This window comes from Leiobunum rupestre, chromosome 10, assembly GCF_980474605.1.
Source record: "Leiobunum rupestre chromosome 10, qqLeiRupe1.1.hap1, whole genome shotgun sequence".
Lineage (NCBI taxonomy): Eukaryota > Metazoa > Arthropoda > Arachnida > Opiliones > Sclerosomatidae > Leiobunum > Leiobunum rupestre.
In genome coordinates, this window is record NC_143393.1 from 27,775,607 (window position 1) to 27,901,034 (window position 125,428).

Below are 125,428 nucleotides of genomic sequence, written 5' to 3' on the forward strand. Positions count from 1 at the left end.
AAGATGGTGATGTTTATATTTAAAATTTGCCTCCTCCACGAGCACCCGAGAACCCTAAAAGTCCGGAAACACTGGCCCTTGATTTAGTTTTTGGCAAATTGCTTGACAATTGGGAACGGTTTGAAAATAAGTGTGTAAAATGGCGAAAGATTTGATATTCTTCTAGTCAATACCTTTTTTTTAAATTTAGCAAGATTTTATAACAATGGTGATGAATGGTTTAAAATTCACACTCGAATTGCAGAATTAAAGGGGCTCCAAAGTTCGGTGGCAAAAAAAAAAGAAAATTAAGCATGCTTTTCATCCCCTCAAACCCCTCACTCGGCCTTGGCAGAGGCGGGCAGAGTCAACCGTAAATTTTGCACTTTACTGACTTTACACACATTTTGCCACCGAACTTTGGAGCCCCTTTAACTGTTAATGATGTGAAAATTAATGACATTCATTTCAAAACAAGGGTTGCTACTCTTCACTGCTAGCCTACAATAATGGTCACTACATAGTTGCGTTAAAAAACTCAGGGTCTGCATCTGGATGGACAATGTGCAATGATAATAGAATAACCCAAAGGTCATATTTTTATAGTAAATTGGCTGAGAACGCATTTTTTATTACAAGTAGAGCAATGATTCAAAACTGTGTTACTTGTAAGAGTAATTATTCAAACAAAAATATATCTTTTCCGTGGGCCTATAAATAACTTTCCTTATTCAAAGTTTTGTAAATAGTTGCCGTATCCCACCCAGGATAGTTTACTTCCCACAAATCTCAACTAATTTGAAGCCTCCTTCATTTGTTTGACTTCAAGAATACATTTGGGTATCTAAGAATATGGCTAGATAGTTTAAGCTCCTCTTCATTATGTTGCAAAATTAGTCTTTCCAATTTTCATCACAATCGTTATACATTTCCATATAAAAAAGCAGACAAACTTTTGTTGTGATATAGCTAATGCAATTATCTCATACCCCTCATTCTTGTAGACGAATACTGCTTAAAAACTAACCAATTGTACTAAAACAGGTTATTTTGGTTTAAAAACGTACAAAAAACTCATATTTACCCAAAACTATAGGTTTAAAACACTTTATTTAACATTGAAAATATCGGTCTTCGTTGAGTACTATCTCTTATGTTGTTTAACAGGGGAATGTTGAATTTAAGCAGAGTGCGAGACATTTATCTTGGCTAAGCTTCTAAGAGAAAAAGCATATTATTAAATAGAAGGTAAAGTTTTTAAAAATAAGACAATTATCAGTATGATTGTTGCTGTTTAATTCAATGACTGTCGTCAATTCGTCATAAGTGTCATTCTTTAGTGTAATGTATTTTTTCTGGGATATAATTACTCTTTCATAAGGTTTTTGTTTATCTAAGTTTCTACAAACATAATAATAAAATTAATATTACTTACTTTAAATGTGAAATAACCTTTAAATACAAAGGATAATACTAAGGACCTTCAGTCACTGCTTCTCCCAAAACTGCCATTGACATTGCCCGCTATTTTAAAAGTTGGGCCTATGTCAGGCCTAGGCTTAAATATTTTCTAAGCGAACCTAAACGAAATCTTATTTATCGTCCTCACAATGGCATTTAAATATTCCTTATAATAAGTAAATATGAAAACAAAACTAAAAGTTCAAAATATCTTAACACTATTATTAAATAAAAATCCAAAAACGTTGAAGTGGTTCATGTGAAAAATTCCAGCCAAAACCTATGGGAATTCTGTGAGCTTGGATCGAATGGATCCTGTAAAAACCGTCTGAGCTTCTACTATTTTTAACCGCCATGTTATGGCGCTAGCGGCTTGCCATAGCACGGCCAACTTTGATTTCTCGCGCATCTCTCGCGCAACAGCGGCCATCTCATTCGTTGACGTTTCTGTGTTAACCTATGAGCAAAAGATGTGTATGACGTCAGCGCCCCTAGCGGATTATTATTTTTAGTATAGTTTTTACATTGAAGACAATATAACCACCGAGCGTGGCGCTGACCTCCTACACATTATAGTTCAGTTTATAGGGGGAAAATCCTTGCTCGCGGAATTTCGACGAATGTGTTGGCCGTAGTAGCGCGAACAGCGCGTGATCAAAGTTGGCCGTGGCCGTAGTCAATGAATGGCCACTGATTGGCTGAATTGCTACAAAATGTCTTGGCGTCAGGTTCTCCTGTAGACTGGAGCATTCTAGGGCTGCGTTCAACAACTATCAACGGAGAAAAACCGCTAAGTTATCGTTGAGTTCTTTTAATCAACGCTACGTCACAAAAATCTAAAAGTTGTTGTACGATTTATAGTTCGCTGACTTAACGAACAAAATATCGTCTGCTACCCCTCCTTAAACTTTGTCGAATGACGTCACGACACCGATGAGCAACGGACCAGCCTTGGAAATAACGGTGGTCAGGTGGTCAAAGACCAGTTAATTAATTGCTCAGACCAGTTTATTTATTCAAAATTTGGGGAGTCACTGGTCACCGTGTCCAGTTTATTAATTCGAAATAATAACAAAAAACAGAAGGTGACCAGTTTAATAATTCCAAATAATGGGAGATGACCTATTAATCCAAGGTTTATATCAATTTCTATGTACAGCGACTCCGCTTACTACCGCCGCGGCCACACGTCGAGGTTTTATGTAGAGTCCATTTGCTCGCATCCCTCGAACGAGTTGAACTGTCTAACCCCCCTCTGGCCTCAAACCCTCAATCATGGACTCTAAATTAAATGCCTCAATCCTCTAGTCTAACTTTCCCCCGAGTACGCTAGGCTACCTGGCTACGCGGTAACGGACCGGGGACTCTGGAGTTACGGGGCCTAGAGAAAGAGAGATAATAGAGTGTTGTCGTCTTATACGATTTTGAAAACTTTCAACGTCACAGCTGTAGTGTTAATAATGGCCGTCATGACAGTTACCGTTTTTTATCAATAGGCAAATTACAACGGTGACGTCGCAGGGTTTCAGACGACAACACTCTATACGGTAAATTACGAGGGTCTTAGTAGTCTTAGGTGAGATAGTACTATATTGTACTATTCATGTGGTACTCATAAAATAAAGTTAACTATTTTGAATACGTGTAAAGTTAATGATACCAACATAATCTAACTTCTAAACATTTAGTATAGGTTTTTTTGGACATTGGAACATTTTATATAAGACCAGTTTAATAATTCATAAGCTAGGGGTCACTGGTCATAAGGACCCGTTTAATAATTCATATGCTAGGGGGTCACTGGTCATAAGGACCAGTTTAAAAAAAATTCTTATTTCCAAGGCTGCAACGGACCGCTGACTTCGTTGAGCAACATGACGTAGAAACCGGCAGTTAAAAAAAGTGTACAGTAAGCTCAACGCTCAGCGCTGACGTCAGGGGGGGTGTAACAAAACACTGCCGCCGCCCCGGGAACCCAGCCTTCTTAAGCCGCCACTGCATGGGGAGTGCTTGTTGGAGTTTTTGCTGCCGTAAAGGTGAAATTTTTTCCATTATTTTAACAAGCACTATATTAAAAGTGATTTGCAGGTACTGGCTCTCGGAAATATTACTTCTTGGCGATTTCCAGGGAGGATGATTTATTGAAGCGTCTGTTGAAGGAAACAAATTGTAAACCGAGGGATCACCAATTTGAGGAAATAAATTAGGATCTGAGAGTCACTTATCTATGTTTAAATATATCTATCTTTGCCACCTGTATTATGAAAAGGCCCCAGTTATTAGAGATGGCCATGAATCTATCCGATTCTTCGAGAAAAAAACCGACTTTAGTGGAGAGCGTGGTGCCATCTATTTATGACAAAGGGAGCTAAAATTCAAAATAGTCTAATGATAATGTCGTCAGAGAGCCACCGTAGATAATTTTATTTAGATAACTTATACTCTATTTAGTGGGCTTTAACGAAAATTATATATCCCATGATAAAATTTTGTTTAAAATTGCTGTAATTTATGTTATTGGTCAATATACAAACGATCCAATCAACGCGAGGGGTATCTAAAAGTACCCGCCTTTTGGGTCAAATGTAGCTTAACTATCTTGTTTTGATTACGACGATAGTGACATCTGTGATGCCTTCGATTGGGTTAATTGAAAGACATCTTATTACTAGAACTATTAACCTTATTGAGAGCATTATACAAAGGTGGTTGCGCTCTACCCGTACATTATTATTTTATCACTAGATGGGGTTAGTGCGCCATAACATTCCTCCCTTTTTTGAGATCATTTGGTTACTTATACAAAATAATATTAGATTAAAACGAATGACTGGAATGACACTTAAGATTGTAATATGACGATTATCTTTGATAACTTTTCAAAAACATTTTAAACAGAACGCGTTACATTTCATCTATTAAAAACCGCGGAGGTCTTCTATTCGGTCGCAGGTTATGTCTGTGTGCTGGAGGGGCTAGGTTGTTGCGCCGTTGTTCCGGAGATGCTGCGACTTGCGGGTTTTCTTGGCGTCTTCGAACCAGGCTTGGAAATAAGGTTTATTTCTAAACTGGTCTATTTGGCCAGTGACTCCCAACTCTTGAATTATTTAAGTGGTCACGGTATATAATTTTGAATTAATAAACTGGACACTGGACCAGTAAACCCCTAGCTTTTGAATAAAAAAACTGGTCCGAGCAATTAATAAACTGGTCTTTGACCCAGTGACCACCGCTTATTTCCAAGCCTGCTTCGAACGTTGTAACGAGGAATATCGTCGTCCCCGTCAGCTGGAGGTTCTGGTTGGGATTTACCTTCAAAATGCTTTAAGTAGCTTTGGTTCCTCGTGATGATGCGGTTTGCATTTTCGGCGGTTATCAAAGAACCTTTGATTCTTTTGACGATTAGCACGTCGGTAGCGAATGTCGATACGATCAGTTTACCTAGCTTCTTTGCTTTGACAAGCACTCTGTCGCCCACGGAAAAAGAACGAAGGTTGTGGCGAAGATGTTTATCGGCGTGAAATTGCATCCTTTCTTTGGCGCATTTGTCATTTGCGCAAAACTTCACGTGAGTTGAAGTAACGTCTACTTCCGTGAGTAGCTGTGGCAGCTTGCAATTGATTTCACGGCCAAACATGATTGTTGCCGGAGGAAAACGTGTCGAGGAGTGAGGGGTCGAACGATAGTTCAGAAGAAATTGATGTATGACATCGCGCCAATCGACTCCATCAATCGCTGAGGTCTGCAGCGATTTCTTCAAGGTGCGGTTCAGTCTTTCCACCAGGCCATAAGCTTGGGGCCAAAGAGGAGTGATACGTCGATGGTGGAAACCCATTTCCGTAGAGAAATCAGCAAATTCAAAACCAGTAAATGGTGGTCCGTTGTCACTTTTTAACGTGGTCGGGACCATTGAGTTCGGAATATTAATCTAGAGGTCCAATCAAAACGTCGGATTTCAGTATTTCGCGAAACAAGTTTTTAAAAATAAGAATACTGTCGTCTGCTCCCATTGGCGTCCCAAATGACGAGAAAACGTTATCATTCTACCCGTGGCGCCGTCTATCCCTCAATGGTTCGTTCAAATAAGACGCGTTTTCAAGCAAAAAGATTTTTTTCTTCAAAATAATGGATGGCGCCACGGGTCATATGATAACGTTTTCTCGTCATTTTAGAGCAGACGGCACATTCGTATTTTTCAAAAACTTGTTTCGCGGGGAGCAGATTTGATTGGATCTCTAGATAAATATTCCCAACTCAATGGTCGGGACTCCAAAAGTGCAGAATAAACGTCTGAGCACGGGCACGACTTTGTCAGCGGCTGTTGAACCATGGATTAAAAAAACTAAGGATGTTCAGCAGAGCTAGAAACATTAAAAATACCTGTCCCAAACGCTATCTCGCGAGCGAAATCGTCAAAACGGATGCAATATTGTTTTTGCTGCGTCACACGTGACCTTGGCTACGTTCAGCAGCAGTCAACGGGAAAAAACCCGATGGATTTGATATTTTCCACCGATGAGCTTTTTCGTCATAATGACGTCGTAAGTTTCTGAACGCTTTTATTCAGTCATCGGTGTTTTTTAAAATGGCGTAGCTTTTATAGTAGTTTTACGTCAGTAAGGACGTCAGTCATCGGAAAAACCGACTCTTCCAGCCGATGACTTCGGTGAGTAACCGATGAGCATCGTGACGTTAAAACCGGAAACTCGAAAAAGCGTACAGTAGGAAACCGAGGTCACCGATTAGTAATCGGTGAGTCCGATGAGCTCTGCTGAACGTACCCCTAGGCTAGAGCCATGGATATGTATTAATACTGCGTATTAATACATATCCATGCTAGAGCGGAGCAGACGAATGTTGATCAACGGTTACCACGTAGATGATTAAAATTGATGATGTTTTCGAATTATAATTATGAAACATTATATTTGTCTTCATCAAACGATGCCAAAGAAATTTCCTATTTAGATTTATCATCGGGTAAGCCTTTAAATTACGAAATTGGCATTTAATTTAGAAATTACATTAAGCCTTGGCTGGGTTGGCTCGTCTGTAGTTATAAAATGAAAACCGTTATATTTCAAACACGCTACGAGAGCACGACGTGACTGCGTTAATTTGGTGCCGTGAATAAACGAAAGGTGGCGCCGTATTTAGAATTATTTTTCCGGTTGCCGCAGTAAAAAGGGGGAGGGGGTAGGAAGGGGATGACTTACACAAGCTCGGGACACCTAGCTACACTTCTTTTAGTAGAGATATCTAGCTCTGCTGAACATCCTTAGTTTTTTTAATCTGATAATCGCCATTAGGTAAAGGACCGGTGAAATCCACGGATGTGCACTGCCATGGTGAATGTGATAGGGGTGAAGGGACTAGAAGCATATGCTCGTGACCCTGTCCTGTGCTTTGACAAGCTAGACAGTTGGTAACTTTTTCATCGACCATCGCGTCCATGCGGGGAAACCACACCTTACCACGTAAGAGTTGTTTCGTTTTGGTAGTGCCTTGGTGACCTTCGTGTGCGAGGTCAACTGCCAGCTGGCGAAGTGAGGCCGGTAAGACAATGCGAGATCCCCGGGTGAGAATATTTTCCACGACGGAAAGTTCATCTTTTATTTTCTCGAAGGATACTAATTCGGCGATCGATATATCGCAATTATCCGACGGGTCCGGTATTTTCCACTTCTTAAATTGGAGTAAACGTATAGTGTGTTGGATAGTAGGGTCGTCAGCCACTGCTTTGGTGACTTGGGTTAGGGTCATGGACTTAGGAATCGTACGTTTGAGGAGATGAAACGCGTAGGCGTCGGCGTGTAGAGTGTCGGAAAATGGCTCGGTGGTCTTCGCAGGTGCTCGAGATAAAAAATCTGCGGGATTGGTAGCACCTTTCTCGTGGCGGGCGGTGTAGTCAAATCGTTGGAGACGAAGACGCCAATTCTCGATTCGGGCTGGAGAATGTGGGTTGGTGGTATTGAATACGAATTCCAATGGTTTGTGGTCCGTAATGATTGTGAACGGTTGCCCAAAAAGATATAGTTCAAACTTTTCACAGCCCCACACAACTCCTAGAGCTTCTTTTTCAATTTGGCTAAATTTTTCTTCAGAGGACGTCTGCACACGACTAGCGTAAGCGATGACGGATCGTTTGCCCAAGTGATCAACTTGAACTAAAATAGATCCTAAGCCGATAGGACTGGCGTCGGTGTATAGTTCAGACTTCAGATTAGGCGTTTTGTTTAGTTAGTCGGCGTAGAGGTTCAGATATCGTAGAAAAATGCGGAAGAAATCTCGAGCAGAAAGTGACCATTCCCAGAAAGCTTCGTATTTCCTTTGCCGACTTGGGTGGTGGCGCTTACTTGAGAGCGGAGAGCCTGTCCGGGTCAATTTTCAGACCGTGTTCGCTGACGATCATACAAAAAAATTTTAGTTCGGGTTTATTAAACTCGCATTTGTCCGCGTGTACGGTTAGGCCATTTTCGGAGAGGGCCTGTAAGACTTTGTTGGTCGGTTCCGCCAACTTTGATATCGTCGGTTAGATTGAGTGATTTTGGTATGCCACTGATAACCTCGCGAATTGCGTTCTGAAATACCTCTGCGGCGGATGAGATTCCAAAATTCAGACGCTTGTACTGGTAAATTCCGCGATGTGACGAGAAAGCGGTAAGATATCGAGATGTCGGATCAAGTTCCAATTGATGATAACCCGAACGTAGATCCAGTTTGGAAAAAAAATTTGCAACCGCTTACAAGGAGACTACCCGAGGTGTTACACACCGATTTTGTTCAAACTCGGGGCATTGGTAGAGACCTTCATGTAACTTGAAAAATCCTAAAGGGATTTTATTCAATGGGCAACGGTTTTGCCATGGCAACGAAAAATGTTTTGATGATTGAAAACGAGAAACGATGATAAATGATACGGAAAGGTAAATTATACTCCGTCGCCAATGTGATGCCTTCGATTGGGTTAATTTAAAGACATCTTATTACTAGAACCATATGTAACATAATTACTCATAAGTATACCTCTGTATAACATTTCCATTGAAAAAAATTCAACGAGACCTTGTTTCACGCGGAACATACATTAAGCGGACCCAAAATTCAAAAATGCTTAGAATCCTTGCGCTATTGAAAAGGTTACCATGGAAATGAAATCATGTGATCGCGAGGCACAAACTAAACTTGACATGGGCAAAGCCAGAAACGCGCGAGGAATTTTCACTAACTTCCGTTTCCCATCAGAAAAGTTGATGACGCGAATTTCGTCACGGAGTTGTAAAAGACGTAATTTACGTCATATCCCGTGAACAAGGTTTCATTAACGAAAATGCTTTTATGGCATACTTATGAGTGATTATGTTACATATGGTTTCAGTAAGCAAAATTTAATTGGAAATTTTAATTATAGAATACAAACCAAGGAGGGCTTTGGAACATTCGTGGAAGAGATGTCCAAAGCAACCAAAGAGGAACTAAAGACAGAGATCCGTCTATGCCAGAAAAAAATTTTGATGGAAAGTCAAAGAATGGCATTCAAAAACCTCAAGAAGAATAAGTTATTTTAACTTTCACAACAAGAGCCTTAGCTACTTAAATGCGCTAAATAAATTTATTTGACGCGCAAGGTTTAACTAGAACTAATTGGATATGGTGAATAGGTTTATACTTGAACAGCAGGTTGACCCAACTTTGAATTGAAACCTAACAGATTGTAAAAAAAAAATTGGTATAATAATGTCATCAAGATATTCGAGCAGAATATTTTATTTTCACTCATTTTCGCAGCCAATTTCATAAATTTTAAGTTTCTGAAACCCAGCTTTTCAACTGTATCAATATTTTTTCTCTCAAATGTTTGTATTTTTCTCTTAAACAAAATAAATTACCGGGGACATTAATATTATTTTTCATTTCTTTATAAACTACAGCGATGAATATATATATACTTTTTTCTGCTTCTACAAAAGAAACATGTCAAAAAAAAAAACACAAAGTTTAGAAAAATTCATAGACTGGCCAGTTTTTATATAACATTTTTCTTTCGTTTTATCTAAATATTAAAAACAGTTAATTAAAAATACCAACACTGGTATTTGAAATTTTCTATACACTAAAAAAGCTGCTTGTACTTTGCGTCCTTTTAATTTTTAAAGTTCTTTTAAATCATCCAAATTTAAGCATAAACTGTACATTGACTCAGGATGATATACTTCAGAATAGAATTTTTTGTATATAATTTATATAATATTTTATATATTTATATCAATGGGACGTTTTTATATCGTTATTTACAAAATGTTATATATTTTTTTCAAAGTTACACTTTTTGGTTTTGCAACATTTATACGCAATTTATTTTGTTATTGTTCAGTTTTATTTTAAATATTTCGTTTGCACTTTTTGCATAGAGCCAAAAATTATAAAGCGCAAACTATTTCTTCTAACACTGAGAACTACTTAACCAGGCAGGAATCATTTTAATGTGCCTTTCAACTACGTAAATTTGGAAAACATCTTTTCGTTGAAGCTTTGAAAGTAATAACACCCACATTACAAATAACCAAATTTTTATATTTTTTGAAAATAAATAGCATTGGGTTTGGCACTCTCAAACTAAAGCTAAAACCCTTTAATATTGATTTTACTTCTTTATAGGCCCTCTAAAAGATGCGAGAGATATTTCGAGAGAACAACGTTAGAACTTTTGTAATTCTCATGTCAAACAGTCGTTGGGGAATGAGAATTATGCCGCTCCCTATCTTGTGCCATTTCCAAGTGGAGGCGAGATATTTGTCTCTTAGCCAGAGACAAATCAGTTGTTAAACGAACCTCCTTCTCCTTAAGCTTCGTTATGTCTCTTTGACAAGCCTTTAAAATAAAAAAGTATACTTGTCAATAGGGAAAGAAAGAAATAATAATAATCAGCTAGGCCAAAATCATATAGTGACTTTTAACAATGCATAGGAGGGTGGTGGCAAGCCCTTCAAACTCAACGCGGAAGGAGTGGTTCTGAGTTTTAACCCAGTGCCACAAGCAGGGCGAAAGTGCTAACATGTGATTTCGGAAGTTTCTGATAATCCCGTTAACATTTTTAATCTATTATGCTTACACCAATTTAGTCAATTACCATCAAACATTTTGATTTAAAAAAATATTGCAAATGAAAAAGAGGTACGCTATTAGTAAAACTTACCACATTCTGTTTAAGCAGATCAATCTTGTCACTTTTGAGTTTGTTAATTTCCTGTTTTAAGTTGTCTAACTGCTTCTGCATAGCTGCAACCACAGAAAATTGGATTAAAGGAAGAATATTTTACCATTGTAGGGTTACTGTTGTTGGGTTTGACCAAATCATGGCCTATATAGGAACAACAAACATAACACAAACAAAGAAAGCTCCGTTAGCCTTGCAACACGCAAAAATGACAATGACAAAACCAATTTCATTGGCAATAAAAAATGTGTGTATATTCTCAGATATTTTATCTGATTGGGTGTTTGTTGCTCCTTGGAATGCAATAATATGCATATTTAAACACTTACAGTCTATATCTGCTCTCAGAGCTTGAGTGGACTCTTCGCAGTTGCCAAAAGGAAGAGGATCTTGAGACATTCCGGTTCCAACACTAATAAATGCTTCGTATGAAGACATGCTTTCAAGTCTGGTGTCAGAGTCTTCGGGCCCTCCCAAGTGTGAACTCATACCGGGGCAAGTAAAAACACTACGACCATCTTGATAAACACTACAATGGCGAATTACATCGTTTCCAACTAAGCCACTTATACTACTGGCTCTTCCGTCCAATTCTAAACTGTTCAAACTCGACGAGTCAGATTCAGAATGTCCAGAAATGGTTGCAAAAGTATGTCCTTGTAAAATTGGTCCCGGGGAATGAGGGGGAATGTAATTTCCAGTTGGGTGTAGTAAAGGAGGTGTTCCGGGACTTGAAACAGGTGTCCCAGGTGTACTGTTCGCTCTTCCTCTTGTCAAAGATCCTAAGGACATTGCTTCGGAACCTCGTTGACTATCCCTGTAAGATCCACTGTTGTTAAAGTGAAAAATTAACAGATACAGGCATTGTGTAATTATTTCAGATAGAGAGGCTGCAAACTCAAGTTGAGGCCTCTCTATTCCATCTCTTAATACTACTTCTATGTACCTGCTACCAGAGCTTTGGGACGGTGATCTTTGGTGTATGTTTCGATTTGTATTTGCCCTCACAGTCTACACGGAGAAAGAAGTATGAAAATTAATAAAATGATTAGGAAAAAAATATTTCAGGAGGGAAATTAATTACCGTAGGAGTAGCTTCTCCTCCACTGCCACTGCCATGAGTAATTCCTGCTGTTCCTGTTAAGCTGCTGTTACTGGATGACGACCTTTTAGGAGTCGCTCCAGCCAGGTTCGATTCCACAGATTGACTTCTGCTGCGTCCACTCAATGCTTTACGAACCGAATCCAAGAAGCGAGTGGTTCCACCGCTATTACTACTATGGTGGTGGCTATTGTCTTTCAAACTAACGGAATGACCATTCGTTTCAGGCAAACTGGAATGAGTTCCACACATTTTCCCATTTTCTTGATGAACCCATGATATTGGACCACAAAAATCCTGCGTTTTATCCTTTAAATTCTCATAAAGAGATTGTAAGAGAGAGGCTCTGGTTCGATTCTGCATAGTAAATTAAATTTGTAAAAAGTGCACTAAAGATAATAGATGCCAAAATGAGTGTACCTCTAGTTTAGCAAACTTTTCGGCTTTATAGCATGCCTTTTCTGCATTTATAAGTTTAGTCACTAAAAACTCCCTGAATTCAGGCCCATTGGCAAATATAGGATTGGACGGCAGGGCTGGTCCAAAATAAGGAACATCTTCCCTAGCAGTCACTGACACTTTGTACTTTGTCACGCCTTTACTCGTAGAATCATGTCCATTTCGTTCTTCCATCAATGTGTTTTTTCTACTTGGATCAGATTCGTTACAAAGATTGCCATTCTCTTCAACAATCGTCCCTTGGTCATGGTCATCTTCAGGTGGGATAACTTGCACTACGATGAAAGAGTGCAAGAAATGGGAAGCAATCATTGATGGCATGAATGGAGTGTTTCCTTCTTGAAATATTACAGCAACAATGTCATTGCCAATGTGACGCTTTCTTTGAAGCTGAAAGTGAAAAGGAATTGTTAAGGAAAGATTATTAAGTCCAGAAATTTTATAAGGCCATTACTTGTTGAGGGTCTCCTTCGGTGTAAGGAAGCAGCGTCGAGACATGAAACATGACTTCATAACCCTGAAACTGTGTGTAGACAGATTCCTCGCCAGTTTGACCAAACTGAGTGTCCAAACCTCCCCTAAATCTGTAATAAATGAATATGGAAATTAAAAATTTGGATGGAATTATTCAATGTCATTCTATTGAAAAATTACCCTCTAAAATCTTTTAATTTAACTCTGTGACCCAGCATATTTAGGAACTCATCCATATAGGGACTGTGCTGGTTATTGGCAAACATCTCTTCCTCCGTTGTTTGACCTTGCCTTTGGTATATTATGCCAAATTTAAAATTCGTGACTAGAACATGTTCATCATAGGCGACCATCAAATCTGAAGCCTTTGGAAATAAGACTGGATAAAAATGGTCTGTTGAGATTTCTTCGTATAGTAGCTAAAAAGAAATTTAATTATTCTTAACTACAATGACAAATGAAGTGTTCAAAGTCGTAATTCGAATGATACTTACTCTGGCGAGCCTGACTGGGTTTATGCATTCGCCAACGAAAGTAGAGGGAACTAAGTCATGTGTAATGCCAGATTTGGTCCTAAATTTAACGCACAATTTTAAATTTCACCCTATTTTCATTAATGTAATAATTTCTTAGTGTACCTGAGTAGAATTCTGTACTGTTCTTGATCAGCTATAGATTCTAGTTTGATAGATATCACAATTGGGCCCATCGCATCGTCATATGCGGTGAAATTAAAATGCTCCTATAAAAAGCAAATTAGAGGCGTTACATTTTACATATTCGCCCCAACAAAAATAATTTAGCCACATCCCCTCACCCCAAGAAAAAACATGACCCGCTAGGATATAAGAATAGCTACCATCCCCAATGCAACAACATAAAAACCCCTGTAAAACAAAGGACTTGGAAACCGAACCACGAGGAAGTAGCTCACCTGTCCTACAAGATAATTTATTCAATAGATGATACATAAATAAACAAAAGGTAATCCTGTTATACAAGCCAGCCTGGTTTAAAATCTACTATAAGGAGCTAGTAAAACTGATAAAAAACGAACCCCTCATCTGTTTACAACAAGCGCTTATCTTATTTCAAAGGAAATTTATGGACCCTATCACTCCCCAGTGTTCCCCAACAAAACAACCCAGAAGAAACGGGCTGGAATGAATGAGTGGGAGGAAAGAGAGATGGGGAGGGTGGGATAGAAAAATAAATAAGTAGCGGCAGCATCTGTCCCACAAGAGAACATTCTCACCTTCCCCAAGAAAAACCTCCTGTAGAGCTTCGCTGTCTCGTCCGCCTCGAACCTGCTCAACCAGCAAGAAGGCGACTGGCGATGTTGATAGTAGTGGCAGTGGGTGGTGTGGAATTGTTGTTGCGGCGTCGTGGGGTGGTGGTGCAAGTGGTTTTGCTGCGGCGGGTGGTGGTGCTGAAAAGATGGGTGCTGATTGTGCGCGAGGTGGTGTTGGTGGTGGTTCTGGTGAGGATGAGGGGGCGGCGTGGCGTTGGGAGGAACGAAACGCCCGTCCGCGTAGGGGTCCACCACGTTGGGGCCGTTCCGCGTCAGACCCGTCTCGCCCTGATCCACCCAGTAACCTTCGGGAGGCAACACGATCATTGGATAAGGACCGGGACCAGACAGAACCTGCAAATAAACAATGACCAAAATAACTCTCATTCTAGTGTTACCAAAGGTGTATAAATAGATCTTTTAGGAGATAAGTACCCATCTAGGACATTAAAGTGAAACATGTAGATTTTAGGTATTTTTCAATAGGCTTGAATTTCCCGCCAAATCGAGGATGGGTACACACCTCAAAATATATTACCATATAAATTGTAAAAATAACACTACATAGGGCTAATTACATAAAAAGCACATTATAGCCCTTGTAATAGTTTAAGAAATTTGCTATTATGATATCTTAACTAATTTGCTTTCAGAAACGTATTTTAGAAAATGAGCGGGAGCCCGTGAAGGTACATGACTGTGGCAAGCGAATAACATTAACTATTCCATGGTTTAATTTAAAAAAATTGTGACATTTTTGGAAGCGTGGTTTAGTTAAACACTATCTGAATAACATCCTTAAGTTTCAAATTACAGGGTGACCTTTAAAGGATTTATAGGAAATTTATCAGTGAAATATAGGAAGAAAATTTTGAGGGGGAAAGGAAATATAGGAAGAAAATTGAGGGGGAAAATTAAAATTTATGAAAATTAAGGGGAGAGACGCAAGGAAAATTTCGGAAGTAAATTTGGGGGGAGTGCAAAGAAAATTTAGGAAGTAAATTGTGGGACAAAGAAAATTCAGGAAGAAATTGAGGGGGAGGCAAAGAAAATTTAGGAAGAAAATTGAGGGGGGGGGGCGAAGAAAATTAAGGGGGAAAAAGGAAAATATAAAAAAATGAGGGAGGGAAGGAAAATATAGGAAGAGAATTGAGGGGGAAAACATGCAAATTTATGAAGAAAATTTAGTAAGAAAATTGGGGAAAAAGGAAACTACAGGAAGAAAATTCGGGGGAGGCAAGAAAAATTTAGGAAAATTGAGGGAAAAAAAGGAAAAATTTAATTATACAATAAGAGAAAACGGTTGTCAAAATTGTTTAAAGGGGGCATAACCTTCAAAATAAAGTTGGTAACCGAAAAAAATAATTAAAAGTAAGAACCATCTTTATTATTACATTAGACTTGAGTTAAAATATAGGGTATTATATTAAATTTAATTAAATAATAGGAGAAAAAGAAAGAAATTAAATTATAGGAAATATAGGAACTGTGATCACCCTGGAATTGAATTAATTTTCCCCGCGTTCTTTTAGAAAATTCCAAAATTATTAACATTCTTTTCTAGTAAGAGGTAAAGATTATATACTTATGGTGGTACTAAATCAGTTACTTATCTCAGGACAACTTTACTTAATTATATTCTAAATTCTACCAGTTATCAAATAAATATTTCACTAATTGTCATCACTCGCGTCAAGTGACTATCCAAACAGGAACTTTTTTTAACTTAAATTTTTTATATTTTTTAATTTCGCGTCGAAAACTTGTAAATATAAAATAAACTGCGTTTCTAACTGAAACGACCAACAAAATTTAAGGTGACGCAATAGGTTGTTTTTGCCAAACAAACATTCTTATCCATTCGTCAAAAGTATATGATTTACAAAAACCAGATTCCGCAAGAACGAGACGAGTAAAAAGCAGTGACTTACATCTTCGAGAGCTTCCTTATCTTTCCGCTTCATTTTCTGGTGCGAGCTGCTGGAACTCTACGGACCAATAAAAGCGAAATAAGAAACATTAATACCGTACGTTTTTTTCTTCGTTTTCGAACAAGGAAGTAACGAGTTTCGCTTCCGCAATAGCGGCCAACCTCCTTCGTACCAACGATGTACATTAATCGTATTATATACTACCGGTTTTTATTGTTTCGCGGAGTTACAAAACTGAAACAAAGGACGAAGTCACTATCTCTTTCGAGCACTCACGGTCTTCGAAAATTACGTTTAAACGATTTTTAATGAATATTTCGTTGTCCTCCACAAGGGAAATGTTTTTCACCTAACGTTTACGATTAGCCAACGCAGCTTCAGGGTGAATCCGCGTTGATAAACTTTATATTGAAACCAGCGTTGCCAGTTCCTGAAACTCTAATTATCGTACCAGAGCCGAAAAACGATCGATTTCAAAAATACATTATCGTACGCCTGAAAACTGGCGGTAAATTGAAATTTTCTGTGAAATACTAACACTTAAAGTTCGACGGATTGAAAACTTACGTTTGAAATTCTCATTTTTTCAGTCAATTTAAAAATTATTGTATATACATTATCGTACGCACAAGCTGAATTATCGAAAAATGCGTACTATATAGTACGCCATTGGAAATATCGTACGTCCCAAAAATTAGCTCGAAATTATCGACTTGTACGTCTGGCAACGCTGATTGAAACCGTTATAGTTTTAACCGGCTTGAATGGTTGCGTCGTGTCATCCAAGACGCGATTTCCCGCTATAAATTTACGGGCGCCGCTAGACTCGCGACTGTTTATTATTAAAAACATCAGTCTAGCCTAAGGTCTAGCGGCCACTTTCAAAAATCTCTTTAAAGGGGAGGCGATAGAATATTGATAATATTGAGCCTGGGACGGAAATTTGCCATACTCTTCCGCGCCAACAGTAATATCCGTTCAATAACTTACTCGCTTTGGTATCGACTCTTACATAGTTTTGATTTCAAAAAGTAATATATGAAAGTTACGAAACCACTGACGGTCGAAATAAAAAACAATGTTTGGGTAAACTAGAATCGTGCTATACTGGTAAAAGATTTAAATTAAATTTATGTCTTCTTGGTAATAAAAGATTTATCTTGAAAAAGTAGGGTCTTCCCAAACATTGCCTTAAAGGACAAGAAGTCGAGAGTTAAAGCTAGGAGCAACAAACACAGCACCCCACACAGGAGAATGCAATCCGTCAAAAGTCGTGCAATTTCTTGTGTACAGTTTTCATTGGTTAGACGCTTTAGCGCCTGCTGGCGTCCGAAGGGGAAAATTAGGAAATTGTCTCCCCCCCCCCCCGCCCGTAAAACGTTCAGCGTAAAGGTTCGTACAATGAAATTTGTACACAACACTGCGTTAGCGTGTTAAAAGGCTGCGTTCCCCTTGCGTTTGTTGCTCCTAGGTTAAAGTTAGGAGCAACAAACACAAGGAGAACGCAGTAACGCAGTGTTGTGCACAAATTTCATTGGACGAGCCTTTACGCTGAACGTTTTACGGAATTTCGTAGGCAGATATTCCTACGGTACAAGCGGACAACGGTGCTTTTTAAGACGGTTCCCAATTACAGTTAATTAGGCTTGTAAAGCGACGTCTAGTGAGCGTCCCACTAGAGGTAATTTGTTATCTCCCCCGAGGCCAGGGTGGCTCTCGAGACGTGGGGTACCCCGCCGAAACAATCCTTTAAATCATGTCTTAATAGGCCGACTTGATGGATAGCTGCACGGGGTGGGGGGGGGGGGGGGGGCACCCAGACATCGCGATTAAAAATCGCTCGAAAATGTTTCGTTTCAATGGGCGGTAACAATCACTCCGTGAAGGGCGTCTGCTCTTTAAGGGGATTCCACCCGCTACCTCTCGCGAAGAATCAAGGGGACCCCGATCGCTCTTCGCACGTAATGCGAGGTAACGTCGCCTCAAATTGGAAAGAGGCAAAAAGTTGAAACGATCCAGCTGCTTGGTATTGTATTTCCAATAGATATGTTGTTAGCGCTTACAATACACCCAAACGTACGAACTGATATTATCATTTTTATGTGTATGGGGAAACTTAACGCCTAAGTTAGTTAATGCTTTCGGTTTAGTTTCAATAGAAATTAAAGGAAAATCTAAGTCCATTGTAATTAAACTTAAGTTCAATTACAATGAACCCATAAATTGAATTAAGTTTAATTACAATGAACCCATAAATTGAATTAAGTTTAATTACAATGAACCCAGAAATGGAATTAATTCCATTTCTGGGTTAATTGTAATTAAATTTTGAGTGTTTTCCATATGCTTTCGGTTTAGTTTCAATAGAAATTAAAGGAAAATCTAAGTTTATTGTAATTAAACTTAATTCAATTTATGGGTTCATTGTAATTAAACATAATTCAATTTATGGGTAGTTATAATTAAATTTTGGGTGTTTTCCATAATTATGAATATTAAACTCACTCAATTAACCTAATAAATTTATGGGTAGTTGTAATTAAATTGAGTTTTTTCCATAATTATGATTATTAAACTAACCTAATCAATTTATTACGCCACATCAAAGAAATTCCAATTTAAATTAATTGAGAAAAAAGGTGAATAGAATGATTTAAAATTATCATAAACCGATTTTCCTAAATTTACGCAGTCAATTAACCTGGCGAATGTGTTCGCCAGGTTAGTAAAGGAACTAGATTACTCACGTACAAGACTTCACGGCAGATCTCGTGAGTAGATGTACAAACATCATCTATCATAATTGTTATTCGGCTAAACACCGCCGCGTACATTTGACGCGAGCTTAAGAGTCTGAAATTGTACCACGATAACAAGAAACCGTAAAAACTTTACTTTTGAATCGAATCGTCTTGAAAAATGGCAACGCAATGAAATTGTTTTCTTCCAAAAATTACGCTTCGTTAGCGCAACAAACGGCCAATAAATTAATTATCCTAGACTAGTGATATTCCAAATACTCTGCAACCCACAATTTATACAGTTCGAAGCGAAACTAAAGAATTTCCGCGTTCAACCGGAACCGCGAAGGAATAGCCAACTTTGCAAATATCTCGAAAGACTTTCGCCAAGTCGATGAAAAGCTAATGGAGAAACGAAATCATCCTTACCTAAACGATTGGGAGGTCCGGCGGGGCCGATTAGGCACGCTCGCGTCAATTAAAACGGCGAAAATCGCGGCGACGGCCGAAGAGAAAACCGCGACTTTAAGTCGAAATTGAAAAATTTCCAATGGCGGAAATAAGAGTGAAATACACCAACATTATCGAGGTCCCAATTTTAACGAAAAGGCAAACCCGTTTCGACGCGAAAACATTAAAGTTATAACTCGCAATCTTCTAACGCATTCGTAGTCTCGGGGTTAGCTCCGGTTTGAGAAGGGAAAAAAATACGTCTATATTCAACGAAGCAGATGCGACGCGTGGGTTCGCTTACGATTAATTTCTCGCCACCTGCTCCTCTTCACAATGGGACAATTTTTATACCTGACAACGACGAACTACCGTCTTTTCGTCGCTCGTAATTTTGAGGACAGGACGCGGCAGAGGTTTAGCGTGGACGCGGCAAACATTCCACGAGGGGGAACCGTGGTACACCGCGCCGCGCGGACTCGACGCGATGTTATGAACCAACACCAACGCGAAATGAGGGTACCCCCCCACCTTTCTATAAAACATCGGTTTTTTTTAGGGGGTTTATTTTTTTATACACTTTTCCGCCTTAGTGCAGTCTATTGGGCAGGTGTGGGTATTGAGGTGCTTCGTACTCCATCAAAAATGTCCGATTATATTGGCAGCGAACGCGAAGGTTTCCTACTTTCTCTCGAGAGTAGCGGGTAAGGAGAGACTTCTTTTCGAGTCGACGCCAAACGCGTTTATGGCTAGAAATTTTAAAATATTATCTCGGGAAACTAAATAAACGTTGATGATAGTTCATTTTACCTTCCCATCAGCTAATCCATCATTATTTTAGTAATTTAATACCTAATTTTCATATTGAGAACGGTCCGTGTTTAAGCCTCGGTTGAAGAGACGCGAAATGAGTTTCGCTCTCGATTGTTTTAATATCGTCTTCGTATGAAAAATAAACGATAATAATAGTTATTTTGACGTTATTACAACGTTGAGATCGAAATTTTTTTATAAATTAAAAAGGGGAATTTACTTAACGAAACATTTAAGGTTATACGTGTTAAGCCTCGGCAGTAGCGATTTAAGAGAGTCACCTAGAATTTCTCGACAAAGTATAGCCCATCTTCGAAACCTCCTGCCAATATAAATCCGGGTTGGAGTCCAGAATGAGAGCGTCACCTGACAGTGGGGTTATAGGCGGGGACGTCGGCTTTCCTCTCGAATCGAGACACCCAGATGAGGGTCGGAGGAGGGATGAAATAATATAAATCAACTCTCGAGGGATGCAGAAAGGGAGATTCTTAGAGGAGAAAACTGGTTCGGCCAAAAGAAAATATCAAGGTCAATCTAAATAACAGACCGCAAACTTTCCAACTTTTCTATAAAAAAAATACTTTTTTAAGTGGTTTTTTTATTTTAAATGAAAGTTTTTTTCTAACATAACTCTCACAACGTTGAATAATATTTTTTCTAGGTTATTCGAGAATTCCGAATTTCTCCTCTAAAATCGGGAGATCTTTATAAGCTTTGGGATGAAAAGTTTTGACTGATGATTTTGAGGTATTCATAAACGCGTATCTCCTTTTTCTGGGAATTTTTAAGATCTTTGACTTAATAAAAATGGAATTCCTTTACAAATTGCAATTTTAATTCATAACGAAAGTGGGTCTTTTTTATCGCGAGCTCGTGTCTTACAAATACTTCTGCTCCAATTCTTAAATATCGACAGAAATTTCGCTATTCTGGGTATTTTACCGAACCAATAAATGAAAATCGATTCTTAAAGCGCGTGTTTTGAAGTTTTGGGACCAATGTTGTAAATGAATAATCTTTAAAGATACATTTAGTTGACCCGAATTAATAGAAATTAGTATTTAGCGATACAAATGCGATCTAAATTTAGTTATATTACTATTTTAACGGTTTTTAATAAAGTTTTAAATTCTGGTTTTAGTATGTTTTTTTTATGAAAACGTCATAAGTAAACCACGCGATATTTTTAACTTTAATTTAAAAAATTAGATCGATTAACATTAGAGCCATCTCGTGAATAGAATTGTAAGGATGTTCTTTGCGTGGATTATCGCCCGTTTCCAGAGGCGTAGAAAATGTGACAAAATTTCTTAGCGTTGACACTAATATTGTTTATTTTTAAACGTACGAAAATCCATCACGAGATGGCGCTAGCGTCAAATGAGCGAGTACATCAAAAAAGGGTCCGATAATGCTTGTTTTTAACTTAATGTTGTACAGTCGGTGCATTCCAACAATATTAATCATAATAGTTCACAAATGGGTTAGTAAAACCAGTAACACCATGGCAGGGTAATCACGGAAAGGCTTTGAAAATTTTATAAGAATTTTAGAAGCGAATTCTAGAAAGATATAGGACACTAAATAGTAAAAATAGGAAAAATTATAAGGTAATTATTGCGCATCGGTATACTTTGACTCGAATCACCTAGAATATTGAGAATTTTTTGTACATTGTTATCTTGCATAGTCTTAGTCGATAGCTACGCCGCAAAATTTTCGATTAGAAAACGAAAACATTTGAGAGAGTCGGCCGTTTTCGGTCTATCGAAATCTGGCAGCCTTGCCTGCCTTCCGGCCTGTATCTCCATACCGAAAATGGCCGACGATTACGCCGCCGTAAATATTTTACTTGACTTATCGGCGACGGTTTTGACCGTTATTTTGAATTATCGACTAAGACTATTATGGAATCACTTAGCGGATTTACAAAGTCCTCACATTTCAAGTTTTTGTTCGAAAGTGGTGGTGTTTTCTATGACACGTGCAAAAACGTTATTTCATTTACAAAAGACCGTGAAATTATAGGAAAATGAAGGAATTTAAACGACGGCATTAAAAATATAGGAAGTCCGGTCACCCTGCCATGGCTAATAATATTAATACAACTGGAAAACCACACAAAGGTAGCTTGTAAACACGTCAACGGGCTAAATTTTTAAAATCAAAAACAATATCAATACGAAAGGGGGGCATATACACGCTCACTGATTTCGCCATCAACTCAAACCACAACATTATTAATCGGGATAAATAGGCAAAGGTACGATTCAAATCGGGTCAAATATGAAACGAAGAAACGTAACGATAAAATAAAAATAATAGAAACCAAAAAGTGTGTGGAAAACTCACGTGTGTAGGAGGGGGCAGAGCGCATCGTTGGTCGTCGAGTCGACTGTTCTGCAGCCTTTCGAGTAACTCGAACAAGTCTTCTTGGTTGCTCTGTCGTGCGAATTTTACCAATTTTACCGTTGTTATGGTAACGCAAAAGAAAACCCCACAAAAAACGAAAACCAAAAAGAAAACAAATAATGAAAAAATAATAAATCATAGAAATCGTCACAAAAAATAAAAGTAATAATTTCAATATTAGAGTCGTCGTCGTTCAAGGTGAAGGTATACAGTTTGCCTGAGGTGCGATATATTTATAAGACGTAAATACTTCTCATTTAAAGGGAAAAACGATAAGTATAAAATTAAATATGACCCAGGGGAAATGATTATATTCGTTCTAAATACAATTTAAAAATTTATCCAAAAAACCCCTTTCGATGATCTAATTTGGCAAAAAAACTAAGTTTTTTAATCTGATCAACGTGTATGGTTATATTTATTCTAAAATCTACAAATACCCTAGTTTGTACCCGTCAATAATGATCGAAGTAGATTTAACTCTAATCTACTAAAATATGACCACCATCGATCAAATAAATATAAATTACTTTCGTATTTACTTTATCTCTAACACAGGGTTGCTACAATATTTCCAGATTACTTTAAATTTTTCTTTTATATCAGAAGTTATCGAATTTCCTAATATTTTATTATGAAGGTTTATCATTGTTTTAAAAAATGTCCAAAAACATTTAAAGAACTAAATAATAATAGAATATATCAACCCGCATAAAATGTTTAGTTGAAATTATTTTACAAATTCTTAAAATTAAAATTTTCCTCGCACGTTCTAAGCCTAATTTAAAATGTGTCAAATTTGTAACAGCGTGAAAGTTAAACAAAAACCGAAAAAAGTTAGCAAGACGTTACGAAGTTGCAGTCATCAGGTAACGCTAGGATCTATAATACTAGTAACTAACGTGTCCGGAAATGGAGAAACAAGAGATTGGGCGACGGCGCGTGAAGCAGCGGCTGAATGAAATCTGGCGTGTAAAAACTAAACTAGCCCCCCCCCCCGCCTAGAAAAACCGTTTAGGTTTAACCTCAATAGAAAAAAACGAAGGGGGGGGGGGGGGGTATCGTAAAGTATTCGTATTCATATGCAAATCATGCCACGATTTTTCAATTAGAACGAACAGAACTTGGACATTTAATTTCATCTGGTGCCTATTAAACAGGGCAAACACGTTATCAGGAGGAATAAAATAATTGTTTTAAATTGCAAATCACGTTTCACCGTTTACATTACACGGCAGAGGGAGCTAGCGGCCCTAAAATCTACACTTTTTCTTCAACCGTTTTTGCCAAATAGTCGCCAGTAGTATCGAAGAAAAGGAGGAAATTTAAAAACTGGATTTCGGACATTTTTTAGTCAATGGAGTAAATGTAAACCGGGATAACTCGTTATAAAGCGACATCTATCAAATTAAATAATTTTATCTCCGATCATTGTTATGACCTGTTTGAGACGTTGTAGCTGCGAGGGTTAACGACGGAACTCACTCGACAGTGAAGCGGAAAGCGGGGCGATGGGTGAAGTTTATACGTCACTTTTGGTGTACGAGTGCTGTACTTTTTTTTAATCTCCAAAGGCGTCGTGTATTTCGCAATGTCAGAGTCAGTTTAATAATTATACAGTTACAAGGGCGAAAAAGATGTACTAATAATTGTCGTTTCTAAAATGAGAGGGGTAATTACGAGCTATTTTTGGACGCGTGGATGAACCGGTTTGTCAAGTGGCAAATATCTCGGCAGACCATTTTATTTTTATCCATAGCGGAAAACACGATACGGCTGTAAAATTATACAATAAATTAAATAGCCTAATATTATTTATTAATGAACTAGTTTCAATAACCGCACTGCCATCTGTCGGTGTTAAAAATAATAATTATTATGTACTTTTTACAACGAGGGAAAACCTAAGTCGACGTCATAGGTCACAGAGGTCACGCTGAGGTATGACGTCAACGTACCATTCTCGACCGCTTTTTTGCCTAGCGACGCATGCTTCGGATATAATTGTAACTGACTTATTTTATCATAAGTAACAAAATAAACATAAGTATGACACTGAAAGATTTCGATTAATAATAGTCTGTCGTGAGTGATTGCGTTGATAAAATTACTGATATGGTTAGTGCGATGGTATTAAATAAGAGTTAATTTACGTGTCAAATTTGAACATTATGAATTTAAAGAAGCAATTATGTGAGAATATTAATTTTCCCATTGAAATTTCACTTTAGAAATATAGAAATTGTTTTGTAGATATAACTATAAGTCTATAAGATTTTACTATAAGTATGACACTTCCTATTCTTCACGTGAAAACGTTCTACTGACAATGTGAGAGCTATTCACAAAAGACGCTATAGCCTTTGACAGCGCCTCGCTAGGGGGAGATTTTCTTCTTGCGATGACGTCGCTCCATGAATAGCTCTGTGAAATATTCTTCAAAGATACACACTTATGGAACATATTATAGACTTATGATATAACCTATAAAATTCGGAAATAGTAACCAATTTAGAAAATTTAAAATAGTAATTTTTTGTAACCAATTTCAAAAATAACTTTTAGTTGCACTGCCTTAATTTTACTGTCTAAAAATACAACTTTTTTAAATATTGCGCATACGGTCATTTCACTTGTAAACAATGGTAATTATTGTATATTATATTGTGAAATCACGAAAAATAATATTTCAGCTTTAAAAGATCTGAACCTTCATTTTCATTACTCTACAAGTCTGTTCCAAATCTAAAAGGTTTTATTTTCATAAATGTAGGTTTAAGATTAAAATACTGTGATTAGTAGCACTGCCAAGTCCCTATTAGGGACTTGGCAGTGCTACGTCACAGTTTTTTTTCAATATTTTTTATCGTGGGGAGAAAACTATGACCACAATGGCGGCCATGGCCAAAGCTACGGAGTGCCAAGTCTCTATTCATGGAAATATAGAAATTTCCACTTTTTCCATTTTTATACCATTAAGTTATATACCACCTTTTAAATACCACTTCGGAACCATGGTAGGGAGTGTCATACTTACGCCTATTATGTTACTTACAATTGTATTTTAAAATAATTATAATAACAGATGTAAAAGGGATTTCTGCTATACGCGGATAAATTATTAATGCCAATAATGAAAAGTACAGAAATTAATTTGATTAGGAAGTGAAATTGTCCGAGACGTTCGATATACGTGACTGGAGAGAAATTCGAAAGTCCCAGATGACACTTTCTGATAGTAATTGCTAAGCACCTTTTTTGTTTTGACGCGATTTAACAATTACAATAGAAGGTTGGAAAGACGTTCGTTCGTCATAAGGTCGCGTTGGACCGGAAACAAAAGGGCTTGATAAGCAGGCGACGCCACTAGAATGACTAATCACTAAGTATTGATAACGGAACGCGATCAAACCTATAGGTACGTTTACGCATTAAAAGAAAATCCAGACAAATCGGTATCTCAAGCAAAATTGAGATTGTACGCTTGATTTTGGTTTAGTTTCGAATAATTTCTATTTCTACGATTTACATTTTTTTGGGGCAATTAAATTAATTTTTGGAAACCATTAAAGGGTTGCTACAATATTTTTATATTCAAATTCGCCCTTTTAAGGTCAAAAATAAACCATTCTTAAATTTTTTATTTTCTAATTTAAATTAAATATCTTATTTCAACGTTTACATATTTTTTTACATGGTCTTAATAAAATTGACTATAAATTTGAATTCCCTGACAAATTAGGTTTATTTTTAAACTCCGTGACCTTTCTCTGACCTGTGGCAAACCTGCTTTGCTTTAACGTAACCATACGGATATTCAAACCATGTAAGCCTAGCAATAATTAACAAAACCATTTTATTTTAAATATTACATATTACTGAAAATTAAATTATTTCTAACACTAGTTTTGTAGTCATTTAAATAATAAAATTATAAAATTAACAACTCATTTAAATTTTACTCTACCTTAAACTATTTTATTTGTCCAGGTATGAATGACCTACATGCGAAATTAAAGCTTACGAAGGTCATCTAGCCTAGGCAATTTCAAGGTTTAATCTAGACGTTCTAGATTATGGGTCGAAGACCTTTTGCCGGGCTAAATAAAGAACAAAATTTCTAACTTAGCACAGAATGGTCTTTTTTAACGATGTCCGAATTTACTTAAGTTGAAAAATGACCCGAAATTTGGGCGTGAAACGTAAATTTAAAATGAATTTGAAAAACATACTGTAAAAATTGACCTTTCAAAGGCGTAGATCAGTAAAATTTCATTACACGCATGATTTTAAGCAGGGTTCGTACGAAATTTTCAGATTTAAAATCCCTGACTTATCCAGGTTATCAAGGATATCCAGTTTCCGTAATAACAATGTTAAGATAGAGTTAATTTCACATTAAAAAGGCAATTTCACGAAATAAGAGATTTGGTTATTGGGCTTAGACTCTCAATCGCCGGTGTTGTCTTAAATCGATAGAAAACAATCAATGGTGAAACTGACCTTTCTGAAGACATCTGGCTCGGACACGAGCGAGTCTGAGCGCTCTGACTCCGTCTCGCCGCCCTTTTCCATGGCCGTTCTCCTCCTACAAAGATAAAAGAGCTCGAGTTAGACACACCTTGCGAGGAAACGAATTACAACGCTACGTACATCCTATTAAACGTTAACGAACGAAATAAACGCATAGTTGTCTAATTGACCACTACGACCGAAAATATTTTTCCAACTGCGCGAAAGCGGAACGCGCGAGATAAGATAAAAAAGTTATTGAAGAAAGCTCGAGTTAAAACCCACTCACTGCTGCGGGTAGGACATCTTGCCAGGTATCTTGCGACGTAAGACTCTCCAAATAATAACTACGCGTTTCGATAACATTCCCATTGATAAAATTGCGTAATATTAAAAAAGCGACGCGCTTCGAAGAGTTTTAGAAATCACGATTTCTCTTCTACTTAATTATAGAGCCACCGATTCGTTCACTCGAATTACATTTAAAATTAAATTATACAAAATATGTATTTGATAATTTTAGAGTTAGTAATTTACAGTCACAGGGGCTATATACTTTATATTTGGACTAAAATTGGAGAATAAATATACCACGATAAGTTCGGGCCACTGACGCGACTTTCACTAAATCGACTGTAATATCCTCAAGTTTGCCAAGATTTTGGGAAGGGATGAAAATTTACCCAAAATTCGCCCATTGTCCATCTCGCAAAACCCCACTGCCCTCCCCCCCCCCCACTATGGCAGGTGCCCGAAAAGACGTCACTACTCAGTTCTTCACAAAAGGAAAAATCCCGAGTTTACATTTCAGGTTGCAATACTTGGTTGCCTGACATTTCCCTGATTTTTAAAGTAATTTTAAAAATTCAAATAGTATAGTAAAATTCATAGTATTAATAAGAATGTTTTTTCCTCCCTATATCTCTATTGCTGAGGGTGTTTTGAGATCTAGTTTTGAATCAAATAAATCATTAGGTTACGTATATTTTGCTTTCAAAGCAAATTGCTTTTACTTAGCTAAATGATTAGTTTAGTCTGTTATCTTGAATTTTTATAGCTAGGGGGTTTAATAAGAAGTAGGCGAAGTATGCGATTGTAAAAATTTGTCCTAAATTGAGGTAAGGTTCTTCAGGTTGCAATACTTGGTTGCCTGACATTTCCTTTATTTTTAAAGTAATTTTAAAAATTCAGACTTTTTAGAGTACATATATAAAAATTCCCCGACTTTTTAGAGTACATATATTAAAATTCCCCGACTTTTAAACCCATATGCAAATTCCCCGACTTTTAAACCCATATGCAAATTCCCGGACACTGTAGTAAGTACTAAAAAATTGGCGGTGAATTTTATAAAATAAACGATCGGTGTGTATTTCCCGGTTGATTTAAAAGGTTTTTCTTCGGAAACCGCAACAAAGACAAATTACCGCCATTGGGACCCTAACAATAAATAATTCCCGAAACTGAATGTAGATGGCACAGCACGCACGTATGGCCAAATTCGGCAAACTCGATTAGGGAAAAAGCGCAAATAAACAAAATGACTAGAAAATCGTAAATTGTAGAAAAAGTATCAAAACATACGATAAATTGTAACTAAACTCTATTCTATAACGTATTCAAATGGTTTTCAAAGCACCTTTAAAGCTCGCAGCTTTTACCCCGCTTTCAGTCTGGGTTGGAGCTATTAGGTAGCTTACCTCGAAACAGCGAAATTTCCAGACGGTAAGTTTTCAAGGGGGAAAAATGAAATCACCGAAGAGAGCAGCCCAAAAAGAGGCGCTTAAATTGCATTAGTGGGATTCTTAGACTGACAAATAGATGGGCATTACCAGATATCTGATCTTCCTTTTTATCGCAGCGTGTCTCACTAATTCCCGACAAGATTTATTTCTAAGTCCGTTCAATCTAACATCCACTAAATCTTAATATAATCTAGAAATGATTAATTCACGAATGTTTATATTACAGTTTCGATTATCTTTATTGACATTATATTCTCCCGTTGATGGGTTTATTACGTAACATTAAGAAATTAAAAATTGGTTTAGGCTGATGAAAGATTACATATTGAATAGGAGATAATACAATTTATCAAAATGCATGATTCGTATAACAATATAAAAATAAAATTAAAAATCCTTTTTTAGCCACTACAGGGTTGCCACAATAAATTCAGATTAAAAGTTTGACTTCTACCTAACCATTTAAAGTTTCAAAATTTTTATTTTTATTTTACTTTTATCAAAAGTTAATGAAGTCTTAGTTCAGTAACCACTACCTCCTGACTAGAGACTAAAGACTTTCGCCTCGCAGCAAGAGGAGCCGGGTTCGATCCCAGTTTGTGGCACTGGGTGAAAACTTGGTACAACTCCTTCCCGCGTTGAGTTTGCAAGTTCTCTCCCGCTGGTTTAAGGGCTTTTCCCCCGGGTTCTTCGGTTTCCCCTTCCATAAAAACTTGTTTAGGTTAACGGTAATAGCGAGTGTAGGAAGCTGTTGGCATGGCATGCAGGGCTTGCCACCACCCTCCTACGCATTGTCACCCGGCCACCTGAATTATTGGCTTTAAAAGTCGCTTGATGACTTAGGCCTAAGGTGGTGCCTTGGGTATTAGCCTAGCTGATTATTATTATTTATTTTTATTAAGAGCAGACGACAGACAAGCGGAACGTGAATGGCAAATAGTTAAAGACTGGGAAATTAAATCAGTTAATATTTCAACGAGTCAAAAAATGAATTTGTTTAATCATAAAATTCAATTCACGTTTTAGATCACCTTCATAAAATTTTCTACATAAACTTAAATTATATTTCTTAGGCCTGTTTTCAAATGCACCATGGCAACCTTGCAATGATATAACCCTACAGTAAGTTAACCAACGCTTGAAAAAAACCACCATAATGTATGTATGTATAGCATACCCAGGAATAACCCATAACTCAGACACGTAGTAAAAACACGGGGTTAGTAAGAAATCTAAAAAAAACAGACCACTTGCATGGCGGCATAAATTAAGTTTTTTCTTCATTTCAACCCCAAAGAAGACCACAACCGAGTCGTAACGCAAACCTAACCCTACCAGCGGCTTCCGCTTCGGTAGACAAGTGCAATGTATCCAGGGCTCAGGGTCATCAATCAGTCTGAACAGGGCGCCCTCCCCGCGTAACCCGATACTTCTGAGAGAGGGTACGTTTCTGGCTAGAGGGGAAAATATTCGGATTCTCTATCTGGCAAATACACAAAACCGACGCATTCAGCGGTATATTTAAGCATTCATTACCGCGAGCCAAGGCTTAGCGGACTTTCCCATACATAAGCCTAATTACTTCTCTTGTTTTTATAGTACAATCCGAGAATAAAAGGAACTATTTTCTTCCGCAATTGCCCCGGTTCACTGGCGACCGAGAAAAATGGAATCTAGATGGCGCAGTTTAGTTCACTTTGGAGTAATGGAGTTCCCTTAATGAACTCGTACTAGCATCTTTTGTTTCAGTTGGTGCGGGGTTACGGAGTTTCGCGGAACGGGTGTCGTCAAGAAACGGAGGTTTGGGATCCATCAGGGTGGTTTTACGAGTGTGGGTGGTCTACCGTATACCCAAGAGGTTCCATCGCACTCGACGGGTGACGAATAACGCGTCAGGAAACCAGATAATGGGACGACGCGGGTTTCAGCTAAAACGCCAATCACTCAGCACGACCACAAGCTTTCATGTTTTAAGCTTTAGAATGAAGTACGTTCTTTGAATTAGTTTACGCGGCTTAAAAACGTTTTTCGATCATTCGTAACACGAGTAATGATGGTTTTAAAGTTTTAGTGTAGTCTCAATTTTATAATTATCGTTATTGGTTCTACTGTATTTGAATTATGGATTACCTGGCGTTTTTCAATCATTCGTAACACGAGTAATGATGGTTTAAAACATTCGGGGTAATCTCAATTTTATTGCGCTCGTCATAGGTAATTCATAATGCAAATACAGTATTACCAAACCTTTTTCAAATATTCATAACACGAGTTGAAAAGATTTAGTGTCTCAATTTTATTAAGCTCGTCATTGGTTCTACTGTATTTGCATTATGTATTACCTGACGTTTTTCAATCATTCGTAACACGAGTAATGATGGTTTAAAAGATTTGGCATAATCTCAAGTTCTCAGCAAGCGCACAAGAAGAAACGCAATGCTGTAGAACTAGCGACGAGACCAATTTAGACTAAACTAAACTATAGCTCGATAGTTGAATAAGTAAATCAATAAAATAAAGGTTCATATGTTAATAAGGTGAAGGTGAACAGCCGGCAAATCGAAAGTTTACAACAAAAATGAAGAACTCATTAACGCGGGAACAAGTCTTTGGAATAAGTTTACTCAGCGACGCCGGAAAAAAATCCAGAGGGCGCTTAATACGGTCGTTCAAAATATCGCCGGGAGGAGTCAAAGTACATTTTATCGACGCGGGGGGACAACCTATAATTAAATGGGAGTTGGTGGGGACCCAGAAGCACCCAGTCTTCACCGCGCGCTTGGGAAATTAGCCAAGAGCCGTTGGCGCGTCTGGGCCTCGCTCGGGGTTCCGGGTAGACGAAATTCACCGTGAAATGGAAGGAAATACGTCCATCAGCAGGCCTGTTCTTGGCGTGAGAAAAAATATGGCTTCCACTCATCTTTGACCCCCCCCCCCTCTACCCCTCGTAAGTTCGCGTTAACAAGTTGGCCAAAATACAAAATATCATCCGGCGCTTATGTCATCTACATTTTCTATAATACATTTGGTACAGTAATAATCTTTTAATATTATTTACTTCAATATTAACTAAATTCTTCATTTTAATTCGATAGTAACTGAATTTTGATCATAATTCAGTGTACTAAGTCGGGTAATGACCGAGGCCTTTTTTCCGGAAAATTTTCGGTATTTTTCCGAAATTAATTACATGATTAGTCTAATATTGTTTGCAAATTTAAATAAACCGGCATTTTTTCGAATCTAAAAATAAAACTAAACCTCTAGACTAGCTTTAAACTGATTAACAATGTAACACTATTAATGTTTTGTAGTATGTTTACTGTTATTAGACATTTTATATCTATAAAAAGTAAATAAAATTAAAAACCCTTCAAAAGTAATTAATGTTTAATTTTTTTATTTTTCCGATTTGCGGAAAATTTTCCGCATTTTTTTCCCCCGGAAAATTAACAACACTACTTATTTCAATAGTAACTGAATTTTTAATCCTATTACAAATTTTTAATCTTAATATAAATTAAAATTAAGTTATCAATTAATATTGAATTAAGTTAATTCTAAGATTACGTTTTTAAGTTTAAGCCCCACTAGATGAAGAGATAGAGGACTCCATATTCCTAGAACAGACAACGACGTAGATAAATACCCTATACGAATAATTACCCTCTAAACGCTGCGGGAGCCATTTTGCTGATATCGAAGGTCTACTCTAACTTTGTCAATGGTGTCAAACGAAAAACGAATTTTTTTTATTTCTCGGAGTATAAATCTGGCGCCGTATGGGACGCGCCGGACTGAAGGGAGAAATTTATCCATATTTTACTATCCCATATACTTCCCAGCGATTAAAATAAAACCCCAGCTACGCTAATTTGACAATGCGCTATTTGCCCGGAGGAGGAGGGGGAGGAGATTTAGACAAGTATAGTTTAGAGAAAGGAAGAATATTTGGATTCCCCGGGGCATTCGCAGGATTTGTAAATATTAATTTAGCGGGAATATTATTACGATTATATCGCTTATACGTTCTTATCGTTCAAATAAAGGAAGTTTGTTCCTTAAAATATTGTTTCTAATCGAGGGGCAAGTCACTTCCTTGATTAACGACGCACCCCTCGAAAGATTAAATTAGATTTAATAGTTATTATTTTGATTAAATTCAATTTAATCACGATTATGTTGATTTAATCATGTTAAATCAATTAATAGATTGTTTAAATCTGATTTAAATGATTAAATCATGATTGAAACGATTAAATCGTGATTATGATTAAATAGCAATTAGAAATTAGAACGATAATCATAATGATTATAATTGTGCGTGATTAGAACAATCTGATTAGAATAATTTAATATGTGATTAGAATTATTATTTCGTCTTTACCGCGCTCGATAAAATCTCGATTCGACCGATTATTTTGATTAAATTGTGATTAAAATGATTAAATTGTGATTAAAATGATTAAATTGTGATTAAAATGATTAAATTGTGATTAAAATGTTTAAATTGTGATTAAAATGTTTAAATCTGATTAAAATGTTTAATCTGATTAAAATGTTTAATCTGATTAAGATGTTTAATCTGATTAAAATGTTTAATCTGATTAAAATGTTTAATCTGATTAAAATGTTTAAATCTGATTAAAATGTTTAAATCTGATTAAAATGTTTAAATCTGATTAAAATGTTTAAATCTGATTAAAATGTTTAAATCTGATTAAAATGTTTAAATCTGATTAAAATAATTAAATCGTTTAAATCGTGATTAGATTTTTTAATCTTGATTACCCTGATTTAATCATCCCAAAATGGATGTGAACTGCCCCTCGTTTCTAATGCCATTATTCAGGGTCCGGAATTGAATTCCCTGACATTTCCAGGTTTTCCCTGACCAAATTGCCAAATTTTCCCTGACTATTTTTGTAGAATAAATGAATGGCTTGAGGTAAAAATCTTAAAAATATTTTCTTTAAAAATTGTTTTGCCTGATTTTTTTTGGGTCCCTGACATTTTGGAAACATTTCCGAATTCCCTGACTTTTCCAGGTCGTGTACGAACCCTGTTATTATATTTCACTAAATGAAGATTTTGGATTCCAAGTAAATTCATAGTAAGAAAAATGATTTTGTAAATAATGAAAATAGTTATAATAATAATAATGATATAATATTTATTATGCCGCAAACTGGGGTCGAGCTCTGCTCCTCTCGCTGCGAGGTGAAAGTGCTAACCACTCCCCTTCAGTTAAATATAAATATTATATTCCCTACTGCCATCGTTTTTAGCAGATTTTACCAAAAGGTGTGTGGTGTGTAAACTGCGGTAAAGTTCTGCCAACAAAATTTTCAGATTCAGATTCAAATTCCCTGACCATTTTAAGAGATTTTCCCTGACTTTTTTAGGACCAAAAATGTTATATTTTTACTTTTATTAGAAGTTAATAAATTTCAAGGGACTTGTAATTCAGTAAAAAGGTTATCGCAATGTTGAAAAAATTAGCCAAACTTTCAAGGAAATAAATGATAATTATAGAATTTGTTATAGATCTAGAGTAAAATTACCTTCAAAAAGTGTCAAAAGAAAATTGAATTCCCTGACGTTTACAAATTCTTAAAATTCCCCGACTTTTTAGGCCTATTTTAAAATTCCCTCAGCCAAATAGTTGTACGGCATATAGTATGCGAGTTATTTATATAAGGGAATTGAGGCGGCAATTTATATACAAATATTTACTATTTAAATACCGCGTAAAGAGAGAGGTTCAAAACAATCCATCTTACCCATGTTGGGGACTTCTGGTAAAATATCCGACCGAAAGACGATTAAGCCAAGCCGGTTTGGACACGCGCTTTTTCTTCGACGTGGCTTGCATTCCGTGAATGGTCACGCTTAAATCAACCATCGCAACTTGCTCACCAAATTCACATCAATTTATTTTTTATACTCTTAAATTTAAAATCTAAAAATTGAGGAGCTGGTTAATTCGCGAGCGTAAATCGCAAAATTCTGAAATGTAAATTGAATAAACTCGAGGTACATCATAGACTCGCGATAAAATGGCTAATCTCTAGTGACACAATGAGTCGGATAAGGCGACTGGACCCAGGCTTATCACGATATATTACCTTTTAGTTAAATAAAAACTTCTATTCTATTTGCAGGGGCGACGACAGACAGATTATCAGATTATCATTTACCCCAGCCGAAGTCGTTCGTCTTCGGGTTTTGCTCGTATTAGGGAAGTTGTAAAAATTAAGTAACCACGTTATTTATGACCATTATTAAGATTAAGACGTAAAGGATTAATAAAAGTAGATTGATGTTGCGAAATATTTAATTTAAACAGCGTAGTAAAGTAAAACTAAAAATAATTATCAATATGAGTTATTGTTGAACATGATTTAACCTTGTGCAGCTAAATTATTCCATAATTTTAAAATAAAGTCTTGATAGTAATAGTCAAGTCAAAATCCGCTATTGGTAATCTATTGATTTAAATTTAAACTTTTTATACTTATGTTTTACTGCAGGGTTTAAAAAAAAACCCAGCCCATTGGGATTTTTTGCGTTTTTGGGTTTTTTACCAAATATGATACCCTAAATCGATGATTTACTTAATTTTTATTTTTATTTTCAATTTAACACTACTTATTTCTCGCACTTATTCTTATCTTTCGTAGACGTAAAGTATCGTCTTCTCCGTGTTCTCCGTGTTCTGCTAAATATTAATTGAAAGTTACAGAAGTTTAAAACTTACTGTTTAGTTAACACTTAACTTGCTACTGTTAGATTAGTGTTTACCAAAACACTGGTAATGTATTTTGTGTAAATACGTTTTATAAAAAAGCAATATTTTTGTAATATATAGAATTTAAAGAATTAAAGTTTAATTCTTTAATATAGTTTAATTATTTAACTATAAATTTAAACTTTTTTCGTCATTTTTGAAACTTTTTAAGGTGGGTTAAATTCGAACCCTGTTTTACTGTATTTAAGTGTAAATTCGAGTTTCTTTCAAAAGTCACGTATCTCGACTTGTTTCACTTTTGCTCTCAGGCAGCGTATAGTTCTTTTTAAGTAACGTGGCCTTCTTGTTCTAATGCGGCTCTTACGTCACAGCCTCTTACTTTTACGAGTCTACGAGCACGCGCTACAGAGCCTACAGTCGCCAGAGGAATATAAGTTGTTTCTTGTGACGTAAGCGCAAAATATTATATTTTTTAATTTTTTTAATTCTGTTTATTTTAAAGAAATAACTATTGGGAAAAAAGTCTAGGCTATAATAACGGGCTCCTTTATAAGGAATTTATTATAAATTATTAATAAATATTATAATATAAATATAAAGTATATAATTATAATTATTTCGCAAATAATTTACCATAAAAGAAAAAATATTCTTAACCATATGAACTTGAAATATAAAACATTTTAATACCATAAATTCGTAATCTGTTTTAAAACAACGTACCGTTTCATAATTAGGGATTATCAAAAAAAGTTGAGGAAAAAAACCCAAAATATTTACGACCGTAAACAATCGATATCGTTATCGGCAATTACGAAATTAATTAAATCACGATAATTAATCGCGGTATTAAAGAGGGATTAACAGATACAATTACGCACGTTTCACAATCGAACATGAGTCTAGAGCGAAAACGTGTTCAAAATAGAAATTTCGCCAATAAAACGAATTATGACAATAACGGAAATGTCCATCAGAACCAATTTCTTCATTAAACCTTGAATATTTACAACGTTATCGTACTCGTAAATGTCAAAAAAAAAGCCATTACGTTAATACCGCGAGTATAAAATTAGGAACAAACATAAGGTAATCGTGGCTTTCCGGGAAATCGCCGATCACTAATGACTTCATTCATTTTGTATCCAGGTTTCGGGTTGCGCATCCTTCCAAACCAATCCGTCAATTTCCAGGCTCAGAATATCTAATAAATAGTAAGCAAACTCAGAACAACACGCGAACATCGGGGAAACTCGATTCAGTCTTTTTGCCCACGTAAGGGGATGCGGCGTTTGCATCTACATACATAAACCCCCCGCATTTCAATCTGTTCTCTATTCGAAGGGGGGGGGGGGGGGTGGAAGGTTGTAAATGGGAGGGGGGCGGATGAAAAGAAGACGAACGAGGGTAAAAACATCGTAACTCCGTTTTGATTTATTTAAGGATTTCTAAAGACTAAAAGTATTTGAAATCATGATAAAAATTGAGTTATTTAAAAAATCATTGTTTAAAATCACACAATACAGGTTGTTTCAAAAGGTTTTGCAAAATTTTAAGGAGTTGTGGGCGTGAGTTGAGAAGTATGCCGGTTTTTCCCCCATTTTTCTACGATGAGATAAAAGAGCGCCAGAGAGCTTCAAAGTGTGGCCTACTAGCCCATGGAAGTAGGCTGCAACCAGCGCAAAACCAAGCAGCAGTGACTTTAAATACTGTTTAAGTTTACTTTTATACGCTGGTTACCTCGATTTGTTTACAATGTCCTTTTTTACCAAACACACGAACCATGGACTAATATTAATTAGTCCATGCACGAACCCAAACCTTAATGTTCACATTTCCCTGCTGCTTGGTTTTGCGCTTGTTGCAGCCTACTTCCAGGGGCTAGTCGGCCACACTTTGACGCTCTCTGGCGCTCTTTTAACTCATCTTAGGAAAATCGGGGGAAACCGGCATACTTCTCAACTCACCCCTACAACTCCTTAAAAATTTTGCGTAACCTTTTGAAATACCCTGTACATTGCAATGGAGGAATAAAAAATGGCATAAAAGGTTCTTAAAATATTAAAATACATAGATAATCTGAGCAAACTAAAATATGAAATAGTAATTAAATTTAATTAGGATTTCGTTTAATTCAAGATTAGCTAACTGATAAAAGTAAAATATCCGTTATACAGGAAAAGAGTCATTAATTGTATAAAAATCAACTAGTTCAATCAAATCGATTAATTTGATTTTTTTAAAAAAAATGCTAAACATGAAAATATTAATATTTTATCACGCTGGAAGGAATTTATTTTAGACATTTATTATAAGAATATATTACTATAAGACAATTGGTTTTTTACAATATTATTGATTCAAAAAACGTCTAATTGAAGTGGCGATATTTTTTAATTAAAATTATTAGGTCAAAATATAGATTGTGTTTAAAAGTTTATTAAATGGGTATATTAGGTTATTTAGTTTGTCAAAAGACTAAAAGAATTTGTTAAAACACGGTTTTTGAAGATACTCGGTTTTTATTCTAGGGTAACGACGAGTAGTAGGGAGTCTTCGGATGGAGATTGCGAATGACCCTTTATCGAAGATGCGATGCGAGGATGAAGAGCGAATGATGGTGATGGATGACCGATCGGAGAAGTATCATCTTTTAAAACGCCAGAAAGATGGAGGGGGATGTAAAGAGGAAAACTAAGCCCCCCCCCCCCCGCTGAATAAGGCCAGCGGAAATTCATGCAGTGATGGGCACAACTTTTTTATTATGAGCGAAATTGAGGTTTTTTTTACAAGATCGCGAAATGATAATGAGAGGAGCGCTTATTTTACCACTCAAAAAAGTGCGAAAAGAGAGGAGTGCTTATTTTGCTGCTCAAAAAAGAGCGAAAAGAGAGGAGTGCTTATTTTGCCGCTCAAAAAAAGTGCGAAAAGAGAGTGCTTATTTTGCTGCTCAAAAAAGAGCGAAAAGAGAGGAGTGCTTATTTTGCTGCTCAAAAAAGAGCGAAAAGAGAGGAGTGCTTATTTTGCTGCTCAAAAAAGAGCGAAAAGAGAGGAGTGCTTATTTTGCTGCTCAAAAAAGAGCGAAAAGAGAGGAGTGCTTATTTTGCTGCTCAAAAAAGAGCGAAAAGAGAGGAGTGCTTATTTCGCCGCTCAAAAAAAGAGCGAAAAAAGAAGAGCGCACGCTAAAAAGGACGTGAGCGTGAGCGGATTTTAGGCTAGCGAGTGCGAGCGGTGAGTGAGCTGAGCGGCTCTCTGACAGAAATGCCCAACACGGAATTCACGATATCCCTCCCCACTCTTTCCATATTGTTTCCAAAGGCGAAAGTATCCTTTCTTTCATAACGACGGTAATATTTTCAGCCCCCAGTCATCCTATACGTAAGCTACTTGGCAAAGGCTTGTATCTGTAATAAAACGTGGTTTTCATCAATGTCATTTTTTGAGGGCTGCTCGTTCTATTAAATTAATCGATCAACTTTATCCGAAAGGTCTAAAAATTACTTTAATATTATGGCGTATTGCAGTGCTAGATAGTTTCTGCGGTAAATACCTGTACAAAAGGTGGTGCTATTCTATTCATACTTTATAATGGGTGACCACAGGAAACCCTTCAATTTTTTATAGGAAAAATGGGAAATTCATAAAAAATATAGAAAATAATAGGAGTAATTTTTAGGTAAATATAGGAAATTCTAATAATATGTGTACTAAAGATAAAACAAATTAAAGGATCTTTGGTTTCCCCTTCCATAAAAACTTGTTGAGGTTAGCGGTAATAGTTAGTGTAGGGAGCTGTTGGCTCGATCGCGTAGCATGCAGGGCTCGCCACCACCCTCCTACGCAGTGTAACCCGGCCACCGGAATTTAAAGCTTCAAGTCGCTTGATGACTTAGGCCTAAGGTGGTGCCTTGGGTATTAGCCTAGCTGATTATTATTATTATTATTATTATTATTATTATTATAGTAATATTACATTTAATGTGAAAACATCACAAATTTTCTACCTCTACTTGGAATTATTATCGCGGCAGATTTTCGTCTCGATGTGGCTGACGGTTTTTTTTTTGACGTCACTATGTTAACCTAAAGGCCTAGGTTTTCTCCTGCATGTCACCCTTTAAATTTACTTTCCAAACAAATACGCGGGTGGTAGGCCAACAGCAGAACACGTTGGCCTACCACCAGGGTATTTGTTTGGAAGGAAAGTAAATTTAAAGGGTGACCGGCAGAAGAAAACCTAGGCGTTTAACAACCAACATCGTGAGAGGGGAGCGCGCGCAGAGGGGGTTTTTTTTTCGTAGGCGGGGCCAACGCCGTCAGAGTGATCTTACCATACGCGATACGTCAGGATAAGCATTCCAAGTAGAGATATGGATTCCTGCTATATATTAGGGTAATATTACACTTTCATTTCAAAAAAGTAGCCAGCCGTAAAAGCCAATGAAATTAGTGCTTTAGTAAAAGGCTGGCTGTTTTTGAGCGCCTTCTATTGCAAGGCGCGAAGTACGAAAAATATATCGAAATATAGGAAAATTGATAGGGAGAAAATCGATATATAGGAAAAATTGTAAAATATAGCTAGTGTGGTCACCCGGTTTATACAATGTTTCTATAGAGACAACTAGGAAATATCTTTAATATTCTAAGTTTTTAATTAGGAAATTTGTATACTGTTAAGCAATTAAAGGCAAATATATTAAGATAAATTATCCATTCTTAAGATATTCTATTGATACTCTATATAATTTTTCTATAGAGACAACTAGGAAATATCATTAGAATATTATAGGTTTTTTCTTAGAAAATGTTAACAGGTTTAGTTAATATTCAGTAAAAACGCATGTTTTGGTTCTGTAGATCTTTCATATATCAGCAAAATAAAAACGGTTTCACTCATTTCCACGTTCAGAATCGGTGCTAAGGTAATACCAATAACCAAACTGGAAATATGAAAAAAGACAATTGATGGTGGAAGACACGAGCGCCGCCTGGAGGCACATGGTTCAAAACATCAGCTAAACAATTAGTCTTTAATAACGAAACCGGACTATTAAGCCAATTAAATGCGAAATCAAGTACAATGAAAAATAATTTCTAGACAGTAAAGCCTAGTTCCCACTTGAAGAAATAATTTCACGCGTTTTTATTAATCGCTAGTGGGTAGGTTCTCATTTGGCGCGACTGTTTAAAAACGCTAATCCTAATTTCGCTAGAATTTCAATAAAATAAATTTAATTTTACTTAATATCTTATATTGGTTCATACAATATATGAAAAACTTTTCTCCAAAAATCAAAGACGTTTTGTATTAGAGATATTTTTAAAAATATAATAACCTTATTGAAGAAATGAGCAAAATTTTGTGACCGAGAAAGTTTTTCAAGCGAGTAATTTGGAGTAAACAATATTTGACAGATTAAGAAATTAATTTTATTTGCTTTGTGGGTTTTTTCGAAAAATACGATGTATTAATAAATCTAATAGGATTGATAAGAAAAATACCAGATTTCGAAAAGCTATTCCTGCAAACGAAGTGGCTCTTACGTTTCGGGATGTGCCGTCTGAGACCTCTGATTGGCTGAGATGTAAAAAAAAATAGAACGTTCGCTTCAAACCGCGATTTTGAAACTTTACAGCTCGAAAACTGCTTTTTTCGCCAAGTGGGAACTGGGCTTAAAGAGCTCCGACCGTCCTTAGAACAAGTTGAACAACATTGGCGCGAAGATGATCAATTAAAAGTAGGAGGCTTGAACCCCTGGTGTAACAATGGACTTTCCATCCATTCATTTAATTGGGATTTCTCTCTCGATACAATCGCTTTGAAGAAACTAGTCTTTGAGCAAAGCGGTGTGATGTAACCGCCAATAAATTATGAAAATCGTGATCGGCGTGAAGAGAAGCCGTAACAAGAGGGAGCAATTTTATTATATGTAGTTGGGAGATCTAAGGTCTTTTCAAATCGCCATCTTCATTCGAGAATTTATGAATGAACGCCGCATTCTCAAAAACAAAATCATTTTTGCTTTCATTGTTTTGTGAATAAAATTAGGGTTGCTTTTGTTGAATATTTCTAGCTTGTTTTGTAAGATCATATTGTGAACGAAAATCAAATTAATAATGAGGACCTTAGAAACGTTAGATTGTTAAATAAATTGTGATTTTAAACCGTTTTTTAAGCATCATTATTAATTTTGTGTTCTAAGGTTTAAACGTAAAAATTAAATTAAAAATATGTGTTTAAAAGTTGCTTCGACTTCTTTTCACGGAGCAGATATTCGTTGATCTATCGTAAATATGGAAGTTGAAAACATTAATTCTTCAACTCTACTAATTTAAAAAAAAACTTTCCTACCCCGACAACGTACCAATTTTCAAATTTCGTTAAAAATTCAAAAATTTAAAAAACATTATGATAAAATATACTAACAAGGAGAGTACCCGAGGTGTTTATTGCCGATTTTGTTCAAAGTCGGCCGTAATGTAGACCTATATGAGATATGAAATTTCCCAAAAGGAGACGTTGCACTACCCATTCGATTTGCCATGGCAACCGAAAATGTTTTTGACCACTTACAACCAAAATAAGATTTTTTCCTTATTTTACCCAAAATTTGTTACAAATTTGCCCTAAAAATGTTTCAATTTACCCAAACTTGATGAAATTTACCTAAATGTGGTCTAAATTACACATTTCGTGATTTTAAAATTTTTTCAAAATTTTCGTAGCTAGGACCCTGTGAAACCGAGGAAATCCAATGCTTTTTTAAATGGAGATTTTATTGTTTTAAGTGATCAAGAACATTTTCGGTTGCCATAGCAAATCGAATGGGTAGTGCAACGTCTCCTTTTGGGAAATTTCATATCTCATATAGGTCTACATTAGGCCCGACTTTGAACAAATTCGGCAATAAACACCTCGGGTACTCTCCTTGTAAGTAATATACCCCCAAATCATTTCGAAATATATTTCGATTTTAAAAGTATAATTTAAAAAAGGCAGTACATAACAATTTTATTCATTGAATGGGAAAAGCAGATTAAAATCAAATCGTAAATTTCCATTTCACACGGTTTTTTTTTTCTAAACGACCTTTTTCGGCCCGAATATGGGACAGCTTTTTATTATTACTCCGAAATTTCGAAATATTAAAAAAAAATGGTTACAAACAAAATTAAAAGCGAACCGTAAGGTAACCTAGTTTGAAAATTAAAAATTACAACAGTCGTAATAAAAGCCGATAATTACGATAAATTAACCAATACTTTTAACACTTTAATTATTGTAATATATTAATTCAGTAACAACATTGAGAAATATTACACGCGGTATAAATACTGGAAAAAACTGGTCATTTAGTTACATTAAAGTCTTCAAATTGGGTAAAGTTTACGTATAACCTAAGGAGGGGAAGGAATACATTTGATACGGCTCTCGGCACACTAATTCGCTCTTTTAACAAACAATGGAGGGTGAAATTAATTGTCACTACAACCGTCCGCTAGATGGCCGCGCTACTTAGGCACTCGAGCGTCGCTAATGGTGTTTCCAAATCAAATTTAATTGCCGATTAATCTGATACTAAAGAAGGGCCCTCTAGTGGCATTTAATGTCTGTCATTCGACCATTTATTACGCCAATTTTAAGCACGAAAACGCACGTCGAAAAATGGAAAAAATAGATTTAACCGAAAAACTGCTATCTAACAAACAAAGCGTTACGTAAATTGCCAAATTTGGTTTGAAATTACTACCGGTTCTCGACGAAAAATCGTTTTTAGAACACTAAATTCTTTCCGCCATGTTATTATTAAAGATGCCAGAGTGTGTTGAGAGAAAAATTGGATCAGGAAAAATATGAGCTAGTAACGTCGTGTAGCGGTACAATTTAAGGGTGTTTTTAGAATAATATATTTCTTAAACGTATTCATTTAGCTTAGAATAAGAACTTTCTGGCCAAACCAAAAACAACCCACTGATTTGGTTATTATTATACGTTAGAGAAAATAAAATTAGCATAAATTACCAAGTTAATTTTACGTATCTCAACCGTAATTACGAAGATTTTTCTTCGAAGCACTTGTCAAAGACGTCAAAAAAAAAGGAAAATATGTAGAATGGATTGACCTTTTTTTCCCTTTTTTTTTACAATAACCGGTTTCCAATTTTTATTTTCTAACGATAGTGGGTATACGTTTTTTTCCAAGAAACTCGGCCACAAATTGATCGACTTAAAAATATTGAAGATCATTTGCATATCACCCAAACCTATTAGCATTTATAATCACAAGCAACGCGCATTACGTCACTGATTTTTAAAAAATAAGTTTATGATCCAGGGCCATCAAGGTCTAATTTTTCCCCCGGTCACGAGAGGGGGGAGGAAACACGTCAGTCGCTAATTGGTTTTTTTTTGGAGATAAAAACTGTGGCCACTCTATTTAAGCTCTTAAGTTTCATATTCCTCGACTTTTCAAGATTTCTACTAACTTATTTTATGCCAAATTTGGAAATTATAAACATAGATTTTAGTAACCATTTTCCACGTTTTTCACTATTTCCGTGGATTTTCAGCCTCATTTTAAACCATAATAGGCAATTTTTAGGAACTATTTACAACCAAAATTAAATTCCCTGACTTTTCTGATTTTTGGTTCCATTTTAGAATTCCCCGACTTTTCTCTGATTTTTGGTTCCTTTTTTCAAATTCCCTGACTTTTCTCTGATTTTTGGTTCCATTTTCAAATTCCCTGACTTTTCACCGTTAGTTTTTCAATAGTTTTTATCGTGGGGAGAAAAATATGACCACAATCGTGGCCATGGCCAAAGCTACGGAGTGCCAAGTCTCTATTCAGTGACGTACTGTGGCTCAATGTTTAGAGACTGCAGCAAACCACCAAAAAAAAAACGTCTCAACTGTAATTTAGTTATTTTGAAGATTCCAAGGCTAATTCGATAGTAATTCATTTTAAAATGAAAAGGATTTAGCGAAAGTAAAATGGTTTTAGCCTAAAGCTACTGTAGAGATGACGTGACGTGAAATCTACCTGTGGGCCTCCGGGTTTATACCTCACCGCAAAATTACAACATTTAACAATTCTCATCGGATAATTGAGAAAAACCTTTTTCTTAATAGACGATTTTTGACGTTGGATGATGTCAACAACCAAATTTAAAACATTATCTTCGAACGTATACCGTGATACATACAAACCAAAACCGAAAATTGACAATTGAACAGAAGTCATTAAAAAATCACATACCGCACACTAAATAGCAGACTATCTAGCATCTCATTAAAATTTTAAAAGAGTATAAAAAAGATACTGGTTTTACTCGGGTAATTTTAGAAACAGGGGCGTCGAAATAAAAAGTGAAATGGCCGATAGCAATTTATATTAATCTTTTTTCCCTTCTCCATTCTTGATGTAAAACGAGTTCGCAACCTAGTGATGTTTAATTACACACGATTTAAGCCGCGAAGTTTGTAGTCTGGCTAAAAACGGCCATCTAGTAAGTCACGAGCCTGATATTTTAAAGATAAATTTATATTTCTTGGGGGGATGGAGAATTAATTTGACATATTCACTCAAATGAAATAAAATGAAAGGGATCTTCGTTTATATTTAATGACCGAATTATTAATAAACCCGCTGGAGATAACATCTCTCCGTTCTAATAGAGGTTGTTCACTTGCAATTGTCGATGTCTTCGGGGTGCTTCAAACAATGGCAGGCGCGTGCAAGGTGTACCCACGACTGAGGGTCGGACATTCACCAAAAATGAGTACGGGATTTCCAGATTCTCAACTTTTGGGGGATCATGGATTTCGGGATTTCTCGTTAGATTTAATTTCTTGCCGGATTTCAAGATTTTGAAAAAATCTCCGGGCTGGATTTCGGATTTCGCCAAGTGCATGGGATTTCTTTGAATGTCCGATCCCTCCACTCACGACGGACCCAGGAACGTATAAATATCTACTTCCATGTTCTGCCACCGACGTGATCGAATTACACGCGGGTATAGAACTAGACCACAGCGCTCACGAAATGGCCTAGCAATTCTCCTTCAGTAAAAATACAATCTTTATCCAGAATAAATTTCAAAGAGACTATTTACAAAGAAAATCATCTCAAAATGAATGAAATGTAACTATAGGGGTGTGAAAAATATTTCGTGGATCAAATAATTCGTTCGAATACCAAAACGAATAGCGATTGGAAAAGTTCGCGAATATTTGGTTTTCCTGATCAAGTAGTCGAATATTCAAAATATATTCTAGAATAAAAAAGTAAAACTAAAACCCAGTCTAAAACCAAACCGGGATAAAGGTTTAAGTAATTTTGTGCTTAAAAAAGTGCATTTTACGTAACATTTGGAACTTATTTGAATAGTAAGTCAAGAATGTATTAAATTAATGAATTAAATTTTTACAAAAGATACTAAAATGTACTATATTATTGTAGTTTTCGGTTAAGAAGCCCATATTTATAGCTAAGGCCTAAATTAAATTATTTTCTTATTTTGCAATTTCCAAGTAAAACGTCCCGTGATTTCAATTTTTTTCGGGATCAAGATGCAAATACTCCCGTGATTTCAATTATTATTTTATTATTACTATTTGGTTACTTGAAAACCAAATACGTTAAATTATTTGATATTCTAAATTATGTTTGGTATTTGATCAGTTAACTGTCTTGGATTTTTGACCTAAAAATATTCGACCAAATTATTTGACGTTTTAAATATTCGATTTGGTATTTGACGTGCCGCGAAAACAATATTTGATATTCGGTTCGATCCTGAAAAAAATGGTATTTGCACACCTCTACATGTAACAGCTAGTCAATATCGTTCGAATTTCAGCTAGTCTCCGGATGCATAGACTAAGAAAAGGCTTCACCCTGGATACTCCTCCCAAAATATTATCGAGACTCACGCGTTTTGAATTTACAAAATCCTTCCTACTGACGGTTTCTTTTAGCTTTTATTAAGCTAAGCCAAAAGCTAAACAGTCTTTAGGAGAGGCAACTCCCTAAATCAAAAAGGATATGAAATTATTCCCGCGCGCCTGTGCGTAATCTTGTAACGTCCACCAGAGGTGCCAGTGTAGCGCTAATTATTATTATTATAATTCGTAACTTTTTTCAAAACCTACCTCTCTTCTGTTACTGCCCTACGTTTCAGAAACGCATTATCGACCATTTTTGACTATTTGGGTTTGAATGGTCCTCATACTAATTTTTAGTGTTGTTAATTTTCCGAAAAAATAAAATTCGGAAAAATTTCCAGAATATTTTCCGCAAATCGGAAAAATAAAAAATAAAACAAATTTTAAGGGTTTTTTTTCACTTTTTATCGATAAATATGTCTAATAACAGTAAACATACAACAAAACATTAATAGTGTTACATTGTTAATCAGTTTAAAGCTATAGACTAGAGGTTTAGTTTTACTTTTAGATTCGAAAAAGAGGCGAAAATGCCGCTTTATTTAAATTTACAAACAATATTATATTAATTATGGAATGAAAACTTTTTTTTTTATTTTTTCCGACTTACAACACTACTAATTTTAAGGCGCTGATTCTAAATTTGAAATCCGTATTTTTCTATCTGGTCTAGTTTTCGAGCTGTGAAAATGCAAAAACGCATTAAAATCGAAAAGTTTCGAAAATACTCCACAGAAACGCATTAACGACCGTCGGAAATTTGCAGAAACGGATTATGTCGTTATTAACCAATATGAATCTTCATTTCGTTTAATTCCGTCTGCTCTAATTTCTTCATCTGAATTCCCAGGGAAACAGTCACAATGGCCGTAACTATATTATTATTATACCACATAATGCGTTTTGCCAAATATAAACGTACAAAACGCATTATGTCAAATTATTCTGAGATTTTGCGGACTAAAAGAAACGTACCCTAATAAGTAGTTTTCAGTTACCTAAATACTGTAGTATTACTATTTCTCATAATAATGAAAAAAATCGATTTATCTCGAAATGCCATTTTTGGAGATAATGCGTTTCTGAAACGTAGGGCAGTACAGTTGAAGGCGGAGAGGAGTGTCCAGAGTTAAGTCTATGCCGGAAGTAGAGTAGGAAAAATACCAAATAATGATTGGTCGAATGACTCACGAGGTACGGAAGGGGAGGAGCTACCTCCATGTAGCCGAATGTTTCAAATGATTGTGTAGCTTTTTAAATACACCTTTCCATCAACATCAATTGAAAATCATATTCATTAGAGCAGACAATAATTGGAACGTCACGACGACGGCCTCCGCTTAATTAAGGCGGCATTCAACACAAAGCGGCCCCGACTTATTACCAAATAACTCTTTTCTTCTTCAATCAACCAAGGCTTACGAGTGGAACAAAAATACAGAGAAACACGCGCCCAAGTTGTTTCGGAAAAGAGACTTCATCTGCCGCCACCAGGGCGCGCTGGCGACGCCAAATACGAAGACGGTACTCTCTCTCGACATCTCTGTTTAGACTACCCACCAGTCAGGAAAATGCAGGCCGAGGGGGTCCAGTCTGCGGCCACGACTGTCTTAGTGGGTTGGGGTTAAATTAAATTCGGGAAACGTTTCTTACTAAATAGAATTCGCGGTGCCTATACCCCCTCCCGGTTCAGCCACTGATGGGCGCGCTCTTCTCACTTTGAGCGAAATTGACCAGGAAGCGAATAAGGACCGCTCAAGAGAGGAGTGCTCATTCCACCTCTCAAAAAAGAGCGCGAAAAGAGAGGAGCGCCCATTCCGCCGCTCAAATAGGGATGACCGTGAGCGAATATCAAGAGAGCTGAGCAGCTCTTTAACAAAAATGCCCATCGTGCTCTTGCTTTAAGGGACCTCGCGATAATTTTTCGTTTTAGGCGGGGTACACCCGCAACTAATTCGTCGTGTAGTGGCCTTTCTGAAATGACAAGTCTCCAACCAAAAACGACTCGTACCCCATATATAGGCTTCTCCGTAGCGCTAGTAGCAAAAGACACTAGTATTTTAATTTGGGGAGCGCCATAAGCTGCGGCAAAGAAGGCGTGGAATGTACACTACTATCACGTAGAAAGGAGATAATATCTTCCGTTGCGGGCTATATTTGTCTAAGAGGTGTTACGGTTTTAGTCTCCATAGCAACGACCATCTTGAGAGTTCTGTTTTGAAATATCGACAACGAGAAAAATAAGTCATATCTTTAATAAAAAATATTTAAGCCTGTATTGAATCCCCCTGATTTTTTAAATTCTTAATTTAATTCATTTTTATAAATTTTACACCTGTTTTCCTCAGGGTTGCCACATGTGTTCATGATTCAAATTATCTGACTTTCCCTGGTTATTTTCCGATATTTCCCTCGACTATTTTAAGCTAAAATTTAGCAATCTTTAATTTATATTTCAGTAAACGTTGTCCATTTACAATCGAAATTTAATTCCCTGACGTTTAAATATTTCCTAAAGTTCCCCGACTTTTTAATACTATTTCCTAAAGTTCCCAGACTTTTTAATACTATTTCCTAAAGTTCCCAGACTTTTTAATAATATATCCTAAAATTCCCCGACTTTTTAATAACATACCCTAAAATCCCCGACTTTTTAATAATATATCCTAAAATTCCCCGACTTTTTAATACTATTTCCTAAAGTTCCCCGACTTTTTAATACTATTTCCTACAGTTCCCCGACTTTTTAATACTATTTCCTACAGTTCCCCGACTTTTCTATTTTCTAAAATTCGCCGACTTTTTTTAATACTATTTTCTAAAATTCACCGACTGATTTAATACTTTTTCCTAAAATTCATCGAATGATTTAATACTATTTTCTAAAATTCACCGACTGATTTAATACTATTTCCTAAAATTGCACGACTATTCCAAGTACTATGTTTATTGATGATTTGCACACGTTACTAATGTAAAATTAAATAAAATTTATATATAGTACTTGTTATTATTGTAACCACAACCATTTTTTTTCCATTTTCATAAACAAAAGTATAATAGGTATTTAAATCAAGGATTTTTTGTGAAAATCGTTGAGTTTAAATCAAATTGAACCTTAGTCCGTAATTATTGTTATTAAGACATTATTCCACTGAAAAATGGAACGCATTATTAACAGTAATTCAATTTTATGAAGGGTTAGCTGATTTAAATTAAACGGTATTTTCAAGCAAGTTATTTCAAAAAATTAAATCAGAGGAATTAAAAAATAAGATTAAAAATTTCAAAGATGAGTAAACTAAAATATTGAATGGTTGTTAAATTTATGGTTATATATAATCTAAAATTAAAAGTAATCATAAGTCTATAATATTATTCCATAAGTTTGTCACTTTGTGGAATATTTTACTGAGAGAGAGCTAGTAACGGAGTGACGTCATCACGAGAAGAAAATCTACCCCTAGCGAGGCGCTGGTAAAGGCTACGTGTGACGCGTTAACAAGCGGACGCAAAAACTGCGACGAAGCCCGTAATGCAGTCTGTCTTGTGAATAGCTCTCAGTAAAACTTTTGCACGTGAAGAATAGGAAGCGTCACACTTATGTAACAATATTATATACTTATGATATAACCGATAGATGAAAAGTGCTCATCAATAATTTAATCAATTAATTAAAAATCAATTAATTTAATAAAATAAAAGTGTCAACCCTGATTTTACGAGAAGCCGATAGATAATTACCCATTATAAAACACTAAGAGCTAACAAAATTAACGTTTATACATTTTTGCTAAAACATTTACATTTTGTACAAAGGCGAGACATTTGAAGACATTTTATTAACCGCTTCCTTTTCGCCGACACATTCATCAAACCGCGATTCAAAAATTAAAAAGATGAAAATATCCCGGATAGAAGTGACAAGCCCGCAGAGTGATTAACCGGCTCGCGTCGGCTGAACTCGGGGAATTTAAAAATGGGAAAATCCCTTCCTGGTTCGATCTCGCTCTTTCCTCTCGAGAGTTGAAGCGCGGTTCCTCCCAAAACTATCGGGAGACGGGGAGGGTCCTTCCACCGACTGCCGCTTCGAAGCCCAAATATTTCGCTCAAAGGGTTACGCGAAACGCCTATCCATCAAAAGGCCAGCCTGAAACTGAAAACACCAGCTTCGGAAAACAGATTCATTTTTTTATTTCTTCCTTTTCCGATCGCCACTTCGTCACGTCTACGATTGCAAGCTTCCATACATATATATTCACGCGGGTGAGAATGGCGAAGAACGGCTGGGGATTAATACTGGACGAAGGCCAAAATTATAGGATCAATCGCTTTTACTCGACTACTTTCCTACGGCTAATAAAACTAACGAGCCGATTTACTCCCCCCCCCCCCGTACACCTCCCCGCTGTCATATAAAAGTTGGCCGTGAATGAATATTAGACGTTGACCAAATTTGGCACAGACTACTTTCTTCCGCCTATATCTAACTGTACGGGACGACTCTCTTCCGGATTCAGTGAATGCGGAGTCTCTTTAGGTTGGATTGACATCGGGTGGGCGCCGCTCATCTTTTCCAGCTGGAAGATCTTGAGCGGACCCTGATTTTTTGAAGCCAAATAAAAGGAACTAACTCGTATTTAAAACGAAATTACGTTGTATTTTTCTTTCACCCACACCTTCAATGTCGTACTTTTTATCCACAATTTAATGTATATCCCACGTTTTTGCAACCACACAAATATTATATTAATGAATTTAAGGGAAAAAAGACCTTCGGAAATACTAGACAAAACTAATTGAAAATATTACCTTGAATACGGCGTTATATTAAAACTGAAAATTTAATATTTAAAACCAAAATTTAAACATTGACGCTATATTTTTAACATTAAAACCAATTTCGGAAAATTTCAAATTTGCATATTTCACTTAAAATGGAAAAACTTAATTTTTACATTCCATTATTATTTTACTTTATTCAAAAAGAAAAATAATCTTTACTTTATTCAAAAAGAAAAATAATCTTTACTTTATTCAAAAAGAAAAATAATCTTTACTTTATTCAAAAAGAAAAATAATCTTTACTTTATTCAAAAAGAAAAATAATCTTTACTTTATTCAAAAAGAAAAATAATCTTTACTTTATTCAAAAAGAAAAATAATCTTTACTTTATTCAAAAAGAAAAATAATCTTTACTTTATTCAAAAAGAAAAATAATCTTTACTTTATTCAAAAAGAAAAATTATCTTTACTTTATTCAAAAAGAAAAATAATCTTTACTTTATTCAAAAAGAAAAATAATCTTTACTTTATTCAAAAAGAAAAATAATCTTTACTTTATTCAAAAAGAAAAATAATCTTTACTTTATTCAAAAAGAAAAATAAATGTTTTACTTTAGTCTAAAAAGGAAAACTAAACGTTTTACTTTATTCAAAAAGAAAAAATCTTTTTACTTTAATCAAAAAGAAAAATAATCTTTTTACTTTATTCAAAAAGAAAAGAAATTTTATTTATTCGAAAAGAAAAATAATCTTTTTACTTTAATCAAAAAGAAAATAACTTTATTCAAAAAGAAAAATAATCGTTTTACTTTAGTCTAAAAAGGAAAAATAATCGTTTTACTTAAGTCTAAAAAGGAAAAATAATCGTTTTACTTTAGTCTAAAAAGGAAAAATAATCGTTTTACTTTAGTCTAAAAAGGAAAAATAATCGTTTTACTTTAGTCAAAAAAGGAAAAATAATAGTTTTACTTTAGTCAAAAAAGGAAAAATAATCGTTTTACTTTAGTCAAAAAAGGAAAAATAATCGTTTTACTTTAGTCAAAAAAGGAAAAATAATCGTTTTACTTTAGTCAAAAAAGGAAAAATAATCGTTTTACTTTAGTCAAAAAAAGAAAAATAATCGTTTTACTTTAGTCTAAAAAAGAAAAATAATCGTTTTACTTTAGTCTAAAAAAGAAAAATAATCTTTTTACTTTAGTCTAAAAAAGAAAAATAATCTTTTTACTTTAGTCTAAAAAAGAAAAATAATCTTTTTACTTTAGTCTAAAAAAGAAAAATAATCTTTTTACTTTAGTCTAAAAAAGAAAAATAATCTTTTTACTTTATTCAAAAAGAAAATAATTTTTTTTACTTTATTCAAAAAGAAAAATTATATTTTTAACTTAATTTCTAAAAGAAAAAGAATTTTTACTTTATTCAAAAATAAAAATTATATACTTAACTTTATTCCAAAATAAAAATTATATTCTTAACTTTATTCCAAAAGAAAAATTATATACTTAACTTTATTCCAAAATAAAAATTATATACTTAACTTTATTCCAAAATAAAAATTATATTCTTAACTTTATTCAAAAAGAAAAATTATATACTTAACTTCTAAAAGGAAAATAATTTTTACTTAATTCTAAAAGAAAAATAAATTTTTTACTTCATTCTAAAACAAAAATTATATTTTAACTTAATTCTAAAAAAATAAAATTTTACATGAAATAATTTGGCATATTTCCCACTTCAATGCTAAACAATTTTGTATCACTGGTTTACTGGCGGAAATAAAGCGAATACAAAAGGAATAAAAAAATTAGTCGTCATAAATTATTATATTCCGGCAAAGGTTGGAAGAAAAATTTGTAAGAGGGAAATAAAATTCGCCCACACAAAAGGCTGGTCAACCTTCACCGCGAGAAAGTAATGGCGGAGCCTATTTTGAATTTCAAAAGTAGAAATTCTCAATGGGAATTTCGCGAACTCGAATCGTCGGTTTCGGACACTTTATTAGATCCGAAAACCCATAGAGTTTTTCCTAGCCTTCGTGATACTATGGAGTCTATGGAGGACGCCATTACTTTTCGTTAAAAAATACACAACCGAAAGCCATAGAAATGCCGGTACAAAAATAGACAGCCTTTCGCAAACAAGTGGAATAAGACAAAAACGAATTTTGCCCTATAAATAATAATAATAATAATAATAATAATAATAATCAGCTAGGCTAATACCCAAGGCACCACCTTAGGCCTAAGTCATCAAGCGACTTTTGAAGCCATTAATTCAGGTGGCCGGGTTACAATGCGTAGGAGGGTGGCGGCAAGCCCTGCATGCCACGAGATCGAGCCAGCAGCTCCCTACACTAACTATTACCGTTAACCTCGACAAGTTTTTAAATTAAATTCCTATATAATCATTACAGTATAAAGTACATATGAGCAAAATATATTACACATAAATTAAATTTAAGATAAAAACTGCTCAATTCATATATTTAAAAATTTCATGATTGTAAATAAAAATAATTTATATTTTAATTTAAAAGTGATTTACCATCTCATTATTAAATAAAATTTCATTTAATTTTGAATTAGATAACCGATTAGACTGGAAATAGAGCCAAATTTGTTTTTAAATCTATAAATTCAATAAAATTAAAAATCAGATTCGAAAATAAAATCATTAAAAAAATCGTATTAAAAATCAGATTAAAACAAAAAAAAACAGATTAAATCGGATTGAAATAAAAAAATCAATTCAAATAAAAATATTTAAATAAAAAAAATCGATCAATATGATTTTTATTAAAAAAATCCCAAAAGTGGCAGCCCTAAATGTTTAGCCTTCCTTCGAGTTGTGAAGTTACCTTAGCGGCGTCGAAGAAGGTATAGCTCCAGAACAAACGTAAGATTTACAGAGTTCCGATCATACTACGACGGGATAAAAATGATATTAAAAAATAAATGGCAAGATAGGCCATACGTGGATGTATGTACTTGGCATACTTTCCTCGGTCCTAACATACTTTTGTTTTTCACATTTTTTCCCAGCCTAAATTCGAGCTCGCAATGGGTGGAGATCTCGTTAAATTTAAAAATTCCAAAAAGCGGGTTACCTTACCGGGAATTTCGGATAAAGACCAAGAGCTTATAGCCATTAGCTAGGGCAGTAGTTTCGGGTGAAGAGGGGTTTAAAATAACGGAGCTTTTTATTTAGGAATATATTAAAACCAGGCATTTTCCTTTATATAAAGATAATGGGCCAAACACCGGGGGAAATGGACAATTGGGTCTTTACGATTAAGAACAGATTTTCTTATTTTCTTTTAATTTGATAAAAATGGAAAGACCTTTTCGGCGCGAATTATTGGGGCAGCGCCATATGCCTGCTGGTCAAAACGACATTATAGTCAGATTTCGTCAGTTTTGGTCGATTAAAATAAGTTTTTTCCCTATTTTCATTATTGAAGGTGATATGGTATTGAGAGTCAATTTACAATGGTACTAATTATCATTAAAGTTTACGTCATCACGTTGTAACCCGAGGGTAAAATATCCTATTTTAACAATACTTTTTTAATTTAGATCATATTCCACTGTGATATAATTTAAATTTTAAAATACTTTGTAGAATATACAACAAAAATTAAATATGATTTTTAGTGGCTTTAAATTATTTTTAAATTATTATTTATAAGATAAAAATATTAAATCTACGTAAACTTAATTTAAAAATCGAGAATTAATTTTCTCTTGTCAATATTAAATCCTCTGTTTGCGAATTGTTTTATATATTTAATTGTTTAATTATAATAGAAATTTAAAATTCACGTATTAATTTCCATCCTTCATAAATATTAATTAAATTTAGCTGAAGACTGAGTATACATGTTAATCGATCATAATGCTAATAAACCGTTATTTCACAGAATTACAACTTTCGAGGAATATTTTTACCCAAATGAACCCTTAAGCACACAAAACTAAAAAAAAATACTTCCAACTCATTATAAAATTAATTAATTCAGGTCAACAAAGAAGTTAATATTCCTAGCGGGTATCCTTTTTCCAAGAAAACCCGAAAAGTAAAACGATAGAAATTAGTTATACCAAAAGTATATTATATCAATTTACGAAGTATGAAACTATGACGTAAAATATTGCGTAGATTCCAATGTGCGCGATTTTACCGCGAAACCGCATCATGGATGAATATTTAGATTGGTGCACAAGATTGTAGCTTTGACTATACTAAATTGATTACTTTAACTGATTCTACATTTAGCGTTACATAAATTAAGAAACCATACTTTCCCTCTGCCATAGTTTAGAAATTATATATTAAAAATAAAATAAATGACAACTTTAATTACCCAGAACGTCGGTAAATAACGTAAATATTAATTTTAATACGTAGGTACTTACGAACAGGGTTCCGAAGTGGTAATTAACAGGTGATAAATAATAAATAAAGTAATGGTATAAAATAAGTGCTAAATAATGACCGTTAAAGTAATTAATATATTTATATTAATTATTTAAGGTATTTAAAACTTTAAATTTACCTTTAATCAGATAAAACCTTTAAGATTTGCATAAGTTTGATATATTTTTTCTTGATTACACATATACAATATAAATCATATTAACCGCGATTAAATCATATTTCCCACTATTTCCAATGGTATGCACAATATTGTAAAAAGGGTACTTTTGGAACACTGTTTGAGAAGATCCATATAACAGTAATATAGGAAGCCTAATACTTCCTTCTAAGTAAGAGGTATTATCGAGGAGCAGATCACTAGCAGGATTATTAGGTCATCCTCAAATGATTAAAACTGATTTAATCATGACTGAAATGATTAAATCGGATTAAATCATGATTGAAATGATTAAATCGGATTAAATCATGATTTAAAGGATTAAATCTCGATTAAAATGATTAGAATGATTATATCAAGATTAGTGATTAAATCGTGATCAAAATGATTAAATCGTGTTTAAAATGATTTAGAACGATATAGTATTTTACGAGGTATTTTATTAAGTTCATTGATATTATTTTTTCGGTACAAAATTTGTAATAAAAATTGTATATTTACTCGATATTTACCTGAAAAATTATAATTAAACCCTTAGAAAAACACTACTTGTCTTAGTATTTTACTAAGTTCATAGATCTTAAAAATTAGACTACTCATTAATTAAAATATGAAATCGAGATTGAAAAGATTAAATCGAGATTGAAAAGATTAAATCGAGATTGAAAAGATTAAATCGAGATTGAAAAGATTAAATCGAGATTGAAAAGATTAAATCGAGATTGAAAAGATTAAATCGAGATTGAAAAGATTAAATCGAGATTGAAAAGATTAAATCGAGATTGAAAAGATTAAATCGAGATTGAAAAGATTAAATCGAGATTGAAAAGATTAAATCGAGATTGAAAAGATTAAATCGAGATTGAAAAGATTAAATCGAGATTGAAAAGATTAAATCGAGATTGAAAAGATTAAATCGAGATTGAAAAGATTAAATCGAGATTGAAAAGATTAAATCGAGATTGAAAAGATTAAATCGAGATTGAAAAGATTAAATCGAGATTGAAAAGATTAAATCGAGATTGAAAAGATTAAATCGAGATTGAAAAGATTAAATCGAGATTGAAAAGATTAAATCGAGATTGAAAAGATTAAATCGAGATTGAAAAGATTAAATCGAGATTGAAAAGATTAAATCGAGATTGAAAAGATTAAATCGAGATTGAAAAGATTAAATCGCGATTGAAAAGATTAAATCGCGATTGAAAAGATTAAATCGCGATTATAATGATTAAATCGCGATTATAATGATTAAATCGCGACTAAAATGATTAAATCGCGACTAAAATGATTAAATCGCGACTAAAATGATTAAATCGCGACTAAAATGATTAAATCGCGACTAAAATGATTAAATCGCGACTAAAATGATTAAATCGCGACTAAAATGATTAAATCGCGACTAAAATGATTAAATCGCGACTAAAATGATTAAATCGCGACTAAAATGATTAAATCGCGACTAAAATGATTAAATCGCGACTAAAATGATTAAATCGCGACTAAAATGATTAAATCGCGACTAAAATGATTAAATCGCGACTAAAATGATTAAATCGCGACTAAAATGATTAAATCGCGACTAAAATGATTAAATCGCGACTAAAATGATTAAATCGCGACTAAAATGATTAAATCGCGACTAAAATGATTAAATCGCGACTAAAATGATTAAATCGCGACTAAAATGATTAAGACGCGACTAAAATGATTAAATCGTGATTAAAATGATTTAATCATGATTAAATTTTTAATCATTCAATCATGATTATTAGGCCACTCTAAAGCTTAGTGATCTGCCCCTCGGGTATTATTATACTTCCGGTTTTACGATATCCACAAATTAAGGCAAATTCCCGTACCGTATAATTATATACGTTCCTAAACAAGAGAAGCTTTCGCGCAACGTAGGCTCATCCTCAAAATTACATCTCGACCCCCTCTGACTCTCAATTTAGGTCAAATTACCGAAAATCTGGCGTGCGCAATGAAGACGAGTACACTTCAACCATTAGCCGTTCTCCGGCTGAATGCTTTCGGGACGACTTCGCCGTAACAAATCAACTGGCGCTCATGATTTATAGCTGACAAGCGAACAAAACCGCCGAACACAACGCGAGGAGAAATCCTTTATTGCGTCATCCCCCCTTATCTATTGTATTCTAATAGGAAGGAAGAAGTGCAGAAAACGTCGGGATGCTCCGCAAAAAACGCATTTCCATCACGCCAAAGCTCTAACAGAATATTTTATCTGAAAAGGGAGCGGGTAAAGTTTGTGTTGGAAATTGTACACAAAACCACGTAACTTATTTGCGAACATTTTGGAAAATACAGAATTAAATATTTCGAAGAGTAGAAGTTAGTTAAATCACATCTTTTTTAAAAAAAAAGGTTATATTTTCCACACTGCTATCAAAATTAATTAGTGTTGTTAATTTTCCGGAAAAATAAAAAAAATAAACAAATTATTTTTGAAGGGTTTTTAATTTTTTAAACTTTTTATCGATATAAAATGTCTAATATCAGTAAATATACAGTCAACATTACATTGTTAATAAGTTTAAACTAGTCAAGAGGTTTAGTTTTACTTTTAGATTCGAAAAAATGCGGCGAAAATGCCGCTTTATTTAAATTTACAAACAATATATTAGGATAATCAAGGAATGAAAAAACTTATTTTTTTCGGAAAAAAGGACTCGTTCGTTTTCCGTGGAAAATTTTCTGAATTACAACTATAGAATTATCATAGAATTAAATTTGAAGTCAAAACCAAGTAATTCGTGTTACGCGGTTTTGGCTTTTAGACGACACATTGTACAATGACTTTACCATCAAAAGGCGAAGGAAATAGTCTTTATTCGACTCCCTGAAAACGGAATCCATCATCAGGTTAAACAGTTGAACGTGTATTTATCGTATATTGTTTAAATCTTATAATATGATTTTTTCCCCGGAGAAAAAGCGACCTGATTACAAAGACTGTAAATGTTACGATCGCGCAATCTCCGCTTTTTTATAGAACCGGAAATTGTACACAGGCGCAAAACTAAAACGGAAATTAAGTTCTCGATCAAAATAAAATTGCTCTTAAGAGATAAATTTATGCAAAAGTGAAAATTGTTCTGTTAAATTTCGAAACCTTTCTTTTACTGTGACGGCGGGGTGCGCCTGTAGAAGTGTTCGACACGCAGTACACAGGTGTTCAGGGACAAGAGCACCACCAGGCGCTGATTGTTAATAGTTTGGTCACTTTAACAAAATTTGTTAGTAAATACATAGTTTTACAGGGTTCGTACAAAATTTCCGGAATTAAATTCCTCGACCATTTTTGTAAAATGAATGGTTTGAGATAAAATCTTGAAAAATATTTCTTTCAAAAATTTATTTGCCTGATTTTCTTTGGGGTCATTTTAAAGTTCCTTTACTTTTTGGGACCATTTTAAAGTTCCTTTACTTTTTGGGACCATTTTAAAGTTCCTTTACTTTTTGGGACCATTTTAAAGTTCCTTTACTTTTTGGGACCATTTTAAAGTTCCTTTACTTTTTGGGACCATTTTCAAATTCCCTGACCTTTTCGAAAAACATTTTCAAATTCCCTGACCTTTTCGAAAAACATTTTCAAATTCCTTGACCTTTTCGAAAAACATTTTCAAATTCCCTGACCTTTTCGAAAAACATTTTCAAATTCCCTGACCTTTTCGAAAAACATTTTCAAATTCCCTGATTTTCCCAGATAGAGTACGAACACTGTTTTAACAATCAGAATCGATTATTTCATGACTTTATACACAAATTAAAAACCAATAATTCAATTATAATATCATGGCACTGTTACGAAATTCCGTATTTATAAATGGGGTTTAAAAGAATTTGACCAGGTTTAACAAAAGCTAGGGGTTATTGGTTCCCTACTAACTTCTAAGAGATTTGGCTTAAGCTCACTATGGTAACGCCCAACAAACCATGAAAATAAGAGTGTCCCCCGCTATATTTACGAAAATCCCGCCGAGTAATAAAATATAAATCGTAAACCCATTTGGGGCATATACGCTCTTCACCGAAGCGAAAAGTCAAATTAGTTCGAAACTTTCGCCATAGGGCACACATACTCGAGCCGTCAAAATGATGCGGTGCAGAAATAAAATTACCGGCAGACTCTCTCGGTCCCTGGGGCTTGGCTATCGGCTCAAATCGATCGCCGCGCCAGCCTTACGTATACCAAAATATAAATGACCATCTCGGAACACTTCCCGCGGAGTTTTGGTCATTTGTTAACAATAGAATCGAAACTAGGGATGGGGTAAAGTTTACGGTTCAACGTAATTTAGGTTGTGTCGGGTGACGTCGAGCCTCTCCTCTATTTCAAGCGAAGGTTATATTCTTTCATTTTTAGCATCTCGGATTTATATTATTCATGCCTAGAGGATGCGAAGCGAGCTTAACTAATAGGCCAAGATTATTAATTGATCTTTGGGCTTCGCTTTACTCCGCAAAATTAATCAAAATAAGACTGCGCCGTCTACGACGACGGGGAAACAAAAAACCCCAAGTTAAATAATGGGACGATATATTAAAAAATAATGTGCGTTATTAGCGATAATTAAGTTTGATAAATAATGCCTTTGGTAACAATTTTATATTAAAGAAAAATATATTTGATATCGTGCATCGCAAACAGCTCTACAAAATGGCTCAATTTTCATCGCAACTAGATTTCAAAGACTAGCTTATTCGCGTAGAAACTAAGAAATACGTTAAATTTAAATCCCCCCCCCCAAACGTAGTAATAAATATCAAGAACGATAAAATTTACTAGTTAAAAAGCGGCTCAGCTTACCTGAACATAACTGAGACTGCCATCTGTATCATGTCACACAAATGAAAGATGACAAACTGTAAACACCAAGCGAGTTCGCAACAAAATTGACAACCGAAACACTAACCCGTATCAAAACGTCAAATGAAATCGTATCGGCGCGAAGAATCCGATGGAGGGAACCGAATGAAAAAATTGAAACTTTTTTTAAAAGCACTTAGCCGAAAGATTTAACGATAAAAAAATATTTTTATGAACGCACTCAATCGTTGGTGTAAAGTACCCACCCGTAACACTCGTCGGAGCATTCCGCTCATAAGTAAAAACCAAAATAATATTCCAAACAGCGATTCGTTTTAATTTACATCTTCAATCATCCACGGCGTTTAGCCGAGGCTTACGGCACGGAAGGTACTTTTTTTAGGGCGCGAACGTTACGACGAAACGGCGAAATGTGGCAGACGTCATTTATCGGCGAGACGCAAAAAACGCGTCCGTTGAAAGAAACCAACTTCCGGACGAAGGAGCCCCCGCTAATAAGCTGAATTTCGCGCGGGACAAGGCGGCCGAAACCACCGCGTAAACAGATGGAAGCGGTGACGGGCGAGCCCCGCTGCAAGTAGTAAAACGTTACGTCAAAAAGTCTCACTCTAGGAGTGAGTGGGAAAAGATAGCGACCGTTCCTCCGGTCAAATTCACGACGAAATGCGGGTCGAGCGCCTCGCGTAACTCCACACGGGCGAACTACGCCGCCGAGCGAACAAGAGGGGGGATAAAAAGACTAGAGCGTAGGCCTTGGCGGCGCGCAACGGCGGGACGAAGGAAACGCGTCGCCCGCCTCTTTTCGAAAATATCAAAATAAAGGGACCGGTCGCGTACCTCTTGAACCGAGGGCGAAATCTTCCAAATACCAAGAGCCCCTGTTGTAAGCGAATGTTAATCTTATTCAGCCCGGGATATATTTAAGAATATAAGAAGCGCGGTTCCGAACAGGAGGGCCGGGAAACTCGGGGGGGGGGGGGAGATGACGGCACGTGAAACCTTTTCATAAATTCTCCTCGCACCCGTCCAACGAGATTTTTAAGTACTCATCGTTTTAAGATTATAGCCCTTAATACGTTACGTAAGTCAGAAATGCCTCGCGGGCATTTAGACGCAAAAATTTAGGGTTCCGAGAGCGCAAACGCGTCGGGCCAAGAAACCGATATCCACGGACTTTTGTCTTGTCTGCGGCGGCGTCGAAAACAGTGAACCCCCAACCCAACCCCCCCACGTCTCCCCCCCCCCCCCCCCGATGTTAGCGGCTGTGAGGGAAGAGTGGAAACTACAAAAGTTAAAAAAGCCTGTACGCGCCTACACTGTCAACTCCCAAAAGACGTTTCATTTTCTTTTAAATATATATAAAAACTTTTTCACATCAGCTACCGATTTTTATCATTACATTTTTTTTGCGTCCGAGTTTCGTAAGGGCGTCGGAAGATGGCAGGAAATACACACTTCTAACTAGGGAACTGCCGCAAAAAAACGGTTCTCTTTTCGTCCGTTTTAACGCGCAAGGCTCTCTAGCATTTTATAAAGGGGAAAGACATATTTTATCCATCTTTTTTTTGCGGGGCATTTTCCATCGCGGACGCATCCCATAAAAGGTTATACGAGGGGGGTGGGGGAGAGAAGGAAAACTACACAAAAGTTTAGGCCTATCTGGGGTGAACAATGTAAATCTGGGACTCTCGCGTTTAAAAAAAAAACGTTTTGGTTCCCTCTATCGGGCGCAAAGAGTTTGAAAAATGTTGTGAAAGTAAAGGAATAAAAAATAAGTAAAGAATGGCCGGTGAATTCAATATATAAAAAGATGACAATTTGGTAAAGAGGAAACTCCCCGTTAGAGGGAGAAGAAAGTGGCACCGATCGCAGCGCCGTCGGAAAGACGGCGGTGGCACGGTCAATCAAAATGGAAAGGGGAGCTTTGCGCGCTGGAGGGAGAGCGAATAAAAAGTGCGTCTTATTTTTTCCTAGAGAGTTTCGCTGGGGTCTCCCAGAGCAGTGACCTCGTACCCTGCAGAGTTTCTAGCGTCGCGCACCAGGGGGCGCTATCGCTAGAAGGCAGGGCGCCCACTACCCCCGATGGAAACAATATGACGAGGTTTTAGTTTTGACAACTGGATTTATAAAATCTACGTGAAATATAATCGAGAATCTATTCATTTATACCATAAGTAACATTATAAAAAGAAGTATGTCGGTTAGGAAAAATTATCACCGAACTTATATTTAGAGCTGTTGCGAAATCTAGGTTTGCTTTTTAGCACAGAGACCCCTAGTGTCTAAATATGGTCCACTCAAATCTTAACATTTTTATAAAAATATAGGACTTTATATGACTTTTTTCCCCTAAATTATAGGATTTTATAGGACTATGTATGTCATTTCATTTACTGACTTTATGCATTGAAAAACCAAATCTGTGTTTAGTATATATCTTTTCACTTAAAAAATAGAAACTAACCATTTTATCAGAAAAATATACAAGTAGCCAGGAATTCATAGCTCTACTTGGAATGCTTTACCTGCCGTATGGCGTATGGTAAGATCACTGTGACGGCTTTGGCCCCGCCTACGGGACAAAAAATCCCCTCTGCGCGCGCTCCCCTCTAACGTTGTTGTTTGTTAAGTTAACATGGTGACGTCAAAAAAACCGTCAGCCGCATCGAGACGAAAATCTGCCGCGATAAGCATTCCAAGTAGAGGTGTGGATTCCTGTAATAGCTAATCATGTTAACAATAACATAAGTATAGACTAGACTAGCAATTTAACTGACAATTTTGTGAGTGGCGGGATTTTGAAATGGGCACAATGTCAAAATTATAGGATTTTATAGGACTTTTGGGGGCCCCTACAAGGCGAAATATACTACCACCAAGGACGATAACACGCTACTCACAATTGTCAGTTCGAGTGCAAATCCAAGGAGGGTTGTTACAAAAATTTCAGTTTCAAATTCCCTGACATTTTCCTTGTTTTTTCTGACCACTTTTATCAGGGTTCGTACAAAATTTCCGGAATTAATTTCCCTGACATTTCCAGGTTTCCCCTGACCAAACTGCCAAATTTTCCTGACCATTTTTGTAGAATTAATGAATGGTTTGAGGTAAAATCTTGAAAAATATTTTCTTTCAAAAATTTATTTGCCTGATTTTTTGGGGGTCATTTTAAAGTTCCTTTAACTTTTTGGGACCATTTTAAAGTTCCTTTAACTTTTTGGGACCATTTTCAAATTCCTTGACTTTTCCCTGACCTTTTGGAAACATTTTCAAATTCCCTGACCTTTTGGAAACATTTTCAAATTCCCTGACCTTTTGGAAACATTTTCAAATTCCCTGACTTTTCCCTGACCTTTTGGAAACATTTTCAAATTCCCTGACTTTTCCCTGAACTTTTGGAAACATTTTCAAATTCCCTGACTTTTCCTGGTTTTCCAAGTAGTGTACGAACCCTGTTTATAAACTTTCACCTGACCTTTTCTAAGGCCAAAATTTTTAATTTTGGAACGTAATATTTTTCTTTTAACCTTATTACTTCAGTTTTTATTCAAGTGTAGGTGACTCTTCAGGTTTTAGTTTAAATTCCCTGACTTTTCTCAAATTCTTAAATTCAATGACCCGTGGAAACCCTGCAAAGTCCGAGTTTGGCGAGTGTTAATTTCGAAAAAATTCATTAAAAAATAGGAAGTGTCATGAAATATAGCAAGATACAAGTTAAAAATAAACATGTTCCATACGCTTTGTCAAGCGCTTAAAAATGTTAAATTTAATCTTTTTAAATTATAACAATAACGTTGGGTTTGAAATTAATATATTTAAATAAAAATCTTTTTATAAAAAAAAACCATTCCGATACTCCCAAGAAATAGAAACAAAATAACAAAACAACCGTACAAACACGATATAAAACTTCCACGTAAGACAGAAAGCGGGTTATAAACAACGGTAGAAAAATCTGCAATTTTATTTGTTTACATTTCGTGATATCTAGACAAGGATCTTTGCCAGAGGCGGAGCAAAACAAATTGCAGGTTAAAACAATAGTTTCCACGCTAGAAAATCGGTTTCTCATGTCGATTTTAAAACGAGGAAAACGCCTTAACCGTAAATATAAGACACACGAACAAGAATGTATAGAGGTTTACCGATAATATAGCACCTGTATTCACGATTCACAGACGAACAAGGTGCTGAATGCGTATTCTCGGTTCACCCCAATACGTTCTTGGGACGAAGTTATAGCTGCACCGATTGGCGCTCCCCCCCGCGGTAGAAAAAGGTAAATTTATAGCTCCGTGAGAAAAAGAAGACAGCGCTGCGAGATAGAGCGAAAAACATTAGTTGTTGAAACGAAGATTTGAGCCGACGATAACAAGCGGAAATTTTGTTTTACTGGTACTGGGAGGATTTACGGAGAAGCCGTTGTTTAATACGCGTTGCTGCCGCCTTTTCAGAAATGGTTCAATGCCAATTAAGGATTAGCGAAAAAGAATATGCCAGCAGAAACGACATAATTAAATTTATTTAAAAATCCCACCTATAAAGGAGTTGTTTTTACGAGCGCCACTATAAAAATAATTGGCGATTATCTTTATGTAAGAAAATATTACGTTCAATAAATATTCGGATAGTAGTTAAATATTATACATGGTGGCCATAATATTTTCAAGGGTGATGCGCCGACCCTGTTCGACGAGCGATGCGCCGACCCTGTTCGACGAGCGATGCGCCGACCCTGTTCGACGAGCGATGCGCCGACCCTGTTCGACGAGCGATGCGCCGACCCTGTTCGACGAGCGATGCGCCGACCCTGTTCGACGAGCGATGCGCCGACCCTGTTCGACGAGCGTTGCGCCGACCCTGTTCGACGAGCGATGCGCCGACCCTGTTCGACGAGCGATGCGCCGACCCTGTTCGACGAGCGATGCGCCGACCCTGTTCGACGAGCGATGCGCCGACCCTTTTCGGAGGTGTTTCCCGGACCTTCTTAATGCCGAAATAAGACAAGGTTCAACCATAAGTGTATAATATTGTTAATATTTTCTTCTTGTGGTGACGTCACTTCGTTACTAGCTCTCAGTAAAATATTCTCCCAAGTGACAAACTTATGGAACAATATAATAGACTTATGGTTCAACTTTATATTTTAGTAAGCTGACTCTTGAAGGTTATGTTTCAACAAAAAATGTTTTATATCAAAATTTTTAAAAACCTAAGGTTTTTTTAGATCATCATAAAATTTTCCAAATAAATTTAAATTTCAGGAATTTTTCCCGGTCGTTTTACAATTACTTAAAATTCCCTGACTTTGTTAACCCGGTTATAAATATTTATAAAAAGGTGAAAGCTAGAAAAACGATTTTTTTAATCGACGGATAAACGTAGGAATTGACCATCCAAGATCAAATGTAGTTCTTTAGAAAAACCCTTGTCAATCCCGCGCACTGTTGTAGGGGGAAGGTTTAAAAAATCGATTTTCTCTCTTTTTGGCTAGATCGACGATATTTCCAGCTAACCTTCTCCACGATTCTCCAAATCCATTTTTCCCCCACGATTGACCGTATTTGCTAACCATTTCATCGATTTGGGATATTTTTGGACGGTATTTTTAGAAAGGCCTCATACCTTATAACCGCCGAGCCATCTGCATGATTGTGCCCTCCAACGCGTTAAGGCTATTTAGGACTGCATCTTTTGAAAAAATAATATAAATAAAAAAAAATAGAAATTACCCAGCCAATTTTTGGAGATTTTCCCAAATTTTCTTAAAGCCCACTCCAATCTTCAAATTTTTCATAGGAAAAATAGGATTATATTTCTAAAAATATAGGACTTTATATGACTATTTTTTCAAATTATAGGATTTTATAGGACTAAATATGCTATTTCATTTACTAACTTTATGCATTTAAAAAACAAAATCTATATTTAGTGAAATAAGGCTTTGATTTTCACTTGAAAAATAGAAACTATTTAACCATTTTATCACAAAAATATACTAGTAGCTAACCATGTTAACAATGACAAAAGTATAGACTAGAATGACTTTGTATAGGAATTTAGCCTATAGCTAAATCTAGAAATTTCACAGAGTGGCGGGATTTGAAATGGGCAAAATATCAAAATTATAGGATTTTATAGGACTTTTCAGGGATTTTGCTAAAAATATAGGATGTTATAGGACATTTTTTAAAATATAGGATTTTATAGGAATTATAGGACCTCTGGGGGCCCTGTAAAGCCGATATAAGACTTTTTAAAGTTATTTTATAATTTTTCAAGACGTTACTGAAGTGACTATTCAGCGAGGTGGGTAAGTTACTCAACATTTCGACCACCTGATTACTGAAAGAAATCTGTATTTTCAAGTGATTTGATTCCCGGCGCTTTTCTGTGGTGAATTCCGGGCGCTTTACTGGCGAGAATACCCGGGCGCTTTTTTTTGCATGCGAGAATTTCCGGGCGCTTTTCTGACGATAATTTCCGGGCGCTTTGCATGCGAGAATACCCGGCGCTTTTCTGGCGATAATTCCGGGTGCTTTACATGCGAGAATACCCATGATCACTAACAATTTGTACAATGACTATCCCAACATTTTATTATAATTAAAATAATTATTACATCGTTTAAAAATAACCAGACTTTTAAGGAACTTTCTAACAATCACAGAAGTACAGTGAAATTACAAAAAATAAAATTTTTAAAATGAATTTAAATTCACAGACTTGGTCCTGACCCTATAGTCCTATTTTCAAATTCCCTGACCTGTGGTGACCTTTGTGTCCTAACATTCGACCAAACTATTTACCAATCTCCAACAAGAATAGCGAAAGTTTCAGTTCGAGCATGCATAATGTTAATTCACCATAATAACGCGGTAATGTTTAGGCTCTGGGGTAAATGACAAAAAAGTGTATGATAATTTGGGCTGAAACGCGTCCACGGGCCGATAGGGGGAGTCGCATTCATTAGCATTATTCATTTAGAATGTAATTAGCTGTTACGACGCCCACTATTCCGTCGCTATCATGCAAATCCCGAAAATCTCCCCGATTCAACATTACAGCGCGCGCTCGCGGAATCTCGCTAATGCGAGACCGAGTTGCCATTTAGACGGAAAAACCACCCAATGGGGCTACTTTTGAAAATACGATGCGGGAAATGGAGGCTTGATTAGGAATGTTTATATTATTCGCGAGCGAAAACAGGGTTCGTACAAAATTTCCGGAATTAAATTCCCTGACATTTCCAGGTTTTCCCTGACACAATTTCCAATTTTTCCCTGACCATTTTTGTATAATAAATGAATGTTTTGAGGTAAAATCTTGGAAAATATTAAATATGTATTTTTAATACATCTTTAAAAAATTTATTTGCCTGATTTTTTCTGGGGTCATTTTCAAGTTCTCTGACCATTTGAGAAAATTTTCAAATTCCCTGACTTTACCAAGTTTTCCAGGTCGTGTACGAACCCTGGAAAAATTTCGCTACGCCCCCGGTGGTTCGCTATTAAAACCTAGATAGGTAGCGGCTACAGCAGACGCTATTAGTTTTTCCTCGTCGTTATTCGTAAATTTAACTTTATAAGTAATGATACTTTCATTTTGGTAAAAAATTTCACTAAGAAATAAAACGTTCTTGTGAATTTTTAATTTTTCTGTAGCAGTCGAAAATTAAAATTTTTCGAAAATATTTTTTATCGTCAATAATAATCCAATTATTTGGGCATTTCTTTAATATTAGGCACTTTTCTTTAATAAAAATGGGCTATTTTTAAAAATACTATTTTAAACATCGGGTGACTTTTTGGGCTAGTTTTATTCCTATTTCGGCGGGAGGCACGTCACTTCTACTTGGCAACACTGATGTAAGCGGCCACCCATCTCGAAAACAACGCAGCCAGAATAGAGACAAGTTACAGACGTGTAAAATCTAAATTTGGAACAAAAGCCAATTGTTTAAAGTTCTCCATAATCGTGGAGGACCGACATTGTTCAAAATCCCGTTGAATCTACCGTTCCCAGTGTTAAAGCAACGCGATGCAATTCGGTCATCTCCACATTTTAATCACAGAATTGCGAATTAAATAGGGTTACTAACGTTTATTTGGTTAGTTATCGCTATCCGCCAACACAGTACTGATGAACCCAAAAAAGGGCCTACGGTTGCATCCAACAAAATTTGACAACAAAGCGATTTAAAAAATTGCTATAGGGAAACAACCAGCCAGTAGAGGTTCGATTTTATTGCTTTTACTGATACTAGATGGCGCCAATTTAAAGTTTTGAGACGGGAATCGAAATAAAGAAAAACTATGGCTATTTTACGCTAAGTTTTTTGTTGGTTTTCAAATTTATTCGTTTTAGACGGCTGGCGCCATCTGATAAGCATTCGGGTATTTAAAAATTGTCCTTTAATGTCGTTACTCCTATGAAAGAATCTTCTCTCTTTGCAAGCGTGTCTACAATCAGTTAGACGTTAGAAATTTTATTAGAAAACCCACAATTGTTCTCACAATAAATGAGCTTTAAATAACTAGGGGTATCTTGAAAATGGTTATCTTTAAAATTGAAAACTAAGTCACCCATGATTGAATTGAATTATCTGATTTGATATTAGTGCTTTCAATCGATTATTAGATTCTCCGAACCGAGGAAATAATTAGGATCAGATTATCCAAATTTACGCTAAGATATTATCAGCACAGTTGATACGGGTTAAAATTAAAATGCAAACCAGATAGTTTAAACACGACACGACACTAATCAGAATTCATTGTAAACTGACCGACAGAAGATGAGCGGATTTCAGATGACTATTTGAATATGCTTTCCACAAGGTTATATACAATAAAAGTTTCAGTCAGTTTACTGAATCTGATGAGATTAATTATTGCAGATCAGGTACTTGGGATTTAGATATAATTTCAGATCAGATTGATGAGCGAGGGAAATATAAAATATTAACTCAATCTGATACACCTGAACAGGGAGATACGACCCGAATACACCTGAACAGGGAGATACGACCCGAATACACCTGAACAGGGAGATACGACCCGAATACACCTGAACAGGGAGATACGACCCGAATACACCTGAACAGGGAGATACGACCCGAATACACCTGACCAGAGAGATACGACCCGAATACACCTGACCAGAGAGATACGACCCGAATACACCTGACCAGAGAGATACGACCCGAATACACCTGACCAGAGAGATACGACCCGAATACACCTGACCAGAGAGATACGACCCGAATACACCTGACCAGAGAGATACGACCCGAATACACCTGACCAGAGAGATACGACCCGAATACACCTGACCAGAGAGATACGACCCGAATACACCTGACCAGAGAGATACGACCCGAATACACCTGACCAGAGAGATACGACCCGAATACACCTGACCAGAGAGATACGACCTAACCTGGGTATTACGACCCGAATTCACCAGACCCGAGAATTAGCGACCCGAATTCACCAGACCCGAGAATTAGCGACCCGAATTCACCAGACCCGAGAATTAGCGACCCGAATTCACCAGACCCGAGAATTAGCGACCCGAATTCACCAGACCCGAGAATTAGCGACCCGAATTCACCAGACCCGAGAATTAGCGACCCGAATTCACCAGACCCGAGAATTAGCGACCCGAATTCACCAGACCCGAGAATTAGCGACCCGAGTTCACCTGACCCGAGAATTAGCGACCCGAGTTCACCTGACCAGGTTGAAAGCGCTATTTGAAATTCATTTCGCGCATGAAACAACTTGTTGGGGTCCAAGTTAATTAATTTTAAGATCGGCCAACAGAAAGTGAAGTTTTCGAAAACAAGCGTGAAATAAAATGAAAACCTCATTAAAAATATTATATATTATATGACGTGCCCCCATATAAATCTCCGAAAACCAAAACGACAAGACAATGGGGGGGGGGGGGAGAAGAGACATTTTTCAGAAATCTATTTACATAGACGACGAGTACATCGTACACAAACAGCGCCCCCTGGTGGACGGGAGGGGAGGCGCCAAACTTCATTAATATCCCGTTAGCGGAGAACGGCTCCCCCATTGTTTCATAGTCACGGCCGAAGTTCCAGCCCTACGACGCGGTCGAGATTTCCTCTTTCCAATGGGGGCTTTGTAAGTACCGACACTAACAATTGGCGGCGCCATCAAGGCGGAGAGTAGGGTGAAGTCGCAGCGCCGAAACAAAAGCGATCAATGACAGTCGAGGAGGCTCGAATTGTACGGCGAAGGAGAGTTCGCTAGAGGTCGCTCTATACTGACCCTTTTTCATTAAGGAAGCCATATATACGTATTTCCACTATCTAGCGCCCCCTGTCTGAACAATGGTAATAACTTAGCCATTATTACGGCCGTACGGTGGGCTTCGGTCCCTTCGGGCTTGGCGATGGGCCTTCGTTAGAGCACCTTCGCCAGCGAGGGTCAAGATTCGGGGCGCGTCGCCCCCAACCCCATTGATAGCTATAAAAGGTTGATGATGATTGGAGCGTGCTCCATTTTTCACAAAAACTCTACGAAGCCATAATAAAATGATATTATGAGTTTTTCGAGGGTTATCATATAACATTACCAAATAAGTTGAATGCGCCCTAAATAAAATAATTATCGGAAATGCTAAGTGGATACTATGGTAAGGGGGATACAAAAACTGTTTGACTAACAAAATATGGTAAATTTAATTTTAGGTGATTCAAAGTCGGTTGTCACCTTCGGTGCGCCACCAAGGTCAACTAGTCTAATTAAAATCCCATACTACTTATGAGGTGATTTACTTTTGTGTATAGAGAGGCATAAGGTTTGGCCCGATTTTTCATGAACCAGGGCTGCTCAAAAAAGGATACTCTGGCAAACCTGTCAACCTAGTTGTCTGGATAAGTAGTCTATTTTTGATCAAAATCCTACTCATTTAACTGTTATAGTTTTATACAAACCTTTATAAATAGTTAATTAACTACATCTCATTGATTTTGTAAATAGTTCAGTTATGGAGTTACTATATTTTGAAATGTACTATATTCACGTGGGCTACCTTAGCTATATTTTGAAAATCAACTTTAGGGGTGACGCTTCAGAAAATACCAAGCAAATAAGAATGAACATAAGCAGAATTTTTAAAACCAAAAGAATAAATAATTCCTAATGTTGTCTTTGTGAAAGTGTTTGACCTAATTAGCTAGAAATTTATAGAAATGTCTAATGCAATTAGCCAGAAGGACAATTTCACAATTTATATAGTGTGACCTCAGCTTTATAATTTATACAAGATTGTATACATGTATAATTAGCGAGAATGACTAAATTTTCAGAAGATACGTGGGCATCAATGTAGAATTTTCCACACGAGGGGGCGTGTGCTTCAATCGCGTGATTTAGGGAACCAATGAGATACCAGGTTGGTTTAATTTTGTTTAAAGGGAAGGAGTTTACTATTCGACCATGAGAGGGATTCGGAGCAACGTTAAAAATCGTCTCAACGTAACTCTCAACGAAGTATCTGAAAAATTATTTTAGCTAATACCGTTGCTAACGTGAAGTAAGACAGCGGTTCCCAATTTTTGTTTGCTATGGAACCCTAAATTACCCACCTAATTCTGGGGGAACCCCAACTCATTTTATTTTACTTATCTTAAACAGGATTCGTACAAAATTTCCGGAATTAAATTCCCTGACATTTCCAGGTGATCCCTAACCAAATTGTCAAAATTTTGCCCGATCATTTTTGTAGAATAAATCAATGGTTTGAGGTAAAAATCTTGAAAAAGAGTCTTTCCAAAATTTATTTGGCTGATATTTTTGGGGTCATTTTAAAATTCCCTTACTTTTTGGGACCATTTTCAAATTCCTTGACTTTTCCCTGAAATTTTTTAAATCATTTTCAAATTCCCTGACTTTACCCTGACCTTTTGGAAACCTTTTCAAATTCCCTGACTTTTCCAGGTCGTGTACGAGCCCTGTTAGAAGATAAACAAATATGGCCACGCTGAGAATTCTTGGAACCCCTTTTTGGAACCGCTGACGTAGGATCTTGTTGAACGCTGCGACGTCACGTGACCGTTGAGCAACGGGCGGGCAACGTGACGTCAAAACCGGAAGTCAAAAAACCCGTTCAGTAAAAAACCGCTGACCGTTGAGCACAGCACTGAGCTTTTTTAAAGTTAATGAATCAGAAATAAATAAATTATTTTGCAGGAGTCCTTGAAAACTTCAAAACTGCTACAATAAAATTAGACATAATTTTAATACCTTCGTCTACTAGTCGGGGAGAAGGTTAAAAGAAGGTAATACCTCCCTTTAAACGCATTATCTCCGCGAAACTTAGGTCGCCATATTAGGATGATGGGGGTGTAATAAAATGACGTCATGGCGACAATATGGCTGCGACTAAGATGGATTAGGGCCCTGAATATTCATTCGCGGGGAAAGCGGGTACGTAAAAATGATCTTCCAAGGTGAACTGGGCCATACACAAATTAGCATCCATTAAGCGGAGAACAACAACAGGCGCGCGATTCCAGTCACTCTTTTCTCAACGTTCATCAAATTCGTTTTACAAGACACTGGATGAGCGTGGGCCGATGACGCTCGCTCTCCTAATCATGAAAATACGAAAGTACGACTATCTCGATCTAAATATCACGTTTCATCCTCGCGTAAACAAAGACAGGAAAATACAGCCACAAAGGAGCTCGCTCAGTAATTCGGACGATCACAAATGTTTTTGAAAATAAGGATATACTGTATGATATAAATGGAATATTAATTAAGGATTTACTATAGGTATTAAATTAATATTAAATATGGATATACTAAAGGCATTAATTTAATATTAAATATGGATATACTAAAGGCATTAATTTAATATTAAATATGGATATACTAAAGGCATTAATTTAATATTAAATATGGATATACTACAGGCATTAATTTAATATTAAATATGGATATACTACAGGCATTAATTTAATATTAAATATGGATATACTACAGGCATTAATTTAATATTAAATATGGATATACTACAGGCATTAATTTAATATTAAATATGGATATACTACAGGCATTAATTTAATATTAAATATGGATATACTACAGGCATTAATTTAATATTAAATATGGATTTACTACAGGCATTAATTTAATATTAAATATGGATTTACTACAGGCATTAAATCGCAAATTAATTTTAATCTTAACAAGGATATAAAATAAAATTCCATTATATAGTATATCCTTGTTTAAGATTAATTTAATGCCAAAAGTAAATACTTATTTAATATTAATATTAATTTAATATTCCAAAGTATTTACTATAGGCATAAAATTATTATTAATTTAATATTTCAAAGTATTTACTATAGGCATTAAATTATTATTAAATAAGGATATACTATATTAAATAAATGGAATATTAAATAAGGATATACTATGAAATAAATCGAATATTAAATTATTAAATAATGATATACTATAGGAATTAAATCGAATATTAAATCGAATATTAAATTAATATAAATAATAATATTAAATAAGGATATACTATATTAAATAAGGATATACTATATGAAATAAATTGATATTAAATTAACATTAAATAAAGATATAATATAGGAATTAAATCGAATATTAAGTTAATATAAATAAGGATATTAATTAAGGATACACTATACTAATTAGACAATAGTTCTATTCTTGGATATACTACAGGAATTTAATCGAATATTAAATTAATATAAATAAGAATATTAATTAAGGATACACTATACTAATTAGACAATAGTTCTATTCTTGGATATACTACAGGAATTAAATCGAATATTAAATTAATATAAATAAGGATATTAATTAAGGATACACTATACTAATTAGACAATAGTTCTATTCTTGGATATACTACAGGAATTAAATCGAATATTAAATTAATATAAATAAGGATATTAATTAAGGATACACTATACTAATTAGACAATAGTTCTATTCTTGGATATACTACAGGAATTAAATCGAATATTAAATTAATATTTAATAAGGATATACTACAGGAATTAATTGCCACCACCCTCCTACGCATTGTAAACCGGCCACCGGAACTTAAGGCATTAAAAGTCGCTAGATGACAAGGGGTGGTGCCTTGGGTGTTAGCTGATTATTAGTATTATAGAGCTTTAAAAACGAAATAATTAACCATAAAAAGGGTGATTCAAAAGGTTATACAAAATTATTAAGGAGATGTAGGGGTTAGTTGAGAAGTATGCCTGTTTTCCCCCATTTTCCTACGATGAGTTAAAAGAGCGCCATAGAGCTTCAAAGTGTGGCCTACTAGCCCCCGGAAGTAGGCTGCAACAAGCGCAAAACCAAACAGCAGGGACTTTAAATACTGTTTACTTTTTTACGCTGGTTACCTCGATTTGTTTACAAAGTCCTTTTTTACCTATCACAGGAACCCAAACCCTAATGTTCGCATTTCCCTGCTGCTTGGTTTTGCGCTTGTTGCAGCCTACTTGCAGGGGATAGTAGGTCACACTTTGAAGCTCTCTGGCGCTCTTTTAACTCATCGTAGGAAAATGGGACCAAAGTCATACTTCTCAACTCACCCCTACAACTCCTTCAAATATTTGCATAACCTTTGAAACACCCTGTATAAAATAGAAAATAAAATAAACGTAAACTTGTATAATTAATAATTAATATTTAACAAATTAAATTATTCCCTTTGAAAAAAAACCGGTATTTTTGGGCATAAGCAAATTTGAACGAAACCCTACTAACGTGTACATATTCAATTACTCCGATGACTGGTGTATCTCAACTAAAAATTGGCTCGGTGTGTCGGCTTTCACCTTGAACGGAAAGCGCGCTCTTGGGCAACTGAATTATTATCACTGCGCTTTTTGTAGGTTAACGGGATTTTGTTTGGAGTGGGACTGGCGAGTGTGTGGGCGATCGACGGAAGCGAAACAGCCATTCATTTTAATTTCTCAGCAGCACCTACTAGTTACTCGCTCTCCCTTATCGAGTATTTCCTAAAATATGGATGATAAAACGTCGCCCCAAACTGGATTTCTTTTAAACACGTTTTCTCAATTTCTGATTCGATTTATATTTCTTTGGAGACCAAGACAACGGATTTCTAAGAACCAAGAATTCTACTTATCTCATTGGTTTTTTAAATAAATAAATTGGTTCAATCAATTTTTACCCTCAATTTCGCACTTTATTTATGGTAGACCAACGAATTCCGTATTCACGCCAACAGGTTTAACATAAACTAGGTTTAATTGGCGCTAGTTAAATTAAAACTAAGTCGTATCACGTGTTACCAATTTATTTAGTTACTACACCCTTTAAAGAGCCACCGAAAAGGTGTTGCATTAAGGTTGGAAACCTTGGCAGGATTTAGTTTCAAGAGATCCCACCCGTGGCGTGGCAGTCAGGGTACGATCTTTAGTGTCTTAAATCATTTAAAAATTAATTTTTTTTAGTGTTGTAAGTTGGAATATTTCCGGAAAATGACTGAGGCCTTTTTCCGAAAAAAAATAAAAAGTTTTCATTCCATGATTAGTCTAATATATTGTTTGCAAATTTAAATAAAGCGGCATTTTCGCATAATTTCTTCGAACCTAAAAGTAGAACTAAACCTCTAGTCTAGTTTAAACTAATTAACAATGTAACACTATTAATGTTTTGTAGTATGTTTTCTGTTATTCGACATTTTATATCGATAAAAAGTTAAAAACATTAAAAACCCTTAAAAAGTAATTCTGTTTAAATTTTTTATTTTTCCGATTTGCGGAAAATCTTCTGGAAATATTTCTCTCATTTTATTTTTCCGGAAAATTAACAACACTAATTAATTCTCTTTCAAATATTTAATTCGGTATTTTATTCTGTATATTTTTACCGCATTCTATTTTTCCGGAAAATTAACCCCTATTTTTTTCAAAAGAAAAGAACAGTCAACCCAACAAAAATTAAACCAATTTATGAACTTAATTATAATAAAATAAATGACCACTTTAACTTATACATAGGTGCTTTTATACTTTAATTGATTAACTTTACTTCCAGAAATTGAATACTATCAAAACAATAAAATCAATTTATTAACTTATGCGAGTAAACACAGCCCACTAGGTTTTTAAATAAAATAACACGCTACTTATAAAACCCCTTTTAACCGTATAAAAACCGTTTCGTCTCCATTCCCTCAATGACTCAATTTTGCGCGCAAGATACTGAAGGAGGTGAGACCAGCTATACTTAAAAGTGGAGAGAAAAATCTAAAGGCTTCGCCAACCAACGCCCATCAATGATAATAAGAGATACCGAAAGCGCGGCGATGCAAAATAATCCTGGCCTAGAGGAAGGTAAATCGCTATTGGCAGCCCTCTCGACGCTGCACGCCCCAAGCGTCCGAGTATTAAGGCGCCCAGCCCGAGATCCAATCTCATTTGACAGTAATATATTACGCCACAATCCACTTCGCGTCCGCTGCGGAGTTAAAACGCCAGAAAATGACTATTTTATGGGGCGAAAATCGAAGTTGAACTCGAGCGAGAGATAGGGCTCGAGTCAGCCCTAACGCGATATTTGGAAATAAATAAGAGAGATAGGTGCAGTTTGCTTCGTACTCTTCGGGACGTTATTATCAGGTTGGACGTAGTTACTAGGTTTAGTATTCTAACGGATAAATATAATTAAGGCCAAATGCATCACGTATAAACGTTCGTTTTCTAAGGGTCGAAATCGGCCGCGTTTTAGGCGCAGAGGCCTCGCTAATCCATTAGGGCTTAAAGGCATATATAGATCTCCAACCCTGAGGCTAAATTAGAAATTTGGTTGAAATAAAATGGCAAGGATTTCCATATTTGCCGAAAACTTTCGCTCGCTTGTTGATTGAGATATCGCGAAAGTAGTGACATCTATCTAGCGGTTCTCAAACTACTAAATAAAATAATTTCTAACCCAGTTCCGTATCATGCGGAAAGAATGTCAACATACGAAGTAGACGTATGTTTTAACATCCGTAAATGTTGTTGTAGTTCGTAATCAGAAATTCCAGATAGCTGTTGGCAGTTAAAGCTAAAATTTATTGTGACATATTTGGTCAATGAATTTAATTTGTAGATGTTTTGTAGTGTAGTTGACACGGCCTGTTTGGGACATTTTATTACGAATCCCTTGCAGAGAAAACTCTAAAATATCAACGTTCAATTTTGTTACTCAAAAATTAGGAAATTTAATGGTGTAACACTAATTTTCTTATTTAAAAGTTAGGGTCGTACATTTAGCAATTTTGGGAATTTGAAAAATATAGAGTATTGCATTCAGATTTTAGGATTTTTACCCAAATTTTGATTAAATCCAGAATCTCCAATTGAAGATTTTCTATAAACCACATCGGCCCTCGGTGGTAAGCTAGAACCTTCAAAATTTAAAGGGCCCCAAAAAATTGGAAATCATTGGGGGTTAACTTTTAAACTCGTGCTTAAAATTTCACTGAAATTTTATTATAGGGGTAATATAAAAATTAAAAATTTCCGATTTTGCTAGCTTAAGGGCCCCAAAAGCCCTGAAAAAATAAAATGGGCGGCCCACTCGTCCACCTCCCCAAAATATCTTAGCGCTACCCCTGTCCACTATGGGCTAGAAAATAACCAAATATTTTAAGGGATTTTTCAAACCCAGGATTTTCTATTACATATTTCCCATAAGGTGTATAGGCTGTAAAATAATCAAAGATTTTGCATTTTAAAATTTGTACTCAAATATTTAAATTGATATTTCAAATCCTGGGTTTACTTTTACATATTTCCCATAACGTCTATAGGCTGCAAAATAATCAAAGATTTTGGACTTTAAAATTTGTACTCAAATATTTTAAGGGATATTTTTAAAGCCTGGATTTCCTAAAAATTAACTTCCCATAAAAAGTCTATGGGAACAAAAAATTTCAGTAATTTTATCGAAAATTTTAATTTTACAACCCCATGAACGTAATACTAAATTAAATTTCACTTAAAACAAATTTGAAAAATAAGAGTTACAATAAAGTAACGATAACTAAATTTTACAATAAAGTTAAAAATTACGACAGCTAAATTTTACAATTAAGTTAAAAATTACGATAACTAAATTTTACAATACGATATTATTACTAAGATAACTATTCGACTCAAAACGTCAAAAAGTAACATAGTTGTACTAGTTATAAAACCTTAGCTCCTTGATTAAAAAAACCATTACGTGATAATTTGGCCTACTTCTACAATGTACATTTGTGCAGAGGGCTGATATTTGTCTGTCTATATTACCTCCAAAGGTATAAAACATGTTAAGAGGGTACATTGTGTGCTTTACATTCATGACGAGAAATGCATAAAACACGATCTCCTCCCTTCGCCCCGAAAACGAAATTCTATATATATCTATGTACCGAGCAGCAACCGAGAAAGGATAGTTCGATTCCCTGAATATGAATGAGTTTGAGTTTTGCCCAGGTTTTTTTATCGTCTTTTTCTCTCCGATATTATTCACGGAGGGGGGGGGGGGGGGAATAAAGACTAAAAGGGTACAGCCCCCCCTCAATGTCGTATACCTTAAATTTGAATAAAAAAAATAAATGCCCGACTTGTAGAATTATTTTTAAGCTTCCGGAGACGAAACGGATAAAGCCGATCACGCGACGGGAGGGAAAATTAGTATGCAAATTTTCGGATTTGGGGGATAAAAAAAATAACGTAGCTATTTGAAACGCTTTAGCGACGAATTAAGCTCGCGATATGCTAATGCGTGGAGCTGCAGGTGTGGTTATCTGAAAAGATGCCTTTTCTCGACGATAAATCGAAAAATATCCCGTTTTAACATTTTGTACGTGCAGGGAACGTATTTAGGTTATCCAGAACGTTCGCGGGGAGTCGTTTAAGGAATAAATTAAATTTTAATTGGTCAGTAGCGACATCTGTGGAGGAATTGTTTAAGGGTTTTTATTAGCACAATTAATTAGTGTTGTTAATTTTCCGGAAAAATAAAATGCGGAAAATTTTCAGCAAATTGGAGAAATAAAAAATTGAAAAAACAATACTTTTTGAAGGTTTTCAATGTTTTTAACTTTTTATCGATATAAAATGTCAAAAATCAGTAAACATGCTACAAAACATTAATAGTGTTACATTGTTAATCAGTTTAAACTAGTCTAGAGGTTTAGTTTTACTTTTAAGATTAAAAAAAAATTAGGCGAAAATGCCGCTTTATTTAAATTTGTAAACAATATATTAGACTAATCATGGAATGAAACCTTTTAATTTTTTCGGAAAAATACGGAAAATGTTCCGGAAAATTTTCTGACTTACAACACTACAATTAATTGAGAATCTATCAATTATTTTACTATTTATTTAATTAAATTAATAGAACGATTCCAAAAGTCATTTTCTGAAAGTTTGTTACTTCAGTTTGGGAGAGTGGGATTAAAAATTTTGCCAACAGGTTTAACAGAAGCCAGTAATAAATGGCGCTAGTTACGTTAAAAACCAGTAAAAGCGCGTGATAGCAGACGATTTTATGATTAATTCATACTCCTATTAAATTCAGCTCTATTAAAGTTAAATGAACTAAATTAAATAATTAAATCAAACTAATTAAACAAGTTTCCTCGAACGAAACGTTCTTACGATCGATACTAGATGGCGCTATACTCCACGCCAGCGGGTGTGCTACGTAGACTCGTACCTTCTCAGTACCCTAAATACGTTCATGGTTGTTTTTTTTCCATCGTACGAATAAAGTACACTGTAGTAGTTCGAATTTTAAAGCGCAGAATGTACACGCAACACATTGAAACTTTTAAAATTGGATCCGAAGGTAAACAAGCGAGACGCCGGGGTTATCGCGTCGAAAGCACGGCTCAAAACATCCAAAACGCTCCCCGGAGGAGATAAAACTGAAAATGGGCGAAAAAACCCCAGAAATCCCGAAAAAAACCATAAAATAATATCATCCAGGCGTCCAACACGAATAAAAACCACCAAACGTTAAGGGAGCCAGTAGTGAAAGCTATTTCCAACAGGGATGACAATGTTACTCGTCAATGGATGCTTATTAGGGCAGTGCGAGTACTCGAACATCATCGAGTACTCAGCCTTTTTTGAGGTTGAATACTCGAATAAGTTATTAGAGAATACTCTTCGATTACCGAATACCAAAAAAATTGCATATTCGGGTAACCGATTACTCGAATAAGCTGCTCTCTAAACTCGTCGAGTATTGGATTTTTCTATCCTCGTTGCTTCAAAGTTCAAAGAGGGGTATTTACAACTTTTTGGGTGGCAATAAACGGTACCTACGAAGTTTTGGAAACTGTGGTTCATTTAAATTAAATAAATATTTTTCAGCATTGAAGTTACTTTATACTTCTTTTCGATTTATATTCATAATTTCTTGAATAAAACCAGCTCCTAATCAAGTACTCGATAACCCGACTCGTTAAAAATATTACTCTAGGTTTTTTTTTAGTTACTTGACTCGAATAAGAGAAAGTTTCCCTTCAATCAAGTACTCTATTACTCGACTCGACTTCAATATTAGTCGACTCGAATACTCGATGAAAAAAAATTATACTCGATAACCGACTCGATTTCCTAAACCCACTAATCACACAGCCCTATTATTATTTTCACATTTTTTACCACCATGCTTAACAGAATCTTTTTTTCGAAGTAAAATATTAGAGTTTTTAATTTTCCGGAAAAATTGAATGCATAACGGAATAATAAAAAATTGAAACATGTCTAGAATAAAACCCTTAAAACGTTATACAAGTCTAGAGGTTTAGTTTTACTTTTGGACACTAAAAAACGAGCCAAAAATGGCGCGAAATTGAAATTTGTGAACAATATTAGGCTAATCATGGAGTGAAAACATTTTTCGGATAAAAGGCCACGGCAATTTTACGATTTACAACTCTACAAAATATGATACACGGCTTTATTAAGGTACTTCATGCTTATACATACAACCATATAACGTAGTAAATACTTTTAATTAAGCGCAATTTTTTTTCCACAATTATGGTAGACCTAACTTATTTCACCTTCCTACCACCAGAGTTAACTGGCGTTAGTTACGCAAGAACCAAGTACTATAGCGTATTAGCAGACGATTTTTATCGATAGCATTATACCCCATTTAAGAAATTCCTCCATTAAGCACGAAAATCACGGGCTAAAAATGATCTATTTCTTCAACGGTCACAAACCCAGATATTTCGCGTAAAAGAAAAACAAGAGTTAAAATTTCAAAAACGAAAAGAAGTGTAAAACTTACCGGAAGTAGCCCACGGTTGAGCTGGAGGATTCGGCCACGGATTTAAACTCTACGTATTCCGTAACGGCCTCCATACAGGATGGCCGCGATTATTGGCGACAAAAACAAGAGATCTTAATTGAGAGAACCCGGGAAGAGTCGCAACCACGTCGCGACGCGAACGAAGGGCGAATGAAACAACAAAAAAACACAGAATAGAGTTGAGTCACACGCATCTCAGCCGAAAACTCCCGCAACTTGCACTCGGGGTCGCTCTCCGAGAAATACGTAGGCGCAAGCGGAAGGCGGCCATCTGCGCCCCTGCCTGCACAAGCTTCCTTTTTTCGACAACACGAGGGGAAAAATAAAGTGGAATGGTATCAAACGGGAGGAGGCAGCGATGGGCATCGCTCCTCTCATCGTGAGCGCTTTTGTTATTATGAGCGAAATTGAGCGGATAAATGTTTTTTTAAAGAGTGCGAAAAAAAAAGAACGAAAAGAAAGGAGCGCTTATTTTACCGATCTAAAAAGAGCGAAAAGGAGGAGCGCTTATTTTACCGCTCAAAAAAGAGCGAAGAGAAAAGCGCTTATTTTATCACTCACAAAAGAGCGAAGAGAGGAGCACCGATTTTACCGCTCAAAAAAAAGAGAAGAGTGCTTATTTTAGGGCTCTAAAAAGAGCGCAAAGAGAAGGACGCCGATTTTACCGCTCAAAAAAGAGTGAAAAGAGCACTTATTTTAGCGCTCTAAAAAGAGCGCAATGAGAAATACGCCGATTTTACCGCTCAAACATGCGTGAGCGTGAGCGGATAATAGGCTAGCGAGTGCGAGCGATGAGTGAGCTGAGCGGCTCTTTGGCGAAAATGCCCACCACTGGGAGGAGGCGCGAAGGGCAAAACACTGAAGGATCTTTTAGAAAATAGACTTATCAAATAGCGGAAATGCAAAGACAGAAAAAAGGATGAATTACTAAATATTCCCTATTCTAGATTGTACATGTACGTTAGTAAATAGATTTTCACGGAATTTGATTACACATTACGCTGTTGATAATTCTATTTTTTACTGGGATTTCGGCATGAATTTCTCTCATTTTTAGTCGTTATTTTTTTAAATTGAAAAAGCCATGTTTTCCATTTGCCAGTCTCGACAATGGTGGCTCTTTGTTTCGTGGATATTCTCAGATGAAATCTCGAGAAATCACGAGTTACGTGATGTAGCTCTGGTGCTACGCGCGGTTTTTTTAACAGTGAGATTAAACGCGGGTACGTCCACACTTCCGTAGCGCATTAGAAGAATTCCGACGTTCACGTTAGACGTATACTCTTAATCTCTTAAATATATGTTGCTGGATTTGGAATTATAGAACAACTGGTGTTAGTGAAATAAGCAAGTTGCTGTTTTTGGAATAAAGCAGAAATCGTGTTTGCGATAAGCCCTTACGACTATACAGAAGTTGAATGAACCTGCATTATCGCGCGTTTCAGTAATTAGATCGAAAAGATGGAAATATTGAAATTGCGATTCGAAATGAAAATGTCGAAATTGCGATTCGAAATGGAAATATCGAAATTATTTTAATTTTATATTAAGATTCTTCATAACTTTGCTGAAACTCAACTAAATCCTAGTGTTTCCAATGGTGTTTCGATTCCAAAATACAAAGCATTAAATCAATTGAATAAGCACCCCTGTCGAGGAAAACGCGGCCAGGGGGGAGGAGGGGTTTATCCTCGAAAACGCCCTCGTCGCACGCGCGTGCCGGCTGAGAGAAATCGAAAAGCACGCGCCGAGTGAAGTCCCAATTTCGAGTTCAATTTTTCATCCGAAAACTGGTCGAAATATCAAAATTCTTCGCGAGTCTTCAAAAGGGGGACGCTAGGAGGGGGGAGGGTGAAGAGACCAGCTGTGCGCTTCGAAATAAAATAAAAGAGACGAAGGATCACAGCGCTCGAGCCGTATCAACTAGCAGTTTCTAGCGGTTCCCTACCTTCGCCACGCTCGTTTTCCAGGCGTGTACGGGGATGACGTTCCGAAGCTTTCAACGAACGCTAAGGGACGCGCGTGCAATTTAATGGGGCACCGTGCGATACGGGTCCCCCCCACCCGTTAAATGTATATCTTTCTCAAAACAAGTTTTCCAATATGGCGAAGGCGGTGAAATATCGCGTTGGAAAGTGAATCGGAAACACGGATTTAACGGATTTTATTATTAAAAACAATATGAATGTTTCTCCCACAGTCGCCGCTCGTCTGTGAAATCGAATGATAGTAGAAAGTATTAATGGGAAATTGGGTTATTTTGAATTTACTGGGAGTAAAGAAAAATTGTGATACATATTTGAGTGTATTAAGAATTTAAGACTACTTTCAACAATAACGTATTGCCAAATTTTCCCTGACCATTTTTGAAGAATAAATGAATGTGTATTTTTAATACGTCTTTCAAAAATTTATTTGTCCGATTTTTTTGGGGACATTTTAAAAATTATTTTACTTTTTCGGACGATTTTAAAATTCCCTGACCATTTGGAATAATTTTCAAATTCCTCGGCATTTCCTTGATCTTTTTGAAACATTTCCCTGAGTTTTCCGGTCAATTTTTAAATTACCTGACGTGTATATAAATGACATCACGAAAATTAATAAATTATATCGTGCCTACGCTTGTTCGAGGCGTGATCACACTCAGAAACCATTTCCATTTTGCAAATCAGATTAGAACTTTTAAAGTTATTAAAGAAATAGTGACAACAAAAACATACGACTGAAATTAGGGTTAATTTTCATGTTTTACGTCGTCAGAAACTTTAGATACGTCACTGTATATTAGCGCGTGGTTGAGTCGTGAAGAAAATTTCGGATTTTCTAGCGCGCGTGCTACGATAATTGTAATTACGACGTAAGAGAGACCTTTTATATTCGTATTTTGGTTTAATTTACTTTATAGCAACATCTATTGGTATTTGACGTACAGTAATTTCTTCTTCGTAAATCTTAAAATACACTTATTGTACAAAAAAGTAAGATGTACAAATAATATAAAAAAGACGGGGGAGGGTAAAAACGAAGTAGCCCCCGCACTCCAAGAATTGAAAGGAAATATTTCAAAAGAGGTCGTAAATCAAATTTCTAGCGGATATTTCGCGAATAAAGAAATATTGAAATTTGATTTTTTTTCAGCCAGCCATAGCGAAGCAAGGGTGGAAAAGTATTGAAAAAAGCAAAGGCCCCAAAAAAATACATATTTTTGACGTCTTATTTTGGCATAAATGCAACTCCGGTTTGAATAAGATTCTTAAGCTATAACGGATCAAAACTATCGTTTTTTTATGAACTGGTGCAGGTGAATAACGAAAATATTTATGTTACGGGGGGCTTTTTGGGAGGTATTGCCAAGGTTTTATCCGCCCAAATATCAATACACGAAATATATTACCGAGTTAAACATTAAAAAACGTTTAAAAATAAAAAAAATATTAAATATTTTATGACAAAAATAGCAGTCAAGGCTGTAGAATTTGGTAAAAAATATATAGTTTAAAATTTGATAAAAACATGCGAATAACTAGATAACGTAAAGTTAAAATAATAAAATCAAAAAGTAGATCAAAAGGTCTACTCCAAATTAAATATCGCTGTAAAAAATAAGTAAAATTTGAACTTTGATAATATCCCGATTGACCAGAAAGTAATTTTCGAAAATTACATCGTGGATTTTAGAGAGTTGACGATTTGCCTCCGGGCGATAAATGTCAGAAAATGTAAAATAAAGTAATAATTCGTTTTAATTCGACGAAGTCCCAGTCATTTGCGTACAACGAGTTGTTATAAAGGTTATTGCGATTTTGAAAAATATCTAGATAATTGAACAAGTCTACTCATAAGTCATGTTAAAAGGAACCACCTATGGACTGCAATGCAAAGATGATAAAATTAGCGAATAAGTAGATTAGTCCATTATGGAAAGGGTTTAGCTTTTTTATCCCTTTTCATAATGGACTTATCTACTTATTCGCAAATTTTATCATCCTTACTCATAAGTCATGACGACTAGCGCGAAAAGTTGCGCCATCTTTAAATTCATAGCTTAACTATTAATTTGCAAAGCTCCTGTCGTCTGCTACGAATCTAGCGATTAAAATGTTAAAATGATACGAATTTACAGTTTTAAAATATTTTATTAAAAATTTAGGTTTATTAATAAACCAAGACCGATGATTTAATATTTTAAAAAACTTAGAAAAATAAGATTTAATTATTAAACGTTTTATGACTAATTTTCCTGGACAAATTAATTCATAAATTGCATGCATGGACTATGTAAATCTGAATTGAAATTTATTCGAACTATATCTAATTAGTACTTTGGTCTGAATTGTACAGCCATTAGAAAATTTTTAATTACATAAAAATATAAAAAAAATACTTAAATCAACGATTTAAAAAACAATTGCGATTAAATCAAAACGATTTAAATCAGAAAACCACGCAAAAGTGCTCGGATGTGAAAATTCGGAGTTGCCACAGTTTTTTAAATTCAAATTATCTAGACATTTCCCGATTCTCCCCCCACAAGAATTTCCCGATTCTCCCCCAAACATTTCCCGATTCTCCCCCAAACATTTGCAGAGATTTGCCCCGACTTATTTTACGCCAAAATTTGCCAATTTTGAATCTATATTTTAGTATAAAATGAAATTAAACTCCCCGACTTTCTTACAGATTTTCAAATTCCCTGACCATTCTAGATATTCCGAGATATTCCAACTTGTCCAGGTAATGTGGCAATTCTGTTAAAAGCACACTGCACTATCGTTGTATGGGGTTATATATAATATTTTAAGTCATCATACCTGTACGATTTATGAAGGGAAAATCCCAACATCAACTTCTTAATTCATAACGTTTCCCATTTTTCCAAGGGTGTCCGAAACTTAAAAAAAGAGTCTACAATTTTGTTATAAACGATTGAATGGGTTGAAGAGGGGTGATGCTTTTGAAATAAAGAACGGAGAGTGGACGAGGGGAACTTAAGACGGCCAGTGGAAGCTTTGTTTATTTCTCGAGGAGAGTTAATAGCGGGAAAAACCTCTCCAAAGAAAAGGTATATTTTTTCTTTGATAGCGAAGGAAGCCGAAGACGATCAGCGGAAAAGCCTCCTTTCACTCTTCCGGTCAACAACGACTGGCCAAATTCAACGGAAGAACAAACTGTGGACAACTGGTAAAGTCAGAACGTTGCCATAGGTAGGGACGTGGTAAAGTCTGTACGAGAGGTCCGAATTGAAAACGGCGCCGAGCTGACGGCTACGGTTTGCTTCTTCTTTAACGTAATTACGTAAGAGTATCACGTGAAACTAACTGACCAATGGAATGAAAGGCTTGATTTAGCGTATCCTTTTAGCTCGATGTATATTTACAGAGACAACTACGCTTTCATTTCATTATAGTGGAAAATCTCATCGGACAGACGGATAGAGGAATCGCGTAAGCCCGCGTATAAATTCGGGAGAGGAAAAATGAAATGTCGACTGCAGGACGTATCGCGATAAAAAAACTCGCGAATTTCGACGACTCGGAAAGCCAGCGCTTCTGTTCTTTCTCAAGAATATGACAACTTGTTTCTCCGGTTCAAATATTACATTTCACGATTTAATTCAATATCAGGGGCCAAATATTTGGGAAGTTTTAATAGAGAGGCTTGCCAATTCAAATATTTTCATTACTATTTCTTCATTTTACGATTTTCATTACATTTCCTTCATTTTACGATTTTCATTACATTTTCTTAATTTTCCGATTTTCATTACATTTTCTTAATTTTCCGAAATCTTTCATTACATTTTCTTAATTTTCCGATTTTCATTACATTTTCTTAATTTTCCGAAATCTTTCATTACATTTTCTTAATTTTACGATTTATTACATTTTCTTAATTTAACGATTTTCAATACTATTTCTTAATTTTCGTGCAATTTCTTCATTTTACGATTTCCGTGTGCCAGTACTTAGCCAAATTAATAATCTTAAAAAGAAATTTCAACCGGCTTTTATTATTAAATAAAACAGTTAATTTGAATTGACTGGTATGCAAATTAGGACATGACATCCGGTGAAATTAAATGAAACTGTCAAGCGGAATATTTGAATATCAAAAAGGGATATTAAAAAAATACGTAGAAATAACCGTTGGAGCGCCCCGCTGCGAGAACGACAGAAAGTATTCTGCAAAAGCTGCAAACCTAATTAGCCTGCCTGAATGAGAAGTTAAGAACGCGACTAAAATTGAGACATTATAACTTGTCACATTTCCTTTGACAGCGGTACCGCGGGGACCTTTTCTTATCGTAAAAATCCAACAAATCATCAAAGAAAAAAGGTATTGGACACGGTAAATAAAATGTTCACTACACTTCTGAAGTAACCGTGTAGTGTAAAGATAGGCGGAAAGTGGGTAAAATGTCCGTTAGGGAAATCAATTAAATTAACTCGTGAATTTTATAGCTGCTTTCTAACCCAGTGATGGGCACTTTTGGGAAATTCGATCTCAGCTCACGAGTCGCTCAATTTAAACTAGCATATTTCCGGGTTCATACAACTAATAGCAACCCGTTTTCCCTGATATTTCCAGGTTTTCAAACGGATATTTCCCTGATTATTCCCGGTTTTCAAACGAATATATCCCTGATTTTTTCAGGTGTAAGATAATCACAATTAAATCTAAGATTTACAGAGTAACTGATTTCGTGATTGTCATTTAAGCTAAATTGGTTCCATATTATCATATAAAAAGTGTAATATAGTTAAATATTATTATTTGTGAAAAAAGGTAGATAAATTTTTATAAGAAAACTTCTTGATGTAAATTTGTAGTGATTAGGGAAAACTTTCTGAACCCTCATAAATTTCCCTGATTACCCTAATTTTAACTAAAAAATTTTAAATTCCCTGTTTTTTCTGTCGACAATCGAATAGCTCTTTCTATAAAATAATATATTCGCATTCATGTATAAAAAGTGTTATTTTTGGAGCGCGCGTTTTTTAATATTTCCGTCTAGAGGGTCTCGTGCGTTTTCGCGCGAGCTCAACAAAAACCAAAATATGCGCGCGCGCTCTAATTTTCACTGCACGATGAATCTAACGTTATTGCGTGACCTCTCGTATTTTATATAAAGAGCTATTCCCTGAAATTACCAGGTTTTCCAGGTCTGTATGAACTCAAATGGCTGCTAAATAAAAAATAGATACGCTCATCAAACAGTTTCCACGGAAAACCTAAACTAATTTTATCCTATTTTATCAACATAAAATTTAAACTAACAAAATAATATAGGCTTCGTGCGTAGTTTAAACTTTGATCAGACGTATCGCCAACTACCGACTGAGTTTTAAATCTAATATGTGAAAGCTGTCAGCTCATTCAAAATTCTCTAGATATAAAAGCTGAACGTTTCAGCACGACTTAGGTTTCAATATATTCAAAAGTCGTCTGCTATTTCTTCACACATTTAGTTGACAGATATTAAAGTAGATGGCGCTATCTTTTCTAAGCTCGAAGCCTGAAAATACCAAAAAAATCTACGCAAATGTTTTTATTTTTTAGCCTACAAACACAGATTTTAACATAATTATCATTCGCTTGTCTCTGTGTATCGGGAGTGAGTGAAAAATATAAGTTCTGCTGTATCAAATAGTAATAATTTAACGCAGCACCTTAGGCTCCAAGCAGTGGGGAAAGACATCTAGCTCAATCGGACTCGAAAATGAGCGGAGAGCGGCCATCGCTGGTCTAACCCGCGAATGGCCTTGCCGTGTCAAAGATCCATTAGAAACGCCAGAAGTGCATTTTTGTTTTCCGAAAGGAGCAATTCATTTGGGCGAGTATGGAATCGACTCGCTCCTAGTATTACCATAATACTGTTGCGTGTATTTTTTATTAGTATTAATATATCTAATATTCAGAATGCGATAAAGGTCAAGGAACTTTGTGTTATGTGGAAAAAATACACGATCTCAATAAAAACATCATAGCTTAAATGGCTAGACCCTTAGTCATAAAATGTTATAAAGTTGTTCTCGGAAATAAGGAATTAATATAATCAAGAATTAATTTATATCTTGCAAGAATATTGAGACAAATGTTAGCGTTTCTTCTTGGGTTGATAATTTTCCGGATAAATAAAATGCGGAAAAATTAAAAATTTAAACAAATTACTTTTTAAGGGTTTTTAATGTCTTTAACTTTTTATAGTCTAGAGGTTTAGTTTTACTTTCAGATTCTAAAAAAAATAGGCGAATATGCCGCTTTATTTAAATTTGCAAACAATGGAATGAAATCTTTATTTATTTCGGTAAAATACGGAAAATTTTCCAACTGACAACACAAGTTTCTTCCAATCCACAAATCAACCTCATTAGTTTCATAAAACTATGTCCACTGATCAGGTTATTCAATTCGTAATTTTTAAAACTGTAGATTATCAGTTAGTAAGATCAGATTCATTTTCCAAACTGATCATCTCATCAAATTTAGTTAGCTGAATAGTTATGACTTAATACGTTTAGTAAATAAATAATATTGTGGAAGGAAATTAAAATATTCCGTAATTAAAATTCGAAATAAACTTAATCGTGGGATAATTAAAATTGATAATTGTGAGACATACGAAATCTGCTCACCTTCTCTCTGTCAGTTTAAAATGTATTCAGATTAGTTTCGTTATTAAAATATGACTTGCCACCCGTATTAAATTATCTGATGGTATCTTAGCGTAAAGGCGGATTATTTGATATCTGATCTCTAGTAATTAATTCTTCAGGTAAGATAACGCAGCGGTTGTGTGAGAAGTGGATCGCCTCAACATTGAATTTATTTCTATTTGGGAAGAATGACTTTCTTGACATAACGAAAACTAACTTAACTGTATTTCAAACATCAAACGTTAACATGTTCTATAAAAATATTTTAATTTTTATGGTACTGAAACAATCAATACCCATTAGTGGAGCGAGAGTTAACAACGCTGTCAGTATATTTCTATACAAATCACAACTGGATGGTAAATTGGAAATTTTAGACTGGGTTGACCATAGATATAGGAAACGTATATAAAGGTCTAGATAAAATATTTCAAAGGGAGTGAATACGGAGGTGACAGCTAGCAGAAACGCGTAATTTCTGCAGGCTATCCTTATAAAGCGCTATCTATTGGTAAGAAAGCTCGTGCTATCATCGCGAGAGCCATTGTCTCCTGCTTAAAAATTATACTAAAAGTCACCAACAGATGGTGTCTAAAGACTACGGCCTGCGGAAAGGTCAAGCACTTAGTACTAAAATGCTAAGAGAGCTCACGCTCTTGGTCACGTGCCTTCCTCGGTGTCTGCTAGGTGTCAATTCCGTATTTTATGTTAGGCTTAGACGCCCCGAAATTTATCTAGACCTTTATATACATTTCTTATATCTATGGGGCTGACCGAACCAAAATATTCTTATACAGGATAGCCATATTTTTTTTCGAAATCAAATTCCCCGACTTTTTCAGGTTTTCCCGGACTTATTTTAAGCCAAAATTCAACATTTTTAAATTTAATTTTTTGTACACGTTTTCCATTTGCAACCAAAATTAATTTCCTCAACTTTTCCTTGACCTTTGTACTTATTTTTCAAAATCCCCGACTTTTATACCCATTTTCAAATTACCTGACTTTTCCTGGAATGGTTAATTTTATAAAATAAAGTGGTCTTGCCAAACTTGTTAAAATGTTGCTCTTACGTCACAAGACCCAGTTTTATTGGTATATTCTTCGCGCGGGCGATTTGCACGCGCTAGAAAAACCTTTATTAATTAAAATACATGGAAATTCTGAGCAAATTAAAAAATAAAAGGAAATTAAATATAATTATGATTTAATTGAATTCGAGATAAAAGTAAAATATCCGTTTACTATACAGGAAAAAAAAATCCGATTAAAATAAAAAATACATTTGATTTTTATAAAACAAATCCTAAAAATTCCAACCCAGAAGGCCACGTCACTTAACAAGTTGGCAAGCCAAAATATACCTCTCCTCGGAAGAATTGTCCCTAGTGGTATTAATTTCTCGAGATAACCCTTAAAGATGTATCTCCGCAATTTAGAGTTATTTGTTAAAAATATTAACCCATTTCTATCCCGCCCGGTATAAAATTTTAATTATAATTAAAATAATTGAGACGAAACGACCAATTTTAATTTATTCAGAATATCATAAGTTAAGTAGTTACAACAGTAAGTTAGACGTACTATAACAATGCACAATTGAATTAAACCCTTTTACAGAACAAGTTTATCAGTTAAATATAATACGAAGCAAATTTTAATGAAATAAATATCTACAGAGGCTTTTTGGAATTACTCGCTTACGAAATACTTGCCGCATCTTTAACGCTCATTTTATTTCAACACTCGCCCTTGATGAAGATACCGTAGATATCTGGTAGTGGACGACTCGTTCACTTCCTGTTGACGTTGTGACACATACCACATGAAAAAGACCAATGCCGTCCAATTTCCAATATCATATAATGACTCGCACACCCAAGAAATCATTGACTGCGTTAGAAATCGTAGATATCCAAATATCCACACCAAATATATTTACAAGAAGCGAAAACCTTACCATCAACAAAGCACAGAGAGCCACTTGACTAACCGCCAGCTCTTAAAGCAATTAACGTTAAATTATCTCCTTGGAATTAACACAACTATATATAGGTCGTTAAGAAAGTGGACCACCCACAGGGTCTACCCTTTAACCCTCTAATCTCGGCTGACTGCGCTAAAACAAGATTTAACCTTTAAAAAATACCAGATTAGGCCTTCATAAATTCATTAATAAAAAAAGACTTTATTACCTATTATGCTTACGATGCCTGTCTTAATTTCAGTGAATCTAAGGAGCTATCGGTGGTTCTGTGGTAGAGCGCTCGACTGCCAAGCCGAATGGTCTGGGTTCGAAACCTGGGTGGCGCATTTATTTTTAATCAATAGAGAAACGCTAAAGTAGAATTTCTTCGATGCAATAATTTCAATTTCAATTCTATTTCAATTAAACCAAAATTTCGTACTCTATTAAATACGCTTCCGATAAAGCTGAAGGTCTAATTTTCAATAAGGCGTAACAAGTGTCGGTGGTTCTGTGGTAGAACGTCCGCCTGTCAATCAGGAGGTCTCGGGTTCAAATCCCGCCCGATGCGATCGCAAATTGATACTAAGACGAATACCGTGTACAACTGGTGGAAACCCTGCCATTGGACGTTGAGAGGTAGCATTACACTCAGCACTCGGTCCGTCCCAAAGTCATTAAGAAGAAGTTGGAGAGAAAACGCCCATATAAACACAACAGACTCAACATGCACATCCATCAGAACACAAACACAACAAATTCAACACTCACAACCTACGCATAAACATTACAAAAACCGTAATACACCAAACCGTCACGACGGTGAGCGAAAAAACACCATCCAAACCAAACCGCAAATGCATCCGTCAACGCTCACCGTCACACGGTGGTTTTGCCAACCCTTTGAGAAACTGCGTACGCAGTGATTACACTTTGCACCGAAAATGCGAACGCGTTCGCAGTCCTGACAGACAGACACACCCACAGACCCACCCACAGACCCACCCACAGACCCACCCACAGACACGGTCGTTGTATAACCCCTCCTAGGGGACTTTGTCCCCTCGGAGAGGTAATAAAAAGATTTCGGATGAAGGTACTGTGGCAACCCTGTTATATTACAATTTTTATTTTCCCATTTTTTTACGATTTGTACAATAATTAATAAACAGCAGAAACTAAGTTCTTAATTCTAAAACTCATTGATAAGAATCGCGTGTGAATAAAAAGCGTGGGTGTTTTAATTATAGCGTACCCGAAACAACCTGCCAAGTATAAAGTGCGGGTTCCTTTACGTCCCGCCAGGGGGCAGCAGTACCGGGGAAACCGCCGTATCCAAATAATCGTAGCTTAGAAGTACACAGAAGGGTTTAAATTGAGCCTCCGTCGTAGGGTAGTGGAGGAAGAAATTAAGGGTTAACTCCCTCGTGACATCAATTAAGCTTAATGACAACCGACACCGCCCTCTTCCGGCTAGCCAGAAAACTAAAAAAAGGTTTCCCCGAGTCACCGAACACTCTACAAGGCGTAGTATTCACTCTCCCCCCGCTTTTAATTCCACTGTCGTTTAACGAAGGTTCTAAATCTTTCCACAATAATCAAAGCCAAGACTTGGTGTCAATGTTACCGAGAGTAAGCTTTCTTTACGCTGTCACGTAAGCCTGCCGTTTTTGTTGCCTTTTAATTGGATTTACCACCTAATTACGGCAGTTGGTCGGGAAGGAGGTGTCGATGTGTAACATATCCGACAACAAAACGTAATGCTCTTTCCCGAATACAGGGGGCGCTGAGAAGCGATCTAGGTGCTGCTAGTTCCGTACCAGGGGATTTTTACCCCCGGAATGTCGGCTTTTTCCTCCGTTTCTACCGAGAGGAAAAAGAGGAATTATCCTGGATTTAGCCCTTCCAAATGTCGCAAGGGGGTCCCGCCTGTGCGAAAATACACTCTCATACTAAAAATATAACATTTCCAAATTCCCTACTTTATGTCCACAATTAGGTACGCCAATTAAATTAAATATATTAAAAAATACTATGTAATACTTAAAATATATATATATTTAATAGGTGTTTCCATAAAATAAAGTATAAAATGTTTTTCTTCGAATCACGATCTTAAGCCTTTTAGTACTTCATTGGCACGCGCGTTTCGCACGTGGACTTCAAATTAAATCTTTATCGACTCGAGAGCGCGCTCTCTACCTTCAACAAATATTCGCGACCTAAAACTATCGCAACGCCCCCTTTCGATCGCCATTGAAACCTAGATAGGTAGCGGCTAAAGCTGACGATATTAGTTTTTCCTCATCGTTATTCGTAAATTTGACTTTATAAATAATGACTAATAATTTGTGTATCGGTTGCTTATATTTTGATAAGTTTATTTAAGAAAAAAATTTCTTATGCCCATTTAATTTGTCAGTAGCAGACGCTAGGTCAAAGGCGCTACCTCGGAGAAGCTAGCACCGTTACGCCACCTACAACATTTAAACATGACCTCCCGTATTGTATAGAAACCTCTATTGAAGTGTTCCTTCGAAAATATAAAAAAAGCATAAATAAGCGTAAGTAGATTAATTGGAACTAAAGTAAAGAATTAAAATTAATCCCTACTTTATGAACTATTCGGAAAGGACAGTAGTTTCGGTTTTGAACACTAGATGGCACTTAGGAGCAACAAACACAAGGAGAACGCAGCTAGCCTTTAAACACGCTAACGCAGTATTGTGTACATATTTCATTGGACGAATCTTTACGCTGAAAGTTTTATTGGCGGGGGGGTGGGGGGGGGGGGAAGACTATTTCCGAATTTTCCCCTTCCGACGACAACAGGCGCTAAAGCGTCTAACCAATGAAAAATGTACACAAGAAAATCCACGACTTTTTATGGGTTGCGTTCTCCTTGTGTGGGGTGCTGTGCTTGTTGCTCCTAGATGGCACGGTCTCTTTAAGCATGGTCAGTTTTTTTCTATTCCAATCAAATTTAATAAACCGATATTAATTTGGCAAATGACCAATTTTTAAACATGTCTTACTAGATGGCGCCAACAGTCAAACTTAGAAATTTTAAATTAATAAAAACCATAAAAAAGTATAATTTTTCTTTAAATCTTCGTTAAGTTTAACACAATGTTTTTCGCGTAGACGCAAAACCTTCGTTAGGCCTAGCACGCGCTTCCCGCGTCGAAGCAAAAACCTTCATTAGGCCTAGCACGCGCTTCCCGCGTCTACGTAAAAACCTACGTTAGGCCTAGCGCGCGCTTCCCGCGTCGAAGCAAAAACCTTCGTTACGCCTAGCGCGCGCTTCCCGCGTTTACGTAAAAACCTTCGTTAGGCCTAGCGCGCGCTTCCCGCGTCTACGTAAAAACCTACGTTAGGCCTAGCGCGCGCTTTCCGCGTTTACGTAAAAACCTTCGTTAGGCCTAGCACGCGCTTCCCGCGTCGAAGCAAAAACCTTCGTTACGCCTAGCGCGCGCTTCCCGCGTTTACGTAAAAACCTTCGTTAGGCCTAGCACGCGCTTCCCGCGTCGAAGCAAAAACCTTCGTTGGGCCTAGCACGCGCTTCCCGCGTAGATGCAAAAACCTTTTTACGTAATATATCGCTTAAAATAAGAGTTAAAATTGGTATTATTTTATAATAAATCAGTATTTCGATTAGCGCCATCTGTTATAAATAAACCAATTAAAATAGAGCATCCAAGGGCTTCGCTCTAAATTTTTGTTTCCCTGTACGTAATTTGTGAATCTGTCTATACACGATATGCCAGAGTCAAATTGGTTCTCAAAATAAAAAAATATATTTTCTTAAATAAACAAGAAACATATCACGATACATACATAAAAACCTTATTACCGAATTACTTAAACGAAAACCAGATTAAAACAAGCAAAGGAGAGTAGAAAATTTGACAGGAAAAAAAAAACGATTTGGCTATTGAATTAATAAGTAATGGAAACAAGGTGCCAAAAGGCCTAATATAGTCCGGCGCTCAATTCGACATCTATATTTCGTGAAACCGAACACGGCGAGAAAAGCACAGTAATATATTAATATTAATTTTACTCTTAATTTTAGTGTAACTCTAAAATTCCTTTTTGTAAATTTAACCTCCAGCCCGATCAGATAGATGGCTCAACATTCGTAGAACAGACAACGACGGAAAATTACGCTTTTAAATTTAAAATGCAGCCCCACTAGATAGAAGGCTCCACATTCCTAGAACAGAAAACGGCGAAGCTCTATTTTTGTCACTGGTGTCAACCAAAACAAAATTTCAGAAATTGGTCCCATTATCAGAGTATAATTGTGGCGCCATCTATAACTTAAAATGAGCCAACTTCAGTATAAAATTCCATTTCCTTCGGGCCTCTTGTCCGTTTGCGTAAGTACCCGGGCAAAGGGTGAACCAGAGAAGAGCCCTGCTCTCGATTAGAGTTCTCAGGCTCTGAAAAAGACAGATCTGCAATCTTTCATATTTTTTCTCTTCCACTGACAAAATTCGCTGATTAAATACAGTATAGGGGTGGTTCTCTTAAAAAAAAGGCGTCAAAAAAGATTCGAGAATTAGCCGCGAGGGGGAAAAATACCGAGAGCAAAAAATGCCTAGATTTCCTCTTTTTAGCCATCGCGTCATCTTTATCGCGCGACGGGACATTTTGGAAGCGCGATATAAAACCGACTGAATGACGGGTCTAGCTGGACTCGCGACGATACCGGAATATTTTTTTGCGCTGTTTAGGCAAAACTAACCAATTTTAACGCGGGGAGATAAGAGTGATGGTTGTATGTTAATGAACGTTTCCATAAAATATATTTTAACTTTCGTTGTTGTTTCGTAACTTAAGTTTGCTTTATCCGAAGTAAGGTAAATATGTTTTATTGCTCCAGGAAAAACCTTCAGTGAAAAAAACCCATTTACGAAGGTACCTTTAAAGAGAACCAACTAACCTGATACTCTTTATAAGCGTACACATTACAGATTTTACTCCCAACCCCGCCTTTTATAAAGAGTCGGGGAAAAAGAGTTTGGCACTGTTGGTCAGCAGTAATTGGATAGACACCGAATTTTTCCGTGTCTTCGTAACGGTAGACGTTGAGTAAATTGTGTCCAACAAGAGATCCTTGCAGGGAAGCTTATCGCCGACGTAGGGGTAGAGAAGACGAGGTCAGCTCGTCGGCGTCCTTTCAAGGGTTGGGGCTTACGACCCCTGGGGTTAATGGGTCAGTGGCCAGGAGAAATATTCCCTAAAAACATGTGCCAAGCAACCAGGGAAAGAAAACTTTTACCGAGTTGCCGGTTGGACGGTTTTCCCGCCCGTTTGGGCTATTTTTAAAATTCGATGTAACAAATGGAATGCATGGGATAGGGTTTAGGTTATTATCCTATCAGTAGCATTACTATTTTTTCATATTTTGTAATTCTCCAAAAGTATAATTAATTTCATGGTAATTATCCCCAAGTACAAATAAATTCATAATAATTATCCCAAAGTACAAAAATATTCATAGTAATTATCCCCAAGTATAAATAAATTCATAGTAATTCTTCCAAATATAAATTCATAGTAATTCTTCCTAATATAAATAAATTCATAGTAATTCTTCCTAATATAAATAAATTCATAGTAATTCTCTTTAAGTATAAATAAATTCATAGTAATTCTCTTTAAGTATAAATAAATTCTTAGTTATTATCCCAAAGTATAAATAAATTCTTAGTTATTATCCCAAAGTATAAAACAATTCATAGTAATTCTCCCAAAGTATAAATAAACTCATCGTAATTCTCCCTAAGTATAAATAAATTCATCGTATATCTCCCTAAGTATAAATAAATTCATAGTAATTATCCCTAAGTATAAATAAATTTATAGTAATTATCCCTAATTAATGAAAATATTATTTTGGTCTTCTTTAAAATATTTATCCGCGTCTTCAATATTAAGACTAAAATTTTATACCTTCTTGGACAAAATGAACCGAATTTTGGCTATTTTGAAATATACAATTTTAAAAACCGGGTGACATTTTGGGCTAGTTTTACTTCGATTTGGGCGGGGCACGCCGTTTTTACCTGGCAACTCTAAAAACGGAGAAATCGGTATTTGCGCTCTCTCGTTTTCTTCTTGGCAAAGAGTGCCGCAGTGTGGAAACAATCCATGATGGGATCTCGCTTTCAAAGACTGCACTCCAGGCTCTCCAAAACATCTCTATAAAAGGGTTCCAAATTATTATTACCTTTGTTCTTTCCGCTTCTCTAATCCCATATATTTCTTAGGGTCCACACGCACCCTCCGAAAAGTATTTGTCAAATATTATCAGACTTAATAGAGGTGAAAATTGAAGATAATAAGATTGAGAAGGAAAATTCTCCCTTTAATGGGATTTATAAGTTGTAAGTCGGAAAATTTACCGAAATGTTACCGAGGCATTTTTTCCGGAAAATAGGTTTTTCTTTCCATAATTAGCCTAAAATGGTTCGCAAATTTAAATTTCGCCTCATTTTTTCGAATACAAAAGTAAAACTAAACCTCTAGACTAGTCTCAGATTAAAAACCTTAAAAAGTAATATATGTTTCAATTTTATATATTTTTCCGATTTGCGTAATATTTTCCGCATTTAATTTTTCCGGAAAATTAACAACTATTTTAAACTGCTAACCTAAAATACTTGGTTGAAGTTGAACCTGTATGAACTGAAGAATCGGACATTCACCAAAAAATGTGTTCGGGATTTAGAAATCCGGGATTTTACGCTGAATTTCAAGATCTCTCGTTTGATTTCTTAGCTGTTGTCCCGGATTTCGAGATTTATCATCGGATTTCTTAACGTTTGTTCCGGATTTCGAGATTTCTCGTTTGAGTTCTTAGCTGTTGTCTCGGATTTCGAGATTTCTCGTCGGATTTCCTAACTTTTGTTCCGGGTACGTTTCGGTATGTTCTTCTTGACAAATTTATTAATAATTTGAGTGGAGCGGTAATATAAACTAAATTTAAATTTAATTTAATTACTACTTAAAAACCAAACTGAATTTAGTTTTTTCTGAATTGGCCATGCTAGACAACCTACTTTCGTCCATTTTCATAAATACAGTTTGACATGAAATTGAAGAAAATGTAAACATCAAAATAACTAAAAATAAAAATTACTGAAAGTTAATTTAAATATAGTGAAGTATTTCAAACTAGAAAAACTTCGATGCAGTAAATTTCAGCATGAATCATTAAAACTCAAGCCTACACTACCATTATTTTGAATATTTATATTCTAAATGAAATTATAAATAATCTAATAAGTAAATACAATAAAATCGATTTGCTTGGTTTTAGAATTAGGATAGCTATTCCATACTGATGCCCTGAGGGATAACCGGACACCCGTAGACAAAATTTCATAATGTTTAGACGAAATTATTTGATTAGCAATTTTGGTTGAAACTGAGGTACGATTCCATTATCTCCACTACGAGGTTTTTGGGAATTTCCTCAAATTAATATAAAATCAAAACACTCCCAAGTCAACCATTCCTACTATTTATTGTAATACCAAATTCATTTGGCCAATAGTATTGTCTAAACATATTTCCTTCGTCGTCGAGTGCCCGGGTTTACTCTTTTCGAATATGTTTGGAGAAATTGGCCTTCTATAAAGTAACATTGGCCTTCTTGTTTAGATGTATCGGGCGCGTCACTCGTGACGTATAAGTGACGTTTCACTACGATAGCCATTAGACGCTAGCATAAACCCTATTTATGTCTTATTCAACTTGTTTTAAGTTCCACGTGCGCATTGATATTTTAGCGTAAATGGGTTCGAGCGATTTCGCGCGTCCTCCCTGAAATAAAAAAATGCACGAGCCTTTTACGCTAAAATATGAAAGAGCGCGTGGAAAATCTTAACAAGTTGAACAAGACCTGAATTAAAATTCGACGAGTCGCCCTTTTAATAAAGAGCTAACCTTCAAAACTGAACTGAACTCCTACGTATCTCGTGGCTAAAGCGATACATTAAAACAAGTCCGGCAAGCGTAACGACTTTATAGAAAGGCTTATTGCGCAGAACTTCCAAAAAAACGGTATATTTACGTAGTAAATTATAGGTGGATTAGTTTACGTAAGTAAAACCATCAATATCGCTTTTATCACTTCCAAACCGAAAATAAACTACGAACTACATTTCACCTTCTGTTTATTTCCTTGGGGGACATTTTACCCTCGGAAAACAGTGGCAAGAGTAAGAAATATACTAAAGAACAAACGTATAATTTAAAGCAGAGATCGACAGAAAATCACGTCTTTTTATCCCCGAAGGTTTATTTACAGTACGCTTAAAAGAGCAAACAGAACCGCGTAGAAAAAAGTAAATCTAGAAACGGAAGAAACACAATGAAGCTATAGGCCTACATACAGGGTGTTTCAAAAAGTTATGCAAAAATTTGAAGGCGTTGTAGGGGGTGAGTTGAGAAGTATGCCTGTTTTTTTCCATTTTCCTACGATGAGTTAAAAGAGCGCTAAAGAGTTTCAAAGTGTGGCCTACTATCCCCTGGAAGTAGGCTGCAACAAGCGTAAAACCAAGCAGCAGGGACTTTAAATACTGTTTAAGTTTACTTTTTTACGCTGGTTACCTCGACTTGTTTACCTAGTCCTTGTTTACCTATCGCACGAACCCAAACCTTAATGTTCGCATTTCCCTGCTGCTTGGTTTTGCGCTTGCTGCAGCCTACTTCCAGGGGATAGTAGGCCACACGTTGAAGCTCTCTGGCGCTCTTTTCACTCATCGTAGGAAAATGGGGAAAAAAAACAGGCATACTTCTCAACTCACCCCCTACAACTTCTTAAATTTTTTGCATAACCTTTTGAAACACCCTGTATAACGTTATACTGCAATGGGCGGAGGTGGGTGTAGGACCGGGAACTTTTGGGGGAAAGAAAACTAATTTCGTGTTCCCTCGTAACTTTCTCGGGCGGATCAAAGAGGCGCGTGCTCGTGTTTTGGAAGAGGAGAGGGATCGGAGAGGATGGGGAAGACCAAGATGAGGTTAGCAGGGGTTTGGGCTCGAGGGTAGGAAAGCGTTCGAATATTTAACCCCCCCCCCCCTCTATCACGGTTTTTTAGTCGGGCGTACCATAGATGGCGCCACAACTATACCCTGATAAAGGCCCAAATTTAATAAATTTTGTTTTGGTTGACACCACTGCCGAAGGTAAAGCGGCCCTTGGATGTCTGCGAAATCCCTTCTAAATACACTGATATAAATTACTCGAGTTACGTTAAGACGAAATTACTCGAGTTACGTTAAGACGAAATTACTCGAGTTACGTTAAGACGAAATTACTCGAGTTACGTTAAGACGAAATTACTCGAGTTACGTTAAGACGAAATTACTCGAGTTACGTTAAGACGAAATTACTCGAGTTACGTTAAGACGAAATTACTCGAGTTACGTTAAGACGAAATTACTCGAGTTACGTTAAGACGAAATTACTCGAGTTACGTTAAGACGAAATTACTCGAGTTACGTTAAGACGAAATTACTCGAGTTACGTTAAGACGAAATTACTCGAGTTACGTTAAGACGAAATTACTCGAGTTACGTTAAGACGAAATTACTCGAGTTACGTTAAGACGAAATTACTCGAGTTACGTTAAGACGAAATTACTCGAGTTACGTTAAGACGAAATTACTCGAGTTACGTTAAGACGAAATTACTCGAGTTACGTTAAGACGAAATTACTCGAGTTACGTTAAGACGAAATTACTCGAGTTACGTTAAGACGAAATTACTCGAGTTACGTTAAGACGAAATTACTCGAGTTACGTTAAGACGAAATTACTCGAGTTACGTTAAGACGAAATTACTCGAGTTACGTTAAGACGAAATTACTCGAGTTACGTTAAGACGAAATTACTCGAGTTACGTTAAGACGAAATTACTCGAGTTACGTTAAGACGAAATTACTCGAGTTACGTTAAGACGAAATTACTCGAGTTACGTTAAGACGAAATTACTCGAGTTACGTTAAGACGAAATTACTCGAGTTACGTTAAGACGAAATTACTCGAGTTACGTTAAGACGAAATTACTCGAGTTACGTTAAGACGAAATTACTCGAGTTACGTTAAGACGAAATTACTCGAGTTACGTTAAGACGAAATTACTCGAGTTACGTTAAGACGAAATTACTCGAGTTACGTTAAGACGAAATTACTCGAGTTACGTTAAGACGAAATTACTCGAGTTACGTTAAGACGAAATTACTCGAGTTACGTTAAGACGAAATTACTCGAGTTACGTTAAGACGAAATTACTCGAGTTACGTTAAGACGAAATTACTCGAGTTACGTTAAGACGAAATTACTCGAGTTACGTTAAGACGAAATTACTCGAGTTACGTTAAGACGAAATTACTCGAGTTACGTTAAGACGAAATTACTCGAGTTACGTTAAGACGAAATTACTCGAGTTACGTTAAGACGAAATTACTCGAGTTACGTTAAGACGAAATTACTCGAGTTACGTTAAGACGAAATTTATCGAGTTACGTTAAGACGAAATTAATCGAGTTACGTTAAGACGAAATTAATCGAGTTACGTTAAGACGAAATTAATCGAGTTACGTTAAGACGAAATTAATCGAGTTACGTTAAGACGAAATTAATCGAGTTACGTTAAGACGAAATTAATCGAGTTACGTTAAGACGAAATTAATCGAGTTACGTTAAGACGAAATTAATCGAGTTACGTTAAGACGAAATTAATCGAGTTACGTTAAGACGAAATTAATCGAGTTACGTTAAGACGAAATTAATCGAGTTACGTTAAGACGAAATTAATCGAGTTACGTTAAGACGAAATTAATCGAGTTACGTTAAGACGAAATTAATCGAGTTACGTTAAGACGAAATTAATCGAGTTACGTTAAGACGAAATTACTCGAGTTACGTTAAGACGAAATTACTCGAGTTACGTTAAGACGAAATTACTCGAGTTACGTTAAGACGAAATTACTCGAGTTACGTTAAGACGAAATTACTCGAGTTACGTTAAGACGAAATTACTCGAGTTACGTTAAGACGAAATTACTCGAGTTACGTTAAGACGAAATTACTCGAGTTACGTTAAGACGAAATTACTCGAGTTACGTTAAGACGAAATTACTCGAGTTACGTTAAGACGAAATTACTCGAGTTACGTTAAGACGAAATTACTCGAGTTACGTTAAGACGAAATTACTCGAGTTACGTTAAGACGAAATTACTCGAGTTACGTTAAGACGAAATTACTCGAGTTACGTTAAGACGAAATTACTCGAGTTACGTTAAGACGAAATTACTCGAGTTACGTTAAGACGAAATTACTCGAGTTACGTTAAGACGAAATTACTCGAGTTACGTTAAGACGAAATTACTCGAGTTACGTTAAGACGAAATTACTCGAGTTACGTTAAGACGAAATTACTCGAGTTACGTTAAGACGAAATTACTCGAGTTACGTTAAGACGAAATTACTCGAGTTACGTTAAGACGAAATTACTCGAGTTACGTTAAGACGAAATTACTCGAGTTACGTTAAGACGAAATTACTCGAGTTACGTTAAGACGAAATTACTCGAGTTACGTTAAGACGAAATTACTCGAGTTACGTTAAGACGAAATTACTCGAGTTACGTTAAGACGAAATTACTCGAGTTACGTTAAGACGAAATTACTCGAGTTACGTTAAGACGAAATTACTCGAGTTACGTTAAGACGAAATTACTCGAGTTACGTTAAGACGAAATTACTCGAGTTACGTTAAGACGAAATTACTCGAGTTACGTTAAGACGAAATTACTCGAGTTACGTTAAGACGAAATTACTCGAGTTACGTTAAGACGAAATTACTCGAGTTACGTTAAGACGAAATTACTCGAGTTACGTTAAGACGAAATTACTCGAGTTACGTTAAGACGAAATTACTCGAGTTACGTTAAGACGAAATTACTCGAGTTACGTTAAGACGAAATTACTCGAGTTACGTTAAGACGAAATTACTCGAGTTACGTTAAGACGAAATTACTCGAGTTACGTTAAGACGAAATTACTCGAGTTACGTTAAGACGAAATTACTCGAGTTACGTTAAGACGAAATTACTCGAGTTACGTTAAGACGAAATTAATCGAGTTACGTTAAGACGAAATTAATCGAGTTACGTTAAGACGAAATTAATCGAGTTACGTTAAGACGAAATTAATCGAGTTACGTTAAGACGAAATTAATCGAGTTACGTTAAGACGAAATTAATCGAGTTACGTTAAGACGAAATTAATCGAGTTACGTTAAGACGAAATTAATCGAGTTACGTTAAGACGAAATTAATCGAGTTACGTTAAGACGAAATTAATCGAGTTACGTTAAGACGAAATTAATCGAGTTACGTTAAGACGAAATTAATCGAGTTACGTTAAGACGAAATTAATCGAGTTACGTTAAGACGAAATTAATCGAGTTACGTTAAGACCAAATTAATCGAGTTACGTTAAGACCAAATTAATCGAGTTACGTTAAGACCAAATTAATCGAGTTACGTTAAGACGAAATTAATCGAGTTACGTTAAGACGAAATTAATACACTGATTTTTCCCGTCAGAGTTCCGGTTTCACGAATGTAGATGGCGCCAGACTATATTCAGCCTTTTGGCATCTCGTTTATCGGAGATAAAAAAAAAGTAACGACACTGGTTAACGGCAATGTTGAATCTGTTATTTTAAAGATTCGATCATAGATGGAGTGGGAAACTCGCGAATTGTTGGAACGTATTCCCGTTAGATGGGGCAATTGGTAAAGGGCCTTTCCTCTGGGATAAGTTCCATTCTGCCAACTACAAACAACATCCCAATACGAAAAGAAAGTCCCCCAAATGTGCGATTTATGCACTGAAAGTTGGCGTTAAAATTGATTTTTAATCCGGACTTTTAATATCATATTTATTATATTAAATATCACATAAAAACGTGCTATCTACTCAATTTTTGGTTTTCTTTAGAAATACAGCAGGGTTGCCAGTTTTTCCCCTTTCGGACTCCCCAACCATTTTCAAATATTTTCCCTTACTTATTTTAAAACAAAATTTGACCATTTTTTTATTTATTTTACAGTAAACGTTTACCATTTGAACCAAAATTAACTGATTTTCAATCGGCAATTTTTATTAATTCTTAAAAATCCCAATTTTCAAATTACTAGTTCTTGAAATTCCCTGAATTTTAGACCATTTTCAAATTCCAGACTTTTCCCAGACGATTTTACTAATTCTTGAAATTCCTTGAATTTTAGACCCATTTCCAAATTCCAGACTTTTCCCAGACGATTTTACTAGTACTTGAAATTCCCTGAATTTTAAACCCATTTTCAAATTCCAGACTTTTCCCAGACGATTTTACTAGTACTTGAAATTCCCTGAATTGTAGACCAATTTCCAAATTCCAGACTTTTCCTTGACCTGTTTACTAGTTCCTGAAATTAAACTTTTCAAGGTGCAAACCGTGAATAGTATTCACAATTCTTAAACGATTTCATACTTCATATCTCCTCATTTTTGAAGCATTTTTCAAGTTACCTCCCAATCGAAATTAATTAAACCGCCAACAACCTATGAATAAACCGCGCAATTGGGCGGATTTGTCAAAATGCATTAGGAGCGCGGGCCTTTCCAGTCACGTGCGCGGAGACATCGATTTGGTGTAAGGGAGGGGGGGGGGGTAGAAAGGGAGAGTATAATGACACGCGCGGGGTCGGAAAACGCTCTTTTTGCAGCGGAGGTGGCGTCATCTTGTAGTCGATAAACGAGTGAGCGGGAGAGTAAAAAGAAGGCTACAATAAACCTTTAAACGTCGCGGGACGAGTGAGTCCCACATTATTCCGCTGCCGATAATATCCGAGGTAACGTAGGACTGGCGACGACGGGTAATGAGCGGGAAAAATATCGAACCGTTATCGGAGTCGATTTCCGCCAGTTCTCTCCGCAGAGATGATCGTTACAGAGTCACGGCTAAGCCATCACCGCTTTCGGCGCCTAGTGACCGCTGTAACACGATAATCCCGATGAAATAACAATGGGGTGTCGAGTTTCACCCGTCACTAGATGATAAGGTATCCTTTTGCCCAACCTATCATCGCGTACTTAAGACGCGATGGTAATCCGTAAACCCGGCTAACAGTGGCTCCTATAAAATCACCCACCCATTTACTAAACGCAGCTCGCTAAAATTGCCGGTGATTATTACAGGGTTGCCAAAATCCCCGATTTCTCGGACTTTTGGGGGAAGATTTTTCGTCTACAATTTTGCAATGTAAGTTTGAGTGATTTGCGATAAATTTTTTGGAGTGTTTAAGAGAAGAATTATTTATTTAGAAGATTAAGACTTAGCTTATTATTATTATTTTCACTAAAGCTAACAGCCCTGAGTCCTTTTTAAAAGAGATACAGAAGTAAGTAATTTCCCCCAAAAAAAAAAAATTGAATTCTTTTGGTTTGTAAAAGAGCTTATAAATACATTTAAAGCGGATTTATTTATAGAACAATGTGAAACCATTTTACAAAATTGCTTACAACATTAACTGTTTTATTTTAGATCAAGTTAAATGAAAATATTATGATGAATTCACTTTATTCCGCAAAGTCATTACGATCGACGGTCAGTCAGTTGACCTTCTTTGACCTTTAAGTCGAACTCGTGGGAGGGGGGGGGGCAGTACTGAAGGGGGATTCCACTTAAACCGAAATCGTGTTAGAGCGTGTTTACCAAATAGCTCTTAAAAGACAGAAGCCGAACCCATCCAGCAATCAGTTAAACTAAGCTTAGCAAATTGGACCTCCTTTTACTTCCCACGTAATTAGGCTTACGCAAATAGACTTAAGCAGTTAATATTTAGAAGGTTGCGAAAAAGACTGCCTTGAACCGTCGTTAGGGGTCGCTTTGAGAGCTCTCTATGATTTAATTTGCGAGTCCTTTAATTCCTTCCATTAGCAACTGTCGATGCTTTCACTGAATCGAGCTCCCAGGGAGATACCTTCTCGACGTAGGACGAAACTACTTATCGTGGCCGACTGACGACGGAGAGGACTGCAGGTACGGGAGTTGCGCGGAACGGATGAAATAGTATAAATTAAGGCCGTTGGATTTGTCTGTCATTCGGAGCTATCGATATAGTCTCATAACGTGTTTTGGGGCGGATGGAAATTAAATATCGTTTAAATCAATTTAATGCTTACAGCATTCTCTTATTACAGTTTATTACACTATCAATTTAACTCAATCAAAAAAACCGCTAGCTAAAATTTAAACCCAATTTCTTAATTCGTATATATCAGTCAGGAGTTAAAATATTTGATTTATTTTTAAATGCGAAAGGACTAGTGTTATATTTATTATTGAAAAATTGACGTTTATAATTACGTCGCATAGTTTGACATTAAATAATCGATTTCAGACAAATCATTTATTTTAAATAATCGATTTCAGACAAATCATTTATTTTAAATAATCGATTTCAGACAAAATCATTTATTTTAAATAATCGATTTCAGACAAAATCATTTATTTTAAATAATCGATTTCAGACAAAATCATTTATTTTAAATAATCGATTTCAGACAAAATCATTTATTTTAAATAATCGATTTCAGACAAAATCATTTATTTTAAATAATCGATTTCAGACAAAATCATTTATTTTAAATAATCGATTTCAGACAAAATCATTTATTTTAAATAATCGATTTCAGACAAATCATTTCTTTTAAATAATCGATTTCAGACAAATCATTTATTTTAAATAATCGATTTCAGACAAATCATTTATTTTAAATAATCGATTTCAGACAAAATCATTTATTTTAAATAATCGATTTCAGACAAAATCATTTTAAATAATCGATTTCAGACAAAATCATCTATTTTAAATAATCGATTTCAGACAAAATCGATTATTTTAAATAATCGATTTCAGACAAAATCATTTATTTTAAATAATCGATTTCAGACAAAATCATTTATTTTAAATAATCGATTTCAGACAAAATCATTTATTTTAAATAATCGATTTCAGACAAAATCATTTATTTTAAATAATCGATTTCAGACAAAATCATTTCTTTTAAATAATCGATTTCAGACAAAATCATTTCTTTTAAATAATCGATTTCAGACAAATCATTTCTTTTAAATAATCGATTTCAGACAAATCATTTCTTTTAAATAATCGATTTCAGACAAATCATTTCTTTTAAATAATCGATTTCAGACAAATCATTTCTTTTAAATAATCGATTTCAGACAAATCATTTCTTTTAAATAATCGATTTCAGACAAATCATTTCTTTTAAATAATCGATTTCAGACAAATCATTTCTTTTAAATAATCGATTTCAGACAAATCATTTCTTTTAAATAATCGATTTCAGACAAATCATTTCTTTTAAATAATCGATTTCAGACAAATCATTTCTTTTAAATAATCGATTTCAGACAAATCATTTCTTTTAAATAATCGATTTCAGACAAATCATTTCTTTTAAATAATCGATTTCAGACAAATCATTTCTTTTAAATAATCGATTTCAGACAAATTTCTTTTAAATAATCGATTTCAGACAAATCATTTCTTTTAAATAATCGATTTCAGACAAATCATTTCTTTTAAATAATCGATTTCAGACAAATCATTTCTTTTAAATAATCGATTTCAGACAAATCATTTCTTTTAAATAATCGATTTCAGACAAATCATTTCTTTTAAATAATCGATTTCAGACAAATCATTTCTTTTAAATAATCGATTTCAGACAAATCATTTATTTAAAATAACCGATTTAAAACAAATCATTTATTTTAAATAATCGATTTAAATCACTTATTACACTTAATGTATTTATGAAAAGGTTAAAACAGTTTTCGTCAATATAAAGCAAACCAAATAAGTATAATAGTAATTAAAATAATATTAAGTTTACATAATCAGTGCAAACGAATCATCAATGAATTTTAGGTGAAAGAGAATGCGTATATAAAAATCAAATAAAATAAAATAAAATATTTGAGATTTTAAAAATCAAATAATTTTTATATTTATCTTTGTTTAAGAAAAATTCTAACTCGACAACCCTGTTTTTCCATGACCAAATCTTGCCGAACTTGTTTTTTTACGTTGCTCTTACGTCACGATGTCATAGCTTTATTAGAATAGTTTTGACACGCGCGGAAAATCCGAGACACAACACATCAAAAAGCAGATGAGAAAACTTTAAACGATGTCTTTCAACCTGACGTCATTAAGGCATTAACGTAACCAATTAGGCAGGGTGAACGGGGAAAGGCTTTAGAAATTTTCTAGAGGCGATAGATAGGGAAATATAGGGAAACAATAGCCGAATTATATATCACTAAATAGTAAAAAATAGGAAAAATAATAAGGTAATTACTGAATATCGGCATAGTTCGACTCGGAATCACCTATAATATTTATAGTTTTTTGTACACTGCTTTCTTGTATTATTGGATACAAAGAGCGTACATTTCAAGATCTGGTTCGAAAGTGGCAGTGTTCCCACTAGATGTCCTATGACATGTACAAAAAAGTACTTTCATTTTCAAAAGACCGTGAAATAATAGGAATATATAGGAAAATAGGTGAAAATAACGGAATTTATAGGAAGACAATAAAAATATAGGAAAATATAGGAAAACATTAAAAATAAAGGAATTTATAGGAAGACGATAAAAATATAGGAAAACATTAAAAATATAGGAAAACATTCCAATTATAGGAAAATACAGGAAGACATTCAAATTATAGGAAAATAAAGGAAGACATTAAAAATATAGGATAATACAGGAAACATACGAAGTCTGGTCACCCTGAATTAGGCTTACAATCATGAATGTATTATCTCTATACAAATTATCAAATATGCATGGAATAAACTGAGCGGAATGAAGAAAAACCAAATTAAAAAGGGGGGGGGGGTATTTAAGAGAAGGTTAAAAGGATGTATCACGGGATGAGGATGCGGATGGGGGAGGGCAAAGTCACACGCAGAGCGAACCCCCCTGCCAACGATAGACCTGCTCTTTTAAATAGGAAAAGATGCGAGGCTGTGGCGCGCGGGAGGGGATAATCTCCGAGGGAAATGCTCTTTCATAGTCGCTTAAGTGGATTAAATGAGCCGTCCTCTTCCCACTTTGCCTTTCGGCATCCACTGATTTCAGACTTCGGCTTTACGGGGACCAGAGCCCACCCGTACACTGCCATTCCTCAACGTGTCTAGCCTCAATTCCTGAAGAACAATATTCGGTGGCATTGTAGCCTCAACGATGGTTTGAGATGGTACAAATTGGAGACAAATTAATCTAACGTGGTTTCTGAATTTGCTCGAATACGTTAAGTGTTATCATTTTTAAACGAAATTAAAGAGATTAAGACATTTTTCAGGATATAATTCCAAATAAAAAAATTCATAATTTTCTTAATAATAAAAAAGGTAGACATTAATTTGATATTAATTATGGATATAAATAATTTTAAAACTAATAAAATTTCGGACAAAAAGCTAAAATTTCGGGAAAAAATGCTAATACAAATATGGTAATTGTATGCTAAAATAAAAAACCCACCCAAATGAAAAAACCCACTGAAAAAACTTTTTAGAAAAAAAACCCGGGTTTTTTCGAACCCTGTCAGGCCCATGTTTTAAATATCCCAACTTGTCCCTGATTTCCTTAACCTTTCTGGCTCATTTTTAATATCCCAACCTTTCAACCCATTTTAAATATCTTAACTTTTCAGACCAATTTTTAAATATCATAACCGTTTCCCTGATTTCTCTAACCTTTTAGACCCACTCTGAAATTTCCCAACTTTTCCCTAACCTTTTAGGCTCATTCTGAAATTTCCCAACTTTTCCCTAACCTATTAGGCCCATTCTGAAATTTCCTAACCACCCTACAGCCAATGGAACAAACATAGCTAAGCCTAATATAGTAATTATCCAAAGTCAGTGACAACGCCATACAGCGAACCTCTCAAGAGTCTACAAGTTGTCTGAAAAGCCTTGCACAATAAGAGACGCTAGCGTACAGATCATCTTTGGTAATAAGCAGGCGGTTCTAAGTCCGAGAAATAATTCCCGGAATAATGAGGGAACAGTCACTTCAATAACTTCAGTCTAGCTCTTCGATTAACACGGGGCGACAGAGTCGAAGGCTGCATACGGGGTAGAGTCTGCATCGAATCCATTCTTTCCGCCCATTCCAATTCCATAAGCTTCGTTAAAATGTAGTGGCGCCTCGTCCTGGCACTTAAGGCCTACAAACAAGAGCTTATTGATTAAATGATAAAAGGCCTAAATTAAGGACCACCACGGAAATTCGAGGATCAACTGATAAACTAATTTAAGAAGAGGGTCGGAATGTCCACCCTATAGAAGGATAAGCCTTTAACACGGAGCTAACATAGAGAGATAGTTTTTAAAAATACCAGATGGCGCCAGCACTCCGAAACGACTAAATTTCAAATTAGCTAAAAACCTCGAAAAATATTTTTTCTTGTTTTTTATGGCAAATGTTTACCGAATTTAACTAATTTGCCAAACGAGAGTCCAATTTAATAAATACACGCAGTCCTATCAGATGGCGCCAGCAATCGGAAACTTAAAAAAAATATCTAAAAATGGGCAAAGATCTTACTTTATTCAGGTTGCCACCATATTTTCAAATTCAAATTAACTGTTTTCTCCTGACAATTTTAAGAGATTTTCCCTGACTTTTGAGACCAAGATTAGACAATTCATAGCTTTTACATTTATTAGAAGTTGATTAATTTAATTAACTCATATTTCAGTATAAAAGTTATTTCAACGTTAAAAAACCTTCCAAGGAACTAAATAATAATAATAACAGAATTTGCCATAGATCTAGCGTAAGATTACCTTAAACAAATGTCAAAATAAAACTTAATTCCCTGCTTTTTTTCCCTGCCATTTCACAAAATTCTTAAAAGTCCCTAACGTTTTAGGCCCATTTTTAAATTCCCCAACTTTTCGGCCCATTTTTAAATTCCCCGACTTCTCCCTAACTTTTTAGGCCATTTTTAAATTCCTGGACTTTTCCCTAACTTGTTTGGCCCATTTTTAAATTCCTGGACTTTTCCCTAACGTTTTAGGCTCATTATTAAATTTCCTGACTTTTCCCTAACTTTTTAGGCCCATTTTTAAATTCCCCGACTTTTCCTTAACGTTTTAGGCCCATTATTAAATTTCCTGATTTTACCCTACCTTTTAAGTCCCTTTGAGATTTACTTTATGTCAAATGTTTTTATTGATAGTTTCTACATCAACCATCGCTTAAAAAATAGTGGTTTTGTAGTAAACAATTTAAGTATTTATTCGCTTCCCGCCAAAAGGTTTAAATTGGCGCCATCTGGTATTAATAAAAACCATTAATAAAGAACCTCTCATGGACTCTCTATTCATATCCAAGCAAGCCAGTCGTTCTTTAATATATAGATAATAACAGTACTAATCCCAGGCACAACGTGGAAAAGACTCTCGGGAATATTTGAAGATTTGGCTTCCGGCGTCGGCTAGTTTCCGTTTCCGGGTGGCTTCCCGACGATTATTAAAACCAATATCCATCACGAAACAAATATATATATATATATATATATATCTCTCTCTCTCTCTTCTTTCGCGGAGTCGAATGCCAAAAAACCACCAAAGAAGGAAGGTAGCTGGAACGTCAATTTCCGGGAAGAAACCGGACATGATTTTTGCCGAGTTCCCACCATAGATGACCTGGCATTCGCGAAACATACATTTTCCAGTTAACTCGAGCGGCCGAGAATGTCACGAGTTGATGAGTAATTTACTTAATTAGAAAAGAACGACTGCGGGAGGGAGACTATCCATTTCAATTTGGTTAATGTTATTCGGTACAAAGCCGCCCCAATTCCTGCTAAAACGATAACCACGAAGTTAATCGTGCTAAAATGGATAAAAATGATGACTAGTAATTCCGTAGATGGCGCTAGTGTTTCGTTTAATTTCCTACGAATGGACCAAGATAATACAGGGTGTTTCAAAAGGTTATGCAAAAAATTGAAGGAGTTGTAGGGGTGAGTTGAGAAGTATGCCTGTTATTTTCCCCTTTTTCTACGATGAATTAAAAGAGCGCCAGAGAGCTTCAAAGTGTGACCTACTATCCCCTGGAAGTAGGCTGCAACAAGCGCTAAACCAAGCAGCAGGGAGTTTAAATACTGTTCAAATTTAGTTTTTTACGCTGGTTACTCGATTGGTACCATCGCTCGCTGCCATCATGCTGCCATAGTCTTATAACGGCCAACTTCGATGACGCGTTGTTCGAGCAACAGTGTGTCATCAAAGTTGGCCGTAATCTTATCTATAGTTGGTTACCATGGAGCTCATTTTTTTCGGAGTACCAGCAGGAAGTGGGTAAGCCCTATTGACTACGCGCGAGGCAGTTAATAAAAAAACCTCGTACCATAGATTTCAATTATCTTACAAATACACGTATGACGAAGGAGAATATCCTTTCACGGGAGTAACGTCAGATGGCGCTAGCAATCTGAAACTTTGTAACTTATATTTATAGAGTACTAACACTTCGTAGCTTTGGCTGTGGCCGCCATATTGGGTCGAATTTTTATTCAATAGGAAAAAGCATGGGTGACGTCGTGTGACGTAGAACTGTTAGCTCCCTATATCGTTGAAAATGGTGCTGGTTGGATAAAAAATACGGTGAATTTAACTATAATTTATTTCGAGAGATGGCGCTAGTGTTTTTATTTATTTCGCTTCACCTCTACGCGGCGAATTTACTTTAAAAACACATTTGGTTGTTATTTTCCAAAATGAAAAAACGACGATGAAAAGCCTTCACGCAAAAATCTCGGCAGGAATCCATACCTCTACTGGGAATGCTTATCCTGGCGTATCAGGTATGGTAAGATCACTCTGACGGCTTTGGCCCCGCCTACGAAAGAAAAATCCCCTCTGCGCGCGCTCCCCTCTAACGTTGTTGTTTGTGAAATTAACATAGTGACATAAAAAAAAAAACCGTCAGCCACATCGAGACGAAAATCTGCCGTGATAAGCAATCCAAGTAGAGGTATGGATTCCTGATCTCGGTTAGGCTTAACATTCTGATTTTGCGTCGACCGAACAAAATCTGCGTTAAGCCTAACACACATTTTTCGTGTCGATGCTCAAACCATCGCTTTTTTTTCTGCTTTTTTGAAAACCTAGCCCGTACAACGACCATATAAATAGTAGTTTTCACGTCCATGCTCTATGTATTAATACCAGAAGTAAATGAACCGAAGTTATCGGAGGGCGATTTCCCTAGGAAAATGATGAGAAAATCGAGTCAAATAAAAGCTAATTTCCAACCCCGTCTTATGACGTGATAAATTGCACTTGGGAATTGTTGGTATAGCTATTTATATGTATAAAAATGATTTCATAAAAACAAAAATTTAACTTCATGAGGAAAACGCCTCCAACATGGGGAGTATAGCAGTCAATAACTTCGGTTCATTTACTTCTGTTAATACTTCATAGCGAATCGCTGAATGTTTTTTTATTGAAGCGTCTATAGAAGCGGAAAACCTAGCAATTAAAAAATTAGACCGAAAATGCACATTAAGCGAAGAAATCCGTGGCAAGATGTAAAAACAACCAATACGGTGTATTTACTAATATTTCAATAGATGGCGCTAATGTTTTGATTTATTTTACAAGGAATAGAAATTCACACGCAGCGAGGAAATCCATATTTTCTGAGAAGGGAAATGGAAGAACGCAATTAAGCTTCGTGTCAACTCCGAAATAAGCGCTCGTCAGATCCGAATGTCGGCAGCACCTGCGACAATAACAATTTCCACTCCCAGGGAGGGGGTACGTACCACACCTACACCGAGCACGCTGCTAGCTCGCGTTAAAACCGAACTACGATTTAGCTATAAACACGTTCGACAATATTTTCTCGCGTCTACATGTTTTACAAATACCTCCCACACTCACCAATGGTAAAAACAACAAAATTTTATTTGTTTTTCACACGTTGACTTCATACTTTTCTACTAGATGATAAAATATTCTATAGATTTTTACCACACGTTTAGAGAATTTGCAATTTAGTTTCCGTTTTAAAGATATTTAAATTTAATTAAGTAATTTATCCTAATAGAAATTTAATTTCTTGTAAATTTAATTTACTTTAAACGATCAATTTATAAATGGCTTACAGGGAAAGAAACATTTAGAGCGAAGTCATGAGGGGTTAGATTTTAGTGTTGTTAATTTTCCGAAAATATAAAATGCGGAAAGTTTCCGTAAATCGGAAAAATAAAAATTGAAACAAAAAAAACCTTTAAAAAGTAATTAACTTTTTATCGATATAAAATGTCTAATAACAGTAAACATACTACAAAACAATAATAGTGTTACATTGTTAATTAGTTTAAACTAGTCTAGAAAACAATAATAGACCAATCATGGAATTAAAACTTTTTATTTTTTTAAAAATACAGAAAATTTTCCGGAAAAAAGGCTTCGGTCATTTTCCGACTTACAACACTAATTTTAATGCTTTTAATGTATACATGGCGCCAATTTTGTTGGGAAGGGATAAAATATAGATTTATTACTAAACAACTTCATACTATTTTAAGCGAGGTTTGATGTAAAACCTAGAGCAAAAAGACTGAAGAAAATTTGGTAAAAAAAAAAATAAAAACAAATTTCGCCGGTTTTAGATAATTTCAAATGGCAACGTTTCGGATTGTTGGCGCCATCTGGTAAGACTTCTGGTATATAAAAGTTAACCTTTAATGGCGTTACGCGTGTGAAAGGTCTCTCCCTTGACAAATGTATTGATCTTTGCTAAAAACACCTAAACAAGTCTTAAATATACCAGGACACATCACTTGGTAATAACCAAATTGGGCGTTATTATGAAAATTATAACCATATTTAGTTATAATTGAGTACACCAGTTAAAATATTTACCCAAATCTCAAGGTAATCTTCTAAACAAAATATTGAAATGATTAAAAAGAGTAAATAGTAGCTGTATAAGCTACCAAATGTAAATCAAGAGACGAAAAGCCCAACTTCGTGTCGTATACCGTTAGGACTGATGTAATACCGCAATCGGGGAGATTACGAAATCGTAACAAACGCCAGCGGCATTCGCAAAAAGGTTCGTGAGTTTTAAAAATGTAAATACGGCTGTGGGAAAGACCGAGTTGTTTTGAAGTCACGATTTTCGCCAGAGAACACCAATTTAAAACCGGGGGGTTTTTACGCCTTTATTGTTACATCTAGGATTTTTTGCGTCAAAATTCTATTATATTTGTGATTTTAAGCGGTTTTTTTTTCGTCACCGATTACCGTTAGCGTTTCAGCCCGCGGGTTGGTTTTGTCCCTGGTTTTGTAAGCTCTCCTTATCCTACTTTACATTTTACGAGCTAGAAAAACATTTTCGTTAAACCCCCTAAAAACAATGGTCAATCATCGACGAATATTTTCCAGCTGCCTTATAAGGCATTGTCTATAGCGGAAAACTTATTTACACGTTATGCTTTCATACAATAGCTATTAAAAGTATCTAGTTGGAATTTTTTTAAATTTTAATAAATATAAAATGAATCCACTTTTTTGATTTAAATCAGATTTTTTTTTATTTTATTGATTTCTACACAATTGGATTTTTTTTCTGTAAAATTAAACTATATTTTACGTTTATCAGTTTGTTAATCTCGAATCAAATTAAATCTAGATTAAATATAATTAAAATTTAATATTTAAGTTTGCTCAGATTTCCTACGAATTTTAAATTTTTTAAGAACCTTTTTTCGTGAATTTTAATTCCCCCATAGAAATACATTGTGTGATTTAAATCAGTGATTAAAAAAAATCACTTCAGCCAATCCTGAATAAAATATGGGATGTTTTGCTTAAACAAGATTGAGCTACTTAAGGTATCAAGCTTGGTAAAATATGGGATGTTTTGTTAAACACGATAAAGCTACTAAAGGTATCAAGCTTGGTAAAATATGGGATGTTTTGCTAAAGCAAGATAAACCTACTTATGGTAACAGGCTTGGTAAAACAGGGTTGCCACAGTTTTTTCACAATCAAATTCCCTGAATATTCCAGGTTTTCCCTGATCATCTCCAGATATTTTCCCTGATTTATTTTGTGCCAAGATTTTGTACTTTTTAACCAATATTTTAGAAAACGTTTCCTATTTGTAACCGAAATTAAATTCCCTGACATTTCCCGATTTTTAGACTAATTTTTAAAATTCCCTGACTTTTCCCTGATTTTTATACCCATATTCAAATTCCCTGACTTTTCCAGGTACCCTGACAACCCTGTAAAATAAGGGATGTTTTGCTTAAACACGATAAATCTACTTATGATATCAAGCTTGGTAAAATATGGGATGTTTTGCTTAAACACGATAAATATACTAAACGTATCAAGCTTGGTAAAATTAGGGATGTTTTGCTTAAACACGATAAAGCTACTTAAGGTATAAGCTTGGTAAAAGTTGTTTTGTGAAACGTTTATATTTTAAATAAAAAATAAACCCTTATAAATATTAAAATAGAGTTTTCTTAAATGTGACAATGTATTTAAAATCAGGAAAATAATGAGAGTTGAATTTTGAATGATAAAAATAGGGTAAAATATCAAACCAATGTTTTAAAATAGGAACCAACGTTTAACGAAAATTAAATAATTAAAAAAAAATAGTTTAGAATTATCCCGAAACTAACTTGTGAGTTACTACGTCTTAGCTTTGACCACTTTTGCAAACTGCTCTTACACAGATATTCGCCTTTAGACCTAGAGTGGGTGCTGCTCAGAAACATGGTGATAACCCAAAATGTTTTTATTTCTTAAATAAAAATGCGACTGCAAATATTACCCATAAATTACGTTTGAAAATTTGACAGCAGAGCAAAATCAAACAAAAAAAAAGACTTATTTTCCACTAAAGCATAAAAAAACACTTAAAGCTCTGGCACAAAAATTTCTCAAACCACTTTTGACAAATTTATTTTCAACGAGAAAACACGAATTACGTGACAATTCGTTTTTGGGAATCGGTAGTTACCAAGCCTAGGCAACAAAGTGCAAGACGATAAAAAAGGAAAAGGAAAAACTCACCTAAAATTCAGCGAGGAGACATTGTTGACATCAACGAGAAAATAGTTGTAGACGCGATTTTAACGTAGTGCCGCTGAAAAGTTTCTGGCCAAGACTTATTTTCGAGCCGACGATTTCCTGTCAGTTGACAAGGCAAGAGAAAAAACACTGAGAAACGATTTTCCGCTACTTTCACTCTTTTATAACGGCATAAACGATAAAAAAAACGCGGGGCGTAAAAGAATCCTAAAAAGAAGAAGAGTCTGGGAAAACGGGGTCCAAAAGTCAACTGTCACTGACGCGAAACGAAGATGAAATAAAAACAAAAACGCTCACTGCACGCGCGCGAGTTCGTCCTGGTGGTAGCAGCCGACAACAACAACGCTACGTTTAGCGCGCGACGTGCGGTTCGGGTGAGAAAACGCGTCGCCAGGCGCGCGCGCGCGCTCGTTTTCTTTATTTTAACCCAAAGCGAGTGTTCGCCGTTGTCATGGTAACCGGGGAGGGCGAATCTATTTTGCGGGGGCGGGTGGGGAGCGGAGTGCAGGGGCGGCGGCGGAGCGAAGGGACCCGGACGATTCGGAGCGAGAAGACGGGTGAGCGGGGGAGGCGAAAAATTAAAAGAGAATGTTGGTGGGAAATAAAAAGTTGATTGTAATCCAACGCCGCCCTGGAATTCAACAAGCCGTGACTCTCACACTCCAAGAATGTCAACCGTGCCGAAGAAACTCGCAAACGGCAGAAGAGAAAGCGCGCAAAATGTCAACTGTGGCGATTAAGGCGATATTTGGTAGCCCACGTAAATATATTATTAAGCTTCCGCTTTACGCAAACGCTAAACGTTAGGGAGTTGAAATGGACGCGAAACTAAAAACACCATCCAAACACCGGGGATTTCTACCGTGACCATTTTTAAAAAGAGGTTAATTTGTCATCGCTTGGCCCGATGCAGCGGCTGTCCTGTCCCGTTATTAATTAGGCGCCAAGGCCTAAGCCCGGTTTTACAGATGTATCGAATTACGAGGAAGTTGCAAATTGGCTTATTAAGGCAACGACGTATCGATATAACTGTAACAGGGGCTGATAAAAACGTTAAAAAACATTCTTACCATTTGTAACCCGAAGAAATTTGGAAACCCGCCTCTATCAGTTTGTTGAATAAACGATTGTAAGGCTCGACTTATTACAACCACGCGCAAAGATTAATCACCTTTCAACGGAATTGTCAACAAGACATCTGCACATTTGACAGCCAACCTTGCGTCTGAGGAAAAGCGCGAAATTTTTGTCCGTACGTGGTCACGTGATTGATCTTGACCAATCGAACGATTTATTATAAAAACGACGTCCCAATGATGTAATGTTACCTATTCTACAGGTCTATTTCCACCCCCCTATGATTCAGCGGGGAAATGTTTTCCGGAAACCGGCCCACTGCTTCCATCTAGTGAACGACGCGTGTATTATATTCTGAATCTGGGGCTTTTTAAATATATTCTTTTACATTATCTTTTTGGAGTCGATAGAGATCTACAGTACCATTTTATAATCGAAATACTTAGTGTAAAATGTGCTAAAAGTAATCTTTAAAATCGACTTATTCCTAAAAATTATTTAAATGCTATATAATAGAAAATATTTATTGTATATTTTTCGAAATTATTTGAAACTACAATATCTGAAGTAAACAAACTAAAGTTATCAGACCAGTAAATCTCGCATACTAACGATCGTAAGTGCAGGGCCGGCGGATCTTGTAAATCTCGGGTGGGTAGTCAGACGAAAGTGGGGGGGGGGGGGGGATTTATTGGGTTATCCTACATAAAAAGATAGGCCAATATAATACTAATTATGCGAACAAATTCATAAGAGAAATTGATAGAGGTAAAAACTACAAAAATTTAGTATTATTCAAATTTATTATTGCATTATTTGCATAGTATTAATTGCAAAGTCCTCTATTAAAGTTCTAGCATCATCTACGCTCAACTCGTTTCTTCTTTTCAGCCTCACTACGAACTTATCCATTTGAACGTTTTCTGTAGAGAATACGCACGCAGGGCCGGATTCACACTATTGGGGGCCCTGTGCAAAGTAGAATTTGGGGCCCCTAAAAATAATAATATATTTAAAAATGGAAAATAAATATTTATTTCGAAGGCAAGGGCCGGGGCCTCCTAAGTTCACCATAACCTCGGGGCCCCTGTGCCATGGCACACTTGGCACATGCCTTAATACAGCCCTGTACGCACGGATTCAGCCGAAGCGCCTTCAAAATACACTAACGTGCATGCGCACAACGTACGCTCACACAAGTGAGTGAAGGTACCCTAAACATACATAATAGACCATGCCTGACTGCAGGGCCGAATTTAAGACTACTGGAGGCCCAGTGCTAAAATAGTTATGGAGTTATAGAACATCAACGGCTTTTAGAAGGTGTTTCAATATTATGTTAGAATTTCGAGGTAAAAAGGATACCTGACGACGTTTAAATTTAAACAATTCTAAAACCGGCATTAATTACTCGTATTTAAAATTCCCGTGTTGCTTTAAATATTTTGACGTGTGATTTCATGTAACGATCTTTGAAGGACCTGAGTACTAATATTTATACTCAATTATATAGAAAGGTAGAGACAACGTTATAAAACGTAGTACGGACAACTGTGGGTACTTTCCCTACGCCAATTTGTGGCAGAAGACGTCGTTCCTTAAAATTAAGCACCGATTATTTAAATTATAATTATTTAAAAATAAATGGAGACTTCATAGCTTTGGTGTTAAATAAGCAGTTTTGGGAGAATCAGTTATTTATTATTTGAACACTTACATTAGAGCCCACTACTAACCGAATAATCAACTCAGTGTCCTGTATGTAATATACATTTAGTATCGTTTACCTTCTAAATGTTATAGTGTGTGCACTTATCATTCCTACTTCACAACGCGAGGTAGAAATGTAACAGCTGATAACTGTTTTATAAAAATGTTTGATACAGAGAGGCTAATGACGACAAACATACACGTTTAAATACAGGCCTACTTATGAAAATTATGCTTATGTCATTTTATGTATTTTTAAATTTTGATTTTGATGATTTACTTTAATTTATTTTAATCGGGACAGTGCCACATGCATAGTTTTCAACAGCACCGTCACCAGCCTTACATTATAGCGGTATTTTATTTTCATGGCTTTTATTTAAAGCATGAGAAAAGAGTGTTGTATTTAACTTCTGCATCACTTCCCGATATAAGTCCGTCTTTACCGCATTTTCAGAAAAAGAAGGGGGATTGGCGCTAAGGAAATAAAGAAACTTGTCGAAGACCTATGTTTAAGTTGTGATTTGCCCTTTTGCGAAGCCTGCGCTTTATTATTCATGCTTGTCTCATTAGAACTAAAAACTGATATTTAATCACCTATTTAACAAATTTACTTATGCAGTTTTTAAACTGAAAAGTGTCACTCACCAGGAACTGAATTTTCACAGCACAACTCGTCACTCTGACCCACTCCTACAATCAGCTGAAGAAGGTGGGGGAAAAACCGGTAAAGCGGTTCTTCTCTCAGTGGCGAAGTTTTAATTGTGACCGGTACAACGAAGACCCTTAAATACGATCCCGTTTATGAACTAACTTCGTCAAGGAGGGGATAGAAAAAAATTGTGGAAATTATTTTGTAAGCGGCAAGGCTCTATTATTCGTTGTAAAACCTTTTCGAGGAGAGTGGAAACCTAGCTATTCTGTGACAATGGCCGTGGCTCTATCCCCACCGTAACGACTTTGATGACATCAATTCCGGGTGGGTAAAATACCCACCCGGAATTTCCCGGGTGGGTACTTCTACCCACCATACCCACATTATCCGCCGGCCCTGCGTAAGTGCATTTTCCATATGATGTCCCTTTAATCGACGTTTTCAAGTTTCACGCCTTCATAGCTCCACTATCGCCATCTAGCGACTAGTAGGTGGTGGCGTTTTCATACACACAATTCCCTAGTTTTGGCGGCAACTGAAGGGGGGGGGGGATTCCGATGCATTTTAAAATATTGGCACTCTCCAATAACTTCGATTCATTTACTTCTGACAATTATAGGTCAAATAGTTTCATTGGGGCAGTGGGTTAAATATTCACTCCCACTATTTCGTGAGTGTTGGAAATGAGCTTTTTAAAAGTACTGGTCAATATGACCACAATACCCCCTACTTAAAAAATAACTTACTGGTCATGACCACTCTTTTCTACCTCACTTATCTCCCTTCCTCTTTTATTTTACTTTTGAAAGTGAATTGTTAATAGCGATTAGGAACTATAATAATATTTATTTGTCACAAACCAAAGAGCTTTGATATTTATCACATTTCTTAAGGAACTTTAAAAAATATTTCATCATCTTCTAGTCCTTCGAATAAAAACAGGTTTACTCCTTTCTGATTTTCTTTTGTTTTCTAAAAACCATAAAGAAATTGCAGGCTAGGCATCTATGTCTTCTATGCTTATTTTTCTTAAACATATTCTTAATGATTAATCTAGATATTTCGCCTTTATCTCGACCACGGTTATATACAGGGTGTCTTAATTTGATCAGAGTACCAGGTGTTTTTCACAAAAACTATAATTGCTAGAAATGTGAAGTGAAATTATCAGGATATTCTCTCTCGGGGAGGACCCTTTTCTTTGGGAATTTTCAACGATAGGTGGTAGACGAAAATTGTCAAACAAGAAGTTGTAGAGCGTACTCGAAAACCTTTAATGAAATTGGTTTTTTCAAAAGCGGACCATTTTTCATTGAAATAATATGTCAGGAAAAAAAAACAAGCTGGTACTACTCAAAAAGGTAAACTTACGTCCCATGAAAAAGAGAAACCTATATAATTTGAAATGATCGTATGTTTGTAAAGATAAAAAAAGGAGTTTTTTAAGCCAAATCATTTTAAATAATTTATTAGTGAAAATACAATTTACATAGTAGATTTCCAGAATTCACGCGTCCTATTTTTTTTTTTATTATTTACAAATCTGTGCGCGATGAAGCATATTTTGAAACGAAGCACGGACCATCTCGGGAGTTACGAGTTGGAGCGCTGCGATGATTCTCTGCCGTAGATCTTCTTCGTTAGTGACAGGCGTTTTATACACTTCCTCCCAGGGGCGTATTAACCATTAGGCAAAGTAGGCACGTGCCTAGGGCGCCATTTTTCTCGGGGCGCCAAAACTCTGATAAAGCCCCACGGTCCATGTACTTGGCTTGCCCCTACTCAAAATAACGCAGAAAAGGTTTAGGGGAAACTAAAATATATTTATTTATTTATTAAAAACAGATACGCCCCTCCTTAGCTGACCAATGCCAAGGGGCGCCAAATTTTTCTGTGCCTTAAGGCGCCGAAAGGGTTAATCCGCCCCTGCTTCCTCCTTGACGAATCCCCACAGGAAAAACTCCGGCGGTGCGAAATCTGGGGACCTCGGAGGCCGTCGTACTGGACCGTTCTTGTCTATCCATCACCCAGGGAACTAGTTGTTAAGGTACTGCATGACGTGTCTTTCTTGGTGGGCAGGTGCACCGTCATGCTGGAACCAAAGGCGTGGGACGTCGACTAATGGCACATCTTCCAACTCGTCCGCGACTTCATTTTGTAGAAAGGCCAGGTAGTTCTGCCCATTGAGTCGACGCGGAAGAAAAAATGGCCCAATAACGCGATCTCCCAGAAGACCAGCCCAGACGTTTAAACGGAATTGTACCTGATTGTGATGAGGAAACCCCCAGTGCGGATTTACATCACTCCACATGTGGTTATTTTGGCTGTTAAACGGGCCGTCTCTCCCAAAGGAGCACTCGTCGGACACAAGAATCAAACGGAGGAAATCTTCGTTTCCGTCGGCCATAGTACAAAACCAGTTACAGAAATCCAGCCGAAGTCGCTGATCACCATCGTAAAGTACTTGGTGGCGCGTGGCACGAAATGGGTGATAGTTATGACGGTCAAGGACACTCCAAACGTAGTACTTTGACAATTCCAAATCAGAGCAGGCCATTCTTACGCTTGCTCGAGGGTAGGCGACAAAGTAGGAGATGACTGTGTCTTCCATGTTGATGTTGTCTTGGCCAGGTCCGCGGAATCTATTATTCACGTTGCCTTCGTTTTCAAAGTCACGGACAGCACGGAGAACAGTGTGGTGATTTGAACGAGTGTCAGGATACAACATATGAAATAATCGACTCACTTCACGTGCATTTTGTTGACCATCTCCGTAGTATAATTCAACTATCCTGGACCGCTGTTCACAGGTATAACGAGGCATCTTTTTATTTTACTGGAGTACGTTTAGAGAATGATTTTAAAACGAAGCTGTGTCTCTTTAAATACTAAAATGGAGCCACACTTTAAGCGACAGAGTAGTGCAAAATAAAAAACACGTGGTAAATTCAGTTGGCATAAATTAGACGGTTTCGTGGACTTCTTGCAACATTCTTGCCCCAAATAAGACGCGTGAATTCTTTAATTCTACTATGTAAATTTTATTTTCTCTAAAAAACTATTTAAAATGATTTGGCTTAAAAAACAGTCCCTTTTTTATCTTAACAAACATACGATCATTTCAAATTAGATAGGTTTCTCTTTCTTTTTCATGAGACGTAAGCCGTTTTGGGTAGTACCAACTTGTTTTTTTC

General features: G+C 35.8%; 1 protein-coding gene and 1 long non-coding RNA gene across 10 annotated transcripts; one reads left to right on the forward strand and one right to left on the reverse strand.

The window, feature by feature from the left end:
• The first annotated feature begins 8,306 nt into the window (after nt 1-8,306).
• On the forward strand, nt 8,307-9,325 carry LOC149925325 (uncharacterized). 2 transcript variants are annotated; one of them, XR_016477118.1, is made up of 2 exons: nt 8,307-8,366; nt 8,852-9,325. It is a non-coding gene; the product is annotated as an uncharacterized LOC149925325 (long non-coding RNA). The 2 variants fall into 2 exon arrangements; XR_016477119.1 differs by lacking the exon at nt 8,307-8,366 and adding an exon at nt 8,683-8,755.
• Nucleotides 9,326-9,652: 327 nt separating this feature from the next.
• On the reverse strand, nt 9,653-120,045 carry LOC149925326 (rap1 GTPase-activating protein 2-like). Of its 8 annotated transcripts, XM_090161989.1 has the most exons (16): nt 119,863-120,045; nt 118,775-118,891; nt 26,834-26,918; nt 22,271-22,360; nt 15,915-15,971; nt 13,948-14,337; nt 13,331-13,434; nt 13,187-13,265; nt 12,873-13,111; nt 12,673-12,802; nt 12,180-12,608; nt 11,742-12,116; nt 11,604-11,668; nt 10,987-11,486; nt 10,637-10,719; nt 9,653-10,311 (listed from the first exon to the last, which is right to left on the reverse strand). In XM_090161989.1, the coding sequence occupies exons 3-16, from the start codon at nt 26,903-26,905 to the stop codon at nt 10,162-10,164; spliced, it is 2,763 nt and encodes a 920-aa protein (XP_090018115.1). In that variant the 5' UTR covers nt 26,906-26,918; nt 118,775-118,891; nt 119,863-120,045; the 3' UTR covers nt 9,653-10,161. The 8 variants fall into 8 exon arrangements, with proteins under 8 accessions (XP_090018115.1, XP_090018118.1, XP_090018113.1 ...); XM_090161992.1 differs by lacking the exon at nt 22,271-22,360; XM_090161987.1 differs by lacking the exons at nt 118,775-118,891; nt 119,863-120,045 and adding an exon at nt 60,504-61,180.
• Nucleotides 120,046-125,428: the final 5,383 nt, after the last annotated feature.

What these genes read in the sequence shown, in the direction of transcription:
- LOC149925326 (XM_090161986.1), bottom strand. Translation starts at nt 27,018, where the DNA reads ATGCGTTTATTTCGTTCGTTAACGTTTAATAGGAT. An exon ending in ACCCAGTCAGGCTCGCCAGA is followed by an intron (nt 13,112 to 13,186) that starts GTAAGTATCATT and finishes ATTTCTTTTTAG; the next exon opens with CTACTATACGAAGAAATCTC. An exon ending in ATCTGCTTAAACAGAATGTG is followed by an intron (nt 10,312 to 10,636) that starts GTAAGTTTTACT and finishes TTTATTTTAAAG; the next exon opens with GCTTGTCAAAGAGACATAAC.